This window comes from Melanostigma gelatinosum (genome assembly GCF_949748355.1).
Source record: "Melanostigma gelatinosum genome assembly, chromosome: 13".
Classification (NCBI taxonomy): Eukaryota; Metazoa; Chordata; class Actinopteri; order Perciformes; family Zoarcidae; genus Melanostigma; species Melanostigma gelatinosum.
This window is the reverse complement of record NC_136646.1, coordinates 3,381,114-3,513,748: the sequence shown is the minus strand read 5'-3', so window position 1 is coordinate 3,513,748 and position 132,635 is coordinate 3,381,114. Positions and strand designations below refer to the sequence as shown.

Sequence of the window (132,635 nt, the reverse complement as noted above, 5' to 3'; positions counted from 1 at the left end):
ACAATAATAAACAAAAACATTGAAGCTCATATTTTGTTTAAGAGAGTTTTGGTGAATGCAGGTATTTGTTAAGATTAAAAGGGAATCAAAAATACAGCAAAATAAATCTGTAATAACAGAAGTTGATGTTAAAGGAAATGAAGTTATAACTTGAAAGAAGCGATTCATAATATCGCCCAGAGAATTGTTTTGTTGCTGCTGTTTACAACAGAAACAATTCTCTGGACAGATAAGATGGCCGACATCTTCACATTAAATATCAACATGAGGAAAACATTGTTCATCAACTCTGACTGTTTGAGTGTTAGATTGTATGACTTATGAATGAATTATTGTAGCACGTACGCATTCAGGCCATCAAGAAAATAAATATAAATACATCACACCTGAATGTGAAGAAAAGTGACTGCACTATGTTGAAAGGGTTGTTTTGTATTACTTTGCTTTCTGAAGTGTGTGTGTGTGTGTGTCAGGATGAGGACATGTCAGCAGATCACCCCTCCAGGGCGACTGCGATGGCCCACCCGGTGGCTGACAGGCTGGACACTCTCATGGCTGTTCTGATGGCCTACATCAAGGACGTCTGCCATGTCGATGGTTTGTGAATAACACAGCTTTTACACTGACAACCAGTGTTGAAACCACATGTCCCATGACAGGACTGACCAATAACAGACATGTCTCATGACAGGACTGACCAATAACTGACATGTCCCATGACAGGACTGACCAATAACAGACATGTCCCATGACGGGGCTGACCAATAACAGACGTGTCCCATGACAGGACTGACCAATAACAGACATGTCTCATGACAGGACTGACCAATAACTGACATGTCTCATGACAGGACTGACCAATAACAGACATGTCTCATGACAGAACTGACCAATAACTGACATGTCCCATGACAGGACTGACCAATAACAGACATGTCCCATGACAGGACTGACCAATAACAGACATGTCCCATGACAGGACTGACCAATAACAGACATGTCTCATGACAGGGCTGAATAATAACAGACATGTCTCATGACAGAACTGACCAATAACTGACATGTCCCATGACAGGACTGACCAATAACAGACATGTCTCATGACAGGACTGACCAATAACAGACATGTCTCATGACAGGACTGACCAATAACAGACATGTCCCATGACAGGACTGACCAATAACAGACATGTCCCATGACAGGACTGACCAATAACAGACATGTCCCATGACAGGACTGACCAATAACAGACATGTCCCATGACAGGACTGACCAATAACAGACATGTCCCATGACAGGGCTGACCAATAACAGACATGTCCCATGACAGGACTGACCAATAACAGACATGTTCCATGACAGGGCTGACCAATAACAGACATGTCCCATGACAGGACTGACCAATAACAGACATGTCCCATGACAGGACTGACCAATAACAGACATGTCCCATGACAGGACTGACCAATAACAGACATGTACCATGACAGGGCTGACCAATAACAGACATGTACCATGACAGGGCTGACCAATAACAGACATGTCCCATGACAGGGCTGACCAATAACACGTGTCCCATGACAGGGCTGACCAGTAACAGACATGTCTCATGACAGGGCTGACCAGTAACAGACATGTCTCATGACAGGGCTGACCAGTAACAGACATGTCTCATGACAGGACTGACGAGTAACAGACATGTCTCATGACAGGACTGACGAGTAACAGACATGTCCCATGACAGCACTGACCAATAACAGACATGTCTCATGACAGGGCTGACCAGTAACAGACATGTCCCATGACAGGACTGAATAATAACAGACATGTCTCATGACAGGGCTGACCAGTAACAGACATGTCTCATGACAGGACTGACCAGTAACAGACATGTCTCATGACAGGACTGACCAGTAACAGACATGTCTCAAGATAGGACTGACCAGTAACAGACATGTCTCATGACAGGACTGACCAGTAACAGACATGTCTCATGACAGGACTGACGAGTAACAGACATGTCCCATGACAGGGCTGACCAATAACAGACATGTCCCATGACAGGACTGACCAATAACAGACATGTCCCATGACAGGACTGAATAATAACAGACATGTCCCATGACAGGGCTGACCAATAACAGACATGTCCCATGACAGGACTGACCAATAACAGACATGTCCCATGACAGGACTGAATAATAACAGACATGTCCCATGACAGGGCTGACCAATAACAGACATGTCCCATGACAGGACTGAATAATAACAGACATGTCCCATGACAGGGCTGACCAATAACAGACATGTCCCATGACAGGACTGACGAGTAACAGACATGTCTCATGACAGGGCTGAATAATAACAGACATGTCCCATGACAGGACTGACCAATAACAGACATGTCCCGTGACAGGACTGAATAACAGACATGTCTCATGACAGGACTGAATAACAACAGACATGTCTCATGACAGGACTGAATAATAACAGACATGTCTCATGACAGGACTGAATAACAACAGACATGTCTCATGACAGGACTGAATAACAACAGACATGTCTCATGACAGGACTGACCAATAACAGACATGTCTCATGACAGGACTGACCAGTAACAGACATGTCCCATGACAGGACTGACCAATAACAGACATGTCCCATGACAGGGCTGACCAATAACAGACATGTCCCATGACAGGACTGACGAGTAACATACATGTCTCATGACAGGGCTGAATAATAACAGACATGTCCCATGACAGGACTGACCAATAACAGACATGTCCCATGACAGGACTGAATAACAGACATGTCTCATGACAGGACTGAATAACAACAGACATGTCTCATGACAGGACTGAATAACAACAGACATGTCTCATGACAGGACTGAATAACAACAGACATGTCTCATGACAGGACTGAATAATAACAGACATGTCTCATGACAGGACTGAATAACAACAGACATGTCTCATGACAGGACTGAATAACAACAGACATGTCTCATGACAGGACTGAATAATAACAGACATGTCTCATGACAGGACTGAATAATAACAGCAAGGCTTAGGAAGGCTCTGACTGAGAGACATATATTCGACAGACTCTGACATTTGTTGGTGTACTGGTGAATATCTTCGGCGGTAACGTGTCATCCTCATTCCTCTGTTTTCTCTCTCTCAGGCTCTCTTCATGTGGAAAGGACTAAGGATCTGTACAGAGATTTGTTGAGTGTGTTTGACAAGCTCATTCTGCCGACACATGCTTCCTGTCATGTCCAGTACACACTGTTCTACCTGTGCAGCTTCAGAGTGGTCAGTACTTCCCACACGGTGTATGAGGGTTGGTGTGACAATAGGAAAAAGCAGTATGTGGCATTTAGCCTTCAGCCTGGTCTTCAGCTGTGAGACACTGAAGACCAGTTGGACTGAGGTCAGGTGACTTGACAGACACAGGCAGGTGAACATAGTGGAGCATTCAGCATTTCAAAAGCAGAGCTAAAAGAGTGAGATCATTGGACTTCCATTCATCAGGGAAACACAAACACTCCAAATGAATGGTAGTGATGTTCACCTTGGCAGCTGGAGAAGAGTCGGCCATCTTTGTGAACAAAGCACAGAGAAGCTGTGATAACAACACACACACTCTGCTCAGATAGACATTACTCCTCTCAATGCTAACTTACCCATGCTGCTTTTTCTGGGAACTTGAATGGATTTTTTATTTACAACAAGGTCTAATTATTTCATCTTCTTTGAAGAATGTGCTCCTTGTGAGATGAGGCCTTCCTTGAGTCCTGCATGTGTTGTCCTCTCTGTGTCCCAGGCTTTGGCCGAGGCCTTCTTGGATCACCTGTGGAAGATCCTGCAGAGTCCGTCTCAGCCCGCTGTCCTCCGCCAGGCTGCTGCCGGATACCTGGGGAGCTTCCTGGCCCGAGCCAAGTTCATCCCTGTGCTGTGAGTTCCTGCTGCTGAAGAGACCACAGAGGCGTCTTAAAGCCAAAGTGAGCAGCTGATTCCTCTGTGACCGTGTGTGTCCTGCAGTTGTTCTAATCCAGTGTCCTCGTCCTCTCCTCCTGCAGCACTGTGCGGGCCTGTCTGGACCTGCTTCTCTCCTGGATCCACTGCTATATCGACAGCCAGGACAGCGGCGACAGACAGGCCTACTGTGACATCAGCCTGCACGGACCCTTCTACACCACCTGCCAGGCCGCCTTCTACACACTCATCTTCAGACACAGAGCCATGCTGCAGGGCAACATGAAGAAAGGTACTCTCCTCCGGTCTTCAACAGGTCCACACCTGAACTCCTGAGTTTCACTCTTCACTTCACTGTCGGTTCTTAAAATGTGTCGAACCACACAAAGCCCATCAGTGAATGAAGTTTGCTTTTAAAAGACAAGCTGCTGAAAACACCACACCAGGGTTTAAGGGCTAACACAAGCTTCAGACATATTCGAGCGTTCCATGGTTTATAAGTGAACTGATTATGCATTTGTATTGTCAAATAGAGCAGCACAAGAGAGTAGAACATCATATTTGCTGCTTACAGCTTGAAAACTGAAAGACTTAATGTCACTCATGAACTGATAATCAATATGTTCAAGATCTTCAGTAAACCATTGCATTTCGTGTACTGTTAAAATAACAGAAAGTCACTGAAACAGTCATGTGATGTTGTTAAATAGCATGTCCCCATCAAATGTTGATATTGTGTGACATGAATCCAGAGTGTGTTTGTGTTGTCAGGTCTGGAGTACCTGCAGGGTCTGAACCTGGAGCGGGTGGTGATGTGTCAGCTCAACCCTCTCAAAGTCTGCCTGCCTTCAGTCACCAACATGTTCGCTGCCATCACCAGGTACACACTGCCCTACATCCTACATGCAGCGGTGGAAGAAGATAAGACAAAGTAACGCTCCACTTTATCAGCAAGATGTACTTCAAGTGGTAGAAGTAGCTGTTTAGTATAAAATGTGTGACTGATAGATTATCACATATTTAATAATATGATGTTACCCGAGTAGATGTGATTGGATTGATTCTGATGAATCACTGTTGGAGCAGCATTCTACTGGTGGAGCTGCTCGAGGTAGAGCTAGTTTGAACGACTTTAGAAACAATGGTTCCCATACACAGTTCAGCTTTATCTTTACTTCTATTGTATGTGAAATGTTGCCTTTTAGTTTTGCCTTTTGGGCCTCAAACAGTTATTTAAAAACAAAAACGTCCCAGTTGAGCGTGTGATGCAGAGAAGGTGGTGCAGTGTGAAGTTAATAACAGGACAGCAGAGTGGACTGAGACGTGCTGTTGAAGGGTTCCCTGTCTGCTCTCAGTCACAGCAGCTGCTGTTCTTTGTTGCAGGACGTATCAGGTGGTGTTCTGCTACACCATCATAGAGAGGAACAACCGCCACGTGCTGCCGGTGGTCCGCCGCTCTGCAGGAGGAGACAGTGTGACCACCAACACCAACCCTCTGGACAGCTTCTTCCCCTTCGACCCCTACCTGCTCAAGAGGTACACTGGCTGATTATGCTCTCTAATGACATCCTCTCGCTCAGTTGTTACTTCCCACAGCAATCAGTGGTCTGAAGAACAGGCCGCGCTCTCACCGTACTCTTTAAAGTTACGAATGAATTGGAAACTGCTGAATGTTTTTTTTGTTTCCGCAAACACTTAGAGTTCCGTGATCCCTGGACCATGTGGTGAGGCTGTTTTGTCACTAACTTATGAAATAGAAGACGGTGTGTCCTGTAGGACCCCATGTTTGGTGATTGTGTGCAATTAGCTGAAGAAGCTGCTACGTCTGGACAACTGAACAAGCTCAATAAACCTGATCTCAAAGGTTGTGTGTGTGCGCAGGTCTGTTCAGCTGATTGAGCCACTGTACCAGGTGTGGGAGGAGCTAGCAGACACGGAGCTGCTTCCCTCCAAAACAGGACAACAGGTGAGCAATGTTCAAGAAGTGTTAGCAGTTTACTACTGCACTGCCATAGCATTAGGGGACTACTACTAATACTTATTATTGATTGTTTTCTTCTTTAATCAACGTGTCTATAAAATAATAATAATAATGAGTTATTCAGATGTCTTGATTTGTTCGATTGACGGTTCAAATCCCAAAGACATTACTCAATGAAGCGAGGACATAAAGTGACGGAGCAGAGTGGAGAAGCTGAGGTGAGGGCTGGGAGACGTGGCTTAAAGGTGGGCAGGTCATTGTTGGTCAGATTGCAGCGAGTGTAAGTCAGTTTAGAGTCTTGTTATTCACATCCCCGACAACGGTGAAGCAACGTCCTCGTCTTCAACACAACTCTCGCTCCATAGCTGACGGGGACCAGCAGGGGGAAAAGAACTACAGGAGCTCAGGAGAGTGGTGGCCGTTGCATACTGTCATTAGCCAATTAGTGGGCGACGGTGGCTAAGTGGAGAGCAGGGCCGTCCTTCAATCAGAGGATCGGCGTTTCGACTCCCCGGCTCCGCTAGTCGCATGTCGATGTGTCCTTGAGCAAGACACTTAACCCAAAACCTGCTCCCGTAGCTGAGCCTGCGGTGTAGAATCTGAATTGTAAGTCGCTTTGGATAAAAGCTAAATGACTGTGATGTAATATGATGTGATGTAAAAGTGGAAATGGATTTTCTTTTTTACACACTGTACAGTGTTTTGTACAGAGTTTTTTGGACGTCAGTAAACAAAGAAAATAAACATTCTGGACTGTGTATGATTTTGGGACCCTTGACTTTTGCAACGAGCATAAACTGCAGACTCGGCTGAATCAACAACTCTGACCTGCAATCAGATGACAGGCAGCAAAATGTGGAGCGGTCGGACTTCTACTGTTGAAGGGATGGTAAAGCCCCCTGAGACTGATTTGTGATGCTGATACAAATCCCGGAATGAGACCAGCTGAAGATGAAGCTGAGGTGCAACACACGGCTGGAGGGACCTGTTCATGAAGATCAGGGCGTGGCCTCACACCGGCCGGCTGTGACTGAGGCGCTTCACATAGCTGTGTGTGGTGGGCAAACGTGGATGCAGATTTAGATGTAATGTATGTCAGTCCTCTTCAGCAACAGCACCACCATCTGAGGGAATGGCCAAACCAACCATGGATTTAGTGGGCCAGTATTGGGAAAGATGTTTCTAATTGTCATTGACTCTCTGAGTGGGTTGAGGGGCACCGGTGCAGCCTATGAAGTCGTCCATGACAGTGGAGAACCAGAGAGGCAGCGGTCCTCGTCAGTGATGCTGGTCAGTGCAGAGTTGAACCTGGAAAAGAAAAAGCATAACGCCTTCGACAACAGCACCATACCAGCTGTCCTCAAACAGCTGAGAGTCCCGTGAGTTTCAAGAGGGAATCAAGAAGATGAGGGAAGGCAGCCGAAGGATCTGGTGTGTCCTTCACTAGCTGGCAAGGTTGGGAAGAAGCAAGTCAGACGAAAAGAGCAACACGGGGAGCATGCCAGAGGCCGGCTGTTCACAGAGTCCCACTCCGTCTATGTGGGAGGGGACTCCTGCAACACATCAAGAGGACAGGTCCAGTGTCTCGGAGAGCAACAACGTAGGACGGCGGCAGAATGCGAGTTGTCCACATCATGACCAGTAATGGACTGAATCCAGTCTGAGCTTTCCTCCAGGGGCAGAGTAATCCCCCAAATCTGTGTGCACGGTCATTTTCAGTGAGGCCGTGAGCGGATCTTCTTTGGACATCGATAAATGAACTAACATTATGGACTGTGTATGATCTTAGGAACCTTTGACTTCATTACAGTCCTAACGCATACATTTCAATGAATTGATGAAGTCGATATTGCTCAGCACCAGCGATTAATTCATTCACAAAATAGTTGTTGATTCAATTCTATCAATTAATGGACAAATCGTTTCGTCTCTTAAAATAATCATCAGTATGAAATGGAATTATCTGAGCGTTTACTCTGTAATATAGGTTGGTAATGGAAGAACCCATAATGCAACTGCTATCATGAAACAACACATGGAGGATTGGTGTAAAGCTGTTTGAGTTTCTCTGTGATAACGTGATCATAGAAGGAAAATATATGCATGAGGTCAAAATGTGACGATCGGTCTTCCAGTCTTGCTGTGTCAGCTTGTGCTCCTTGATGGATTCGGACTGTTTTCAGATTGTCAGGCTCACGGTCACGTGAACTGAGGTTGTGTTGGTTCTTTGTGTGTCTCAGGGCTCGAGGGAGGACGAGGACGACTTCCTGTGTGGGGAGACGCCCCAGACCGAGGGCATTGTGGGGATGACACCCAGCTCCTACGACTCGAGCCTCCACAGCCCCAGCTGTGTGGGGTCACCCCCCCTCACCTTCCAGAGACCCGAATAATGCACATGACATTTCTCAAGCCTGAAACACAAACAGAAGAATACATGAGCCGGTCACACTTGAAGAGACGTGACAAGAACACTCATCTGTGGTAATAAAACATAAGTTCAGAGTTCGATTCTTCGGGGAGCTGTGGGTCCACACAGTTCACAGAGCTGCTGTGGCCGCCTGTCGTCGGATGGATTTAAAGGGTCTCCAGTCTGTCTTAAAGGGCCAGTGCGTAGCAGAGGGGATCGATTGGCAGAAATGGAATATAATTGTACGTTCGTGGACAACCAGTCATGGAATTTGAAAATATCTAAATGCAGACTTATACAAGTTTTGGAAAAAAAATAAAGGTTTTTATTTATTGGTAAAAATGTGTGTGAACCCTGTTACATGCACATACATCTACATGCTTCCACTAGCTTAGATTATGGAAAACAACAAAGTGTGTTATCATAATTATGCAGACGACACACAAATCTACATAACTATGTCACCAGGGGACTATAATCCCATACAAGGGCTGGGTAACTGCATTGAACAAATCAACAACTGGATGTGCCAGAATTTTCTTCAATTAAACAAAGATAAAACAGAAGTAATTGTTTTTGGTACCAAGGACGAACAATTGAAAATCACCGCTCAGCTTCAGTCACTGATGTTAAAACCCACAAACCAAGCCAGAAATCTAGGTGTAGTTATGGATTCAGACATCAACCTGAACAGCCATATCAAGACAATTACAAAATCAGCCTACTATCACCTGAAGAATATATCAAGGATTAGAGGACTTATGTCTCAACAGGATGTGTAAAACTTGTCCACGCATTTATCTTCAGCAGACTGGACTACTGTAACGGTGTGTTTACAGGTCTCTGTAACAAGTCCGTCAGAAAGCTGCAGCTGATTCAGAATGCTGCAGCTCGAGTCCTCACAAAGACCAGGAGGGTGGATCACATCACCCCAGTTCTGATGTCTTTGCACTGGCTTCCTGTCCAACAAAGAATTGACTTTAAAATCCTGCTGTTGGTTTACAAAGCACTGAATGGTTTAGGGCCAAAATACATCTCTGATCTGCTACTACCTTATGAACCATCCCGACCCCTCAGGTCGTCTGGCACCGGTCTACTTTCTGTTCCCAGAGTCAGAACTAAACATGGAGAAGCAGCGTTCAGTTTTTCTGCTCCACATATCTGGAACAAAGTCCCAGAAAGCTGCAGGTCTGCTGAGACCCTCAGCTCATTTAAATCAAGATTGAAGACTTTTCTGTTTGCTGCTGCCTTTAATTGAACCACATTCAATTAATATATTAATCAATTTCCTGCATTTCTGCATTTTACTACTGCATTTTATTTCTTACACTGTTCTTAATTGCTGTTAAATCTCCTTTTCTTTTGCCTTATGTTTTGATGCTTTTAATGGTTTTAAAAGGACTGCACAATATATCGCCATTTCCTCCGGGACCGAGTTCGTGCAAGGCGTACACGATAAAACGTAGATCGGCAGAGATCTTTTCCAGACGTGGTTTGTGTGCGAGTAATTGCAGAATTGCGGCAGTGTATGGTTGATTGCGTGCAGCGCAATGTCTCAGGGAGACATCGATTATTGTTTCAATGTATGTTTTAAATCTCCTTTACTTTTGCCTTTATGCTTTTAATGGTTTCATGTGAAGCACTTTGAATTACCTTGTTGTTGAAATGTGCTGTACAAATAAACTTGCCTTGTTATTATTTTGTCATCAGTATATTCCCTGGGGTTCTATGCAGCAGCTTTTTGTCTGCCTGTGCACATCCACCATTGTCTGACTGAGCTGATGCAGCATAATATGCACATAAAGAGTGTTTGTTCGTCGTGAGGGGAAACCTGCACGCAGTATAAAGAGCTACAAGTTTCCACGTCAGCTCATGTCCGTGCGACCGTCCTTGGGGAAAGTATAGCCGAGGCTTTAGAATGAGTCCGTATCTTCAAAGGGTCTGACATGTTTCTCTATGTTTTTAAATATCTGCTGTTAAGCACTTTGTGATGTCATGTCTGTGAAAAGCGCTCTATAAATAAATTTCATTCATTCATTCATTCATGTTGCACCACCATGTTTCTACAGTAGCCCAGAATGGACAAACCAAACACTGGCTTCAGAGAGACCTGCTGTTGCGACACCTGAAGGCCACCGTAGTTTTATCCTACACACTGCTCCTTTAAAAGAATACTCCCATGCTCATACCTGCACTGGAAGAATAGTTGGTACTTTACTGAAAGTGGCAGTAGACTGGTTTTAAACTTCTCATTATGAAGTAAATGTTGATTGCATAATGTAACGTCTATAGAATGACACAATCGGCGTTAAGAGTGGTTCCCGATCAACTGCTTTCACTCTGCACGGCTGTCTGCCATCGATCTCCAGGGGAAAGGAAGTGCGTCAACATTTGTGCAACCACAACAGGAAGAGGAAAGTGCTTTTGGTAGTTGCATTGGAATAGTTTAAGAAGAGTTGTCCATGCAGGTGAAAGTTGTTCCTGAAGACATGGAGTATTATCTCATACAACTGTTTTTAGTCGGGCTATTTTATTAGTTTATTGTGGTTTACTTCTGTTTCTCTACATGGATGTGGTCAGATTGAGATTTCTGTAGATTCCAGTATATTCAGGTTTCCTTTCACCACCATAACCTCATGTGAAGACCTTCTGTACTTTCTAAAGTCCTGCTCTTCTGTGTGACACGAACTCCACCAATCTGGGAGCGAATGCATCACATCTGCACCCGAAACACTCGCGCTGCACAGTCTGTGTGAGGCTTTAGTCTCTTCAGTGGGAAACTCTCAGCTGTTTCAAGTCCCTTCCTCTCATTTGATCAAATTGTCACCTCGGGTTCAACAGTGTTAGTGTCAATGAAATGATAGGAGACTGGAATAAACACAACCAGTCAGCAGTTAGTCCTTTAATATAAAACAGTAACAGAAAGACATGAGGCCACACCAAAGATGCAATGTTGCTGAAGCACAGGACATGTCAGCATCTTTCACAGCTGTCCGTATAGATCAAACGAATGTTCCACATGTAGCCTGTGACTGATGTCTGCCTCGACTCTGTGACTACCAAACACATGAACCATGCAGTGTGAAGTCCAGTCTCTGAACACCTCGTTCTCTGCCTGCTGTTGGGGGATGAGGGCACGGGAAGAGTGATGCAGATGGACAAAGGGACACCGTTGGTTTGTTTCTACTTTTTGCTCAACAGTTCATAACTCCTGTGGCAGATGGCAGCGAGTTATTATGACACAGAGGAAGACTCTTTGAACAGACCCGCCTTGGATTGTCCTTTACAAGCTAACAAGTCCTCCTATACATGCAACCCATGGAGTGTGTGTGTGTGTGTGTGTGTGTGTGTGTGTGTGTGTGTGTGTGTGTGTGGGTGGAAGGGGGGATAGAAAAGTGGTCAGAGAGGAGTATTAACAAGGTTGACAGCAGCATGTGTGTGTGTTGTGGACTTGGTCATGCAGCTCCTCAAACACCACCTGCTGTCAGTTACACAAAAGAGAATTCCAGTGTACGGTACACGTGTTATCGGCAGACGACGAGAGTCCTCGGGTCACTGACCCCTGCTGACCCCTCCGCTTCAAAGGAAGACGCGCAGTTGATGTGTGTGAGCAAGCTTTGGCATTAAAACACGGTCGGGTTGTGTTCAATCAACCGCTCACTGTGAACGGAGGATTTGAATTTGTCAAAGTGATGTCATTATTTTGAGAAGATTATCGGATGGCGTCCAGTCTGTAGACCATGGTGTAGTCCGCTGGGGTTCAGGTCCTCTCACAGTCCTCTGCTCCGCTCACATGTGATGAAGGTGGACGTCTGGGACTGATGCTGCCTCCAACACACTCGCTGACGCTGCAGGTCGATCACAGGTGGACAGAAGACGTCTGTCATTACGGACAGTAACAATCATCATCATGTAACTTTGCATCATAAAAACAAAGAGAACAGCTGGAACAAGCGCTGATGTCCCTGGACAAAGGACAGACTCAGTCATTCGGGTAGGAGAGGAATACTTCACCCTCACAATGACCGTCTGTATATCACTTCATCATGGCACCTTGACTTCTCATGCCTCCACGGGGAACACAGATTAAAAACGGAGTAAATCTTTGAGAAATGAAAGGAAATGAAGGAAAAACGAGATGAAAACATCAGTGTACAATCTCTCCCAAAACCCTCACAGTATAATCCAAGTCTCAGGTCTCTGCGTCGCTCCTCCTCAGTCCGAGTGGGATCACTTCAGAGATCCAGTTGTATGCTCAGTACCTCATGCATTGTTCCCCAAAATCATACTATTTAAAGACTCCACGCAGATGCGTGTGATTGTGAAGTAGTGAACGTATTCCTGGATAAGTGAGACTTGGATGATGCTGTGTGAGTGTTTGTAAACGGATGTGTTCATGTACTTGTTGTTCCGAATGGACTGCTCTTTGATTCTCCGTGCACCGTGGGGGCATGAGAGAAGAACAGGAATGAAAGGTCACACCTTTGTAGTCAAAGTGCAGGTATGGTTATGATTGTGATGAATGCCCCTCTTTCACAACACACGCCTCACTCTGACTTGGTTTTGCCATTTTGTCTGGAGAGTAATATCAACTCGTTCTTCCATCAGTCCAACACGTTGATCCTGATCAGTGTGGGTATTCATGGTCCCAGGTGGATGGATCAATCAGCACCCAGTTTCTCTCAGCAGCCAATCAGGACAAATCTTTCACTTTTACCCACGAAAGTCAACAGACTGCTATGAAATTAGCTGAGGATGAAACATTTTAAGATGATAATTTGAACATTGGTCATAGAAATGTAGAATAAATTCAATAAATAACAGAAAAGGTATCAGCATGTTGCTTGTTCCATCAGTCCCTTTAACAGTGGGGATGTGACGAACATTTCTACTGCGCTCAACCGACAGACAGACACATGTCATCAATCGATAATCTTATTCATGACATCTGTGCTTCTCCTGCTCTGATTCACTAGGAAACAACAAATAAACAAGAGTGCTCTGCTGCTGCAGTGCTAGCATGCTATCAGGTATTTATTCAGTGTGGAGCATGACAGAAAAGGTTTGGACAAACCATGAGTTGATTATCAGATTTGGTTGCAAATGATCTTATTGACAAATCGACACATTTGTTCCTCTCCTGGAACACTGAGAACAATAATATAATGTAGAATATTACTTTTCTATTCATTTGACTGAATGTACTTACTTTGTTGTTATTCTATTCGGCACAGGTGTTACTATTACACACTTTGTATGTATTACTGGTGTGTGTTTTTGATTGATCTCTGGCATAAGAACGTCCTACAGGATTGATGAATGAATGAATCGGCTCGGTGCTCTCCGGTCTGAACTCTGTACCTTTGTCATCAGCAGTGGGGGAGCAGACTTCCGCCACCAGCTCTTTGGCCTCCACAGCCAGTTGGAAGGCGGGGTCGGGGCTGTCGGTGGCTGGAGATGACCTGTTGCTCCTGACACACACGCACACACACACACACGCACACACACACACACACACACACACACACACACACACACACACACACACACACACACACACACACACACACACACACACACACACACACACACACACACACACACACACACACACACACACACACACACACACAGGAGGACTGGTTACAGCACGACTCTAACGGATCAACTGATACTGTGATGTTCGGAGTCTCTTACCCGCCTTCCCCTGCAAACAGGCTGGGTGTCGTCAGCACTTTGTGGACGTTCTGCGGACGGACAAAACGTACGAGTTATGAGGCGTTGGGTGATGATCTTGTTTTCTCAGTAACACTGATCCAGTACAGACATCAGGTCTTCATGTGGCACCAAAACAAGGACCTCAAGGTCACAACGAGAGAGACGGTGATGAGGTGAAGCCCTGAATGAGAGGCAGACCTGGACTCTTGTGAACCTGATCTGGAGACCAGAGCCGGCTTGGTCCTTAAGTGGTACATTAGAGTGATTTAACAGAATTCGTTGCATTCTATACCAATTCTCCTCTACTTACAATTTCCTCTCAGGAAATGCACCCACTGTAATCCCCACACTTTGTTCTTGTGATAATTAAGACATGAAAGCTTCCCCAAATGACAAAAGTGGAGTCTCAGAGAGAAGGGTGAGGGAGGTAAGACAAGCTGTCTGCTTTCTGAACTGCAGTGTGTCTCCCGGCCACCAGGGGGCAGACTGGCTGCATGACAGTTTAGTGGACTGGCAGCACATGTTTGGAAGCGTCACGGTATCTCTGATTGGCTTGGTGTGCTGAATGTTGAATCCAGTGTGTGAGACTGCATGGATTATGAGATGAGACACAACACATGCTGATTGTCATGGAGTCAGTCTATCAGTCCTCAACCTCATGGAACTTAAGACCCACTTCTAATCTTTACATTTCTTTTACAGTTTAATTTGACGGTTTTTATTCTCTCTTGAGAACAATTTGATTTGTGTGAATATAATAATATAATCCATTTAATCTTATTTCCATACATGTATATTATATGAATCCTTGTTAACACCTGATTCTAACATCCAGACGGAGTCACACATGTATCCTTCCACTAACCTCATCAAGTCCATCACCGTCAGCTCGATCTGGGCCGTTCCAACACATTTACAGTCGGATGACTTCACCCAAACATTTTAGGGAATAAGAAGAAACAACCTTTTGATTTCTCGAGAGAACGAAATAAAAAGAATTTGTCTTTGTGTTGTTCTATATTTTTCTTTCTTTCAACACATCCCATAAAAAGACCCAAACCAGATGTGTTCTCACTTCCTACTCTATCTGTGGTTCTTATCGCCAAGCCCAATGAAAGCAGCTGGACACTGAGTCAGCACACATGAGGAGTGAGTGAACAGATGTGAGGGCGTGCAGTTGAAGTTGTACCTGTGCGAAGCCCAGCAGTTTCCTGTTGTTGACCTCCAGGTGTTTCCTGCTCAGCTCGGACTTCTTCAGCTGGCAGTCGATAGTTGTCAGCCTCTTGTTCAGGTCCAGCACGTCCTCCTGATGAACACAATCAATACAAACACAGTAACAGCAGCTCCCACTTCATCTGGAGGGAGCTCATTATTCTCTCACCAGACATCCATAAAAAACATGTATCTCCAAAATGTCTCAGAAAAACTGCCCTGTTCACAGATCTGTGATCAAAAAGCAAACGAGAATGTTTCCTAGTATCAGGTGTCATTATGCAGATACAGATGCAGGTTAATATCAGTTGGAAATTGTGTATACCACATGGTAAAAAGTCCAGTGTCATTTTACTTAAAGGATAACTTTGGTATTTTAACCTGAACGTCATATTAGCACGTTTCTACGTCTGTGACTAAAGCGGACAGCAAATCCTGAAGTTGGTCCGGTGTTGATGGAGAACACTACAGACGGCTGCATTGTAATCGCTGGAGGTAACTCCGAACTGGCAATGTGCCTCCACTATAAGTGCTTGCTTTGCACTTATAACAGATCGTTATTACAAGTGTCTGACATCATGACGGAGGAATCTGACATCTGGCGAGGTGACGTGTTGCCGGATGGTAAATGTTGGCAACATGAGTGCTGGCCGGGAAGAGTTTGTTGTGATGGAGTACAGAACACGTAGCTGAGTGTTATCGAAAGATTTTCAATCTGGTGGCTGAATATTTAGATGAGCTCCGCCCCAATCTACAAAGTAACGAGTGACTGAAGCACAAATAAATGTGGAGTAAAAACAACAATATTTCCTGCTGAAATGTAAAAAGTAATATGAATATGACTGACCTTTGTGGACTCCAGTCCTCTTGCCTGCCTCTTGCTGGCCAGCTGGTTCTTCAGGTCTTTGATCTCTGCCTCCAGCAGCTGGATGACCTCCTCGTAGTCCTGCTCCGCACTGCTGACCTGCCGCTGGCCTGTCTCGGTCTGTGCTGCCTGCAGACGAGTCTTCAGACGGGTGTTCTCCTCCACAGTCAGACAGGCTTTCTGGGAAGGACAACAGAATGTTTTCTGGTAAAAGTATTCATATTACACGTGTTGTATGTAACATAATTCAGACTCGCTATTATTTGTCTTATTTGCTGACTTTTGAATTGTTTCTTTGTGAACAAACATCTAAACTGATGTGGAGCAACCTCTCACCTCGGAGGTCTTCTGCAGCTCCTCCTCCAGGCTCTTCTTGCTGTGCTCCGTGTCCTTCAGCATCAACTGCCAAGAGAGGCAGCAGATGAAGCCCAGGAGGTTTTTAAAGCCGTACTCATCACCTCGGTGGCTCAGTGAGACCTCACCACATAACACAGGAAACTATTCTCTCTGCCCTCATGCACGCCATTGCATTTGGTTGTGAAGGATTTGTTTTTATTTTGCAGGGAGTGATGGACTGAAACAAATGACAGTGTTAATGTTGGAACATGCAGCTGAGTTTAAAGCTGTTTGCTGGTTGTGCAGAGAGACTGAAGTCAGACTCTGCATGCTCCTGGCTAAGTGGTGCAACTGCAGAGATCCTCCAACGTGCAGCGCTCGTTCTTTCTTTTTCTTTGTAAAAGATGCACCAAGAGAATCTTTGACGACTCGTTGAGTAAATTACACCAGTTTGATATGACGGTGGCAGGTCACAGAAGAGTTATCCATCCACCAGCACTTTGTGTGTGTGTGTGTGTTCACCTTGAGCTGCTTCATCTGGGTTTGCAGCTGCTTCACCTCTGTCTGAAACTGCTCCATCTCCTCACTGCTGTAGCTGCATTCTGATTCATATGTCTGCACACACACACACACACACACACACACACACACACACACACACACACACACACACACACACAGTGTTTTACAGGTTGTGCTGCTGGTTATCTTTGCATTACATTCTGTGTAAGAGTGCTGGATGCGAGGACTGCTTACAGGGGAGTGGAAGGCAGACGTGTCCATCAAACTAGCTGCTTCGTGATAGGAAAACATAAAGGGACCCGCCCCTAAACCCAGCTCCTCCAGGTTCTCCTGGAAAACGTTCCGGGTGGCCTCCACGAAGTCTGAGAGTTGACAGACAAGCACAGACAGACAATGCTACTGACTGACAGAAAGAAGGTTGCCTGGGCCGATATGTTTCTGACCTTAAAGGTTCTCTGTACGACGCTCAGAGCATTAATGTGTCACCGCCATGTTGAGAGCCATCGAGAGGCCATATAAATGCTCCCCATCTCATTTTTGTCTCCTTTGAGCTAGATTACCATTACTTCCTGTTTCAGACATTACAGGACTATTACGGGATAAACATGCACATTTCAATATGTTCACCAAAAAAATTCAAAGTGACATTGAAGAATGATATTTGTGGGAAGCACGAATTTGCATACACATCAGACTACCGGTACTGTGTTTTAGTGCAGGAGACAAGATGTTGATTCTGTAGTTAGAATGAAATATGAATATATAGATAGAAAGAAACATGGACGCTCAGTAGGCTGGGACTTGTATTGAAGCAGGTGGCTTCCCTAAAATGCATGCCCTGTTTCCCTGCCGGTAAATGCATCTGTATTAATGCAAACGGATTGATATTGGATGCGGCACCACAGGTGGAAACATGGTGGATCAGTGAGGCTGCTTGCTGACAAATGTTAGCTTGTTAATCAAGTGAGGCAGCAGAGGCACTGTGAACCATCAGTACCTTCTGGAACAGAGCTTATGCTTCGACTATGGGGGCTGCACACAGTACATGACATACCTGCATATACTGAGGTGGTATGGAAGAAACAACAGCTGAGAAGTGATGGCACCCCCAAAGAAATACAATCATAACCCAAGTTTCTTGTGTATATGTGTTTATGATCATGTGCCACTTCAACATATATGATAATACACATTTGAAGATGTATTTCATGACCCTTTAATTGGTAAATAGAATTAGTATTAGTAATAAACAAATATCACTGCATTATATCCATGCTATATAAATGTGTGATGGCTACTAACAGACACCGAGCTGCTTCATGGTTCCACAACGTGACATCACACCCATGTGATCCAACCAGTAAGTGACACGCAGCCTGTGGTTTGACAGGATTTCATCACAGACATTTCACCTTGCTGTTGACTAAACTGTAAGTGTGTGTGTGTGTGTGTGTACTTCACCTCCATAGGCCACAGTGCCTTGTGGGTCCGTGGTCAGACTCTGTCTCAACTTCTTCCTCTTCTCTTCTGTGACATCCAACCCGAGGAAGGACAAAGCCTGAGCGACAGAGATGAACAGAGATAGAAATCATTTTAGCAGGCTGCCATTGCAGCATCACTTAGGAAGACGAACTATGCTGTTATCAAACTCTAACAATTACATATCTATGAAATAGTCTTGGTCGCAGGCTGTTTCACTAAAGAGTTACACATACAGACATGAGTTGGAATAATCCCTCCTCTGTTGCTCTCCCTCAGGTCTCTCCCTCTTTTCTCCCCGTTAAAGGGTTTTGGGGGAGTTCTTCCTGTTCTGATGTGAGGGTCCTGGGACAGAGGATGTCACATGTGTACAGATTCTAAAGCCCTCTGAGAGATTTGTGGTTTGTGATTTTGGGCAATACAAAATAAATTGAATTGAATTAAATTGAATAACTATTAGAAACACTTCTTCGTAGCTTGTAACACAACAGCGATCAGCAGCAGCACAAGCTGCAGCCTCCGAGAAATGTTTCAACACAAAGCGTTGTGAAGGAGGATTCATTGCATGAAGATTGAGTTACAGATTGTATTATACTGAACTAGAAAGGTTTTCATGAGAGAAGGTGGATGTTTGGATTCCTAATATGTGGTCAGTTCATCCTGTTCATGCTCGTTTGGAGATTTGCTGAGGTGGTTTTTGGAAACGTGATGGACGTACTTTGAAACCAGCCGAGCTGAGCCTCCTTCAGCACCCATGGTGAGAACAGTCTGCTCGTGAAATCTATTCCCTGGCAGAGACAATTATAATAATTAAACCACAAGAATAAACTAAAAGTAGAACACCTACAGACACCGTGGTGCATATCTATCTTTGATCCAGTGGTAACAGTTTGTAGAAAGTCTGGCCTTTACACACTTAACTTTGCACAACAATCAATCCCTGTCATCTCCATCTGTCGTAAGGTTGACATACAATAATATGCACAAACCACAACGACAGCTACCTTTTAAAACTGTTCGGCTTTTTGATCTTAATGAAATTTGCTGAGCTTTAACAGTAGATCTCTGAGCTAAATATATCCATCATCCACCTCACTCACTCTCTTTCTTTTGCAAAGGAGCCCACAGACCAAGAGAGAATCGTGCCTGCATTCAACAATTCAACTCTCTAAACTCATTCAGTAATTGGTAAATTAGGACCAATCTATGGCTGAGCCAAGTAAAAATCAAAGCAGAATAAAGGTGAGAAAAGTGTACAGAGGGCTGAGACAGAAAGCCAGAGAAGGAGGCAGAGGAAAAGAGAGCGATAGGGAGCTGAAAGGCAGGGGAGAGAGGGGGAGCAATGAGAGAATGTGCTGAGAGGGCAGAAATGTTGTAGAGATGAAGAGCACAAGTGTGATAAAGCAGGCAGAGAGAGAGACATCTATAATTGGATGAAGAGAACGCTTGGGGGTGAGAAAGTTGCAAATCAGAATGAGAGGAACACTCAGTGTAAATTTGCTTCATGAAGTTTCTTTAAAAAGATAAAGGAGTGAGTGTGGAAACATACTGAATGCAAAGTATTTCATATCGCTCACAAGGGTTCTGAGACTGTTGCATGGATGAGTGAGTATGATGATGACGTGGATCATATCTGTCCTTCAGTCACCAGATGTCCACCCAACTGAAAACCTATAGACAGCGCTGCCCATCACCACCATCATCAAAACACGAAATAAGGGAATATTACACACTGTATGTTGGGATGAACAAGTACTGCCCAGACTGTCATGACATGTTGGATATCCATTGAATCATTTTGGTGACCCTATGACCTTTCCTTTTGTACAGACTTCGGGACAGACGTTCTAATGTGTAATGACATCTTAAGGGCACGTTGCTATTTCAATTTCTGTTCCCCGGAGGATGAAATATGAGACTTTTTAAGGGACCACAGCTGGGGTCAGCAATTAGAGTTTAATGATGTGCCAAGTTTCCCCACACTTTGCTTTAAAAATAGTTTGATATAGCGAGTAGTATGGGAGAGGAATGGGTTAACTAATTGCCTGTGCCCATCTAGCATGTCTCCAAGGTCCTGCTCCTGGCCCACTCCCACCTCAGAACGGAGAAAACCACGGAAAGGCTTGTGGCAAGATTCTACTGGACCTGCATCACAAGAACTGTCCAAGAGTATTGTTGCAAGTGCAAGGACTGTCACTTCACTGCCCCCAAGCCAAGGTACCAGAGTCCACTCATTCCACTGCCCCCAAGCCAAGGTACCAGAGTCCACTCATTCCACTGCCCCCAAGCCAAGGTACCAGAGTCCACTCATTCCACTGCCCCCAAGCCAAGGTACCAGAGTCCACTCATTCCACTGTCCCCAAGCCAAGGTACCAGAGTCCACTCATTCCACTGCCCCCAAGCCAAGGTACCAGAGTCCACTCATTCCACTGTCCCCAAGCCAAGGTACCAGAGTCCACTCATTCCACTGCCCCCAAGCCAAGGTACCAGAGTCCACTCATTCCACTGTCCCCAAGCCAAGGTACCAGAGTCCACTCATTCCACTGCCCCCAAGCCAAGGTACCAGAGTCCACTCATTCCACTGTCCCCAAGCCAATGTACCAGAGTCCACTCATTCCACTGTCCCCAAGCCAAGGTACCAGAGTCCACTCATTCCACTGTCCCCAAGCCAAGGTACCAGAGTCCACTCATTCCACTGCCCCCAAGCCAAGGTACCAGAGTCCACTCATTCCACTGTCCCCAAGCCAAGGTACCAGAGTCCACTCATTCCACTGCCCCCAAGCCAAGGTACCAGAGTCCACTCATTCCACTGCCCCCAAGCCAAGGTACCAGAGTCCACTCATTCCACTGCCCCCAAGCCAAGGTACCAGAGTCCACTCATTCCACTGCCCCCAAGCCAAGGTACCAGAGTCCACTCATTCCACTGTCCCCAAGCCAAGGTACCAGAGTCCACTCATTCCACTGCCCCCAAGCCAAGGTACCAGAGTCCACTCATTCCACTGTCCCCAAGCCAAGGTACCAGAGTCCACTCATTCCACTGCCCCCAAGCCAAGGTACCAGAGTCCACTCATTCCACTGTCCCCAAGCCAAGGTACCAGAGTCCACTCATTCCACTGTCCCCAAGCCAAGGTACCAGAGTCCACTCATTCCACTGTCCCCAAGCCAAGGTACCAGAGTCCACTCATTCCACTGTCCCCAAGCCAAGGTACCAGAGTCCACTCATTCCACTGCCCCCAAGCCAAGGTACCAGAGTCCACTCATTCCACTGTCCCCAAGCCAAGGTACCAGAGTCCACTCATTCCACTGCCCCCAAGCCAAGGTACCAGAGTCCACTCATTCCACTGCCCCCAAGCCAAGGTACCAGAGTCCACTCATTCCACTGCCCCCAAGCCAAGGTACCAGAGTCCACTCATTCCACTGCCCCCAAGCCAAGGTACCAGAGTCCACTCATTCCACTGTCCCCAAGCCAAGGTACCAGAGTCCACTCATTCCACTGCCCATTATCAAACCGTCCTTCCAACGACTCGCCATGGACATTCATTTGTCATGGTCATCAGTGACAAGGCCACGCCTTACTCGGAAGCCCCACCATTACGCAGAGCTAGTGCCCGAGCAATGGCGCCAGAAGCTGTTCTCCAGAGCGGGCCAAATCCTGACTGACCAAGGTACCGGCTTTATGTTGAAAATAATGCAAGCGGTTGAGAGTAAAACAGATACACATCTCTGACTAGAGACTGGAGATATAATTGAGAGATTACAGTATCCAGTAATCAGCCATCATGAACCTCATGATATCACAGTTTAACAGAAGTTTACCACTGAGCTCCATCAGTCTCCAGACATCTGAGGCGTAGAAGAGAATGTGTCAAATACTCAGCATCTCATTTCATTAAGTGGATTAGTCATCCAGGAATGATACAAATGAAAGGAAATGAAAGCAGATACAATATCCTTCCAGTCAGTTATATATTTCTGTTATAAGTATTATATTCCATGCCTTTGCACACATGTCATAGTTCTTTCTGTTTTAGCCATTTAACAGTATATTCGTATTTCCTCATATGATATCAGTGTAATATTACAGTGACTGAGTAATCTGTCTCCAGATTCTATAAGAGTCAGTCTTCTGTCAGTTGTCTGGGTCAGCCTGTGATGCACGATGAAGCTGATCAGAGTAGCTCACACAACAAGACCGCCCAGTGTACTGCTGACCAGTAGAGATAGTGTTAATCCTGCCCTCAACCTATATTCAACACAACCTTTTAAACGGTAATAATATATTATAGTGAACGCTAACAACAATGTTTTCTTATTTGGCAAGTCTCCAAGAGCACTCATCAGTCAAACTAAAATTACCTACTGGTGCATGAACACCTGTGCATCAGTGACGAAGAGACAAGTGAATGAGCAGAGAAGGCAGATAAAGCTAGGACACACAGCCTGAGTAAACCGTGCTTGGCATCACACGTCAGGAGAAATATACGGAGCAGCATGGCTCTAAAATAAGGACAGGACTCACCACGTCCAACTTGTCTGATTTGAGGCGTATGCAGGGGTCCAGTGTTATCTTAGGTTTGGCCCCCGTTGGCGACCTCTGGCTGGTTGAACCTAAAGAAAAGGGAAAAGGAAAAGGAGGTGGGAAAAGGGGGAGGAAGAAGAAGACACATGAAAAATACAGTTGATTTTCTCAAATACAAAGGGGGAAAGCAGTGACCAAGATTTAGAAGTTGTATGAAAAACAGAGTATGTTCGGCCACAGAACACTGAGTAAACAACAGGAGGAGGAATATCATTGCATAATCTGTAATATCAGAGTGGCTGGACAGATATTCTCTGTGGATTTGGTGGAAGTGGGTGGTTGTGGTGATAGGGGAGGTGTGTGTGTGTGTGTGTGTGTGTGTGTGTGTGTGTGTGTGTGTGTGTGTGTGTGTTTGTGATTGCGTTAGGATGGGGGGGTGGTGAAAAGCAGATGATTAAAAAGAGATGAGTGGAGGAAAGGTGGACTGGATGATTATATAGATGGGAGGGCAGACAGCCAATGCCTAATATTAATTTGATGAGTTTGTCTGTCCCAGCTTTGCAATGGGAACCTTTCCTCTGAGTACGAGTTTCTGTGTCTGCACACCCCCTGTTGCGAGGGCTATGAACTCATTTCACTGACTACCCTCGTCCGCGTCCCACCCAAAGGATTTGCACCATCCTTAACCCCAGACTGGTCATGATGATTGACAGATCTGCTGTTGTGGCAACAGCAGATGCTATAAACCCTGGTTAACCTTGGTATAAACCTTTCCACATCACCAATGTGTTGTCATTATAGTACAAACAAAAAACACAACCGAAATTAGCCAGAAGTCAATCTGAAGTAAGGAAACGAAAGAGGAAGTGTCACACCCAACTGCTACAAATATGGTATCTCTGTATGAATTTGCCATCCCTGTGGTGGTGTTCTTTTTTTTTTGTTTCTCTCTTTTCTAGTCTTCCGATCACTCAAAGCTCTTTAACACTACATGACATCATTCACCCATTCTCTAACTAACTAACTAATATTCATACACCGAGGAAACCGCCTACGGGAGCAATTTGTGGTGAATGACTTGGTGGTCCTGTCTCCTTAGAGCGCTGGTTTACAGCAACTGCTCAGAGTCTGCTGACGTTACGGTGTGCATATGTGTACAGAAGATGTTAAAGCAGCTCTCTGTAGAGCTGACTGTACTCCGCTCTGTACAGCCCACTTGTGATGCAGTTATAGTGCAGCAAAAATGAAAAAGATTCAGGTGCCATTTAATGATGCTTTCAGAATCCTGCTCACGCTCCCAAGATGGACAAGTGCAAGTCATATGTTTGTGACTAGTCATGTTCCCACCTTTCATGTTGTAGTATTTTATGTTAAAATTGTATGTGTGGTTTAATTGATTAAAAAGAATGAATCACAAAGATAGTTGAGCCAACACAAAGGGATAAAAGGTATTCGTCTTGTTTTTGCATGTCTAGAACATGTAACTAAAGTGTGTCGGTGCATCTGTGTGCATGTGCAAACACAGCTCTTTGCTTTCATGGCAATTGATATTGCATGTTTTAAAACATCTTTCACATTTTAGTTAGATATAGAAACTTTTTTTTCCTCAACTACAAATCTTTTGCACACATAAAGAAATAAACCATTTCATGGGTTTACAAAAGGTTGTATACAACCAGGCACTGAAATGATTTGTATTATAAATTGACAAGCGTATCGACCCTCAAGGTTAAATGTTTGAACTCACAGAGGCTCCACCTTCTACTGGACTCTTTGTGTGCACTGTCCTCCAATTACAAGCATGTATTCGGCCACTAAAAACCATCTGCACTGGTGTTGCAGATCCAGACGGAAAGAGCGGGATCCATCATTGCCTGTTACAAGGTAAAGTGGTCTTTATGTTTCACTTTCTTTGATCAAACAGGAGCTAGCTACTAGCGTTAGCCAGCACAACAGTTAACTTGATGGACTGTAAGCTAACGGTGTAAATGGATTTGGACTGTTGGACTTGGGGGCGTGGCAGCAGCAAGACGCATCGGTGAAGAGATTGGAGGACTCTGCTCTGGTGACACAGCTTTGGGACTCGCTGCCTCAGACGTACCATAGAGTCCAGTAGAGGGGGCGGAGTCTGTTAGAACGAAGGCTACGATGTTGTAACCCAAGTTCTACAGGCACAGGCAGAGCCCTCTACCATGGGGGTGTAGGATGGAAGATAGCGGTGTGTGCTGCCTTATATACTGTGGGTGCTGCACATTCTTCATTGGGGGAATGTTGCTTGTGATTGGAGGAGAGCATTAGCCATAGAGTCCAGTAGAGGGTGTGAGTCGGCACTTTATACCTTGAGGGTCAATATGAGAAGTATCACGCATAGAAAAATGATAAATGGCCTGTGCTTAGAGAACTAGGGTTACAATATTGTAACTTTTGTTCATTGTCAAACTGTTTGGCTTTACAATATACAGACACGTCGGATTCACACTTGACCTCTGCAATCATTACATATACAGTAGGACCCCAGATTATAATAGTTGCATGCAAAAAGGGTTTTACAGTTATGTTTATCTCCCTAACAGGATTATACGTCTTTGATGACCTGTGGCCTTAACACTGCATGAGAGACAAGAGAGGAGAGGTCAGAGAGGTCAGCTGACTCAGGGAGACGAGTGTGCATATGTTTAAGTATACGTGTGTATGACCCAGTGGTATCAGTGGGGTGAGGAGGCCTAAGTTGAAGCACAGATGACTACCAGCCCACCACCTTCAACCCTGCTTCCCATAATTCAACAGGAATGGTACCATACAGAAATGAATTATTGGCAGGAGTCAATTTCACTCTTTAATAAAAACAATAATATATCCAGCCAGTATTTGTATCTGCTCACCTCCCCACAGACTGCTGACATTTCATGGCTAGCAACTGGCTTAACCAATCGCAGCCTGGAGGGAAGCTCAGTGGTCACAGCACCTTGGAAATAACCTTGACTGGGGTAATCCAGGCCAATAGGATTGGGCCAGGATATCAAGTGGCTCTGAGCTGGGACCTATGGGCGACCCTCAACCCGAGAGCTGCTGGTCTGTTTGAGATCTTTCAATTTGATCATCAAGCACTTTCTCTTCAACTAGAAAGGACTCTTATTTTCAGTATTTAGGTTCTTCAGCAGAAATATGTTCCATGTGTGCTGGTTGGACCCCAGTAAAGCCCTTGTTACACCTGTTATTAAAATTCAATTCATCTAACAAAGCTTAACTGAGGTTATGTTATTATTAGATTAAATGAGGTTCCAGTTGGCAGTTGTCAGCAGAATTGTATGTCTCGAACAATCATTCTATAGGCTGATACTGTATTAGCATGGACTCTTGATCTTATAAACACAATACCAAAACACCTGTCACACATGCATACAACAGAGAACGAGAGCATCTGAAAGAGATTCTGATTAATCATCATCCATGAGCTGCGAGTGTCAGGACTGCGCCGTAGGACCCCAGGACATCCAGCAGATGGTGGCAGAGTGCGCCTTAATTAGGTTTTGTGGACTGATTGGACTTGGCTCACCTTAAGTGGGTTCACCTGTGTAATTGCCTCAAGTGTATTTAAGGCGTGTCTGTACCTGGCCCTTCGTTCGAGCCTCATGTTTTCTTGACACGTCTGTTCCTGTGTTTTCCCTCTGTGGGATATCTTATTAAATTCTACCTCTTTTTGGCTCCTGAACTCGGCGTTTTGTATCTACACTCAGTACCTTCAAGTTGCACGTGACAGTAGGCTCGAACCACCAACATGAGTGTAACAGGCGCCGAAGGAGGAGACGTCAGCCTAGCCCAGGTGCTCGGCGCTGTGGAATCCCAGGGAACCTCGATCCAGCAGATCCAAGCCTGGATAACCCAGCAAATGCACCAGCCGAACGCCCCGGCTGCCAAGACGTTCCTACAGAAACCAGAGCGGTATGACGGCACTCCAGAGACCTGTCAGGGATTTTTGACACAGTGTGACCTGTGTTTTGTCATGCAGCCTGATCAGTTCCCCTCAGAAAAAGCTATGGTCGCTTTTATGATTTCGCTGCTAACCAGTAGAGCTCTAGTATGGGCTACTGCCCTATGGGAGGCATATTCCCCACTTTGTGCTAATGCAGTAGAGTTCTCCAAGACACTACGCCAGGTTTTTAACCACCCAGTGAGTGGCAGAGAAGCAGCACGCCGCATCAGCTCGCTCCGCCAAGGAGCTAGACCTGTGTCTGAATATGCCATAGAATTCCGCACCTTGGCAGCTGAGTGCAAATGGAACAATGAAGCACTTTTGACCACTTTTTACAATGGCCTGTCTGAGGCGGTCAAAGATGATTTGGCTAGTCGGGAGTGGGGGGTCACTGTAGATGAGCTCATAACCACCTCTATCTGCCTCGATCAGCGCATACGCGAAAGGAGGCGTGAGCGCAGGCTTCCCAATTCGGCACCTCCCCAAGCGCATTCACCACTGGGCGCGTCGGGCCCCACTGCTCAGCCCGCTCAAGCGGAGGCAATGGAGGTAGGCAGGTACCGCATTACACCTGCAGAACGAGAGCGACGCCGCAGAGAGAGATGCTGCCTTTACTGTGGAGGAGCTGGACATTACCGGGACCAATGTCCCCAGCGGCAGGGAAACGAGGATGCTCATTAGGAGGAGGGGACAGCGTAGTGAGCAATTTTGTCCAATCTCAGTACCCCAACCCAGTTAAGCGCCTCTGCCTGAGGGCTCGACTCACCTGGACCCCAGAGAACCCGGAGAACATCCCTATCACGGTGCTGATCGATTCAGGCTCAGAGGAAAACCTGATGGACTCTGCTCTGGCCACACGCCTCGGTCTACCTACCAAGGCCCTTCCCAATCCTGTGAAGATCCAGGCGCTCGACGGACGACCCCTAGGCTCCGGTAAAATTGACTTCATGACACACCCCTTACTACTGCAGATTGGGTCACATACAGAGACTGTTTCTTTGGCTTTAGTCCAATCCCAACATGATAGAGTAGTACTAGGGTTTCCCTGGCTTCAGAAACACAATCCCCAGTTCAACTGGTCCACTGGCGAACTTTTATCATGGAGCCCAGAGTGTATCTCAGCCAAACATGTTACACCTGTGATGAAGTGTGCTGTTGCCTGTTCATCCTCTGAGCTCTCTTCAGTCCCTGCAGAGTATCATGACCTAGCTGAAGTATTTAGTAAGACTAGAGCTACAGCACTTCCTCCTCACAGACCTTTTGACTGTGCCATTGACCTGTTGCCTAACACTATTCCCCCCCGGGGACGACTATACCCTCTCTCCAGCCCCGAGACTCAGGCCATGGAGGACTACATTAGCGAGTCTCTTAAGAACGGGCTTATTAAACCTTCAACTTCACCAGTGTCAGCAGGATTCTTTTTTGTACCCAAGAAAGATGGTGGTCTACGACCATGCATAGATTACCGAGCACTGAACAACATCACAGTAAAGAACAAATATCCGTTGCCACTCATGTCTTCCGCTTTTGATCTTCTTGGAGGAGCTACAGTGTTCACTAAACTAGACCTGCGGAATGCTTACCATCTGGTCCGCATCAGAGAGAATGATGAGTGGAAGACTGCTTTTAGCACCCCCAGTGGACATTATGAATACCGGGTAATGCCATTTGGTCTGACCAATGCTCCTGCTGTGTTCCAAGCCTTTGTAAATGAAGTGCTCAGGGAGTTCCTCAACCGCAGTGTGTTTGTTTACCTCGATGATGTGCTAATTTTTTCCAAGTCCCTCACAGAACATCGCCAGCACGTCCGGCAGGTCCTCCAGCGGTTGCTGGACAACCAGCTCTTCGTCAAACTGGAGAAGTGTGAGTTCCACGTTACCCGCACCTCCTTTTTGGGGTATGTCATCTCCCCCGATGGAGTAATCATGGACGACTCCAGGGTGCAGGCTGTACTGGACTGGCCGGTTCCCGCCACTCTCAAGCAGGTACAGCGTTTTGTGGGGTTTGCTAACTTTTATCGCCGTTTCATTCGAGGCTTCAGCTCCATAGTAGCACCTATCACAGCAGTGGGCCGGGGAGCCCCAACCAAACTCAGATGGACCCCGGAGGCGCAAGCGGCGTTCGAGCATCTCAAGGCTCAGTTCACGTCAGCCCCACTGCTGAGGCACCCTGACCCTGCCCTTCCGTTTGTGTTGGAGGTGGATGCGTCCAGGTCTGGTGTTGGAGCTGTGCTGTCCCAGAAATCAGGTATGGACAACAAGACGCACCCATGTGCCTTTTTCTCTCGCAAGCTTAGTGACGCTGAGAGGAACTATGATGCCGGTGACAGGGAGCTGTTGGCCATCCTAAGGGCACTTGAAGAATGGAGACACTGGCTGGAAGGAGCGCGCCACCCATTCACAGTCATCACGGATCATAAGAACCTCCAGTACATCCGTGAGGCCAAGCGCCTGAACCCCCGACAAGCCAGGTGGGCCCTGTTTTTCACCAGATTCAGGTTTATCATCACGTTTCGCCCCGGCACCAAGAATGCCAAGGCTGATGCCTTATCGCGCCAGTATGACGCCAACGTTACTGACCCGGTCCCTGAGTGCATCATTCCCCCCAGCTGCGTGGTGGGACAGGTGACGCTTGCCCTGGAGGACGCCGTCCTGCGTGCGCAAGAGGAGGATCCAGGTCCTAGTGGAGTACCCCCGGGCCGTCTGTATGTCCCGCTCAACGCCCGCTCTGAAGTTCTACAATGGGGGCATGACTCACCAGTGACGGGCCATCCTGGGGCTGCCCGCACGATGGAGCTAGTCAGCCGCCGCTTTTGGTGGCCACGCATGAGAACTGACATTGAGGAGTATGTTCACGCATGTTCTGTTTGTGCTACACAGAAGTCAGGAAACCAAGCCCCGGCGGGCCTGCTCCACCCCCTGCCGGTTCCTTATCGGCCATGGTCCCACATCTCAATGGACTTCATCACTGGCCTACCACCTTCTGACGGTAACACAGTGATTTTTGTAATTGTGGACCGTTTTTCCAAAGCAAGCCACTTTGTCCCACTACCTAAGCTGCCGTCTGCGACGGAAACCGCTGATTTGGTGGTCCGAAAGGTGGTGCGTCACCATGGCATCCCTAGTGACATTGTCTCTGATAGAGGGCCCCAATTCATGTCCAAGTACTGGAGTGCATTTTGGTCCTTGTTTGAAACGTCTGTCAGTCTTTCATCAGGCTACCATCCGGAGAGTAATGGACAGACGGAACGCGTGAACCAGGAGCTGGAGAAATACCTACGCTGCATGGTATCATCCAATCCGGGTGCCTGGAGTCGAAAGCTGGTGTGGGCTGAGATCGCCCACAACCAACTGAGTGGGTCCTCCACTGGTATGTCGCCTTTTGAGGTGCAGTACGGATATGTCCCGCCATTTTTTCCCTCTCAGCAGTCCGAGTCAGCGGTCCCCTCTGCGGATGCTGCTGTGGCCAGATGCCGCCAGGCCTGGAAGAAGGCCCGTGCTGCGCTTACACGCGCCACCGAAACCCATCGGATCCAGGCCAATCGCAGGAGACGGCGCGCCCCGACGTTCCGCCCTGGACAGAGAGTATGGCTCTCCACCAAGAACCTGCCTCTGCGCACGGACTCCAAATTCACTCCCCGGTTCATCGGTCCGTTTCCTGTGGAGAGGAGGATCAACCCGGTGGCTTACAAACTCAGACTTCCTAGGACTCTCCGGGTGAGACCAGTGTTTCATGTCTCTTTGCTGAAACCTATCTTCTCCTCGCCCTTGTCCAGGCCTGCCCCACTGCCGCCGCCCCCGCGGGTCGTCGCTGGTGGCCCTGTCTACACCGTCCGGAGGCTGCTGGATTCCCGGCGGAGGGGGCGAGGCCTTCAGTACCTGATTGACTGGGAGGGCTACGGCCCAGAGGAACGCTCATGGGTGCCCTCACGGCACGTCCTGGATCCTGCCCTCATCCGTGCCTTTCACCGTGCACACCCTCTCCAGCCTGGCCCACCTGGAGGTGGCCGTCGGGTGGGGGGTACTGTCAGGACTGCGCCGTAGGACCCCAGGACATCCAGCAGATGGTGGCAGAGTGCGCCTTAATTAGGTTTTGTGGACTGATTGGACTTGGCTCACCTTAAGTGGGTTCACCTGTGTAATTGCCTCAAGTGTATTTAAGGCGTGTCTGTACCTGGCCCTTCGTTCGAGCCTCATGTTTTCTTGACACGTCTGTTCCTGTGTTTTCCCTCTGTGGGATATCTTATTAAATTCTACCTCTTTTTGGCTCCTGAACTCGGCGTTTTGTATCTACACTCAGTACCTTCAAGTTGCACGTGACAGCGAGGGCTTGAAGTAGATTTTCATTTGTGTTTGAACAGCAGCTGCTATGCAGATTCACTGAGGATAAGAGGGAGGATGGAACAATAAGGACATACACTCACTTTTATCAGGAGGGAACTTTTTCATGATCCCTCACATTCCTGTGTGATTGGAGGTCCCCTGCTGTGCTGTGGTTTCTATTAACTCTCATCCTCTCCTCTCCACTTAATCCATAATCTCTGTGAGGGAGTAACTGTTCGCCGTTCTTCCACTCTCGGATCAGATGGGTTTATCTAACATGTTTCAGATTTAATGGACTTCCAGGACAAACCACTGAAAGTCTCAACTCTGATTTGGCAGGCGTTTAATAGTCCTTTAAAGGTTATTTCATGGCATAGCTGCTTTGTTAAACTATATAACACAAGTAAAGAAGATAGTGAGAGTGGTGGATGATGATGGTGGAGAGAATGTGATGGATGTTATGGTTAAAACCAAGAGCAGTCATCATCAGGACAAAGATGCCAGATAATTGGAGCTCTCTGCCTACCGATCGTCTGGGGACGTCTAAATGCAAAGTTGTTGCCTGAACGACTGCTAATAAACCCACGGCCCTTATATGTCCTGGATTCAGACAGGCCAATCACAAGCGTTTATCTACATATGTGGGGACACGTGGGAATAACGTGTTGTTATTGGTCAACGTCGTCTAGCACAGGCCTGATTGGAAATGTTGCTCTCCCCCTGTTCTCCAAGACAGTGTTTGTTTTTAACCAATGAATATGTTTTACTGCACATGTGACAAACATCAACTAACTTTGAAGAAGTTTTCTTCAGTGACTGCAGCTGAGACATCCCATAATGTACCCAGTTTTAGTAAACAAGTATCACTGTGTATTGTTTAAGAGCAGAATGCTGGCATATTCTATATTTCTCTTATTGTCATGAAAAATGAAAAACCCTATGAAAAAACAAATCACACCCAACAATGTGTTATGCTGCGTTCACACCGGTCGCGTTGATTTTTTGACGCGCGTCGAGATTACATACAAAGTCTCTGCACAGACGCGATGAAATGCGATTATTTCGCAGAAGTTGAAAAATGTCAACTCACGCGTTGGCGTTTTTGCGTTGGACTCCGGAAAATCGCCAACGCGCGAGTTGAAATTTTTCAACTTCTGCGAAATAATCGCGTGACGCTGTGGCGCGATAGCCTATCAGCGTTGAGTTGCTCCCCCTGTCATCACTGGCTTCCTGCCGTTGTTGAATCAGGAAATAAATCCTGTAGCCGTCTGTGTTCACCCAGAGCTCTACGATACCTCATATCAACAGAGACCAGACCAAACTATGTGTATACATGTGTGTGTGTAAACCATACGGTACAAACAATGAATAGACGCTGCCGTATTTACGTCTACGTGACGTTATTGAGTGCTGGTGGAGCTGCTACGATGTTAGCATAGCCTAGCACCGATCCATCAGAGCTCCATTGAGAAGACCAGTAACCTACAAATCGGTATCATTACGTAGTTATTTCGGAGTCCCTTTTTGTCGGAGAAGACATGCTGAAGTAGTCAGCATATGAGAGTTGGATTATACTGCACCAGTTGTGTGAGGGTTTGTAAACTGATGTTTTCATGTAGTTTGGCTGTTGTTGATTTATTGCTCATTTACTTTAATGCACCAATACTTTTTTCAGTGTAAAATATGAAGAAGATATGAGAGAAAAACAACGTTTTCTCCAAGAAGTCAAGGTAACACACGGTTCATAACTGTTTTACTAATGATCCCAAAAGAGTCTCTGCAATGTGAAATGGTTCTTAGAACTTCGCGCTGTGAACTAACAGCCCAATCTGCTCAGCAGCAGAGGCAGAGGAACAGTTGAGATTATATATAAGAAAAAATGAAGGGAAATGAAGAGGGAGTGAGCTTTACCTGAAATATCAATATCTGGTGGGCAGATGTCAGGAGAAGGTGAGGACACTGGGACTGGCTCCTCTGTACAGGTCTACAAAGGACAATTGATGACACAAAAGATGACGTTAGGTCCTCAAAGGTAGGGCTCTGAAAGGTCTAATGCAGGAGGTCTCAAAGAACCTTATTTACCAATCACTGCACAGAATGGAGATCACTTTGTGTCATAGAGTCACTTCAGACTTGAACTGAAATGATCATTTCAACATGCATGTTTTACATTAAGATTGTTAAATCATTTTAATTCAAAATGCATTCGTCATTCTATTTTCTTTTTTTTAAAGCTTATCAATATATTGATAGATCATCATAAACATGAACTCTTTATAAGTATTTTCTTATTACAAAGGCACACTCTGAGTTCCACATAGAACATGGTCTCAAGACCTCGTTCCTCAAAAGCCTCTGATCAATTTATAATCTTCCAGTTCAATGTGAGTCAGCCGATAGAGGAGTGAAGATGTGTTCTATAGACAAAAGCCTTGTCATTTTTGGTTCACTGTGAAATGTTGCTTATGCGGTTTCATAATTGTTTCTGTTGTAATTAGAATAACTGCCTTGCGGTTGTTTACCTCCACAAACCAGTCATGTTGCAGTTCAAATCCATGTCTGTCCAAAATGTCATCACTTTATCATTTTATCTATTTCAACATTTGTGTGAAATTGTCCTAATTAGCATATGAACTGTGGAGTTATTGCCAAAAATGTGTCTTGTGAGGTCACAATGACTTTTGACCTTTGTCTACTAAATTCGAATTAGTTCATCATTGAGTCAAAGTGGCCGTTTGTGCCAAGTTTGAAGAAATTCCCCCCAAGCGTTCCTGAGATACCGCGTTCACAAGAATGGGACGGACAGACAAACATAATGCCTTCGGCCATGGCTGTCGAACTCAGAAATCCAATGATAGAATATCCAAAACCTTGACATGTTCTGGTATGTCTGGTATGTCTGTTTCTGATGCCTGAAACAAAGCATAGCTGACCTCAGGTGATCTGATGTGGACTTTTAGGCGTCCAGAGTTGTAGCTGTTGCCTGTGGCTCGCTGGACCCCATTGTGGAGAGATGTGCTGCTGGGAAAAAGTCCTTTCCCTGGGATAAAGGCTATCTCCACAGCACCGTCTTGGCTGGAGACCCAATCCATAAAAATACAAAGACTTAATCATGTACACAGTGACGTACATAAAAGCAGAGGAAAGAGGGACGACTGTGGCAATGTGTGCAGCTGACTAATCCCTACTGAGATCACAGACGTTACTCACTTTGAGTTCTACAAGAACCACTCACCTTAATTTGACTTTGTTCAGCATGCTTTTGGCCTCTTCGTGGGTCACACCTATCAGGGACTCCTTATTAACGGCAATGAGCTGATCTCCAGGCCTCAGACGTCCGTCCTGCACAACAGAGACAGAGCCTTTAGTCATGCTGAGCTGAAGAACCACACAGGTAACCTATTTTCCTTTGACATCTCATTCTGTTAACAGATTGCTAAATCTTCTTGACTTGAGAGTTTGGGCCAAGTATCACTGCACTGCATAAGCTAACAGCGAGACAGCTATTGACGGCTGTGTAGGTAATGGTTACTAGCTATAGACCTCAAAGACAAGACCAGTGCTGGTCGATAAGGCAAGTTTTTCTTTTTGACAGTAAGTGGGCGGACCCAGTCTCCATTGTATGTCTACATCTAATTGGTTACAATCCTCGTCTTTGCATAGACCGGATATCACTCTGACACACACGCTAGGTCTTGACACCGGTCTCGATACCAAGACCGATCTCGAGGACTACAACACTGATAGTGTGTGATAGTAATAAAATAATATCTAAAGAGACAATTCAACCTGTAACTCTGATTGTGGGACACGGATCAGAAACATAAGTGTTTGAAACATACTGCATTCCAAGTGTTATGTTCTGTGGCATAAAAGAGAAGATTCCTCAAATGATAAACAAACACTCCAAAATGAAACAGTAGTCCATATGTGGGGACCAATGACGTTTGCAAAGTGATTATTAGTGGACCAAATGTCATCAGAGGGATCACCAGGTTCAGCGGACTCTTATCACGGAATACCTTTAGTCTGAAAAGGATCAACTACATTGGTAACTTCGATCTGTTCTGGGTTCATCTACCTCAGGGAAGGTATAGGGTCTGTTAGCGTCCACTTAGAACCAATTCAATTAGCATGACAAGGTTTGATCCCATCAACCATATAACCTTGGAGGAAATTGTGCAACATCTGAAATTTAACTCCAGCTTTAATATACTCCCAACTGGCTTTTTCATAGATGTTTTTAACAAAGACAAAAAAACAAGGATACCTCACTAATGACCAATTACAGGCCTCCCTTCTTTAAATTAAATAATTGAAAAGACTGTTTTCCTGCAACTTAAAAGCTCTAACAAAATGTTTTCATCTTTTCCAGATTTCTGACCCTCTGTGTTATTGTGTGAATGAACACAGACAGTGGAGTCTTGTCATTTGACACGTTCAACCACAACATATTACTTGACAGACTGGAAAACTGAGTGGGACTTTCTGCCACAGTGACTACTTTGTGTTGATCAGTAATTACATACTGTATCTGAGCGTACTGTAGCAGAACAGAAATACACAGAATAGCCCTTTTCCAACCTGACAGGAAAAGAAGGTGGGGAAAGAGAGGCTAAATGAGACACACCTGTGACACACCTGTGGGGAAGGGGAAAACCAATCAACTCACCAAAGCTGCATGGAGGAGAAAAAAGAAAGGAGTGAGAGTGGCTAATGAAGTTATTATTCAGTTTCTGGACCTGTTAAGCTCAAAATAAGAAAATGTTGACGAACACTGAACTAAATCGGAGAAGCAAGGATCCGTGAACCGGCTGGATACACAGAGCTTTCTAGGAGGACAAGGCCTTACTGGAGGTGTGCTGATCCCGGGAGCAGGTGGTGAACAAAGAATCGTGTTCCGCTACAGCTTGGACCAGTTTGAGGCCTCCTTAACTTCGGGGATTCATCAAGCTAAGTCCCTTTACCTGACACTCTCTAGGCTTCTCCTTCTTCTCCAAGAACACTTACACACCCTGAAATAAACTGAACTGAATGGAACTGAAATGAAATCAACTATATTCCCTTAGCTTTGGAACGGAACTACAACCCCCAACCCAACACCCACACACGCATGCCACTCAAGACCTTATCACTTGCACATAAACTATTGTTGGGAACTAAAGGAGCGTGTTTGGGTTATCAGCATTTAAGAAACTGAATTCTTGACATCAATAGAATTATTGATGTATGTAACAATTATTAATGATTATTAATAACAATGGGCACCACCCTGCGAACAGGGACCAATAACCAAACGATAAAACTAAGTCTCATAATTAGTAGTCACTCATAATGTCAATAGTCTGCGTATGACTACACATTCAGTGACAGTGAAGGTTTTTAAGTTCGAGCACAGGCTACTACATACAGTCTTATCAAATACATATGCACAAGTAATCACAGACGACTGCTCCTGAAAGTATAACAGAGTTTATTAAATCAAAATAATAAATGATCAAATCAATTAATATTGCAACCAACAAACGTTATCATACAATTTGATATGCCTAAACTAAAGAATGAATAAAATGGATGAGGGTGTATGTCTGTGTGTGTGTGTATGTGTGTGTGTGTATGTGTGTGTGTCTGTGGGTGAAAAGGAAGGAGAGTCTTACAGCTACGCTAAAGACTACAAAGATGGCGGCGTCGAGTGACGCGGGCCAAAAGGGGAGGGGCCTTAAGATACTACAGCTAAAAACTACAAAGATGGCGGAGTCGAGTGACGCGGGCCAAAATGGCAGTGAGACTGCTGTACGTAATCACGTGTGCCTGGGCAGCACGTGTGTTGTGAGGCGATCGTTTGAACGGGGTTTCCCCAGGGGCAGAGATAGGAGCTGTGTGTGCGTGTTACGTGAGAGGAGGAAGAAAGGAAAAAAAGGGGCGAGAACTCGACGTGCGTCACACTTCGGCGTGCGATGTTGTAGGGAGCCTGAGTTTGCTGGTTCTATCACGCATAAGTATACCGCTGTCGTCTTTGAACTGCCGGTAACATATGCCGTGATAAACCAAGCACCTCAGCTCACTCACAGAGTCGAGTTAATGAAAAGAGAACTCCCACACGGAGTGGAAGACAATGAATGAAAATAATCCCAAATAAACAGTCATAGCAGTTAATACACGAATACAGCGGAGCTTCTCTCGTCCGCGAGGAGTTGCGCAATATCTCGATATCACGCGACAGTAACTTAAACACACAAAAACACGGGAATATCAACATATAAATGAATGACCTGAATTAAACTTACGTTAATTTACGTTAAGCTATGCCCAGATGCCATGAATCTTACTTGTCGATGCTTCGTTGCAACGTGGAAGTGTGTTCGTGGCAAAGCGGTCCTTTTTCCTCGAGAGGAAGGGGGGGGGGGGGGCTGCTTCTCAGCGCGGCGTTTGAGCTGGCGCTGTTTCGGTCCGTCGTGGCGTGAGCTCGTTCTGGAGCGAAACGCAGACGTGATCAATCCTCGCTGCAGGGGGGATGATCTAACTTCGGCTGACGGCGTGATCCGTGCGTCTTACCGGGAATCATCGGTCAGGAGAGGATTAGGCGTCTTCCTGCCGGAGTGTGCACAAAAAAGAAAAAGAGGCGAAAAGCAGAGAACAGATCGCTGAAGCAGATTCGTTATCGCGGGCTGTTTCGTCCAGCGAAAGGCTTGTCAGGGTTTGAGGGTTTGAGGGGCTGTCGCTTCCTCGTGGCCTCCGTCGTGCTGGAGGGGGGAGGAGAGGCCGATGTGTCTTCATGTGTCCAGGACGAAGGTCCAGGCGAAGAGAGCGTTTGCGTGCCTCCTGCTACCCCGGAGGGAATGTTGGAAAAAGCATTGAGGTGGGGGAAGCAGGTAGTTTTGTAGAACATCGGTTGAACCACAGGGGTCCTGGGGCCTCTTGGCCTTCGGCCAATGAGATTGCAGCGGTGTTCTCAGGTTGCCATGGTTTTTTGGGGGGGGGGAATTTACACCAGAGTGTGAAATTCCTCCCAGAGGAGGCTTGCTCTCATCGAACTACAAGTCAGGATGAGACCTTTGCTTGAAAAAGTTAAGGCCTGATTCTCTTTGTCCACAGCACATATTGAAGCCATTTGGTCAGACCCCAACACTATTGACATTCACCTGGACTCCTCATTCATTTTGATTACTTAATGAACATTTGATTTCTATATCTGGACTCAGACATGTGGTTTATTTGATTTAATTAACTTTTTTGTGTTTAATTCTGTATTTGAAAAGACACTATCCGTTTTGATTTGATTTATGATGTGTGCGTAAAATACACTTGAAATGCATTAATTGGTTGAGTTTTGCTTACGTTGCATTTTGTAGCCGGGTTAGCAGGCTAGTCGGGTTAGTTCTCTCTCTAACTGTTCGCAGTGATATATTTTTATTAAATTGACAGGGTAGAATTTCTATTATTCTCCTGTCTGGAGCCCAACGTGTACTTTGAATAGTTGTGAGAAAAACCTACGCTACAGTATAAAAGTGATATGTGGAGTACCCCAAGGATCCAGTCTGGGGCCTCTTCCATTCAACATCTACACGTTCCACTAGTGCAAATGTCTTACAATAATTATGTGGACAACACACAGATTTACAATATCACTTGCTGACTATGGACAAGCACCGAGTATACTGAGAACAATTCATATAAAATGTGGGTGGGTGTACCTGAAGTTTCTTCAGTTAAACAAAGATAAAATTGAAAATAATTTGTCTTTGGACCCAATCAACGACAAGATCAATTACAAAATCAGCCTACTATGGCAGTAATGTATAAAGAATTAAAGGACTAATGTCTCAGTAGGATGTTGTTCTCCAGTAGGTTCGAGTACTGTAACAGTGTTTTTACAGCTCAGCTAAAAAGAGCAGAGTCAGAATGCTACCGAGTCCTCACTAAGACGAGGAGAGTTTATCAAGTGAATCACATGAGTCCTGTTCTCTGATCTCTACAATGGCTTCCTGTTTGACAAAGAAGTGACTTAAAAACTCTTGTTGGTTTAGAAAGTACTGAACGTTACAGGGTCAAAATAAATGTCTGATCTCCTGCTTGTTCTGTGTACTCACTGTCACCAGTAAGCAGGGTTTTGCCACCTTAGGTACGAGTCAAGTCAAGCAAATTTTATTTATATAATGCCTTTAATCTTTAATTTTCCGAGATCCAACATTCCACCATGAGCAAGCATTTGCATTCCCTTTAACCGGAAGAAACCTAGAGCAGAACCGGACTCTAGGTGGGCGGCCATTTGCCTGGACCGGTTGGGTTAGACACGGAGATGCACAGCAACAACTACAGCTCTGATAAATGCATAGCTGCATAAATCCCCAGCTGACTGGGGCACAGTAAATCACTGTGCATGAAATGCTAGCTTGCTTCCGATATGACACAGGGGATTAAGAGTTGGGATTTAGAGGAAATGGACAACCTGCTTCCATAAGGACAAGACTGAGAATCTGAGAGTCAGTAGCTGTTGTAAAAGAGCCAAGCATTAGTGTACTGTCTGGAAAGAGTTAAAGAGACTTAATAACAGTGTTGCTTTACTGTGCCCTCTCTCTAACACAGTTGCATGTAGTTCTACTACTCTGTATCATTCACCATCTGGTAGTGGAGTCAATAGGTCAGTGAAAAAGATAGACTATAGCCTTATCCCTGAGGAAATCTGGATTAATGCACTTAGTGTGGAGAGATGGCTGTAAAGTTTCCAATGATTCGTTTTTTCGTTAGGACCTTATAAATGCACGTGTACATTGTATGCCAGTTAGTTTATTGATTTATAACAGATTTTTGGCGTCTCTGGGGCAGTGGAATAAACTGAGTCACAACATCTGACATCTGACAATGACCTAAAAAGCTCCAAAGAGAAGTGCAGAGACTATGAACCCTAAAAGTGTTGAGTTGTTAAAATAAAGTAAATGAAGACATTGAGCCCACACAATATTCCACAAACAGGAAATAAATAAAACTGTCATCATCCAACATTTTTAGGCAAGTATGCAACATAAGTAATGCCGAGATCAGACTTTATGCAATTTCTGTCTTTTGAGATAGTGACTGTTAGATTAGGAAATAATATAGACAAGTCAGTGGCACACTAGCACATACAACATTCAGGTGGCACATGACTCCATCTTCCTAGTTCCTATAGTCCTATTCATTCTCAAAGGATCTGGAGTATAGACTCTGTTTGTACAGAGGATATACAATTACTTCAGGGTTTATATCGCAGTATGTCCTGAATATTCCTTGTTGTTTTGCCTGCAGCTTTAAATCCTGATATAATCCCCTCCATCACTTGAAACAGGTGCAAGTTCATGAAATGATTCTATAATAACACTAATTGTATGAATAATGCACAGTGTGTACAATTAATGCAGCTCAAAGTGCACGTACATGAAAATCAGAAATAAGACAAATGTCAGTGAAATAATTAGTATGGGAAATAATATTAAATAACCATGAATGAGACATAAATAAATGTGTGCACATTTGTGACTTTATTTTAGTTTTTGGAAAATGCTACTTACTTGCTTTGAAGTATTTTACTCTAAATTGTAATCAGTTAAGCTATAGTTTATTTGATTGTTTAAATCTGGGGAGGCCCACGATAAGCCTTTTAGGCTTCTGGCCTTTATTGTATATTCTGTCAGTATTTATAGTGTTTTGGTAAATGTTCCTGATACTGTGCTATGAAATAAAAAGAAAAGAGACAAAGTAAATTGACATGCACGTCAAGCTCATCTTGTCAGAGATTAGACCGTATAACTGGATGCTGATGCGACTTAAAGAGAGGAAAACAAATACCACAACCGTTTTTGCAGCAAAATGTCACAATACTGATAGAAACCCATTTTGCAAATCTTGTACAAAAAGATACAAACCAGTGCTCAAACAACTTTCCACAGGGATCATGAGGCACTCTCTGTGATCACTGTCACTCACTGGCTTCTAGAATGAAAATTATGTAAACCCTGGCAGGACATATGCAACAAGAAACATCCGCTTAGTAACAGCTCTCTTTAAGCGTATTCCTGTACACTCGGTCTCTCCCATCCATTCTCCTCCTTGTCATTTTGCCCACAGTTGACAGTGAGTGGGCAAACAGAGAGGCAAGGAGGATAGGATTGGGGAGAAAGAAGCAGGGGAAGCTGGAGAAAAGGAAGAAGGCAGCAATATGTGTAAACAGAGGGATGTGTAGGTGTATTTCAGTGCACCTGCCTATAATGGTCAGGGTTGTGATTCTTGCGGCGAATTCAACATCCTCATTCTAATTCAGTGTGGCTTTGTAACACAAAGCCAGTAAAACTGCCTGTGCCAAAGCACACTGTATCAAAACGGGAATAGTGTGCTATATATTTTCGAGAGAGATTCGCCCAGCGGTTTTCCCAAAAACCGCGAAAAACGGAGCAAAATTTCTCCATTCACTTGAATGGGGTTTCGGCATGAAGAGAGCTAAAAAAAACACTTAAGTTTGGGCCCATATTGACTAGCCATACATTAACGTAGAACAATGATTCAAAGTTTAAAACGTAGACAAAACGCTGCACTTTATTGAGCCAAAGGGCCATTTTGATAGCTAGCACAGGTTTCATGAAGTCACAGATTAAGTTTCAGGAAAGAAAATGTTGGGTCCATTTCAGATGTTATAATGGGTGTGTATTGCATGGAATGTTGAGAGCTAGAGTGAGCACATAGCTCTCAGAGTGGAGCAGAGCAGGAACAATTCTGTGATCTTTCCAAACAAATTGCTCCAGGTCCCATCATGTTCACTCTTTATACACCATTTTTGGCCAAAATGACAGGAAATGTTGTGCTGTCGCACAGAGGTCTGTGGAATCCAACAGACTTACAGCCGCAGAGCGATATGACCTCCAACCAACTGCTCCATTAGACTCCATGTTAAATTTGACCACTCATTTCTCAAAGAAAGCAGACGGTACCAGTTTTGTATATTGCTCTGGAACTCACATTTTTAACACAACACATATAAAAACCACATCACTGCATTCGGCAGAGTCTTATCTTTCTCATGATACCCATATTTTGGCACTCAGACTTCTGCTTTTTGTTGAAAGGAGGCAGGAGTTTTGTTCAAAATCACTGTTTACTGTAACGTTTCTTAATCAGTCTACCTCTCCAACCAGTTACACGCACGCTCTGTCTGTCTGTCTGTCTGTCTGTCTGTCTGTCTGTCTGTCTGTCTGTCTCTCTCTCTACACACACACAAATGACTTGGAGATATTCAGTCAAAGGCATTGTTTTTTCATTTTCAAAGGTATGTATCTCAAACAAAGATGTACATGTCCAGTACAGGAATGACGGGAGTTATTTGTCGACTGTCCATCACGAATACAAGATGCAATCCAAGAGTATGAATCTAAAATGCAGAAAAGAGAGAAGCGATATCTCAATTGAACCTCAACGATACTACCGGCAATATTAGCGTCTATATATATTGCGACGTCTTCGGGCAGTAGAAGCCACACTGTCAAAATTTCTCGCGGACTTTTGTAGATCCCCCCCCCCTGAAATTCATCGTAGTGACAGAAAATGTCTTCATGATGATCTAACGATTGCAGTTTATTAAAACATGTCTTATTTTTGGCACTTATCATTGACATCGAATGGGAATTGTAAAGTGCAGAGATGTCCAATATGGACATGAATCCCAAGATACTGGGCTGAGTGAGCACTGAGTGTTATTATAACTAATAGGTCAGTGAGGAAAAAACATGTCAAGGAGTTGACCATTCACAGCTCATCTCATTATATGAGGTTTGGTGGAAAAGGGACTGCTCTTTGAGGGAGCTCTTCAAATTAACAAATTCTCCTTAAAGGAGCTCACCCTAAGGTGGCCTTCAGGTAACGTAAATATGCCAAAGTCTCTCTCTAGAGTCAGTGTTCAGTTTGTCCGTTCTGGGCTACTGTAGAAACATGGTGGTCCAACATGGTGGATTCTGTGAAGAGGACCTGCTCCCTATGTAGATATAACCGGTTTATTAGAAGCAAACAAAAACACAACAATTCTTAGATTCAGGTGATTATACACTGATGAACATAATTATGAATCTTATATTCAATTTCTGACAACAAATCCCTTTAAATCCTACAAACTGTTCCTTTAAACACATTAGGTGTGAGGTTATAAAGGCACCTGTTTACGCCCACATGAATACATCTGGACATTACTAGTCTACTAGTAGGCCAGCAACTAATGGAGACATCCAGCATATGTTGTTGCCTGTTTAGGCTAAGTGGAAAGCAAATATGAATGAGTCATTGATGGTGAAGCATGAATGTTGCTGAACAGCTGATCACGATCAGATAATGCAAAAGTGACTTCATTGCTCTGACAGAATTAGCACAATGCTCCATGATTGATATTCAAAACAACACTTTGCAATAAAATATAATTATCCTTTAACAGCGGGACACTTAACCGAGTCCCACTCTTATCGGATGGTTGATGCATGGCACAGCCAGCATTCCACAGTGTTATGGCAACCTGATGAACTGGAGCAATCTGTACTGTTAACCTTCGTGTTAACCATATAGCCATGTGCTGCTCTGAGCAGACAAAGTGATCGTAGAGGCCTCGTGTGCGGTTGCAGAATCCAGCACTTGTTGCCTTGGTGTTGTCGAGCGCAGATGACTGTGTGAACTGAGTGTTCCCTACATTCCCTTAGAGACTGGCCAGGGTGCAGTGCTCATGCATCATGTTTAACAGCAACTTCCCCTCAGGATAAATGGAACATTTACTTTTTCTCTCACTCACCTCAACTGTTAAGTGCTTCCACCAATGCACTCCTGTGCAAGATCCTTCAGCCGTAGGACAAAAACAAATAGCCAGCTGCTCTCAATAAAAGATGTAATGATCCAGGGATCAAAGTATAAATCTGATGATCTTCTAGACTTTTCCTTTTGTCAACAAATCTAATGGAAAGAACAAAATCAGCAAAACATAATCCTGCTAAAAACTACTGTGTGTACAACTAAAAGTGCCACATCGAACACAGTGTCGTTTATTTTGACTCCCACATACAACCTGCTAGTGGCCACCCACACTATCAATCCAATGCTGAAAAGAGTCTGAGTAAGGTTTGATAAAAGCTACAATGACCAGTTTTAGGAAATTACTGAGCCAAAGTAAACAATATCATTGTGAGCATATGTTTGAAGATCTATGTCTTCAGTGAGACTGAGTGCCACGCACAAGATTGGGACTGCAGGTTCTGCTGCTGCTACTGTAGCATGTGCAGATCTAGCAGTACGCAATAACAAATTCTCTGCATTGTAATTTTGTGTGTGTGTGTGTGAGAGAGAGATCGGGGAGCAGCAGCAGGGTGATGTCCGAAGCAGAGTCCTAGCTTGATGGCTGACCTTCACACTTGGTGTAGTGTGTCTGTTCTGGGACTCCAAACAGAGCAGCACTGACACTGAAACAACACAATCGCCAAGAAATATTCATGTTGTGTATGTTTAACATTCTTTATTCCAGCATGAATTCCTAAATATTCAATTGGATTTAATGAACCGACAGGACTGTTTGTCACCTTTTGGCCATTTCCTTCATGGAGTCATGGTGACACTACAGATAACTGAGAAAAAACAAGGAAGAAGTTTAACTGCTTAACTTTTCTCAGCTTTTCAACGATACCACTTTTTGCTTGTTGTGAGATTTGACAATTTTACAAATTGTTGCCTGTATTCATTTAAAAAATGAAAGTGTGCAGGAAAGACTCTGCTAACTTTTTCACTTTGCTAGAAGAACAAACTGCCCTGACAAGTTCCCACCAACCTGTAATTTAGTACTACTGACCGCTGCATCAAGGAAAATTTAAAGCAACACAATCTCCTCACCCCTGTTATGGCCTCTTTTCACCAGTTACCAGTTAGAATTGGAGTTCGTTTGATTGAATTTGACAAAAGAACATCATGGCCTGGCTACAAGCTACTTTGCTGAATTACAGCAACTCTCCAAACCAGAATACATCCTCATATTCTCTGGCAAGGAACTTGCATTTCAATTATGAGCCGGTAAAAAAAATTAAATATCTTCATTTATATAAAGAAGTTGCTTCACATGAAAAGAAAAAAAAATACACAGAAAAATAATTAAAATAGCAAAAACCATAACACATAATAATGTCTAGAATCAGGTGAAATCAAGGAAGGCAGGAGAAAGACCATTTAGTGCCTTAAGTAATTATAAGAACCTTCTAATTGCATCAGACAAAGGACTTGTTTCTGTCTTGTTAGACCTTCGTGCTCCATTGATCATTACATCCTGTTACAGAGACTAGAACATTTAATTGGCATTAAAGGAACCACACTAAGCTGGTTTAAGTCCTATTCATCAGATCGATCTCAGTTTGTAGACGATGAAACCTCGATGAAGACCAACATTAGTCATGGAGTTCCACAAGGTTCTGTGCTTGGACCAATTTTATTCACCTTATATATGCTTCCTTTCGGTATATATTATATATTATATATTATAATATTATCAGAAAACACTCCATAAACTTTCATTGTTATGCAGATGATACTCAATTATATATATCGATGAAACCAGATGAAACCAACCAGCTCACTAAACTTCAAGCATGTCTTAAGGACATAAAAACCTGGATGACCTGCAACTTCCTGATGTTAAACTCAGACACAACTGAAGTTATTCTACTAGGCCCAGAACACCTCCGAAATCAGTTATCTAATGATATCGTTTCTCTAGATGGCACCGTAAAGAATCTCTGAGTTATCTTTGATCAGGATTTGTCCTTTAACTCCCAGATAAAACACATTTCTAGGACTGCCTTTTTTCACCTACGTAACATTAAAAAAATCAGGCACATCCTGTCTCAGAGCGATGCAGAAAAACTAGTTTATGCATTTGTTACCTCTAGACTAGATTACTGCAATTCCTTATTACCAGGCTGCTCTAATACGTCTCTTAAATCTCTCCAGTTGATCCAGAATGCTGCAGCTCGTGTACAAACAAAAACTAAGAAAAGAGATCATATTACTCCTGGATTAGCTTCTCTGCACTGGCTCCCTGTACATCTAGAATAGAATGTAAAATCCTCCTCACCTACAAAGCCTTAATTGGTCAGACACCATCATGGCTTAAAGAGGTTATAGTACCATATTATCCTACTAGAGAGCTGTGCTCCCTGAATTCAGGGTTACTTGTGGTTCTAGAGTCTTAAAAAGTAGGATGGGAGCCAGAGCCTTCAGTTATCAAGCTCCTCTTCTGTGGAACCAGCTTCCAGTTTCAGTCCGGAGGGCAGACACACTCACCGCATTTAAGAGCAGGCTTAGCTGGCTCAGGTTTATAGTTAGGGCTGGCTCAGGTTTATAGTTAGGGCTGGCTCAGGTTTATAGTTAGGGCTGGCTCAGGTTTGCCTTGGACCAGCCCCTAGATAAGCTGCTTTAGGCCTAGACTGCCGGGGGACTTCTTAGGATACACTGAGCTCCTCTCTCCTCTTCTCTCTTTCTCCTTCTGTATGAATTCATGTTAATTTAGTCCTGTACCGATATGAGGGTCCTGGGACAGAGGATGTCGTATGTGTACAGATTGTAAAGCCCTCTAAGGCAAATTTCTGATTAGTAATTGTGTGCTATATAAATTGAATTTAATTGAAATGTAGCCTAAAACGTACTGAAAGCCAGCTGGTAGTAATGGATAAATGGATTTGCAATTGTAGATCGCCTTTCTTGTGTAAAAAGGCTAAAACGGGGTAATGGTTTTGAAAATGTTATTTTCGTTTAATGTAACTTTCACTTAATGTTACTTTCAGCTGTTGTTACTTTCAGTTAATGTTACTTTCAGTTAATTAGGTTGGTGGATTCATTTCTTACCCGGTGACAGTCTCCTCCAGACAGCACCTCCTGAATGAAGACAGCGGGGCCGTCGGTCCTGTTGGAGCCTCCTCCGATGGTGATGCCCAAACTGCTGGATCGTGCAACTGAAATGAGCTGAATCACTCCTTCACCTGGATGACTGAGAACAGGAAGACACGTGAACACGTCAATCTTTGAACTTTATAAAATGAGCTCTGTTTGCTCTATTTTCGTGAATCAGTCAGGTGTACCATAAGGGGGTGCAAACACACTTTTGGTGTTTTTGCAACCAGGGGTGTGTCTAAGGCCTATGGTAAACTATAACCTTTATTAGGCCTCCATGGCATGTCATAATTCTGCAAAGTCACAGGCAGAGTGAAATAAATCTTATCATTATTATCACTGATATATCTGTATTGGTACATATGTCGGCCACAAAGTAAGAAGAGATTGGGGTATAGACATACCAAAGATATGTTTGAGGTCATCTCTCAACTGTCATTACATAGTGTTTCTACCAGAGAGCACTGGCAAGTACATTAGTACACAGTACATATCTTGGTCACTTAAAAAAAGATAGTGATCCTTATCAGAAGTGTTTGTCAGAAAAACTATCCGTCAAGATATTGGTTCAGTACTTCAGAGTTTTTTTTTAAACTCTCAAATATACATCTGCCAAAGAAATTCAGTCACCAAACTACCAAACTCTGGAAAATGCCACATGACCAGTGCAGCGCTTTGCACTCCACCTCAGAACAAAAGATAGAGATGAACTGATATGAAGATATAAACTTACACAAAACATATGCAGAGCTAAAATATATAAACATTTAATATTGGCATGAATGATACTTTAATTTCAGGCTGCTTGCTTACGACAAAAATCCTAATCACGATTTTTTTTTTTTTTGGTCAATACTGATTAATTAATCATTAACTTCGGAAACATGCATATGAAATATTTTGTAGCCTACATTTAAGTTTAATGCAACCATCGAGTGGATTAGGAGTCCAAATGTAGGTAGAACTTTGTGCTCTAGTAAACAATTAAATCTAGACACTTTGGTTGTATCGATATGAATGGCGATGACACGCAAAAAGTTCACACCCACAAAATATGGTGAACTTTCTTTAAAATAGGTTGGGATTATGTCATTTTTAATGCGAAGTTGACATTGTTATATATGTCTTTGTTGTAACTTCATAAACATGCCAAGCAGGCCGAATCATCAAACTTCCAGAAGCTATTGAGCTTTATGTGGTAACCTTACATTATACTGTCATATGTGGCTGGTTTTGACATTGACTGGCATGAGACCATTATGATTGTGTTTCGTGAATATGTTCCTTCACCGCAACTGTGGTGGAACACTTTGGACTAGTCCTTAAAATGTCAATAAGTGTTACACTGTCAAATGATTTTCTATCAGTGTCATGAACAATTCTCTTGACCTAAAGCTTAGGTCAAGAGAATTGAAAACTGAAAACGGGTCCGCGACCCACCAGTTGAGAATCACTTACCTAAACCACAGCACAGTGGAACCAATTGGTCAGTATATTTGATTAAACTGTCAAATGCTAATATAATGGTGTCATGAATAATTACCGTGACTTCAAATACAGTGGAACCATTTCAAATTAGTATTAAGCTGTCAAATATCAGGCCAGTTTGACAACGGGGAATACAGTACCTAGGTGATTTACTGAGTGATGGACAGATGGCTTCATTTGTTGCTAAAGTAACCGCTAACTGTAGCCGCTAACTGTAGCCGCTAACTGTAGCCGCCTTTAGTCCGTTATCACGGTTAGCTGTTTTATTGGCTGACTGAGCAGGTGCCAGAAAAAACCACCTCGGTACTAAATTCCCTGCCGTCAAACTGGCCTCCATTGGTTCACTGGGAGCTCCATTTCATGGGAACTTCCCATGACACCACGAGCCGAGTACTGGTCTAGAAAACTGTTAATGGGGGAGAAGGTTTGCACATTTACAGTGCCTTGCAAGTATTCACCCCCCTTGGATGTTTCATCCTTTTGTTGCTTTTATACATGAAATCTTGGTCAATATAATTTGGCTTTTTTGACAAGAATTTTCAAAAAAAACCTCTTTAATATCAAAGTGAAAACTGATTTTTACAACATGTCAATTAATTAAAAATATAGAAGGTAAAGTAAAGATTGCATAAGTATTCACCCACTTCAGGTCAGTATTTAATAAATGCACCTTTGGCTGCGTGTGTGTGTGTGTGTGTGCACTGCTCTTCTCAAGTCCAGCCACAGATTCTGGATTGAGGTCTGGGCTTTGACTTCCACTCCAGAACATTCACCTTGTGGTCTTTGAACCAGTCTGTGGAGCCTTTGCTGTATGCTTGGGCTCGTTGTCTTGCTGGAGAATACATCTTCTCCCAAGTCGTAGTTCTCTTGCAGACTGAGCCAGATTATCCTCCAGGATTTGGGGATTTTGTTCTGCATTCATGTTCCCCTCTATCTTTACAAGCCTTCCAGGGCCTGCTGCTGAGGAGCATCCCCAGAGCATGATGCTGCCACCACCATGCTGCACGGTGGACATGGTGTGTTTGTGGTGATGTGCAGTGTTTGGTGTTCACCAAACATAGCATCTAGTCTGATGGCCAAAAAGCTAAATATTTGTCTCATCAGACCAAAGAACCTTCTTCCAGTTGACCGTGGAGTCTCCCACATGCCTTTGGGCGGATTCTTTCTACAGTGTCTTTCTCTTTGCCACTCTCCCACACAGCTTGGACTGGTGAAGAACCCGGGCAACAGTTGCTGTATGTACAGTCTCTCCCATCTGAGCCACTGAAGCGTTTAACTCCTTCAGAGTGGTCCGAGGTGTCTTGGTGTTCTCCCTCATCAGTCCTCTTCTTGCCCGGTCACTCAGTGTGTCCAGCTCTAGGAGATTTAAACAAGTGCCACACTCCTTCCATGTCTTCATGATGGACTGAACTGAACTCTGTGGGAGGTCCAGTGAGTTGGGAATATTTGTGTAGCATCTCCTGACTTGTACTTTTCAATGATCTTTTCTCTGAGTTGCTTGGAGTGTTATTTTGTCTTCATGTTGCAATTGTAGCAGGAATACTGATGAACCAGAGACTGGACCTCCCAGACACACGTGTTTTTATACTACAATCACTTGACACACATCAACTGCACTCAGGTCATCTCCATCTCACTACTTGTGACATTGCTGGCATCAACGAGCTGGACTTCTGTTGAATTAGGTCAGTCACTTTAAAGGGGGTGAATATTTATGCAAACACTAATTTTACACTATGTATTTCTAATTAATTGACATTAGTTTGTAAAAATCTGTTTTCACATTGACATGAAAGAAGCTTTTTTTTTGCAAATTCTTGACAAAAAAGCCAAATTATATTGACCATAATTTCATGTATAAAAGGATGAAACATTAAAGGGCGGTGAATACTTATGCAAGGCACTGTAAATAACATGTAACACGGTATTAGTGACAGTAATAATAAAGTCTGCATTATCAATGCCAAAATTGTTTAAATTACATTTGTAGAAACAGATATCTTATGGTAGATGCAATGCAACGAGCAAAAAAAGTGTATTTGAAGTAAAGGATTGTCAGAATGAGGTTTTCCATCGTATACAGTTCTTAGGATGGAACGACTTCACTGACAACTCTGGAGCCCAGTGAGAAGCTGAAGTAGATTGTTTATTCCTCATTTCTACAGCTAAACTAACAGTCACATTGTTTTCCCAACATGACATATTAACAGTTTTAAACATTCAAATATGGAACACTACTACTTAAAACAGGGGTGTCAAACTCATTTTCACTCTGGGGCCACATCAGCATCACGGTCGCCCTCAAAGGGCCGTTTGTAAATGTAACTACTCCTAACATATTTAGTTTAGTTTCCCGGGATATCTGTGACTTCCACAACACGTACTAAGCAGAAATAGAGGTTATTTTTTCCATGGTTAATGGCGGACAGTTGAACGGCTTTCAGGGCGATAAGCCACGCCCCCTCTCCGGCGCGTCCAGTGCGAATGAACACAAATGGCCCCCGGCGAGACTGGCGGCGCAAATGGCTCAACTCAACTTTGACAAATCTTGACAAACAGACCACAGATTTGGTGCTTAAACAACTAACTTCTCGCCTCAAAACATCCTAAAATTGCTTTCTGTGACTTAACAACAGTAGTATTTCGAAAGTTTCAACTTCCAGTTGTGTGATTTCTCCTCCGCCATTGTTTCCTGTTGCTGGTGCAAAATGCATTCTGGGATATTTGGCTGTCCCAAGTACAGACAAGTCACCTCCGATGCATCCCCGGTAAAATGGGCGGAGCCACATCCGGGCATTAGGACCGTGCTTGGCTCGATGTGAACTTTGAATTGGAACAGTACTTGGGCTGAGACTGATGACGTTTCACAAGTCCACGAGTTTACAAGTACAGAGAAGTACACATGTTGAGAAAGACACGATCACTTGTTGGAAATCCTCTTTATGGGTTGTTGCATTTCCTGTCCACCTGTTGTGACAGTGTCGGCACACAGACAACATGCTATCTCATCACTTCGACTTTCTATCTCATAATTTCGACCATGGGGATATTTTTATTTTCACATTAACTTTTAATTTTGTAAAAAAATAAAATGTTTTTTTTTTTGCTGGCGGATTCGCGGGCCACATAAAATGAAGTGGCGGCCGTATGTTTGACACCCCTGACTTAAAAATATGATAGGTAGCACTCAGATTTTAACACATAGCAGAGGCAAGAAAGTGCAGTTAACCTTAAAGAATAAGTCTCATGCACACCCCTAAAAATAAAGTGTCTGTACCATGTCGTGTCAACTGCCCACCTGCCAAGACTAGTACAATGACACGCATAAATATAAAAAGTTTGTAAATCTGGGTTTAGTATTTGCTAGCCACAACTTCCCAACTCGGTGGCTTTCCAACAGGAGAGCCGTGTCGTCGTTGATGTGAATTCTGTACAAACATCTTACCTGAGGGAGCGCAACATGGGCCCACTGTTGTTGTACATGTTCTGAGAGCCTGCTGGGCTCAACAACAAAGGACTCTGGGAGCGAGACGAGGAACCAGATGATGTACTATCCAGGTAGCGGCCTCCTTTGGAATGTCAAGAAAGAACAAAAACACACAACAGAGTGAGTGCAGGCATTTAACTGTGCTGTGCTAGGAGGGGAAGTCAACAACTGTTAAAATGAAAAAAGAGATGGCTTTAGATACTTATTTCAATAATTACTAACACTGGAGAGTAATTATTTAGATGAGGGGTAGTAAGCAAGCATGATGGTCTAGTCTTCTGACCACTCAAAGCTCTTTTACACTACATTCACCCATTCACACACCGATGACAGGAGCTACCATGCAAGGTGAGACCTGCTCATCAGGACTATACCATTCATACACCGACGGGGTTAAGTGTATTGCCCAAGAACACATGGATATGTACTAGCGGAGCCGGGGATCGAACCCTGATCCTCTGATAGCACGACCCCGCTCTACCACTGAGCAAAGTCGCCCGATTCACTCCTTCCACATTTCAGATGTACTGTACTGAAATAGAATTCTTCAACAATTTGCTGCTGCTACAGATGGCTCAACTGAAAAAGTGTGTATGTTCCTGTTAAAACATGTCTTAAGCCTGAGTGACTCTAAGCACTGAATAATACCCAATATGCTGACCAAACCAACTGCAGAGCAGCCCAAATATGCCCCAGAATTTTTTTTCTTTTATCCGCTGCCTGGGGTGAACATCTGCTTCTTTCCTGTCCTCACATTCAAAGGTAAATCTCACATTGGGAGTTATTCATGCTGAATTCCAGCAGTATACAAGGATGAATAGAGTCTGGTCGTCATATTTGAGTATATGGAGAGACAACCACAGTTGTCTGCATCAAATAAGTATCATATTCCTCCATAAATGGCAAAAGTGTTTTAAACTCCATCATCTGTGCTGCGATTCCTAAAGGCTTCAAATTGTAGTATTTTGTTGCTCTTCTTTTGGTGGAGGAATTTTGTACTTCTCCATGTGTCCTAAAGGTGTGTTCAGAGGTGGTACCAAGTCAAGACCTACCAGTCCTCGGTCAAGACTCGAGTCAAGACCTACCAGTCCTCGGTCCAGACTCGAGTCAAGACCTACCAGTCCTCGGTCCAGTCTCGAGTCAAGACCTACCAGTCCTCGGTCCAGACTCGAGTCAAGACCTACCAGTCCTCGGTCCAGTCTCGAGTCAAGACCTACCAGTCCTCGGTCCAGTCTCGAGTCAAGACCTACCAGTCCTCGGTCCAGTCTCGAGTCAAGACCTACCAGTCCTCGGTCCAGACTCGAGTCAAGACCTACCAGTCCTCTGTCCAGACTCGAGTCAAAACCTACCAGTCCTCGGTCCAGACTCGAGTCAAAACCTACCAGTCCTCGGTCCAGACTCGAGTCAAAACCTACCAGTCCTCGGTCAAGACTCGAGTCAAGACCTACCAGTCCTCGGTCCAGACTCGAGTCAAAACCTACCAGTCCTCTGTCCAGACTTGAGTCAAAACCTACCAGTCCTCGGTCCAGACTCGAGTCAAAACCTACCAGTCCTCGGTCCAGACTCGAGTCAAAACCTACCAGTCCTCGGTCCAGACTCGAGTCAAGACCTACCAGTCCTCTGTCCAGACTCGAGTCAAAACCTACCAGTCCTCGGTCCAGACTCGAGTCAAGACCTACCAGTCCTCGGTCCAGACTCGAGTCAAGACCTACCAGTCCTCTGTCCAGACTCGAGTCAAAACCTACCAGTCCTCTGTCCAGACTCGAGTCAAAACCTACCAGTCCTCGGTCCAGACTCGAGTCAAAACCTACCAGTCCTCGGTCCAGACTCGAGTCAAAACCTACCAGTCCTCGGTCCAGACTCGAGTCAAGACCTACCAGTCCTCTGTCCAGACTCGAGTCAAGACCTACCAGTCCTCGGTCCAGACTCGAGTCAAGACCTACCAGTCCTCTGTCCAGACTCGAGTCAAAACCTACCAGTCCTCGGTCCAGACTCGAGTCAAAACCTACCAGTCCTCGGTCCAGACTCGAGTCAAAACCTACCAGTCCTCGGTCCAGACTCGAGTCAAGACCTACCAGTCCTCGGTCCAGACTCGAGTCAAGACTGTCAAGAAGAGTTGAGCCCACAGAGCTGCCTCGAAAACATGCATACACGATCAGGGGAAGGTCAGGATATAAAAAGCATATAATAAGAAATCAATAGTTAAAGTGTAATCTAAAGATAAAGTGTATGATCGTTACATAGCAAATGTTTAATACATAGAGTGATTTAACAAATGTAAACCTGATAATAATAATATGTGTATCGGAGTATAGTGCAGTCTGAGTGTAGAAAGTACGGAGAAAGAGGAAGTAAGCAGGGTGTTGGCTTCAAGGGATGGGGAAATAATGATGGTTGAGAAGAAAAGACACAAAGCACAATAATGATGAAGGATGAGATCAATAATCATTTTATAAGCAAATGTGTACTAACCAAACCGATTTAACAAATGTAAAAACTGATTAACAAATGTTCTGTGTGACCGGAGCTGCGATGTAAGAAAAGTGTTTTGTCAGGATGACTTGGCAGAAAATAGGAAAAGACTGTCGCAAGAGATGAGTCATAGAGGCATGATACAGGATGAAGCCTGGACATGTCCGGACATGTTCGAACCCAACGCCCTCTCCAGAGGGTGGGGGGATGAGATCATGTATTGAACAGGAGGGGGCTGACAGCCCAAAAGTGTTATAAAAGAAGTGACTTGCAAACAGCAAGACGGGAATTCACGATGGGACGCCGACCGAGCCATCCATGGAGAAACACTGGACCTCGTTCGACAGCCGCGTCCGAGGACTTCGTCTCTGTTCACGGAAAGAAGACCACCGTTCGTGGACAAAAATTGAAAGACGGAGAATCACCTCTCCCCCCTGCTCGCCTTTACCAACTGGACAACGGAGAAGACGCAGCAGCCCGAGAAAGACTTTGTACTGAGTTTTGAGGACTGTTGAACGGACTCCGCTGCAGAGCAGGAGGACCGAGGGTCTGGCCAGACCTTCGCTCCTAACAACTCCAAAAGAATCTTTTCATCGCACCTTTGAAAATCCAGCTCCAACCGAGCCGTCTCGGCAACTAAAACTAATGAGTATAATCAGAGAAGAAAATTAAATTAACGAATCAAGTGTAGTGACATTTTATGTGAGCTGTAGCTTTAACCCTTGCAAACTAACCAAATATAACCTGCAATAAATATCTAATCTGCATTTAAAGTAAATTTCTCAAGTGCATTCATTTGCTCAAGTAGTAAAAAGTTCCTCGTGGCAGTAAAAAGTTAAAGCCATTGTATGTCTAACAACTGAGTTCTGAAAGGTTATCCTAGAGACTGAATCCACTTAACAACCCCTTACGGTTTTAGCAAGAAGTAATCCTAGCCGTTAAAACCTAATCTGGCATTTACCAAGAGCACGGATCCATAAGAGGGAAGCTGCCATAACCGACGCGACTGGTAGGAGCGCCCGGGGTCAGGGTGGCCCCTCGACCGAGTGCACTCAGACCGGAGGAAGCAGGGTAGATGTCGGGAGTAACGGCAGTTAGAAGAGCCAGGCGAGTTCCCTCGCAAGAACACCAGCTCGACAATCTTTTAATAGAGAGCTGAGTCAGTAAGTAGCCCCGTATCGGGCCAGAAGTACCCCAGGATCTAACAAGACCTACCAGTCCTCGGTCCAGACTCGAGTCAAGACCTACCAGTCCTCGGTCCAGACTCGAGTCAAGACCTACCAGTCCTCGGTCCAGACTCATGTCAAGACCACCAATGCCAAGGTCTGGACTCCACAGACTGTAAATCATACTGATGCAAAAATACACTGATTATCCTAACTGCATATTACTCCAGTAATGAAATCAGTGCATGTCATTTTACATTGAGCGAGTCAAGTCAAGTAACAATACTGATTCTCCAGTTGAGGAAAGGTTGCTGTGCCATGCAGTGACTCAGTGGACCTGTGACACAGCAATCCTTTTCTGTATGAGCTCCAGTATTTTTCTGACAAATAGGTGTCTTGTTGCATTTTGTGAGGACTGAATAAGATATTTACATATTATTCAGTAATAAATGTTTATGTATTTATTCGGTACATTTATTTTTATATTAATCAGGAGTTTAAAAAATAATAATCTCTGGAATCTCTCCACAAAAATATTTTTCAATGCACACAGAAATAGTTATGGTCATTGACATATAAATCACACATTGTATGTGTAAATTCTTCTGTGTGTATTTGATAATAGATGCACCCTGATCCCCTGCACAGAGCACACAAACCTGCTCACGTGCTGATGCCGTGTTGTATCTAATCTGTACCAGCCGGCTGCCTCCTTCCCCACTGAAACAGATGTTGGCAATTGTGTAATGGACAAGTGCACTTGTCATAAGCAATTTTTAAAGACAGACTTACTCCATCTACCTTCAGGCTTAGTACTCTTTACATAGAACTGAATGATAATGCCATTGATGCATTTCTGACATCAAACAGGACTTTGTACAGGAGTGTAAACACGGAAATTCAATTTCCCATACATGCTTCAGGAAAAAAACAGAATGTGTAATATCATACAAAGGACGGAGTTGGGATTTGCCTACCTTGCTGTATGGGAGAGTTGCGTGTTGATCCTGTGCTGCTGTTAGATCCATACTTCTCCAGCAACTCAGCAAATTCTCTCCTATTCAGGGAAACCAAAAGAGAAACATTCATGACATAAGAGTTTGTCAGACAGATGCACACGTAGGCAGTTTATTGACTAAGACTGTCTGAACCAGAACGGACCTTGAGTTGATGCCTACGAATAAAATATAACAGTTACGGAGGAACACAACATTTTAAATCATTACAGTGGTTTCATTTAAATAGGGTCAGCTATTTAGCAGCAAGGTCTGCGTGTATAGCGGCCAGGAGACCACCCCGCCGGAGGAGAGCGGCCAGCACTCAGCAGCGCCGTGAGGCTGAAGCCCAGTCAGCAACTACAGCAACTCTCATCCAGACAGCACAGGGCTGGTGGAGTGCTGGGTCTAAACGGTGTAACGGCAGCAACAGAGATTTTGTCGCCTGCGGGATCAGACCCCCGGTGTCGAGGTGAAGTAGCCTCCTGGTGGAGGGAGCATGAGGTCAGGGTGCATTTCATCGTGTAGTCTCTGCCGCTGTGGATTTAATCCAATAATCAAACTCAAATGTACACGGGCCATGGATGTAGCCTCTCATTGACAAGCTCGCGACGTCCTCTCATGTTGGACTGAGGACAGACTGGACGCTACAATGACTTGGAACAACCAGGAGGTTGCACCTTCAAGCATAAATTCAACTGGCCTTGGTATAATCCTAGACTAAGTCTAATTCATAGCCATGTCATCTCAATCTGTCAGAAAAGATCTCTCTGGATAACGAGTATCTCTTTTACACGTTTAACCACGAGCTCCAAAACCAGCCTGAACATCTGAAACCATTGAGTCTGTGGAGCCGAGCTGGATCGGTGTCAGAGCTGGACCATGCTACGCTATGTGAAGGGTCAATTGACACATCTTCTACTACAGACTCGTCATTCGTTTGTGATCTTCTCTTTACGTTCCTACTGGATTTACGTTCCCGAGCCTCATGCTCTGGGTCGACTGCTTCACTCACAGAGCAGCTGTCAGTGAACTTGCATTCTCTCCAGTGGCCATCAGGAGGCGACTCCTCTTGTGTCTAAATACTTAGTGGGACATTCTGAGTCCAGGAAAATATTTTTTGCAAACACATGCATTTTACAGTATTTAGTAGAGAAATTATGATGCAAAGAAAATAAAAGTATATGTGCTCAGCAAAAGTATTTGAATGTTGCCATTATCCACATAAACACACAATTCTAACCTCTCAGTCACTTTGACCAATGTTCTGCTCTTAGAGTCCCTGCTCTGAGGTCACACTGTTTCTGTTGCCCTGTCAACATCAGCCATCTGTCATGATTACATGCTATGATAACAGCAACGTCATTTGATTTTCCTTTCATGTTTAAACGCTAGCGCAGCTGCTAAGCATGCAGCTATCGCTAAGCTAGTTCTGACTTGTTTTTAAAAGAAGAAGAGGAAGTCTATTGAGGGGGAGACAGACAGACAGACGGCATAATCCCCCCCCCCGTCCTCTGGCAGGGTCGTGAAAGCACAGAGCACGGATTAACTCATCTCGTCAGGAGCACAGCCCTAAATTAAGCTCTCTCCCCTCCTCAGTCTGCTGTCATTCCACCACAAAGATGGGGGGGGGGGGTCATCACAACATCAGAGTGCTAATCAGCTCAAAATGACACGACACAAGACATTCACGATTTAACCTTCATGAATCTTAAGATGCCACTTGTCAGCGCTCACATTCATGCAGTTCTACATATTCATATCAGGATCTGCACGATGAACAGTGTGCTGCCGGTGGCTGTGTCACAGTGCTATTACTATTAACGGCTCATTTCCTGCACGTATCCTCTGCTGAGGTCCAAGTCATGTCTGTGTCAGAATGTCTTCAGTATGCATTACACCTACTTCCATATTTTTCAGAATATAAGGGCTGACATGTTCATGTTCACGCTCATGTGCAACTGTCTTGCTCATTTAAATCCCCTCCAACCTCTGTCCATTTACAATTAAGGATCATGTTGTCAGGGGATTTTGAGGGGAAGATGCAGTTGGACACTAATAGTACCAGCCATCAGTGTTGCCATGCTAATCAATACTGCTCTTCTATTGTAAGCTGTACATGTTTTTGAGAGGATAAATGTATCATTCATGGTTGTGTGAATAATTCATAATTCATGAAAAAACTCAATTCAGTATAGCTTTTATGGCAGCAGTTCAGTAAAAGTAAGGCTTTAATAATTACAGTGTGAGAATAAGCACTTTGAATATTCAGAGGAAAGTAAGAATTACAGTACTGTAGGTCAGAAGGTTAAGAATCAAACTCTCAATTGATTCATTGAACAGAAGCCTGCAAACTCAATATTTTAGGTTGGAGGAAAATAATCACATAATGATGGATCCCAGTACAGGCACTGTGAGAACCAGTGTGGCCCCATAAGTACTGGTTCTTATGGACGCTTTGCTTACTTTGCTTCCTCATCTCTGGCTATGAGAAGGCGCATGAGATTAGTTGCAGAGGCTCCTCTCAAGATGTCCACAGCTCTGAAAAACAAACACACAGTCACACCATTGTTACAGCATCACCTCAGTCAATTATGCGGTGAAATAAATGACAGGAGCAGCAATTCTTTACTGGACTACCTTTCACTTGTGACTCCTACTAGACTGTCCCCGTTCACCTCCAAGATCTGGTCCCCTGGCATCAGGTTTCCTGTGAGAGGTCAGAGTGAGGTCTTCAGTCCTTTGGTACACATTGAAGGCATCAGCTACATGAAGAACTGTCGTTAGGCTATAAAGTACACCATGGTCATGAGCGTGAGTACACACAACGAGGCTGTGAAGCTGAACTAGTCGGCGTGATGACGTTTAGCCACTTGTTAGCAACCGCCTTTTTTAACTCCTAAAAGTGGAATATATTTTATACCGAAGAACAAAACGTTAAAATATCCAAAGACATTATTTGAGGCATCTAACCAGAAACCCATTTAAAAAAAGAGTGTAGGGAATTACATAAATTACATAAAATGTCTTTTATTTGTAGGAAATTAACTGAAAATCTGTTATTGAACAGTGGTGATGTGAGCTACTTTGTGAAAAGATGGTGCTCTGCTGTTATAACTGCTTCATAATAATAATGTTTTAAATGTCAAGCTGTAATGATTTGAGTACAAAGAGTTAATATGTGCCCTATATCCATCATTCATGGCAGAGAGAAAGTAGGCCATGCCAGTGTTGTGGTGTAATGTATTCATGTTTTCAGAGAAGCTTGTTCTGTTGCTCCAGGTCCACTGTGTCGTTCCTGGTGATTTCATCCACACTGTTCTACACTAGACACACTTAGGGGATATGTGCTGCCCTCGTTTAGGCGCTAAACAGTCCAATTGCATTTGTCCTAGTGTAAAGGAATGATCCAAGGTTTTGTGCTGAGCACATCAGGGTGAATACAAGTGTATTCAGACACACAGTATGAGAAAAATCAAATCGTTTTTTGAACATTGAAGCATTAAACACGTTTCTCAAACACAAGTATGGACCTGAAAATTAGCATGATATTTCCCCTTTAAATATACATGTGATTGATGATGAAGACAGCAGAGCCGGTCTGTGGGGTAGGAGGTAGAGGCGAATGTTAGGGGAGCCATCCGTCTATAGGTCTGCCTCAGAGGAGGGAAGAAAAAAAATCTAAATGTAGAACTTTTGTGATTTTTTGCTTTTACTATTTAAACACCATTATTTCGAAATATTGTTTGGAAAAAAATCCCACAACAACATAACTTTGTAGACAATTAAAAAGTCCTGTTTTCTGTGTTGCCCTAAAAGCTAATAAATAGCTAGAGTGAACCTCCGATAATCCCACCTCAAATTCATAAGGGAAAGCTGGAAAGACTATTCCGTTGTTTGAGGAATAACCTAAATCAAAATTTTTAAAACTACAGCTTTTCTTTTAATAGTGATCTGCATAGCTTAACCTCAAAGACATGAAGCTAAGCAGGTCCTGTGTGAGTGAACACATGCTTGGTGGTGGAGTGGGCTGCGATGAATGGGGCACAGCTATAATCTGGCCGACGGCACCAAACTGTTCAGAGACGGCTCCGAGTGTCATGTTTGATTTGAATTAGGGCAGTTAGGGAGGGAGCTCATGTAGGACACAGCACGCTGAGCTGATCACCAGCATGTTACTGCCTCTGTGTATTTTCTGTACTTGTGTCTTCTTTGTATAATAGTTATCTTTGAATTGAAGTGATAAAAGTAATCCGGGCAAGTCATGACAACGTACCTCGGATCACACGGCACTCACCGTCACTTGATGCAAGGCCACCTGGTAAAATCCGTTTGACGTAGACTCCAAACTCCTCTCCAGTTAGCTCCTTCACTCCACCGATCACTTTAATCCCTGTTGAGAGGAGGAGAAAAATCACTTTGTCACTTTCATTTTCTTCTGTGCTTTTGCTGACGATCCAAGTTATTAATGACGGCGATAGAGAGACTAATGATTTTCTTCTTGCTTAATTTCATTTAAGCAAGCATACAAAGCATACAAACAAAATGAACTGTGACGTAAACCCTTAAACTAACCTCCACAATGCCAAGGAGGGATTTTAATTATCTGTAAAGTCATATCTCCTATTCATGGATTACTGTATGTCCTTTAATCCCTTTAAAGAAACAAGTCAAGTGTTAAAGGCATTGTGAAGAAACAAGGTAAACGATTTGATTTGGCTGCAAAATATAAATTCAAACGTAGATTTTTAAGACTTCCTGTTTTTAAAGCTTCTAACAACAACATGTAAATGGTGCTTTTATCAGTGAAGTACTTGTGACAGTCACACAGTGACAGACAGTGGGATCGTGTGCACCACACGCAGGGATAACGTCCTTTTCTGGCAGTCCGGCTTCACTAAGGCGAGGCTATACTACGCTTAAGTCACCACTACATTACTAAATATCACTACGAAAGGCTGATGAACTCCAGATGGAACAAATGCTAATTACAGTACATAAATGAATAATAATAACTTGGTACAGATGGGAATTTGAATATTGGGAACTCAGGGGAGGGAGGGGAAGGTCATCTGTCGGCAGCTGCCATTGTATTGTCATATTCCTTCAGAAGAGGAATGGGAGGTTCATAGAAGTAAACTTAAGCCTACCTAACCTAACTTTCTGTGAGTCATTGGTCAGCCAAGTTATCGTTCACCAGGCTCTCTTCTGAAACCTAACCAAGTGGTTTTGTTGCCCAAACCTGACTCTCTGTGAAGACGACAGTTGATTTTGAAAAGAGGCTGGGCATGAAGAGCGTATATTGACCCACCGTCACTGAGACGTCCAACCTGATGCTAGAGTGGTACGAGCAGCATCATAGTCTGAAAGTTACATGCCACTGACCAAGCTGCTTCATTTGATGCATTGATGTATGCACGGGTTGTCTGAACGTGTTGCAGATCTCCTCCAGGTGAGTCTGCAAGGACCACAGCTGTAATGTTTGATTGAATGAATACAAGCAGAGCCTCGTCAAGCACACTTCTTTCAAACGAAGAAACAAACGTCATACGAGCATCGGGCACAAAGTGGTCGTACACGACACTTCATACACAAAGGTAAACTCACCACGCTGTTGTGCAGCAGTGTGTGTACAAGTAGTTCTGTTAGCGGTTAGCTAAACACAACAACCAAAATAGTGCAAAGTGTTTCTCTGGTCTCAGCTGTGTAACACTAGCTGAGACACAGCTGAGACCACGAGGGGGCCTGTTAGGAGTCACGAGCTGAGGAGTGAGGGACGAGTCAGCGGCAGAATAAAACAGAAAGGCACTAACTATGAGCGCTCCTTGAGCATGCAGCTCTAAAGGGACATCGGATATATTCTGCAGTTTGCTGCAGCAGAATGAGAGATTGGAGGTCGACAAACACACACGACCAAACACGCAACCTCTCTCCAGGCCGACAACTGGCGGAGACAACTTAACACCCAATACGTTAAATCCTAGAACTGTGGAGTCCATTCTCTTTCTACACACTAGGCTAAAGAAGACAGTATAGACCTGTAAACATCAGGCTGTCACTTTGTTAAGATTCACTGTTTATCTTGCCACTACTGAGGGAGGAGCACTCAGACAGCTTCTCTGCTCCCAGCAGCACGATCAGCGTCTTGGCCTCCCGACTTCCAGCGCCCATGGCAACCATATCACTCGTCTTTTTTGTGCCATTCCACCAATCCCCCAGTCCCCGTTATCCAAAAATGAATATTGATTTCGACAAATATTGACATCGTCATTCAACTTCACCCAACTTCTGCTTTGTGTAATGTCATCAAAACGTTCTGCTTAGTTATTCCACTATATCTTCAGAGATAATAGTTGTTTTTGAATATAGAACCTTTAACAAACAACAAAATGTGATGACAAAAAATATTTGAACTGGACGAAGCTTTGTGAGTATGTGTGAAGATGTTGCTGAGTAAAGGAAAGAATATAAACAGTTACATGGGAAATATAATCAAAGCATCATATGACCTACACGTGTACAATACATCCATCTAATGTTACTATAGTGCTATTAAGAGTGACATCTGACACTGAACTGCTGAATCCACAGAATGGTGGGACTTCTGTTAACCCTTAAACGACGCATGTACCGGAATCCGAATATGTGAATGTGTGGAGATCCATATTGTGGATCGCCACGAGATGAAAACGCCAATTCTGTTTCACGAAATAGTTGTTTCATTTACTACACATTTTTTAAAAGTGATCACTATATCTGCTGAGTCAGCGTGTAGCAGGCAGGGGGCTGACAGCGGACCACCTGGTTATCAATCAGGGAAACTCTTGCAGCGAGGAGGCTTGATTTCAACCATTTAAAAAACCCAATCGAGATATTGAAATTGTCTTTATTTTTTACCTTGTATTTCAGTCAATATCATCCATTTAAGATGTAACATGTAACATCATAGGTTTCATGGGAAATGAAACCATTTCCGACTCAATGTCACCCAAATAAAGGGGCAGAGGTATTAAAAGTACAGTATGAGCAAATATATTTCATAATTAATTATATGCCAATATTTAATGAATTTGATGCTTTGAAGGCACAAAGATTGCGTTGCCATGTTCGGCCGATTGAATGTGACTTCCAGTATAAACCACGCCCATGTCCGGTCCTCTGTCTGAATACAGAGACAGGGACAGATAATGAGGAGTCTGCACAGCTTTAGCTTACGGTATGTCTACCTTACGGTTGGTGAAGCATTCTGAATGAGAAGAAAATTGACTCAGGTGCCCGTTTATAATCCACCAATGCAGCTGCAGTCAGCTGGTCAGTTAGTTGAAGAAGCAGCACCACCAACTAAAACACGCTAATGAAGCTCGAGCATCAGTTCAGTCAGGAAGACTCTCCTCTTGTATGCTTGGGCTGTACTTTATTTCTCCTACATCTGCCTCCTCTCACGCATGCTCACTCATCATTTCCTTGCTGTTATTGTTTGGGGCTGTCAATCATGATATCAGCTGTTTAGATCAGCTGGTCTCCTTTATCCAATAAGCAGAATGAAACAATGACATGGTTAGCCTGCTGTCTCTTTAAATATGACTGTCTCTCTACCTTCAGTAGGTTCATGCTGCTGTTACACACCCCTCCACCTCCTCATCTCCACCCAGTCTTCATCAGATCTATCATTTTCATCAACTCATGAATACATTGAAGTGACTGAAGGCTAGCTGGTAAAGTCTTTTATTGAACCATTTGATCAGGCCTCCTTCATTGTGAGGCTGCTGTTGGGCTGTTACCACAAAGACAAAATGCTAACACGAATTGGGTCTGGAGCCAAGTGGCGCGTTAATTATCGCCTGTTGGATGAATGGGGCTATAAAGTTCCTTGTCTCAGTCCTCCCTCCCTTTCTTACTCTTCTGAGGAAGAGAGTCTCTTGTTCTTTTGCTCTGCCTCAGAGCAGTGTCCTCCCCGAGCCTTCAGATCGTCAGAGAAGAAAAACATCATATGAATGCATAATATATAATCCATGCCTCTCTCCCTCCTCAGCTGCACATTTTGTTTTCCAAATCATTATATCCTGCTCAAGATGTATCAAGGTTGTTTGCCTCGGAAGGATTAAAAGTTACAACACTCGAAGACCTTGTAAAGATCACAAAACTAAATTTGATGAAAAAGGCAAAGTTGCTTCTAAAAATGGTTTATAATAACCCAGATGATACATGGAAAATGGATTGTATTTATATTCTTCTAGTCTTAGCAACCACTCAAAGCACTCTACAACACAAGGCAGCATTCACCTGTTCACACACACATTCATGCTGACAGGAGCATACACTTTCACACACACACACAATTTGGGATTCAGTAAGGGCACTTGGTCATGTAGACCAGGTATCGAACCACCGACCTTCTGATAGTGGAGCACTCTACCTCCTGAGCCACAGTAACCATGAACAACATGTTCACAGATTCAAGTTACAATGTGTCCTGTCATTTATATGCAGATGATATCCAACTCCATCTGTCATTCAAACCCAGCGAGGCATTCACATTAACTCGGCTCCTGGACTGTGTCAATGCCGACTGGACGGCAGAAAACTGCTTGCAACTCAACGACTCTAAGACGGAGGTCCTAGTTATTGCTCCAGAGGAGTTTGTCCCCATGATCAGGCAGATTATTAGTCCACTCTCCTCTGCTTCCCATTGCAACCTGCGCAATCTTGGGATTTTCTTTGATCGCTCCATGTCATTTGACCCTCATGTTAAGCAGCTGTCCAGGTCATGTTTCTTCCATCTAAGAAATATCAGTAAACTGAGATCTGTATTATCAACACCTGAATTAGAAATGATCATACACACATTTATCTCTTCACGCATTGACTACTGCAACTCACTTTTCACATCACTCAGTGTATCTGCTCTTAACCGTCTGCAGGTCATCCAAAATGCTGCCGCCAGATTACTCACCAGGACAAATCGACGGTCTCACATCACCCCCGTACTCCGATCTCTCCACTGGCTTCCTGTAGCATCTCGGATACACTTTAAAATTCTCACCATCACTTACAGAGCACTTCACGGTCAGGCTCCGACTTATGTAGCTGATCTACTTCGCCTCTATTCACCCGCCCGCACTCTCAGGTCAAATGCTCTAGGTCTTCTGTCAGTCCCACGCACACGATTTAAGAGCCGTGGTGACCGAGCCTTTGAGGCAGTGGCCCCGAGGCTCTGGAATGCTCTGCCTGCAACTCTGCGCCTCGCAAATACTGTGGATACTTTTAAAAGCCAGCTAAAAACCCACCTGTTTAGGCTGGCGTTTGTGTAAAAGTAAACCCATGTCCTAGACCTGCTCTTAAAATATGTTTTACATTTTTATTTTATTTTATTTTTTTAAATTTTCTCTGTGTATATAATTTATTGACCCTAGGGTCACATTGTGTTTTTTATGCTTTTAAATGTCTGCTCTGTTAAGCACTTTGTGATATTATGTCTGTGAAAAGCACTATATAAATAAAATTCATTCATTCATTCAAGCGTTTCAGGGATTCAAGGATCATTTATTGTCATTATGCAACACAGGGATGTACAACGAAATTCAGTTGTTGCCCATTTGTAACACAACAAACACATGACAAACTAAACTAAAACTGTTTTACATTCCTGTGCTGCATTTCTGAATTTGTATCATAAGGAATGTAAACAGCAGCAACAAAAACAATTCTCTGGATCAGACATCTTCCCATTAAATATCAACATTGTCCATCAACTCTGACTTCAGCAGTGTCCTTTGTGGACATCAGCAGACTGAAAAGTGCTTCTTTGAGCCCAATCTCACGGAGATGATGTTCACTATGAACCATGCTGAGGTGATGCAGCTTCCAGCTGCATTAATAACTCAGGGATTAGCATGTGCAGTCCTCAGCGTAGGACAGCAGAACTGTAGGCTACAGTGTGGACAACACACACTCTCCTGCTGTGGAGGCTTCAGGAGTTCAGGGCGGGGGTCTTTAGTATTGGAACAGCATGTACATTTGCACATGCTCATGTTGGACAAATATAAGCTGCTTTACTTCTCACCTGTGTGCTGATTAAACACTGCGGGTACACACACACACACACACACACACCTTCAGCATTTGTTACACTTCTCTCCTCACATGTTATGCCTTTCACTTCTACCTTTAGCTCAATAAATGACATCTTTACCTCCAGACATCAGGTTTATGTGGCTGAAACAAAAGCATACACGTGTAATGAGCATTCCTCCTTCAATGCGTGTTTTAATGCTCTGAGTCTAAACTGTGACGGTGTAATTGTTATTGATGGTGAGTTCATTTGACTGTCTGATGCATTAAAGTACAGTATAGATAGAGAGACACAATGAGTCCCACCGTCCCAACTCAGCATGTCATTTAAATTTGCTTAATATTGTGGATCAACTGCACATAGGCTCATTATGATGATATACACTGTATATGAATTACATAATGCATTAATTACTGAGGGCTGTAGTTTTGACTGGTTATTTTAAGTCTGTGGAGGCCCATCAGATCCCATTATATTCATAACTCAGTACTGGTACAGAATTCATTCTTCAAAGGCTTATAGTCTTACTCAGCTGATACATTACAGGCAGTGGTGGGCCGTCATGGCCACCACTGCCTTCTCTGCTGGCCTAAACAGAATCACAAAATTATCGCTATTTTATAATTTTTCATAAATACACTTCATGTATTCAATTTCTTTTCCCATTATCTTATTTTCCCATTGCACAGCTACTGTCTTCCTCAGTTGCTCTGCTTCCAGTGCAGCTTGTTTTAAGTAGAGCTTTTATCCAATCAGATCTCACCTCTGTGTCTCTAGGTAAGAACAGAGGCCTGCTCGGTAGCCTTTGCAGTTTAAGTGAATGGGGACGATATTGTTGATTGTCATAGTCTTCAACCAATCAGCTCTTTAGTTTGACATGTTGGGCGTATTCTTTGACGTGCTCAGAGCTGTCTAGGTGGCCTACAAGTACGTCAGCATTAACGTGCGCCGTGATTGGTCAGTGGGCTGGCGTGACTGTTGTGAAGCTGAAGCTAGCTAGCAGAACTTAGTAGTTACTAGTAAGAGTTCAAGTGGAAATGTAAGAAGTTATGACATTGACATGACATTGTTAGCGTTTTACTTGGTGTAGCTTTGTTTTTTTAACACTCAATGGCTGAAGGCGGAGAAATGGATTTCTCAAGAAGGACATTTCAGGAAAAAATAGACATCGTAAGAAAGGGTCGGCCAACCCCACAGCTAGCAGCCCTGACCCAGCCAGGAAAAGGATTTGTATGAAGGGTATTTCTGGCTAACAGCGTCGGAGAAGCGTTGCACATTTCATGGCTGAGAATGCGTTTTATTTGCAACTGAGCGTCTTGGTGTTTGGAGCTACGCTACGCTAACCTGAGTTGGCTAACAAAGGCAGCAACACGACACCATACACGACAGGACACTTACAAGCTACGGTGCTTTTGAAAGCTTTTGCTGAGACCCGAGTGGATCTACAACTCAACGAACATGTTCACAGGAGGACCTCTGACTGGGACTGAACCGCACCAATGTTCTGGACAACCGCATCATTAAACTCTTTGTGATCAAAGAAAGGAGGATGGACTTTGTCTTCAAGTGAACATCAGCTTTGCTCAGTGAACTGCGTTTGTTTTATATCTGCAGTAGCGTTACTACTGTGTTCATTTGTCTATGGCAGGGATTCCCAAAGTGGGGTGAGCTGCCTCTAGGGGGTGCGCGAGAGGAAAAGTGTAATGGCGGTCTGATGGTGTAATAATATTAAATATAAAAATAAAATGCAATTTTAATTAAAAAACTGTCAGGTGGGACATCTGAAGCTATCAGTCGTAAAAGAGGAGAGGGACAGAGAGAGAGAGAGGAATCGGAGGCGAGGGGAACGGAGAGGTGCGTTGGGAGAGACCGGGAGAAGAAATCGAGCCAGAGTCAGAGGAAGATGAGACGGCACAGACTGGGAAAAAAAGAGGAAATATGATGAAAAGTATGTGTGTCTGGGCTTCACTTGGATTGGCAACGCAGATTGCCCAAAGCCACAGTGCGTGGTGTGCAGTGAGGTTCTGGCTAACAGTCTGAAGCTCTTATTTACGTCGCCACCTGAACACCAAGCATGCCAGTGCAAGTCAAAAGCCCCTTACATTGTTTATATCGAAATTGGAGGAGTTACAAAACAGCCAAAAACAACTGGAGTCTCATTCATGTGTTGGTCTATAAATGACGCACTACGGGCTTCATATCTGGTTACAGAATAGCGAGAAAGGGGCTACCGCACACAATCGCCGAAGACGTGAGCTTGCCAGCTGCCAGAGAGATGGTGGAATGTATGATTGGGGAGAAAGAAGCAAAAAAGTTGGACATGATCCCGGTGTCCAACAACACTGTGTCGCGCCGCATCGATGCTTTGTCCGAAGACATCCTGGCTTCATTAGTCGCTCATTAATTGTAAATGAAATGTGATAATCTGCCTCTGAGCCTGTGCGTGTGTCCTCACATCCGTATTGCTCTTTAAAAGTGACGCCTTGTGTCACTGAAAGTTATTGAAACTTTGTTCAGTTTTCACACCTTCAGTTCGTTTGCTTTGTTGCAGTTGCTCCTTTGTTCGGTTTGTGTTCACACTGCAACATTTAACAGCGGACTAAATCTTGTAAACAAATGCCACGCGCGAGCAAACTGTTCTCTCATTGGTCCGATTCTTATGCGGCTATGAAGGCTTAAAAGGCTCTGTTGCTTTTTTTTTTTTTTTTTATTAAGGGGGGGGGGGGGTGCGCGAACCCGGTCGGGATGTAGAAGGGGGTGCGCGGCCTAAAAAGTTTGGGAACCGCTGGTCTATGGTATCGTTTTCATAATATGGTTAATGTTGTTCCCTCTGATATGAATAATATTTGAATGGCTCGTGCTCTTCAGTGTGCGGTGGAATTCGTGTTTTAGTGCCGCAGTGTTGCTGGATTGATTTGTCATGCTTTGTTGTCAAATGTGATTTTGCTCTGGTTTATGCTCTTAGATGCTGTTTAAAAAAGGAGATGCACTTATGACTTCTGGTGACTACTAGTTCTCTTGAATACCTACGTTGAATACACTTATTGTAAGTCGCTTTGGATAAAAGCGTCTGCTAAATGAATGTAATGTGACTGTTACTTGTGAATTAGTTCTCTTCATTGTGTTAATTACATTGATTTTGACTATATGCATTGTCTATTAATGACGAAGCATCCCGTCATGCAAGTGTTCATAGATCTGTTTTCTTTTACAAAGCAATAATGATGGTCTGGAGAAATGGGGATTGTGTGGTGATTGCTTCAGCCCTGTTTGAATCAGTAGGAACAGCTAAACGCTGCGGGGAGAGTTTGTAGCGTGTGTTGACGTGCTGTTGTTTTCCTGCTAAGCTAGTTTAGCATAGCGCGCCTCCCAGAACACACGTGCATCACCAGAGTACAATGTTGTTCTTCCGTGGTGGGCGTGTCAGACAGCACGTTGTCTGTGACGTTGGGTGGGTTGCCAGGTTGAGCGCAGTGGCTCCACCGAAAGAATATTATATTTCCCACAATTTAAGCTTCTGCATTTTCCAAATGCACTAGTATTTTTCAAACGTATTGTTCGGTTCGTAAGCCTCGTACCGAACGTTTTAATACGAATATGTGTATTGTTACACCCCTAGAAACTGTAGCTAGTACCCCAGTAGCTGTGGTGTCATAATGAGGTTATTAGGAGGTGGTTCAACTGTAGAAGAACAGCACTGAAGGCCCAGGTATACAATGCACGGCCCGTCACTGCTTAAAGGTGCTTTATTCAGAATCCAGAGCATAGCTACTGCGTCCACACGGCACTGTTGTAGTACTCAAGAGCGCTTCCTGTTACAGTGGAATGTGGATACATCAGAAAGCTATGCATGCAGTATTAGGTTTGCAAGTGCCTTAGCTAACTACAGTAACTTGCTAAATCATTAGCTTACTAACAGCAAACTTGTATCATCATTTTAGCATCAACTGCACCCCTGGTAGACATAGCAATAAGCAATCCCCTGACATGCAACGTTTTGAACTGCTACAGGAATTTTGTTTAGTTTCAGAAGGTGGTGTAATATTGTGTTGCCGATGTGGTGATTGGTTTTCACTTGCGCAGGCACAAGCTCCACCAGTGTGATGGTGTACGGATAAAAACAACAGCAGCTCTCTGCATGCTTAACCCAGCTGAGTTAAGTGGGTTAGGGCTTTGCCACATGACCTACTTCTTCTGCTAGACTACTGTTCTGTTCCTTAACAAGGATACCTACACTGCAGAGAAAATCCCTTTAAAAGTAGGACTTCAATTATTTCAGCTATTCAAAATCAGACTCCATTGCCAGATAGCGGAGGATGATTGAGCAGGGCTACATATATGATGTTGTCAGTTTAAGCTCAGCATGTGATTTGGACTTAGTATGTAACATAGTAGACGTTTACCTGGAGGATCACATTTTAATGCCACACCCTTTATACCAAACAAGTGACAAACAGAAAAAAAGAAGAAAAAAAGTGAATATGGCCACCAGAATCATAACTAATGGATCATGTGACTATTTGTAAGGTGTGCCACTCAGAGAACTGATCCCAGCCTTTCAGCTCATTGTTTTTGTTTTATCACGCACAGCTTTAGTGTTTTGGTTCAGTCTCATTACCTTGTTTCCAGCAGCAGGCAGCTGTTTACAGTGAAACCGCTGTAATAAACCCACTGCACTCTACCTGCTCAGCAGCAAACAGCAGAGAGACACAGTTAGAGACGAGCTGGTGGACATAGTGGAGCATTTAGCAGCTAAAGAAAGATATTTCTCACAGGAGTTGGTGGAGACCAAAAACAAAATATAAGGTCAACAGAGACCCTGCCCCCTGCCTGTATTGTCTTCTTATTTTGCTGTGTTTGGGACTCTTCTGGGACTCTGCTGGACCTCAGTACACCGAGGGCTGTGTCACAGCAAAGAGCATTTGGACATTACGTGGCTGTATAACCCCAAGCCAATGAACAGGGTGGACAGCCCGTTCTCATTCCCAGGTCAAAAAACGCCACTCAAGGGTCTAATCTGCGCCCTTCAGTGTCCTGTGGCACAGGCCACTGCAGGAACAAGCTGCCTTGGGCTGCATTCATTCAAAATCCGGCACCTTCCGTCAGGTTTTTGAGGAGATGTGGTTGGGAGTATTTGTGCTTCAGAACGTATCCGCCATGAAACAATGAATGACAGCTTTAATCTCATCTTCAGTGCGGGGCAAGTGTTTTATTCTGTGTGAGGTTACATGTTGTCTCTGCATCAGTGTGGGTTTCCTCTAATTTGTTTCCCAGAGTTCAAACACAATTGGAGTAAGTTTCATCTACTGTAAGTGTTAGCCGTGTGATAGACTGGCAACCTGTTTGTAACCCAGTGAATGCTTCATATAGAGTGAGTTACAGAGATGAAGAGGACATTAGTACCTGCACGAAACACATTAGTACCCACAGATTTACTTCTATCCATGTTTGCTGAAGAGAAAAAAAGACTTACCCAGGCCGTTCTCACAATCAGTAAACTCCATGGAATGAACAGCTCTGTCTACTCCGTATGGACCCATGAGTGTCCTGTTAGAGATGGAGGGATGAGGAGGATGGAGAAAACAGGAAGAAAGAAACAGAAGAGAGGAGAAAATAAGTAGATCACAAACTACTTCTGTACTTGCTTTCCCTTCACAGATTAGACCTTTGAGTTGCAGAGCGTCACAGTCAGACTGTGACTACTCACTGTTAAGGAACTTGACTATGTGATGAATACAGAGCCTTATGTCTGTCTCAGGTAGTTTGTCCTCAAGCCTTACCGCTTGTGTCCACCAAAGCCTGTTAACCAGCTGGAAACAACCAGCTGGAGCACTTAAGAGAGTTTTGGAGACACAGTGTTGATCATGTGAGAAGCTTTGGTTGCCTATGGTTGCTATGATGTGGAATATCTGCAGAAGTGAAAATGTTGGCGGAGGGTAGACTACTTGATCTGGCCCTTGTTCTGGATGAGAAGAAGGCTGAAGCACGTAGGAAGTGATACATTGGTAATGCAGTCATTCTGGATACACACAGTAAGTCTTTTGCGGTGACACTACAGTTTTGTTGACACTGTCTATCATCACTTGCTGAGAGTTGCAGAGATACACCTCTGGATGGATGGACTCAGAGGTATATATCATGTGACTCCATGTACATTCTCAACATAAGAGCAACTCAGAATTTCTAGTTTTATTCTTGGAACAATATGAATGATATAGAGTTAGTCTGAACTATCTAGAATTGACCTCCTAGTAATATAGAATATATCATATTATAGAATATGTGTGAAATATTTTCAATGTGTCATGTTACAGGCTTTGTTCAAACTGTTGGCTTTGCTGTTGTGTTCCTATTCATTGACGTCTAGTATGCAGACAGATCAATAGTACAACAGTAGTACAAGGTGTCCAAAGGACTCGTTCTTTTTTTAAATGAGGTTTCTTATCCTAAGCGATCTTGTCTTAGCCTTTGACAAGTAGTTAAAGTTGCTACAGGGCGAGTATCGGAGAGCGATACCTTTGAGGTAGGGCTGGGCGATATGGCCTAAAAAAAAAATCTCCGATTTTTTTACAAAAAATCCGATTCACGATTTAAATCGATTTTTTTCCCCCAAAATTTTTTGCAGATGACAGAAGCTGTTGAAAACAATTTTTTCTTTTATTTTGTGATGATTTTCCCAAGTAGGTTGATAAAAATAAAGTGCAAACAAAACCTGAACATTGTAGAAAGGTGCCTGTAGTATACAAAAAGTATTTGGTCACTCTTTTGTTTGCCTGAATCATTTAAATATAAAATTAAATTAAACATAACATTAAATGGCATTAAATAGTAGCCTTCCATTGTAAACAACTGTGCAAATGTAACTTTTTACAGTAAGCTTTTCTAACTGAATACACTGATACAAACACAGCATGAAATAAAATGTATATGACCCTTTAACATTCACATTTTCAAAAGTGCAACATCTGATCTAACATCAACATAACATATTTTGCACAGTAAATAAGTGCATGTAAACAAAATCAAGTGCATTCACAACATAACCAACAGTATTAAACAGTAGTGCATGTTTTTTCTAAATATTTTTTGCCAGGAAGACAAGCCTGTCTACTACCTCTGGCTTCAGGCATGCACGGTGGCATGTAACAATGCCCCCCCCCCCCCCACACACTGAAAAGCCTCTCAGAGGGGGCACTTGTAGCTGGCACAGAGAGGTATTTCTTTGCTAAAGTACTTAGCCTTGGAAAGTTAAGTTGGTGACGCTTCCACCAGTCAAGTGGATCGGTGTCTGGGTCAACCTGCTGGACCACAGGTCAGTTGTTGCGGAGTAGAATGACATCCCCTCCAGCTCCGCAGAGATCCTTTGGCGTGTACTATTGTACAGCCGAGGCAAGGCAACGTCAGAAAAATGTTTACGGCTTGGTAGCACGTACCTGGGGTCCAAAGCTTTGAGACGGTGAATAAACCCCGGCTTTTCCACGGTGTATATGGGCACCATATCTTTTGCGATATACATCGCGACTGCATCCGTGATGGCTTTCCACCGGGCACTCTTCTTCTCATGCGGAGTACAGTTGGTGAATGTCTCCAAAATGCTGGGTTGTTTTTGTGAGGTGGCGGCGGCAGCAGTGAAGCTGCTGGCCGCCATTGTTTTAGTTTGTAAACAATGCGCGCGCACTCTACTACGGGAAAAAGGGGTGGGGGCGATTTTCTCGATTTTCAATAAAACACATCGCCTTAAAGCACACATTCGAATTAATCGATTAAATCGATTTATCGCCCAGCCCTACTTTGAGGTATCGACTAAAATAAGCCAGTACCAAGTAGTATCCAAACTTCTCCAGTCAAACAATGTCTGCAATCAATCCTTATTGTGTTCAGACCTATTTGTACACTGATAAAAACACAATGCTTGATCTACTCATGAATATTAAGGCAACTTTTTGCATGATCATGTTTCTTTAGTTTGGTAACCTCCGTCACAGCGTTTTGCTCACAGCTTTCTGCTCTAACAGTGTGTTTTGTTTGGTGCTGAGCAGATAGAGCACAATCAGAGCTGATGCTGATGCTATGCAGTGTTTTCATCGTGCTGGTCATTCTTTATGTCTTGAAGGTTTTAGGTTGTCCCTATTTACTTAGTGTTACATCATTAAGAAGCATTGCAATAGTTGTGGCCCTGCATTCCTAGCTAATTTTAAAGATAGTTTACAGATTTGCACATTTTAAGATATTTCGATTTGAACGAAACATTGATTTATAGTTTGATATGAGGACTTTGAATTGTAGAAGTTAATTATGAGAGGAGTGACCTTTCCTTTGAATTCTGCTTTTCTTGTTTGGACACACTCTGGTTTAGCCAAATTTGCCTAATTCCTAATCCATCTAACATTGACTTAATTAAAGAACATCAGTTTGCTCGGGCTGAACAGTAAAAAGATGGTGCATAAGACAGCATTGAACAGCAGCGATAAACCAGTGCACACTTATATCCATGTCTACCTGTAAAGACTACTAGCAACACTTTGTTAGTCCATTCTAGAGATTATCCTCTTCATAGTTTTGGAAATCTGGAACAAGGTATTCTCAGCAATGGAATTCACACTTCTCCGTCTGGTTGCTACCCGAACGACATGGAGGATTATCAATATCTCAGATGCAGAGGGTTCCTCAGTAGTGAAACTCTGGGGCTAATCGAGGACATGCTGAACTTCAAATGACAACACTGCTTCTGAAGGAGAGCAGCAGCAGAATGTAGCATTCATACAGTCTGAAGACAGGAAGCCGTGTGCAAACATCGTCTCACACTACCATTCCTTTCATGTGTAAAGAGCACGCATTCAAATTTCTATTTTAAACAATAATGTTTTCTTCACAAACAAAAAATTCTTAGCTTAAGTTTCATTGGTCACGTGATCACAACTGAGTCATCTCCATGACAACAGAGCAACTCCATCAGCATTTCAACAGACATGTTGACCTGTCATAGATGAAAAGCACAGGTGTATCTGATAACATTAATCATGGCTGCATTCCATTTCAGGGAGGCTCCGGTACTGTGCATGCTGGCTCACTGGAACAGTTTCCTGGGACACTTCTTGGAACCTTTTCCTGCTACGACAAGTCAAAGTGTCTGCTGTGGAAAAGGTCTCAGATGAATTTAAGCCTTTTCCCACTGGGAACGAAAACCTAGAAAACCAAATGGGTCAGTGGATCTTTATCCATTTGCTGTGCGACGTATGAACAGAAGTATCACACTGAACTCATGATCTATTAATCACATGAGCAAAAGTCATTATTTCATTGGGTGGCTTATTTCTATCGGCATCTGAAATTCGCAGAAATTGAAAGAGCTGAGGAAAGAAAAGCCGTGCACGGCGAAAAGCGGATGTTTGGTATGCAGTGTGGACAGGCTGACAGAGATAGATGGGTTCAAATGCTTTAATTAACGTGCAATCTATTCACACAAATATGTTTGGGTTTGGTCTGAATAAAGGCATATAAAAGCTGGAATGGTTATGTTTTTTTAATACAGTTTTGTATGGCCAAGAATGAACTTTTATGCTTAAAAGTATGTTTTTGTTTACATTCAACAAGATATGTTAAATCCATTTGGAACCAGAGAAATGCTTTTGGAGAAGGTTTTTTCAAAACGACATTGTTTCCATCATGTTATAGATATCTTGTTCTTTTCTTATATTGTCACATTGTCTCTTTTTACTGATAGAAGATACAGTACATGTGTGTGGCAAAGCACAAGATAAAAGAACGTCATCGTCAGATCCTCTCCACAGCACCGCGGTAGTTTGAATTTCACTTTCTTCTTCTTTTAACCAAATGAGATGCCTTATAGTCCAGCGGCATAGTAAAAAATACGAAACCAATTGTTCAAATTGTTCTAAAAGCACCAAAATTGGCACACATGTAGATTAATACATTCTGAACAATTTTGGATATTGAGGCATTCAAGATTCTCCCCGTAGCACATTTGGCGGCCATTTTTCAAAATGGCCGCTATTTACCATTAGCGTCATTGAATATGTACCATAATTTGTCTTTTTGTGGATGCTAGAGGTGATAAGTGTGCTAGAGGTGATAAGTATTGTACAATTACACATACTTGTGTGCTTACCAAATAGAATGGCTACCATTTTACAAGAAAAATGAGTTTTACTTTGCAGCGGCAGCGGTGGTGGCAGTGACGGCGGCTGCAGTAATAGTATAGTGTTGAGTGTTGATAGTCATGGTACTTGTAGTAGTAGCTTGTGTTAACATGGTGTTGTTTTGTGTCTTTGCAGGTGAGGCGTTGATACAGCAGCAGCAGCAGCACCACCTTACAGCAGCAGCAGCACCACCACCTGACATCAGAGACGCGTTGTTCCAGACTGCAGCCATGGCAAAGAAGTTCCAACTGGTCGATACTTTTGAGCGACGTACTCCCACAACACCTACTGAGACAAACTGGAAGCTGTGTCTTGTATGTCAAGAGGAGACATCAGAGTCACTTGTCTGCCCAGTACTGTCTAAACGCCAAGACCCTGGGAGTGGATACACGACAATGGCTGCAAACTTGGTCAAGTTTGATGAACTAGGAAAACTGCCAAGAACTGTTCAGTTACAGAGACTAGATGAAGGACAAGGTGTTGAGGCGACAATGGTTGCCCACCAGGCCAAGTGGCATAAAACATGTATGCTCAAATACAATAACACAATGCTACGAAGAGCAGAGAAGAGACTCATCGCAAGCAGCTCAGCATTTGGTAGTACTGACAATGTCCCAGGCAAGCGCGCCAGAACACACTCTTCAGAAGCTACTACCAGCGACACCTCCTGCTTTTTCTGTGGAAAGTCTGGCACAGAGACCCTACATGAAGTAGCAACCTTCCAGGTGGACACACGCGTACGGAAGTGTGCAGCGCAAGTTGGGGACAATGAACTCATGGCCAGGCTCAGCATGGGTGATATGGTGGCTCTGGAGGCCAAGTACCATTCCAAGTGTTTGTTGGCTCTTTACTATCGTGCAAAGACCACTGTAGAAGCCGAGCAGAAAACTGACCATGAAGGTGTGATGTCAAGGGGTTGCTTTGTGCAAGAAAGTTAATAGCACAAGGCTGAAAGAGCGCCTGTTAGCCCAGTTACCAGGCCTGAGATCCCAGAGCAAAGGCCGGGATGTTCTACTAGCGTTTGATGAAGACATTGCTGAAGCGCTAGGCAAAGCCTGTGAGCAAGACTGTGACACTGAGGCAGTTCACCTTGCGCGTGCTGCACAGATAGTTCGTCGATATATGTTTGAAGACACTGGCCGATTCCGTGGATCATTCCCGGGCGGTTGTCAGGAGGACTCTGTGCCAAACGTACTAGTTGCAATGGTAAATATGGTGCTGGATGGCCCCAACATCAAGAACCAAAGCCATTCCTCTTCGACACAAGCAGCTCTTTCCATTGCGCAGCTTCTCAAGTTCAACAGTGTCAAACAAAGTCGGAAGCAGGGAGCAACCAAGACACAGGAGCCTCCATCTGTCAGACACAGTTCGTCTCAAGAAACTCCCCTTCCAACCTACACACCACTCTGGACCACACTCCCTGAGGCATCCAAGACCTGCTATGAGCTGGTGTCTTGCGGATGCAAGAAAGGCTGCAGAAAACGCTGCAAGTGCAAGAACGCTTCACTGCAATGCACTGGTCTGTGTTTCTGTGAAGGCGAATGCCAGTAGATTAGGACAGAAAACTTGTTAGCCAACATTATGATCTGTAGACATTCATAATCCTGGTGACCAGATTTGAAAAGTTCAGAATCATAGTGTGGCAAAATCTACGTTATTGTATTACATGTATGTACTGCAGGATTACACAATACTGAAAGTTATTGTATTGGCAACTGTTTATTGTGTCCACTTAGATTTGTTCATTTATATTAGATCTATCCATAAATGTATAACTGTAAGTACTGTGCCTAGAGACGGCTTCTGGTCGACTATATAACTACAATTTGACCATACTGTAAACTCCCCGTACTCTGTGTATTATTTTGACTACCATTCCATTGCAATTTTGCCAGCAATTTGAAAAAGAAATTGAATTTTGAAATAAAGTATTGAAATCTTCATCAAATGTCTACTTTTTCCACAAAATGGCGGCAAGTTTGGGAGCCATTTTTGAGAAGATTCATCTAAATATCTGTTAAACACTTATTGATGTTAATTCTGATGTAAAAAAAGGAATTATGTAAAAAAACAAAAAGGTAAATGGCGGCCATTTTGAACAATGGCCGCCATATCTTCCACATGGCTAATCTTGAATGCCTCCATATCCAAAAATGTTTAGAATATATTAATCTACATGTGTGCCAATTTTGGTGCTTTTAGAACAATTTGAACAATTGGTCTGCTATGCCGCAGGACTATTAGTGGTTCCGGCTTCTCTGAGATCTTCCATTAATTCCATTTCATCAGGATGATTGGCGCCAGAGTAAACACAAAGAAGAGCCAAGATTTCCGTACCATGTGAGCTGCTGCTTGTTGTGTTGGCCCTGGAGGAGCATTAGTTGCATCCCCGATAATATGAAGCCTGAACATAATATAAAACAAGTATATTGTGCTGATGTTTACAGAGTTTCAACTCATTTTCTAGTGCTTGAAAGGACTCAAATAACACATTTAAAGGCACAATCAACGACCTGAAATAAACTTTATAGGTTCACCATCAAAATATCTAAATGAAAACTGCTAAAAGATGATTGACATAACAGGAGGAGAGGAGTCAGCTGCACTTGGTCAACAGGAGATCACTAATAATCAATAGGAAGTTATCCAGACTGATCAGTTTTCCACATTACAACCCTTCATCTGTAAAAGTGCATCACTCCACTAACTGTTTTAAAGAACATAATAAATGTAATGTAGCGTGCATCTGAAGCCACAGAACGGACATCACCGTGAAGGCGAACCAAATACAGCTGCCTCTCGTGCGCCACTGCCTCTCGTTGCCCGAGGCGCACGAGCGGCACAGACGACGGATGGAGAGAAGTGTCCAGAAAAACAACCCGCTCGCGAGCTTTAAGCAGGTCAAAGTGTTGCTGTACAATGTGTTGCTCTCTATAGAACACCCAGAGGAAAACATTCGACACCAAGCACCTCCATTTTCACACTCAAACAACATACGTTTACTGTTTCAGTGAGCAACAGAGTGAGCGCGCGGGCGCCGCACGAGCCTATTCAATGGAATGCGTCTAGTCTCACGCGTTCTCCCACAGACATCTCTCCATTTGTCCGCGAACACGCACTCCACAGAGGGACACAGCAGCGCGTTACCTGCTGATGATGACGGCTCCTTTGTACATGACTGAGAAGGTTGGCATCGTGACACCGGAGCCAGCTTCTCCGGTAGGACGGACGGTCGGTCGGAGCTTCCCAGCCTTCAACCTTGCGCGAGCAGCCACATGATGGTGTGTCTGTGCACGGGCAGCCTCTAACATCAGCTAACCAGCCTGTGCGCTCCAAACATCTCCACCTTCACTCACACATTTAATCTCTTACATAACCAAAGTCAACTGTCGTTTTTTGCTGTCCTCTTTTATTTGTTATATATATATATATATATATATATATATATATATATATATATATATATATATATATATATATATATATATATATATATATATATATATATATATATATATATATACAAATGATATACCAATGACAAAGATACATTACATTATGATTTCACGATGAAGATATTGAGTAAAGTGTTTCCTCTACCAGTCTACACTAACACCTGCTCAGCCAAGCAGAATTCAAGCAGAGTCAAAGAGTCAATGGTTCTCCATTTACAGACAGTATTTTAATCCTCCATTGACATTCTTGACTTTGCATTGTCATTTGTCATTCATGCCTCTGAGTTGTGTCTTTAGTTTTTTTCGCTCTCGGACCAGGCTGCAAATAACAATCCTATTTCATCAATCAATCAATTCATTATTTGATCAATACAAATGGATTATAATTCTACAAATAAATAAAACATGAACATGATGATGATTATGTTTACTGTGCTAGATTTGGCTCAATCATGCAATTGTGTTCCTCTACTGAGTTATACTGTTTTTTTCTAAATTGCTGGAGTTGGGGTTATGAGATTATTAAAAGGGCCATGTCCATATTTAAAATTCATACATGTTATTTATGGTCTATATTAGCAGGGGCGGACTGGGGGAAAAAAGTGTCCCGGGAGTTACTGTCAGACCGGCCCACTCAATACACGGCGCGTTGCCCACTCAATGCATCGCACGTATCGACCAGTCAGTGGCCTACTTGGAAGAATACCCATACACTTAACATTATTTTGGATGATTACAAAGAAATTGCATCATATATGTTTTTTTTTATAACATTTGGATCCACCAATTTGCCCAGACACATTGAATAAAATGATACTGGCTGTTGTAACACTCCAAGGTAGGTATCGTTTGCTAGCTGAATATGGTTATACGCAGTGGCGCTGGTGCACATGTTCTAGGTAGGGCTGTTTTCTATTTCCCTTCAATAACTTGAGGGTTACCGTAATAATTCCCTTTAACAGGAAACGATACAATCTAACTACATTCAGGTTACCTTTAATTCGAGTTGACAACAAACGCAACACAAGTTGGAAAAATGAAATGAAAGAAAACCCCTCATTGCTGGCAGGATGTCGCCTGAAGCGTGGAAGTCCAAACTCTTAGTAAATTTAACGTGTTCTGTGAAGCATAGAATACAGTCGGGGTTGGCGATCTCAGAGTGAGGGCCGGTTGATGATGGAGGTGGTCCGGTATTGGACCGGCCCAAACCCCGTCGGCCTACCGGGGATTCCCCCGGTATCCCCGATGGCCAGCCCGCCCCTGTATATTAGTGAACATGAACCACTCTCTTCCAAATCCAAAAACTACAGCACTAAACTCAAAATGCAGGGCTGATTGTTTGCCCCGGTCCACTGCTGTGGGTCACTTGATGATATCAGTTTGAGACTTACTTCTGTGCTTCATATGAGAGAGAGGAGCTCACGGTCACAGATATTGATTGAACTTTGTTTGGCAAAGGAAATAACATATTGAATTTCTTACAGGTGCGAAATTCTGGCGATTTCTATTGCCTCCACATGGCTCTCCGAATGGCGACGGCTGAGCTCGCGGCTAACAGTGCTAACAGTGCTAACAGTGCTAACATTGCTAACCTGAGGGGGAACCAGAGGGTGGGTGCAACGTTTCCAGGACGACCAGCTGTAATAGAACCGTTCAGAGCAGCTGTCGTGAGATAACCAGTGGGTCACACTCACATGCACGAGCATGCACTAAAGCATGGAGAAGCTAAGAACACACACTGAGGGAGAGACACTTCATTCTCTGCTCAGACATTACTCTTCTTTACATCTTTCTACCAAGCTCAGTACATGTGAAACTATCCTAGGATACCACATCAGCGCAGCGTAGCCTCATAATCCTTTTCTGCTATCTGTAAATATGGCGGAACAGACTGAAACAGAAGAAGACATACCTGGCAAAACCTAGAGGCACTTTCAACCTGTGGAACATGTCTCTGTTTCGTGGGAAAGCCTGGAGTGTGACTCTTGCTGTTAACATTGGCTCTGTATATTCCCTCTAGTGATGCACCACAGCTGCCAAGCAGATATGAAGAGTATCATTTGATGAAGAGATGATAAGCTTATTGCAAAAGGATAATACACACAAATCCATATGGCACAACACTGTGCTAAATATAGCCCTTTATAATGACGCTGGCTCAATTACTCAGTTACAGTAAGTACCACATGTATCTGAACTACACACATCACACTCGATCTAACAGCTGGTAAAGCTCCCCCTGTTTTTGAAACTCTTCATTTTTTATTTATGCATTTGAAGCTGCATTAATTGATTGATTTCATCTTTTAGTGTTTTGCTTTCTTTGGCCACTTGGGGGCAGCAGAACAACCTCTAAAATTATAATTGAATTCCCATTATAAAGTTGTTAAACACTTGTCAGATCCAGTAGACATGAAGCAACATCAGCATTAGAACAATAGAACAAAACATGTTGGCTGAAACAAACGATAGTAAAAAGCTATCCACCGCAGGGATTAACAGAGTATCTGTCAGCTATTCATCCAGAGAGCTGAGAGGAACTGAGCTGGGGATAACTCTCTGTGAGTGACAGCTTCCACACTCATTTGATCCATTTCTAATATTAAATATGAATGAGTGCAGCTTTGAAGACAGAATGAAAAAATACAATTGAATATAGCTGTTAAGATGTGTAGCATTGAGCAGACTCTTCTGTCAGGAGTCGGTGGAGACCAAACCTGAGCTAAAAGAGAGTGAACACGACCCTAATGTTTGTGTGTGTCTGCTGGATGTGAGAATATGAAACACGTTCACCATAAGGTCAATAATATATGGATGTAATGGTTTCAGCTTGTCCCCAAGTGGACAAATATTCAATTAATGCAGCTATATATATTTTTTAGTTCCAATATAGTGGTAAACTGTTTACTTATTGTAATTGATTCATTTAGGGTTTACAAATTGCAAACCAAACATGGCCCAATAACAATTGTCAGTTTCCACCTACACACCAATGACTCCTCTGAAGCCCCTACACACCAATGACTCATCTGAAGCCCCTACACACCAATGACTCATCTGAAGCCCCTACACACTAATGACTCATCTGAAGCCCCTACACACCAATGACTCATCTGAAGCCCCTACACACCAATGACTCATCTGAAGCCCCTACACACCAATGACTCATCTGAAGCCCCTACACACCAATGACTCCTCTGAAGCCCCTACACACCAATGACTCCTCTGAAGCCCCTACACATCAATTACTCATCTGAAGCCCCTACACACCAATGACTCATCTGAAGCCCCTACACACCAATGACTCATCTGAAGCCCCTACACACTAATGACTCATCTGAAGCCCCTACACACCAATGACTCCTCTGAAGCCCCTACACACCAATGACTCCTCTGAAGCCCCTACACACCAATGACTCCTCTGAAGCCCCTACACACCAATGACTCATCTGAAGCCCCTACACACCAATGACTCATCTGAAGCCCCTACACACTAATGACTCATCTGAAGCCCCTACACACCAATGACTCCTCTGAAGCCCCTACACACCAATGACTCCTCTGAAGCCCCTACACATCAATTACTCATCTGAAGCCCCTACACACCAATGACTCATCTGAAGCCCCTACACACCAATGACTCATCTGAAGCCCCTACACACCAATGACTCATCTGAAGCACCTACACACCAATGACTCCTCTGAAGCACCTACACACCAATGACTCCTCTGAAGCACCTACACACCAATGACTCCTCTGAAGCACCTACACACCAATGACTCCTCTGAAGCACCTACACACCAATGACTCATCTGAAGCCCCTACACACCAATGACTCATCTGAAGCCCCTACACACCAATGACTCCTCTGAAGCCCCTACACACCAATGACTCATCTGAAGCCCCTACACACCAATGACTCCTCTGAAGCCGGGCCAAGGTCCTGATGGTTGCCCAGCTGTTGAGATTAGAAGAAGCTGGAGGCGGTCCAGCCTCTTACCGAACCCAGCCGTCATGTACGAACTCCAGAAAGCCTTTGGAGCCTTTGGAGCATGGGCGTAAGCTTGGCTGAATGTAACACTTGACTGCTGTGGTAGACAACTTGTTGTCACTGCTGTCATGTCATTTGGTAATACTGGCCCGTTGAGCCACGTCCCTGCATGAACCCCAAAAGGAACATATATAATGAAAGTTTGAGAAGAGTGAATGAAAATGATATCCATTCAGTTGAATTCCACATCCTCAGGCCTTGAACAGCAACATAGTGATTCGTGCCCACACTCACTGAAGGTGCAAAGTACTTTAAAAGGCAGAGTCAGCGATTCTGGAGAAAGATTGTTATTTAAAATAACACCCAAACAACCCCCCCACCCTCCAGATTTACCAACCCGCTCACTCCTGCTGCCTTTATCTTTATATCTTTCTATGTTGTGTGGCTGTAATGATTTTACAACCACATTTCATCATCTTGGTGATGGAACACCAACCCTTCTCTGTAATAACAGCACCAGGATCGACCTCCCTGATGTCTCACTGTACAGCTGGAGGAAGTCACACTCTGGGGTTTGACCGATGCTGCTGCTGCTGCTCGCTACGTTTCATCATTTAGGCTGGAAATGAGAAATTATTAAATTATGTAACTCATTGTTTTTCCTGCAGCTGTGATCAGAGGAACACTTGTGTCGTAGAAAAATGTATCACTTATGGTCTAAAGCTGAACTAACTGGTCTCTCAATAGCAAAAAAACAACAAATTCATGTTCAATATTTGGGAGTTGCGTTTGCAGTGGTATACCTGACAGCCTCTCAGAGGGTGACCTTAAGCCTTAGTCATCAGCAGCTTCTCTGCTATTGCAATGGTTCGCTTTGGTTTGTTTGCATGCTTTTCAAAGGGCAAGCCAATGTTTGGGGTAAGCCACCTAAGTTCTTTCAATGAGCATTTGGTTTGGTTGACTTGTGTTTACTTTGATCAGCCGCTGGATTACTTAACCTATGAAATCCCACATTTTTAAATCTAATACGGAGAGCAGCTTAGCACTTCTTCAAAGCATCTTTGTGGGGCTTTAAAGAACTGAAGGGTGCTATAAACCTGAAGCAAACAGCTGAAGGCTGCAGGGAGTTGCCATGTATGCACCGACTTCACTGCTGAGGTTGTGAGTTCTGTTTTTTGTAAATGAGCTTTGGGCTTCTAGGGTCTTAAGAAATTCCTTTTTATTTTGATGCAGGTGTACACAATAAGTGATTATTCTTTCATATTGTTGTCGATAAAGCGTCACCTTAGCTTTGCGTCACAATCCAATAATAGTAATTATTCAAAGCGGCATTAACTGGTTTTATTTTCCCACTTGAAGGAAGTACAGCAAGACAAACACAACATTCATATTCATCACCCTGTTGTGGTGTTATGGCGAATGGTTGCCTCATTAAACTTCCAGTAGCATTACCATTCAGTAGAAGCCATGTTTGTGAGTCCAACATTCACTCTCCTTTTAGCTCTGGTTTGGTCTCCACCAACTCCTGAGGAAAAGTATCTTACTGTTTAGCAAGTAAATGCTACATTACTGTACGTTCACCAGCTCGTCTCCAGCTGTGATTGACTGCTGAGCATTTAGTGTACACTCACTGATAGTTACAGCTGTTTCCCTCAAACCAAACCAACGAGCACTGAGAAGCCGAGAGGAAGCACAGCGATGAGGATGGTTCTCTTTGGGTTTGTCACTACACTGTCAGGCTGCACTAGATGAGTTGTGTTTAGTAGAAAGCATTTGAACATTTTGTGGAAAACAATGACAAAGAGTTTTTCTTGCTGCTGTGATTTATTGAGACTTTTAGCACAGATGCAAGGCAAACTTTATGACTTTCTTTAACCTTGACAAAGGCCGCTCAGACCAGATCCACTACTTCTGTTCTTACCTTTCACAATAAAAGCCCTACACATATAATATTTGCAGGCACACATTTTGCATTTCCGTGTTGTTTATTTGTCTCCTCCCTGGAAAACAACGATGACTTGAGACGTTCCATGTTCAGAGAGAAGCGTCTGAACAGGCCGCATCACTTCTTTTATTTTGCCTTAATTAATGACCGTTGTAGTGGGATGGACACGCTTCATTTCTTTTCTCTAGTGATTCACCGAATACATTTGAACAGGTTCATAATTGATGTGCTCTCTGCTGCCCACTTTATAAAGCTCCGGTTGTTGGGATTCTCATATAATTATATTGCTCACATGCTGTAAAGCGTTACATATATGTATGTTGGGCCCTCACGGCCTGGACTCGGCCTTCACTGTGTGGTCTTAAACAAAGGGATCTGACTGAGGCCTGCTTGCTAAAGAAAAGGCCTGATGTGAGTTTGAGATAAGAGCAAGCTCCGAGGAATATTTCACATGGCCTTAGATGCGAAAGCAATAAAACATTAACACTGCGATCTAATTGGACGGGGGCCACAGACACCACAGGACTCCCTGTGGTGCAGCTCTGGCCTCTCCCTGAAACTATAAAGCTCTATAAAGCTCTTGGCCATGTTGGGGTCTGATCATATGGCTTAAATATGTGCTGTGGACAAAGAGAATCAGGCCTTCAAGCAAAGGTCTCATCCTGACTTGTAGTTTGATGAGAACAAGCCTCCTCTGGGTGGAATTTCACACTCAGGTGTGAATTCCCCCTCCCCCCAAAAAACTATGGTCCAATCTCATTGGCCGAAGGCCAAGAGACCCCAGGACCCCTGTGGTTCGACCACTGTTCTATAAAACTGTCTCCTTCCCCCATTTCCACGCTTTTTCCCTTCGACCTCGGTTGAGTTAGGGAGCACGCAACCGCTCTTCACCCGGACCTTCGTCCTGGACGCATGAAGATACATCGGCCTCTCCTCCCCCCTCCAGCACGAAGGAGGCCACGAGGACGCAACGGCCCTTCTCCCCTACTCAAACCCTGACAGGTCACGAGCCATTTCGCTGGACGAAACAGCCCGCGATAACAAATCTGCATCAGCGATCCGTTCTCCGCTTTTCTTTTTATTTTGTGCACAAACCGGCACAGAGGAGCCCGACGAAGCCTCGCTCCTCTCGTGACCGAGGATTCCAGGCAAGACGCGCAGACACGTCGTCTCATCCGAAGTTAACTGTCCTCCCTGCAGCGAGTACAGATCACGTCTGCGTTTCGCTCCAGAACGAGCTCACGCCACGACGGACCGAAACAGCGCCAGCTCAAACGCCGCGCTGAGAAGCAGCCCCCCCCTTCCTCTCGAAGAAAAAGGACAGCTTTGCCACGAACACTTCCACGTTGCAACGAAGCATCGACAAGTAAGATTCTTGGCATTTGGGCATAGCTTAGCTTAAATTAACGTAAATTTAATTCAGGCCATTCATTTATATGTTGATATTCCCGTGTTTTTGTGTGTTTAAGTTACTGTCGCGTGATATTGAGATATGGCGCAACTCCTCGCGGACGAGAGAAGCTCCGCTGTATTCGTGTATTAACTGTGACTGTTTGCTTGGGATTTATTTGATTTCTTTTCATTTGTTTTATTACACTCCGTGTAGTATTCTCTCCTCATTAAATCAGCTCTGTGAGTGAAGTGTGGAATCTCGGCTATCGTACATAACTGCTGGCAGTTCTACCGACAACGGCACGTTGTGTACGATACGGCCAACTTCCCCATTCTCACTACAACGCGGACCGCACGCAGAAGCTTGATTCATGAGCCCCCACCTTTTTTCTCTTTCCTCCTCTCACGTAACACGCACACACACAGCTCCTATCTCTGCCCCTGGGGAACCCCGTTGAAACGATCGCCTCACAACACACGTGCTGCATCGGCACACGTGATTACATACAGCAGCCTAACTGCCATTTTGTCCGAGTCACTCGACTCCGCCATCTTTGTAGTTTTTAGCTGTAGTTCTTACGGCCCCTCCCCTTTTGGCTCGCGTCACTCGACGCCGCCATCTTTGTAGTCTCTAGCTGAAGCTGTAAGACTCCCCCTCCTTTTCACCCACAGACCCACACACACACACACACATACACACACACACACACAGACATACACTCTCATCCATTTTATTCATTCTTTAGTTTAGGCATATAAAATTGTATGATAACGTTTGTTGGTTGCAATAGTAATTGATCTGATCATTTATTATTTTGATTTAATAAACTCTGTTATACTTTAAGGAGCAGTCGTCTGTGATTACTTGTGCATATGTATTTGATAAAACTGTATGTAGTAGCCTGTGCTCGAACTTAAAACCTTCACTGTCACTGAATGTATAGTCATACGCAGACTATTGACATTATGAGTGACTACTAATTATGTGACTTAGTTTTATCGTTTGGTTATTGGTCCCTGTTCGCAGGGTGGTGCCCCGTTTATATTAATAATCATTAATAATTGTTACATACATCAATAATTCTATTGATGTCAAGAATTCAGTTTCTTAAATGCTGATAACCCAAACACGCTCCTTTAGATCCCAACAGCCACTCCGCGTGATTCAATGCGCTTGCAAGGAGGCACAGAAACATAGCTTTGCTGCTTTTAAGAGAACCTAGGCCAGTCTTCAATTCGCTAGACCAAGACCATTATTCTGGTTTTATTTTCGCATCCTGAAAGAGAAGAAGCGGACAACTTGCCTGCAGAAGTGAAAAAAACGCAGTCTTGAGAGAAAGAGAAAGACAAATTCTCTTTCCAATCAAGTCGACTTTATGCCGGTTATATGGAAGAAAAATTCCCTTACTGAGCCGAAGAAACTATCTCTGACACAAAGAGAGTTTATTGCCACGCAGCACGGAGCTCGCGATCCTGAGCGGACCGAGGAACTCACAGTTCTGTAACTACAAGGTCTATTTTAATAATTGTTGAGGCTATAATCAGATCACAACACTGGGGAGATTGTTCAGTGGGTAATATTGTGTATATGTTGCTGCTTAATATAGTAAATGAAGACATTACACAGCTTAAATTGAAAATATTCAGGTTCGCCTGAAAAAAAAGCACTTTTATTGATATTGTGTTGTTGAAATAATGCAGCAGCTCCCTGAAAACTCTCCCAAATCATTGCACAACTGATCAGTAGTTGCTGAATAAAGGTTAAAGTGGGATAAAGTGAAGAATAAGAGGCTTTAGTGCAGAGAGGTCACACGAGGTCATCATTTTCGAACCAGCTGTTGCAGCTCTTGCATTGTACTTTTATATACTATATAACTATATATTTCACTTTTTTATCACTCATATTATTCAATACATCCAAATACAGCTGCTATGAATCATTTTGAGATTCCTAACATCATCAGAGTATGTTTCTGGCTGTCATTTATAGGATTTTCTCAGTTCATGTGTGTCTATGGGGCTCCAAGTCAGCCTATGATTGGTCGATCTCAGTCATTGAACCCGCCTTCGAAGCGTCAGAGTCTCAGCAAGAAGTGCCGTGTCTCCCTGAGTGTAAAATTCCGCTCGCAGGAAGTCTGACCGCTCGCCCATGCTGGATTGACCACTCTTATTCTGGAAACAGCTCGGAAGTAAACAGGATGCAGTTGGCATCAATGATTCTAGCTTTGAAACGGATAATCTGCGACGATATTTTACAAATTTTTCACAAAACTGGACCAAAAACCCACGATTTTTTTCGGCAAAGGGCAGTGCCATGGTACCGTTCTCCACTCACAGCTTCCTAGTGGTTCCACGGAGAGCAAAACCGGAGGTATTTATGCGTTCGGCCACAGGTGCTACTGCTATTAAATGCATTGGTTAGCTCGGTAGCTGCTAGCATCAGGGTGTAAATCATGATTTGCCGTACACATAACGGCGATTTCTGCCCAGAATTCCATGCTGTTATGACACATTTTCTAGATGCTTATATTAGTAGTTTATAGTTATGTTTGGAGTGTGTAAGAAGTGACTTAGATCAGTGATTCTTAACCATAGGGCCGCGGCCCATGATTCGGCCGCGAGCGCCACCTAGAGGGCCGCGAAAAACTTTCAGTTTTGTACCTGTGGGCCGCGAGGGCCGCGGGACCGCATAGGTTATCAATTGAAGACACCAGAGATATTACTGTTATCCATGAGACGCTCAGTTACAATACAGCTTCCCACCACCTGGTGGTGGTAATGCGTCAGTCAGTTGTTTAACAAGCTGCAATAAGCAGAAGAAGACACTCAGCTAGCCGCTAGCCTGTAGCGAAAGTTATGGATAAGTTATTAAAAAGAAAAAATGAAGACGACAGTGGTGCCATACCCCCCAAAAGTCTAAATGTGTGCGCAAGTACAACCCTGACTTTCTGAAGTACGGCTTTGTGAACGGAGGCAACGAGGCAGAGCCGAGTGCTCAGTGTGTGGAATGTGGGCTAATGCTATCAAACGAAGCTCTGAAGCCTTCGAAAATAAAGCGACACCAAGCGACGAAACATCCAACGCTCGTGGGAAAGTCTGTTGGGCTTCTTGTTGTGTATGCAGGTTTACATACACATGATAATAAATGTCTTTGTGATCATCACATTGTATCATCTTATTTATTTAACAAGGGTTTTGCCTGTTCAACACCGGCATCCTCGATCCCCTCCCCTTCCGTTCCTACGGCTTGTTTGCGCAAATACGTCACAAAACATGTCCGTGTTTGGTGTCCCAGCATGCCCAAAATCCTCATCTTTGCAAAGAAATCATCAATTTTCTTTCATTTCTTATGGTTTCTCCACAAAAGGAGCCCACACACACACTGTCCAAAGTCGCCATAACCGCTGCAAGTCGTATCTTGCAGCATTTCGACAGAAAAAGACACATTACAGACCCGATAACGTGCTAGCGGATGTTACCATGGAGCTACTGCCTTCAGAAAATGCTAGTACTTATAGTACAAACCTTATCCTCCTCTTCCATAAGCCGTCAACCAACGTTTGCGTAACTGAGCTATTCTCATTCTCGTTCGTGCGCTCGGTCGCAGCCATTAAGTCCGCTACTCACACACCATGTCTTCGGCCATATATACATAGTTTTTGCAATTTGCAAAGGCTAATAATAAAAGGAAAATAATATAATATCAAAATATAAAGGGAGAAACACCTTTAGTGTGTCAGAATATCATTTGGTTACCATGTGTCCATTTGGGTCTCCAAATGTTCTTTTAGAGCTCCGCCTGGATCTCTTCATGAAGAAACACTGTAGAATGGTCATACTTTGTCCAATCTTCTTCAAATTTGAGGCAGTTGTTCACTGATATTGTAGTTACAGCCCTATACTGTCCTTTACCTGTACATATACAGCCACAGGCAGTTATTTATCCTGAAAGATACTTTTTTATTTTATGCGGACAACAATCTTAAATTTTTACTGACTCCAAAGGCCCACTGCTCTGTTTCTGTATGACCTACAGGTTGTCTGACACTTTTGATGCATATAGTCAGAGTGGGCCCCGGGACACTTTGTACTTGAAAAGTTGGGCCCCGAGGTCAAAAAGGTTAAGAACCCCTGACTTAGATGATAGTGTTGCCCATACGTTGCTGTTTAATCCGGAAAAACAACTGGACAAATCCACAATACTGGCGAACAATAAGGGCATTTTTCGAACAATATTTTCAGGGGTGCTGAGCCCGAGAGCCCCCAAACTCGGGGGCGTCGTGCTAAAGAGGTTGAGGCCATCTCACAGTAAGGGCTTATTTGGTGTCTGGGCTTTGTTAGCTCATTGTGTGTTATTATCTTGTTTGTGTTTTGCTTAAATTACCTTTTCTTTTTTCATCCTCTTTGACCAGCACACACAAATGTCTGATTACTTTGTGCATGTATTGTGATAATAGCTGACATGTGGTCTGTTGCTCGAACTTAAACCTTCACTTTCACTCTGAATCAGTAATAGTACTCAGACTACTGACATTGTGAGTGAACACTAATTATGATACTTTTATCGTTTATCGTTTGGTTATTGGTCCCTGTTCTCAGAGTGGTGCCCCGTTATTATTAATTGTTAATAATCTTACTGCCATTAATAATTATATTGATGTCAATAATTTAGTTTTTATATATGCTGATAACTCAAACACGCTCCTTTTCGTTCCCAACTTTTGCTTGTCCATGCAGTTGGCATGAATGAAAGTTGGACGACAGGTGATCTAATTATTACTGCGGCTGTGGTTAAATGTTAAGGAGAAAGGGATTCAGTATTTTTTAGAGACTGGTGTGCCATGAGAAAAAGCTCCTTGGCAATGTCAAATCAGCATTCCTGCAAACGAGAGCTTCGCTCTCAACGAATCTTCCCTGAATAAATTAAGGATAAAAACACTGCCACGCCCTCTTCACATCGTGTCATTTTCCACTATCGGTCCCATATCATCAAGCTCCTTAGGTTATGTTTCTCTGTTTTTTTGCATTTAGTCATCTTAGTTTCCTGTTTTATTTTGTACTCACCCCTCCTCTCATTTCAGAGTCTCCACTTCCTGCCGCTGTGTATTGAGGAAACTACAAATTTTCCCAGAAGAGAGCTGCCAGACGAGTCATTTACTGTGCCATCAATCATTGAAATAGCTGCCCCCTTCACACATGTCAATGCTATAGCCAATCGTCATTCCTTCATTGAAGCATTGAAGCAGCTGACCAATAGACCAGTATCGGTCATGTAATAACTTGTTCCTGTTCCCTGGTGATGGCCCTTAAGGCTAATTCATAGACGAATTAATTAAAGATGATGTAGATGAATGCATATGGTTTGAATGTTGAGAAAATTTGAACGACCGCTGATTAATACAACACAATTAGAGGGAACATGAGTTGAACATTGCAACACACAGGTAATGATGTATAAAGTATGTTTATGATCAGGGTTCATACACATTTTGACCAATGGATTTCCATGACTTTTCCATGACTTTAAACCAAATTTCCATGACCAAACATTTTGTGAAATCTCAGTGTATACATGAAAAAGTGAGAAAATGTAGTATTGAAACTAACAATGAGAATTCCAAAGCATACCGTATACCTTAAATGACACAAACGAATGAGAGACAATAGTTTGATTAAAAGAATAAACATTTATAAATATACTCTGGTTGACAGGCATTCATAACACTGACACATCAATAAGAGCTTTAGTAGGTAGTAGCATCCAGCTCGTGCACATATTGCTTTCCCTTTTGTAGTGCAAATGTTTCATTGAACTCTGTTACTGTACGGCTTCATATTAACTTCCACTGTTACTGCAAAGCTGTTAGAATTGTGGCCTATCTTCTATTTGCAATTAATATGCATTCAATCCAGTTTAATTATTTAAATGAAAATGATAATCTACTCTGGCTAAGGTAGCTTACCAAGAGTAAAATAACAGCTGTGATCTATACACTCCTCTGCATTAGCAACCTGCTGAAATGAAGGTACAGGCACCGTAACCCTCTCATTACTTCAGGGTTCTTGAGAGCAACGTGGGACTGTTGGTCCACTGGCTGTGGTCATCACAGTGTGTACAGTGTGATGAGAGGACATGTGAGCCCTTGTTGCTGTAGTTCATCTCCTTGGAGCAGAAGCTGCATTTAGCATACGCTGCCTTATCAATGTATTTAAAACACTGACAGCGGGAAGCTGTACTCACGTCTGTTTAGACCTCCACCTTTATCCAGGCACAGCTCCACCTTTATCCAGGCCCAGCTCCACTCACAGCTCAGCCCTGCGTCAAGCTGCGCTACAGACAGCCTCTCCTCCCTGAAGCTCTTTGACCTCATCATCTCTTCAGTATCTGGGCCTCATGTTTCATGGTCATGAAAGTTATTCTGACCACGAAATCATCGTCATTCTACTTTGAGTTAAAACAAACAACCTGCAACCAGATGTTCGGTGTTCGGGTTTAACGTTAACGAGTGACCGCATGAACTGAACCGGAACACGGGGGGGCTGCACGTTTCATCACGTTACGTTTTTTCCTCCTAAATCGCGATCATGACGAACGTTAACAGTCGACAAAGTTCCGCATGTAGCGGACGTTAACTTAACCCAGCAAGTATGAACGGTAACGGAACATAACGTAACTTCAACTTTAACGGAGGGAAATGAAGACGCTGTACACATCTGAACGCTGATTGGCCAAGACTCGACACATCAAAGATGTTCTATTGTGAAGATCACGACACCACATTTCTCCTCGTCTCACTCCAATCTGAGAAACGCTGGCTGGCAAATCAGCGCAAATGAACGACATGAAAATATGAATATTAAATATTAAATATGACGTGTTAAACCAAAAACCAAATATCAAACTGTGTTTGATATTTGATCTCTGTGTTCATGAAAACTTAAATATGTACGACTAATTCAATTCATAACGTGGTATTATGTGACAAGAATGTGTCACGCCTCTATTATTCATCAAAAGACTTCCGCAAAGGATACACTTGTGCATCCTCACTCATAGCTCATTGTCACCATCAAATAAAATAACTTTGACAATCCAAAACATAGGTCAGTCAACTATACGGGGAACTTTCAAATCTCTGCTGTATGATATTCATCATCTGCTGACATTAAAAATAACTACCGAAAAGAAGACAATTACTGTTACTGACAGTACAATTACTGACGTTTGCCACAGATGTGTGTGTACTGTGTGTGTGTGTTAACAAAGGAATCCTCAGCCATGAACACGGTGCCTACTATGACACCGTCCGTGCCCCACGCTGCACTGGGACACTGTGAGCATGTCATGCTCCACCTGATTTCCTGTTGTGAGGATATCTAAGTAATGTAACGATGAAGCTGTTGAGGACCTTCATGCTCGGACTCTACTGACTGCTTCCAATAGTTTGTCTGGATGAGTACACACACAGAGGCTGTGGCGTCCTACATCAGCTGTGAGGACTGCTGTGTACCAACACGCACCAGGGAGACTGGCTGAGTCCATCCTCTCCTCCTCCATCACCATGTGGTACGCTGCTGCCACTGCCAAGGACAAGGGCAGACCTTCTGAGCATATCATTTGGTCTGCAGCGAAGGTGATTGGCTGCAATCTGCCATCCCTTAGGACCTGTACGCCTCCAGGATGTTGAGGCGAGCAGAAAAGATGATAACAAATCAACAAGGGGCTGCAGTCATCAACCTCACACCACAAGAAAAGGTTCATGACTCTCATCCCAGCCCATGGACACAACGTAAAGTCTCCAAATCGAACTGCATTACATTAATGCTCATATATTATACTGTTGCACATTATTAATAAATATTTCTTATTTTGTATTCTTTTTATTTTAAAATAGATATATCGGAACTGTACATTTCTATTTCATATTCAAGATTCTTGACCTAAGCAGTGTTTGTATTGATGTTTATTGTGACCATTTCCCACTAAAACACTAAATTCCTAAATGTGAAAACCTACAATAAAGCTGTTCCTGATTCAGATTGTGATTGCACATGCACATTTCAGCACGACTTCAGCATGCGTCTTCACACACACACACACACACACACACACACACATTATCATCCCACACAGATTTATTCTCTTCTTCTATTTGGCAGCCATGGCAACAACCATTTGCCTCAGAACTTTAATCACTAAATCTGCACAGTGGGTCGTTATCAGATTATAGGATTATCCAATCTTCCCTGAGAAATCAAACAAGCCCATACCCAATCACAGAGGAACACATGCTGGCACACGCACACATTTATAGCTCTTGTGTGAGCATGATTGTGTGTGTATGTGTGTGTAATAGAGAGCAATACAAAAAAGGACAAAAACTAAAGACATGGGTGATCACTGAGGAGTGTTTCCAGTTACAAGGCTGCCCTCTATAGATGAGAACGAGAGGCTGCAGGTTCAGTGGAGAGAAGACATTCTCACAGGTCCAGGTAAACCAGCAGTATAAGAATATGAAGGTCTGCTAAACAAACACAGTTATGTTAACATTCAGTGGTTCGCACTAAACTGCATTGTATGTATGTTTTGTAGCAGAGATGGGGATACTGGTGCTGAGCTAAGCGGTAAGCAAAACCGTTACTCACAGGTCAGCAGAATGGTTGCCATGTTGGCAGAGTGCAAGTGTTTTCCACGGCACAGCAAAGGAAAGGCGTTGGAAGGACGAAGGAGGAAGTGTTGGAGGTGTGCTGGCTTGCATTTCATCAACAGCGTACTGTGGCTGTCTCTGCTGGTGCTGTTTGTCCTTGTCTCGAGCAGAATATATCCACATCTGGTTTCACTGAAGAATAGTACCGCTGACAGAGATCCACTGCATTTTTCAAGTCCTTCAGATTACAAGTATCAGCGGGAACACAGCTTTCATACGGCTGATGCAATCAGTAACTTTTAACACAAGGCTGATATGTGCATAGAAGCTACAAAAGCACTGAGAGCTGAACACACAGGCGAAAAAAAGTGCTGATCCAGTCAATTTAGAGCAAGACACAGATTCAGTTTGACTGTCCCAGTTTGGCCCTGCTACTAAACAGGACCACAATTTGGGATTCAGTATATTGTCAAAGGACACTTCCACAGGCGGACCGGAGAAGACGGGCATCGAACCGCCGATCCTGGGATTAGTGGACGACATGCTCTCTGCTCTCCTCATGCTGGCTCTGTGGCGCCAGGCTGCACGACCGTGCACAAGAGAAGCAGGTAAAGAAAAGGGATGTAGGCAACGAGTCTGAATATCCACAGAAAGCCCAGGAATATCTTCTTAATCTGATTCATGATGCTACTAGCCATGACAAGATGTTATAAGGTCACACGAGGTAGAATGCAGATTGCATGAGAGGAGAAAGAGATGATTCTCTGGAAGATCTTAATGAGGAATAATACTACACACAAACTTTGGCCCAGAGTTAAATAGCGATACAAGTTGGATGGATGTGATGTTCCAGGCTGGAATTCCAGTAACTAGTGCAGTGTCCGTGCAGAACGGGCCTGTGAGGCTGCTGCTTGCAGATTTCTGGAGAACCGCTCGTAAAAACCACTTCACACTCAACTCTGTTCGTCATTGGGTCTTCATTAGTACAGCTGCCATGACATCACACACCAAGTCACAGCTACTCACCAGAGAAATACACTGAGGAAAAACACCAGGGACAGACGTTATGGTTAGGCAAGGCTACTGGCCAAACAAAGGGCCGACAACAGCTATGGATTTATTATGATGTTTACATATTCTAACTCATTGTACCTTGAAATGACTCACAAAGGCCCCACAGCTTTTAGAAACATGCAACTCATCTGTATACTACTAACTGTGTACTTCTACTTCAGAGGAGAACATTGTAGTACTACATGTACCTGACAGGGAAATGTTGCAGAATCAGATATGACTCACAAAATATAACAATTCAAATATGATACATTATTATTCATTTAACTATCCAGCATCATATTAGAATTGAAAGTACATTTTGGTACATTGTGCTGATAATTCCTCTCTGTCACTCTTCACGTGAAGTAAACATTTGAATGCAGGATTTCTATTAGTGTGTTGTTAATAGTTTTACTTTTAGGAGTTAATCATTTTAATTCACTACTTCTTCTACCACTGCCGATGTCAGCATTTCCAGTTAGAGAAAGGGTGAAAAGTAGAGCAGGACAGCATTTGCCTGGAGCCCTCAAATCACTAAATCTGGCCCTGAAAAACACACCAAAGCGTTACTCGCAGTACAAAACATCAGTGAAACACAATCAGGAGGTGGATATTGGCTCATGTCGACTCCAGGGGAGTCAGAGTGTCTGTAACGTGATCTGTAGTCAACGAGCTGCTGTGCACCCGCTGCAGACAACATGCTGCACGACTTGCAGCCCTTATAGCTAATTGTAATACTACAGTATCGTATTTGGTAAACTAGCTGTTAACAGTTACACACATACTATGGGTTCCTATAGGAATGTTATAGGATATTAAGAGAGTTTCTCTGTTGGCTGCAGCTGCAGTTGTATAGTAATGATGTTGACGTCATAAAATAATAATTCTGTGATCTTGGGAAACAAAAATAATTAAACCTGTGGCCTCTTCGGCCTTCTGTAGGAGAGTGTGGAAAAACAAGACTGAAAAATATCAACGGCTTATCCCTCCTCTGAAATATTAATAACAAAATATAAATAAGTCTCATTTTGCATTTGCATATTTCAAAGATTAAAATGTACCACTGCTGTGTGACTACACAGCTGAGTATGAGAGGTTCACCTTGGATTAGTTTACCGATGTTCTCTTCTGCCTCTCTTTGATCTCCAAGTACATTTATTGTGTTTTAAGTTGTGGACATTTTGAAGGCTTTTGAAGTAGAAAAGTGAAGTCGGGATGGATTAGAACGGCGGTTCCCAAACTTTTTAGGCCACGCACCCCCTTCTACATCCCGACCGGGTTCACGCACCCCCAATCCCCCACATCTTAATAAAGTAGAAGCAACAGAGCCGATTTATAGCGCATAGAAATTGGACCAATGAGAGAACAGTTTGCTCGCGCGTGGCGTTTGTTTACAACATTTAGTCCGCTGTTAAATGTTGCAGTGTGAACACAAACCGAACAAAGGAGCAACTGCAACAAAGCAAACGAACTGAAGGTGTGAAAACGCCCTGAAACACTGCAACAAAGTTTCAATAACTTTCAGTTCCACAAGGCGTCACTTTTAAAGAGCAATCAGGATGCGAGCACACACGCACAGACTCAGAGGCAGATTATCACATTTCATTTACAATCAACCACACATAGAATGAGACTACAGTTGTTTTTGGCTGTTTTGTAACTCCTCCAATTTCGATATAAAGAATGTAAGGGGCTTTTGACTTGCACTGGCATGCTTGGTGTTCAGGTGGCGACGTAAATAAGAGCTTCAGACTGTTAGCCAGAACCTCACTGCACACCACGCACTGTGGCTTTGGGCAATCTGCGTTGCCAATCCAAGTGAAGCCCAGACACAGATACTTTTCATCATATTTCCTCTTTTTTTCCCAGTCTGATGCTCACTCTCGTTTCCTCTTTTTTTTTGACTCCGCGATGGGCCGATGTGCTCCCCATTTGTCTGTGCTATCCCTTCCTCCTTCCTCCGTCTCATCTTCCTCTGACTCCCGTTAGATTTCTTCTCCCGGTCTCTCCCCAACGCACCTCTCCGTTCCCCTCGCCTCCGATTCCTCTCTCTCTCTCTCTCTCTCTCTCTCTCTCTAGCTTCAGATGTCCCACCTGACAGTCTGAGTGTATCTACTGTATGTGTCTGTGTGTCCGTCCAAGGCCAAACAACTGATCCCATTAGCCTAATACGTTTGGTGCTCATTTATTATGCATGCTCAAAGAGCTCTTGTGGTTGCAGTGTTTCACACTTTTTGAAGATATATTTTATTGACAAATATAACATGAACTGTTTTATTTATTTATTCTTTGACAGCTGACCCCTCACTCCTCTTAACCCGCAGGCACTGGAATGTCCAGTTTGTCCAGAATGTTCTGGTGCAGCAAGGCCAAGCCAGTCTCACTCCCAACTCATCCGATACCAAAGCTCGGTCAGCGCTCCTTGGCGTCTGACACCGTCACACTTTTAAGTATCTCAAATGTAAACCCACCTGTGTCTATTATTAGATACTGTTGTGAGTCAATCAGGTCATCCCTAACCAAGCTCTTTTCCTAAACCTAACAGAGTTTATTGTGAGAAGACACCGTGCATGTAACAAGTAGAAACTGACCTGCCGTGACTGACCCTCGAGAGGCCCCATAGAGCCTCATGGTTTGAAGAGCCACTGACCTAGCGCATATGTTTGACAAGTTGATAATGTGTTGGCAAGGCCAGGTGTGTGAGTCTCTTCTGTGTGACTGTGTTGGGCAGCCTGGTGTTCAGGCACCAGAGTGCAGAGAACACTCTCTCTGACAAGGCCAAGGAGATGTGCAGCCGAAGACACAGCTCGAGGAGATATTCCATGTCCTTGAAAAGTCCTCTTGGACAAGTTGGACATGTATACCCGAGTCTGTGAACAGTGCAAAAGTCCTCCTGCTGCGTTAGGTCTCCCTGCACCCTGAACTGCAGGTGAAGACTAGAGACATAAGTGGGGTTGGGTACCGAAAAACGGTGCCGGTATGTAACCGGTTCCTATACGTCCGGTTTCTACCGGACCGAAACGCAACGCAGATTTCGGTGCCTCCGTTCGGTGCCTGCGCCGATTGAAATCCTTTTTTTACACTACTCTGATGACTCCGTCCTGGCAGCAGGACTCGGTCCTCCGCTCCTCACTCATAGTATTATTACAACGAGGTACGTAGCGCTGTCGCTCATAATCACAACAACACAGGCACGCGGAAGCTTCTTCTTCTCCTCCTTTGAGACCAACTGGCGGTTGGCAAACGATGAATTGGCGCATTACCGCCACCAACTGGTAAAATAAAATAAGTCATGAGACGTGTCGTATTTTGCCAGAGAAGGAAAATATGCTCATATTGCTGCAAAATAATTGCTGAAGTTTGAAGCTGTAGTGTGTGTACTGAGTGTGTGTGTGTTTTGTATTTATTTATATTTATTTAAGTAAACTGTAAACTGAAAATTACTCAATTATTTTTCTAATAATTGGAATTGTGTGCAAATAACCACTATAGATGACTAAGACAAAGTAAAAGGACAACATACAACAAACGGCCGATATGGCTCATCTCATCAGCATTGGAAGACAGTGCTTCCTATACTACTTAATTAGCCTTCAGTTACATGAAAGGCAAAGAGCTCGTCTCAGCTAATTACAACTGTTAGGTCACACACCAGCAGCACACTTACATCCCCTCACTGGAGATGAAGAACAGGACAAGTGTCTGACACGTTTGACATTCCTGAATAGACCCAACGGACCACTCAGCTAAGTAAGGAAACATCAATAGGTGGAGAGGAAAAAAACAGCAACAAGCAAACTACCCTGAAGGCAAACCGTCAGCATCTTGCATCAGGATCCATATCTTCTGTGGAGAGAAAATCAAACCCAAAGAAGTCATTCCCAGCCAATCGATCGTCACCAGAGGGAACGAGGATGAGAGCAGTCGATGAGAGGTGAATTGGAATCCCATTACTGTGAATTGATTTTACCTGACAAGGAAGAATGGAGCTGATTCTCAAAGTGTCTCTTAAGAGTCTGCAAAATGTAAAAGACCACTACAGGAGATGATAATGCAGCAGTTTAGAGGGGTACAGGGCAGTCCTGAAGAGCCCCATAGAACCTGTTAGTCCTGGGTGTAAATGAGAACCTTGTTCCAAAAGGTATTTGAAATCTCCCACAAATGCACGGTTTTCCTAAATGTTCCCTTTTCAGCATTAAATCACCAACATTAAGGCACAGACAAACTTAAAAACAGACTTAGATGTATGCATTGGTTCCACTTCATTGGATGACAGCAACATGTGATGTATTTCAGCCCCAACAGTGTTTCACATTTTACAAAGAACAATAAATTACGACAGTAAATATGTACAAATAAAATAAAATGTACAAATAAATGCTCTCTTGCACTCTTTTTCTGCATTGTTTATTAAAAAACATTATTTGTTGGCCATGAATCGTACATCTAAAAACGTTCATTGTTTTGAATATTAGTATAGCCTTCTTTTAAGAGAGTCACTTCACTAAATTCACAAAAAGACATTGCCTCATAGTAGTATTTAGCCATGCAGGTAGGATCAGTTTGATCTGCTGTGGGATTGAGATGCATTAGAGCTCAATGTCATTTTAGTGGTCACAGCCTTGAACAAATGAAAAAGGAGGATCACAGGGTTAGTTTGTTAAAAAAGAAATAAAGAAAATGTCCCATTGTCCACAATTCTTCTTGTGAGGAGTTTTTGTTGGAAATAGCACCAACTGCAAAATTAGCACCAAAACGCTGTTAACATGAAGGTCTTTGGATTATCCAGAGAAAAGGCGTTTGCACACCACCACATGACAGAAGTAAGATTCTCAGTTGGTGTGTTGTCGTAGTTTTAATTTCCAACATCTGACATTTTCATACCAGCAGACATGGTTTGCGAAGGCTTAAACAATAAAAACATCTTTCTGAAGACACATTGCTGTTGTATTTCAAATGTCATTTCAATGCTCTAATAGGGGTGGGGGAAAAAATCGATACAGCATAGTATCGCGATATTTTGCGTGGCGATATTGTGTCGATACACGGACGCCAAGTATCGATCTTTTATTACGGGGTTAAATCTGCCAACAGTAGCCGGCTCATGGGGAGAGTGCAGCGCATAACTGGCTCTCTGCCCTTGACGTCCACGCATCGCAAGTTATACAGAGTTATATAACTCTAATATCCTACTTATATAAGTTATAGTTCATATACTGAGTCCACACGTTTGCATTTAGTTAAGTTGGACTATGTAGTAATACAAACTGTTCAGTTTGTCAGGTTCATGCTACATTTATGACATTGTTGGTCAGTCTGTCTGCTTGACAATCATATTCTGCTGCAATAAAAATGATTGAAGTGAGATGAACAGACTGACAACTTTATCTTATTAGATAAAACATGTTTACACAGTTTTCCTTTGGGGACATCATTTGAAGTTGAAAAAAGTAAGAAATCGCAATATATGCTTATGTTATCGCAATACTCATTTGAATATCGCAGTATCGTGATAATATCGTATCGCGGGACCTCTGGTGATTCCCACCCCAATGCTTTAGGTTGCACTTTAATTTTAAGAAAACTTGTAATACAAACCATAATTGTCTTGAGTAATAAGTCATTAATGTTATCAAAGTAAGTAATCAACTGGTGAAGTTTTATGGTGGGATCCATTCCTCACATGTTTTATCCTATTCACCTTTCGGAACTCCCCTTAAAAAGTTGGATGCAGCTAAACAGACTGTTTCATGTAAGTCCGCTTACATTAACACCAACTCCTAAAACGTGTATTCTGTGAAGACTGTAAATCACATTAGCATTCATTACTCAGTACTGTTAACAGCAGAACAACCAACAAAAGGTATAAACATGCATACGTATACATACACACACATATATACATACAGTATATACATGTATATTAGGGGTGTAACAATGCACATATTCGTATCAATCCGTTCGGTACGAGGCTCACGGTTCAGTACGCATTACAAACCGAACAATAGGTTTAAATAATAGTGCATTTGGAAAATGCAGAAGCCTAAATTGTGGGAAATATGATGTTCTTTCGGTGGAGCCACTGCGCTCAACCTGGCAACCCACCCAACGTGCTGTCTGACACGCCCACCACGGAAGAAAAACATTGCACTCTGGTGATGCTTGTGTGTTCTGGGAGAGGCACGCTATGCTAAACTAGCTTAGCATGAAAACCAACAGCAGCACACACGCTACAAACTCTCCCCGCAGCGTTAGGGAGGCCAGACGTCACGGACTACACAAAGCTAGCTGACTGTAACGACATATTACCTCACTACTGGACGGAGATGAACCGGTATACCGAGCACACCCTACAGTAAGCAACGCCTTTATACATTATGGCATTAAAATGCTTCTATATTCTATGTACTTCTGACAGTAGAGTAAGCCATTATAAACCTATATAAAAACACAGTCAAGGAAAAAAGGAAATACCGTGATATACCGTGAAACCGCCAGAATCTTAAAAAATACCGTGAAACAAATTTTTGGTCATACCACCCAGCACTAATATACACACACACTCATTTCTTTTCACATTGTTATCAAAGATTAGTCATAGGATGTGTTCAGACATTATTCACTCTTTGCCACTAAAGGATCTGGTCAAATTATTTAAAAAGGTCCAGTTTGGGCTTTTTGTCACTCTAGCTAAATGGTTGTGCATTCATTGTCCCCAGAGGATGAATTGCCGTAACCTTGGTGATCCCGTAACTTTTCATCCAATACTTCAATTAAATCAAATACAATTTATCTCTATAGCACATTTAAAACAACATGAGCTGACTAAAGTGTGTTACAGACATGGTAAGAATAAAGAAGGTCAACAGCGCAAACAACACACACATGCATACACACAGGCAGAAATTAGAGGGGGCAGTTCCTGGAAGAACTCTTTAGCTAAGAGAAGGGGTTGGGGTGACCCAGATGCTATGGATGACATCATGTTTCATGAGTGAACTATGACACAATATCCACAGTGAATGGTGTCTGACAGGTGAGCAGTTTGTGTCAGTGAACGGAAAATGAAAAATTTCAGGTGTAAGAAGACCAAATTAAAAACAATTCAGATAAATAGTTGGTATGTAATTCTTTTATTGCACCAGTTCTACAGGATAATCCGCTTTATTTATGCATTTATGGCAGTTCATGGTGATTAAATTATCTTAAGGAACTGTCAAACAAATTCCGGTCTGAAGACATTTTTCCGTTGTGTCCAAGCAGTTTGAGCGAATTGTTATCTCCAGTGCTATTGTTTTAATTTCTTGGCAGTCTGATTGAACCCTTATGTAATGGCTGAATAAATGATCAATGTTATTCTATTTTTACAAAACACTGACACGTTAAAACACATCAGCTGGAGCACATTCCTGACTGTGAGTTGGACTTAGAAGTCCTCTGGACCTCTAACTTCTCTTGGACTGAGGAGCTACTCTTAGTGCTGAAACGCCTTGTGAACTGCTCTTAGCAAACACTTAGAAGCCATTGAGTTAGCACTGACTTTTAGGAGTTTCTCCTATCGCTGCAACTTAGGAGCTACTTTTAACGTGATGATGCTTTGTGAATACAACCCCTGGTCGCTCTGCTTTTCTAAATAAATCTATTGATGACTGGCGGGTTAGGGTTAGTTTTTTTCAGCAGGTCTTTTTGCATCAAGTCCGAAATTCTGAACCAAAGAAGACCTATGCTCTAAAATACTGTTCCCCTGAGTTTGCCTTGTCTACTTCTTCAATGAATGTCTTTCAACAGCCTGTTCACAGGTGGAGACAGAAACGAAAAACAGCAGTGGGTGTTTCTAAATAAATAGTATGTAATACTGATCTTGAGTTTACAGGAAAGAAACAAAGGACATATGTACAACATAACAATGTGTCCCAGAGACGGTGGTGAGAGATGCTGAGGCCAGGTGACTTAATGAGAGCATGTTGTTTTCCTCTGTCACAGCACAACCAAAGTGATGCTTGTTGCCACCAGAGGCCTGAATACTACAGACAGCAGTCGAGTAAATAGCCTGTCCAAGGGCGTCCAGTCACACCTGCCACCACTGTCACAGCCTGTGGTCACTTTCACCATGAAAATGAATTCAAGGACACCAAGTCAAACAAACAAAATTGTCTATATCTTAAATAAACTGGACTATCTGTGAGGTTAGTTTCAAAGAAAGGTTCTCACTGTCGTAGATCTACAGTGTAAAGGCGTTCACACCAAACGCGGCACAAATTATCCGCGTGAGCAGATTACAAACAAAGTCTATGCACAGACACGATGAGACTGGAGTGGCGCGAATTCGCGATGGCGTCAATCGCCAAATGCCCAAGTTGAAATTTTCCAACTCCGGCGAAAAAAATCGCATGCCACTGTGGCACGATAGCCTATCAGCATTGAGATGCTCCCCCTGTCATCACTGACGTCCTGCCTTTGTTGAATCAGGAAACAAATACTACTAGCCGTCTGTGTTCACCCAGAGCTCTACGCTACCTCATATCAGTAGAGACCAAACTATGTGTATAAATATGTGTGTAAACCATATGGTACTAACAATGAAAAAGACTGCGATGTTTTTACGCCGACATGACGTTATTTTGAGTGTTGTTGGAGCTGCTACAATGTTAGCATAGCCTAGCACCGATCGATCCGAGCTCCATTGAGAAAACAAGTATTTTAAAAGTGATTTGTTTGTCGTCTTGCGGAGATAACTAACAAAACATGAATTCAGACTTTTTACAAATCGCCATCAGTATGTAGTTACTTTGGCATCCCTTTTTGTCCGTTTATTGCAGTTAATTCACAGCTAAATCTGTTGATTTTGTGTTCATACAGCTGTAGTAAACAGCGACGTGTGGCTTGCTAGACACAGTGAATACACCTCGATGAAATACACGGAGCTCCTCTGGACAATGTTATGAACCAGACATGACGGCGTTTAGTTTCCCGGGATATCTGGGACTTCCACAAAAAGTACTAAGCAGAAATAGAGGTTATTTTTTCCATGGTTGATGGCGGACAGTTGAACAGCTTCCAGGGCGATGAGCCACACCCCCTCTCCTGCGCGTCTGCCGCGAATGACCACAAATGGTCCCCGGCGAGTTTTGGTGTGTGAACGCACCTTTAGGTGGAATATCTGGATTTAAAAAAATGGATTTTGGCATCAGAAGCATTCTGGTTTCCGTTTGTAATCACGTTGGCGCAGGCTTTGGTTGACTGCAGGTAAAAAGTCCGATGAAGAGCAAAAGAGGAAGAACACATTAGCTGAAATACAATCTGGGAAACCACAGGCTATCATCACCGATAATTTAGCTTCTTATTGGTTTAACATTAACTTGTAAACTGTGAAACATTCCGATCGTTCATGTCTTTTCTCAACTCCAACTCGTCATGCAATTGTCTTACTGAGGCGTGTAAATCACGAGAGGAACAATTTGTAATCTGTCAGAAAGCGGCAGCCAGACTGAAGCAGGTGTTAGTCACAGTGAGGAGTCGGCTGTCAGTAAAAATAAAATGTGTACGCGCAAACACACGGCTAAAAACATAATCGCCTGGCAAAGATAATAACACATTCATTATCTTACAAATACAAAGGTTGAATTCATAAGCAATGAAACACTTGCAGAATTCAATACACCGCAACACCGTATGACCCATTTCTACTTGTGCTATTGTTGCTCTTTAACATTTTAGCAATTATCATTATCACAGTCGTTCCATACACTAAAGTTACAGAGAGCCACTTCAAAACGTCCTAGATTCCTGTAATCCATCATAGAGAACACCGTGCCTGCTTTGATTGTTGTCAGATGTATGGTGTAGTGTGATAATACTGACACATTCTCACACCAATGCGTCAAATAATTGCAGCTTGGTCAGTGGCTATAAGCTTCAAAGTGTGACGCTCTTTAAACTCCTCTAGCGCCAGTTTTGAACAACTGTCAATACACGAGACGTTGCAAAATAAACGTTAGGTTTAGGCAACAAAAACACTTCAGGAAAAGATCGTGGTTGACGTAGACTTGGCTACTTAACGCGAGTCACGTGACTTACGACACCAACGACTCACGTGACTAAATGTCAGCATTTACTTTTACTCTCACGCTGGAAATGATCAGCGGCTCCTGAAGGAAAGTCCTGTTTGTTTGATTTGGTCAGATTTTCTTGGACTGTCTTAAGCAGGGTTGCAGAGGGTCGGAATATTTTTCAGATATTCTTCAACTTTCAATTACAAAATCGTTATTTTCCAATTATGAACTGAGACCATAGCCAGTATTCAGTCAAATTACACACAGCCCACCCTGTTGGCTTGACCATTCTTTCATTTCATTTGGCAAATGAATGGATTTTGTCTGCTTGATATGGGAAAAGGTTTGTTTATATCGGCATTTAACATAGTACACATCCTGAACATATAGCTCATGTGTTTACATTTTATTCATGTTAATTACCATAGAAAGTTTCCACCTTGATAACAACTGTAACCCAAGCGGCCCCTGTTGATCTCGGGGAGTGAGTTTCCCAGCAGGCTTCCAATAAGCAGCCAGTGACCTGCTTCTAACCCTCGTCTCTGGATTTCTGCCACACTTCTACCTTGTTATCCACCACCACGCCTCGCTTCAGCCAGAGGTCACTCGTCAACAGGTCATCTAATCTAGAGTCTCCTTTAACAGCAGCTATACTACAGCTCTCCATCCTGTCTATCCACCCGTCAGTTACCAATAAAGTTATCTTAAAAACTGTTCCAGACAACCTTTTTCAATCGGAGACAGGTAAGGTAAATTTCAGGTTTTAGTGACAGCTGAGAAAATCCTCCCACAACACAATAATACAAATGTGTCACAGCAGGAACCTCCGTCCATCGTTTCAGAGGGCAGTGAAACTGACAGGCTGGAATTTGAAATTGAACAAAAGGCCAATATTGGCCGGATGCTTCTGCCAGGCATCTAGTGCCCAAAGCAAGATATGAAATTGAAGTGGAAGAGACAGAGAAAAAGAAAAGAACAGCGTTTGCACTCAGCAGTGCACCATCTGTCTCAACATCCGGTTTGATCTGAGTTGGCAGCTGCAATGTGTGATTCATGCTCCATGCTGGTCAAATGTTTCAGAACACAATGAGTTCAATTAAATCATCTACATCAACAGGAATGACATGTATACTCTGCTATAATATCCATAAGCACCTTTTCCTTTGACCTGCAGCCCTTATGTCATTGTGCTATGGACAAACACAGCACCAGCACATTGTCCAATGACACAGTGGCAGTAACTCCACATATCTGCACACTCCCATATCTGTTTCATGCAATACTTCAGAAAACCACCAAAGTAAATCATTGTGCTCTTAAAACCATACAGTTCAGTGGCACTTGGTGAGTTCTGTTCCAACTCAGCTTGTATTGTCAAATCAAAGGAGACCAACCAGAGGACAGTGTAACCGGAGGTATGTGATTTAAAAAAGGTACATTTTATGCATATGTTGTAGCGTGAGACTTTGCCTGTGAACACAGCTGATGGTGATCAGACTTTTAACAGTTGCTCATGAAAAACCAGTTGAAATGTCGCGGCTACACAGTAACTATCCTCCCTGGTTATTACCGGACCAATGCCTCTGGTCACCCAGGTTGTTGTTTTTTCAACACTAAATGACAAAACATTAAAATAGATAAAATAACGTAAGGTAAATGAGTAAATAAAGAATTATGTAAAAGGTTACTTTTCCTCCCTGCTCATAGAAACAGCCATTCATCACTCAGATATTGTCCCTTCTCCTCAGCCTCTTGTAATGCTTCATACATATCTTACATAAGTGAATGAAAGCTTCCCAGATTGAATCAAAGGTCTCACTTTACCTTGAACAATTACAAAGGATTTTCTCCATTGAGAGGCAGGAGGCCGCCTCCCTGAGCCACTGGTCAAAACGCTGCCACCTTATATTTCCCAAGATAACGCTATGAGACGCTTAGCCTGGAGCAACACTGTTATCTTTTTAGATGATAGAATGAATTGGATCAATTTCTAGGATACACAACGGAAGGTGTAGAGGTAATTACATGCCAATCGTCCTGCCTACTGCATGTGATACCTCGCACCCAAACTCTCATCTGCCCACCATCCCAAAGGCAGTGATGCAGCGTCTTTCCTTTCTCTTGTCCACACTAAATACATGTGTCTTGAATGCTACTGTTAAAAAGTGCTCAATACCAAACTCAGAACATTTCTGTTGCCTCCACAACTCTCAACATGGCGGCAGCTGAGCAGGCAGCTATAGAAGCTATCGGTGCTAACAGTGCAAGCAACGGCAACAGTGCTGACAGAGATAAATGTCCGTGCATTCTAGCACCAAAACTACCTATTTAGTTTGCCAAAAATATATGATTTGGAGGTCCCAGTATGACATCGTATGTCAAATGCAGTATGTCAAAAATACCAGGATGTCCTACATATGTACATGTATGCAAGCAAACGTGCTTTTCTGGCTACTCTGACCCACAATGCTCTGTGCAAGAGATGTATGAGCAAGAGGGTCAAAGTTCACTCCACTGAAGAGATATCTTCCTGTACATCCTCCTCCCAGGCATTCAGCCAGTCCACAGCAGAATCACATCCTCCTGGTTTCTACCTATTCATTATTATGACAAACGAGGTCCAGCACTGATGATGCAGGATGACATCACCACTGTCCAATGAATGAGTAACCGGTCAGTCGGTAAGACTCTATGTGAGCTCCTCTTGGGTCATAATAAGTTAGTGTGAAGGCAACAATAGACCACACGTGACAGCTTTTGCCATTGATTGATGCCGTCCCAAAATAAGAGCACAGAAGGTTACTGTTCCACACTATCCATGGCCTCAGGAGAGACGATTCTTCCCTTTGCAGGGGACCACCTGGTGGCTCACGGACCACACAGGGAACCAGATGCTCCAAATCTTCAATACGGAACAGTCCAGGCACAATGATCTCTTCATTTCACATCTTTTCCTTTCTCTTGTAGGCCACACATCGTGATGAGTCATTATGCTTTCATATACTGTACAACCTCTACTGCAGCCAAACCGCCTTACAACATCTAATCAACCATGGCTTTCACTTTGAGTGACGGATGATGCAGCTACAGGGCAGACATTGGATTGTTTACTCATTGCATCAATACAAATTCATTAATCAGTCAGGATGACCGACAATCATTTCCTTCCTGCCCGAGTACTGTCACACCTCTATCAAGATTATGTTTCAGGAAAATCGTAAAACAAGCCATTTGATTAAAATAATTGCTTTTTGTTACGATTATCAATAAATCTATCAATAAATCAATAAATCTCTTATCTATAATGAGTCTTTTTGTACTACGATATTACTAAACACAATCTACAGACTTATATCTTGTCTAAACAAACCAGTTTCTGTTATTCCTGCAAAACAGCACATCTTTCAAGAGATTTAACCAATGAGCATTCCACACATGACTCGTTCTCCGTGTTTCTCAACATCGCTGAACTTTTGCCGTGAAGCACATCAATGTCACGTATAAGAGCAGATTATCAAGCATCCCTCCTCCCGGCTGCTCCTGACTCTGCCTGTGTGCCACACATACCTGGTCTTAATGGTGGGGTTCATCCTGAGAGGAAACAGTCCCAGGTCTATGTCTCTGCTGTCAGGATTAAACTCTAGGGCTCCTGAGATGTAAATCAGAAAGTAGTCCCAGAGCTCGGGCAACTTCTGGGAGGAGAGAATCATGAGGGAAACTTTAGGGGTGGTTCTGTCTGTGGGAGAGACGGCTACTCAACACTGTCACTTCACCTCTCCTCAGCCTGCCTTTAAGCGCTACCGGCTGACCCAGCCTCAACAGTCCACTCAGCACCTACATTCAGCTGACTCCTCCCCTCAGGACACATCACAAGACCAGAATGAACCCCCCTCTCCAAATGCCCTACTTTCCCATGGTTGACATGTCATCACGATTCATCTCGTTTTATATGAAGACTGACATTCTTTACCCGGGAGAGGCTCAGTTTCTCTGTTGCTTTACACATGCGAAATACTTTACGATTTGGCTCTAAATATTGCGTCATGTAATTCCATATTTCACAAAAATAATAATCAATCAATCACTGGCATTGCAATATGTTCTTCAAAATGCAAGAGACTTTAACTACTTGAATCACTGCATATGATGCAGTGTTACTGTGAATGATGTGCAGGGTTTGATCATCACTGCTACTGAAACAAATACCATTCCCTTCCATTCTGACATGGTGTATCTTGTGTTATATTATTTAGATATGTATGTTCAGAATTAAAATGAATCAAGAAATAAAAAGAGCCATCTGAACCGTGATCCTCACCAACAGTCCCACACACATACATCGCACATCCTTTATCAGGTGAATACTAAAATGTTAGACTTCACACATTGTTGGTCAACACTGAGCATGCATATTAATTATGATTGGTCATCTGTGAGTTGAGATCGGATCAACTTAGTGCTGACTCCACGTTCCATAGTGTGAAGAAGCAGTGAGACACATATACCATAAGAGAGCCCAACCTCTCAAACTGTCTGAAAGAAATGTTTCAGGGAAAGACCCATTTGCAGATTCATAATGAAGTTTTCTAGACTTATTATTGCGCTCTCTGTCCGCGCAGGTGTTGAAGCCAAACCCGTTTCACGTACCAGTAGATGAGCGACAGTCCGTCGAACCGCTCGAGCTCTCTCCCCCGCTGTTTGAGCAGAGACATGTTGTCCAAACGTGTGCAGGTGTTCCGCTGTAGTGGACTTCCACAGTAGCAGCTAAGTGGCCCCGTCCCTTAAACGCATCACTCTGCCCGCTCTCCAGCTCGTGCAGCGCGTGCCCTCTCTGACCGACCGCGTGGATGTGTCAGCATTCATTCCCCTTCAAATCAATGGGACGGACGCTGCTCGCCGGTAACGGGACGCTCTGATCGGACCGACACGTGGGCTTCCTCCGGCTGACTGACCTTTACCCATCTGTTAGACACAAACTCTCCGTCTCTCCAGCCAGTGACCGTTCTCACCGGCCGTACCGCGGAGCAGCGCTGAGGACTCCTGTGGTTCAGTGCTGCTGCATTCAAAGTCCAGTTAATAAAAACAGGCCGTACGCTATCCATGGGCGAAGTAGTCTACCTGCTTGCAGGTGTCTTCAACGTTTTTCAGGCCAAGGACCCCCAAACAGATAGAGAGATGGAGCAGGGACCCCCGACTATATATATTGTGTAAAATTGTGTCTTATATTAAACTGGGCCTAGTGCCATGTATAAACATACCCAGTGGTGGCTGGTGGAAAATTCTCTAGGTAGGGCCATCCTATCAATTTCAACAAACATCCCAGTATGATTTAATGCAAACAAATTAAAGTATCTAACACGCATTACTACTTTGCAGTTAAATATTTAACATTTATTCCAACACGAAAAACAGCAGTAAATAACACTTATATAATATTATATAACATGTTTATTTATTGAGATGCCCCTATGGACCTTGTTATAGGAGGTAAAGATCAGGAGAAGTAAACATGAAGTGTAATTATGAATACTGATGTTAAATTAAGCTATGATGAGTTTTCACTGTTAATTTAACATCTCTATTACATGTTGATGCCTCCATGACCAAGTTAAGCAGATGAGACTGAGGACAACTATGTAGAAGAAAAGATGTTCACTTTGTCTAACATGTAGCTTGACAGAGTTTTCATGTGTGTCCTGGTGTTCTCATGTTTCCTTACCTCCTCATCCCTCACTCCCTACCCTGGTGTTCTCATGTTTCCTTACCTCCTCATCCCTCACTCCCGTAACTGTCCGTGCTGGATCTGTCCCAATTGTTTTAAAAAGCTAAAAAGCTAAATAAGTTATTAGCATGACGTCATCCAGCTAGCCAAACCTGTCTGGTGTACAGCTAGTACAGAAGCTTCGCATGTACTGCTTCCCTTTCCCGCTAGTCTGCTGTCTGATTGTGAGGTCAGGCTGATCTGATATCAGCTCTTTGGCTGCAGAATCTCCGCCAAAGTTCTCCTCTCAGACGGGTCTTGGAGGAGTACTGCTCGTGGCGCGGGCGCTCGCCTGTAGAGACTTCTCCTGACGAGAACGCGCAGCTAGGGGGGCCTGATCGTTCTGGCCCCACTCTGAATCTATTTGAGGGAACTGATTGGCTAAATTGTATGTCACTCATTTCTATCTTGAATCAGCAATTGGCTAAACTGCTTCATAGACCCGTCTCTTTTGGGCCAAAACGATCAGGCCCCCCAAGCTGCGCGTTCTCAGAGTGTCGTGCACACAGACAGAGAGCACGAGCAGAGAGCACACAGGCGGAGAGGATGAGCAGGAAAAGCATATATTTTGCGCAGATATCATATTTTACACACATTACTGGGTACATTCCATAGTTCAAAAACACAAATATTGACAATTTGTATAATTTATTATTATTATTATTATTTTTTTTTTTTTGTGGCACATGGTGGGGCCAGGCCCTATGGCCCTCTATTGACCAGCCGCCACTGAACATACCTCTTTATTGTGCATTCAATCCTACGCTTTTCAAATAATACACGTTCATATATTCATGTTTTTACTTTATTTATTTTTTACATGTGCAAGGTACAGTGAGTAGGGAGGCCGTGCCACTGCCATTTATAAACATACCGTGTCAATTGATACCAATGCCAATATCAACATTGTCTGCCAATTGCATGATAATCCTGCATACAAGCTATTCAAATTGACGTTTTCATTTTAAACATAAATGTGGAAACGAAAATGAGTGATGGCCTATTAGTGCCACTGCCATGCATACACATACCTGTTATCTTGCATACAATACTGAACTATTAAAATAATGGACAGATTCATGTTTGGAAAAAAAATTTAAATCTAAAAAATGACCAACCAAAAATAGCGCGGCCCCCCTGCAGTACCCCCTAGGGGTCGCGGACCCCCGTTTGAAGACCTCTGGCTTGGAGGATTCATGACAGTCGGTTATTTAACCGTATGACGCCTCTGACTGACGTTTGACGTTGTCGTACCTGTCTGGTTCAGAGTGACAGTTGTGATCCAGTAGTTAATTATAGAGATTAAATGCTCATTTGAAAGAAAATCACCACTAAGGTACAATAAACAAACACAAAGCTAGTGTTGCATTATCTCTTAAAGTTTTTTTTCCTCAAAAAAGTGAAATGACCTTGTTAAAATGACATATAGTGCACCTTCATTAAAAAAAACAATCTATGAATATATATTATTGCTCATTTGAAAAGTTGAACTGAGTTCCACTGTGTCCTGTCTCCCATACCAAACAGAACTGTTACACCATGGGCCACCAACAGTCTCACAAAGTAAGCAGCAGAGGCCCTTGTGAGGTGGGACCTATTTCTTCATAAAACAGGAATCTCTGCTGTATTCCAAACCATACTATATACTACTGACGGAGGCAGTAGTATACTGAATTGGTCAGTAGTATGCATTATGAAACTGTTGAATCAATGTATTTTACTGTATACTAGGCCAGGCTTTAGCCTGAGAACGACAGCACTGGACCAAAAATACAACTTATTGAACCAATGTTTGATGCTGCATGGTTTGGGGCCATTTTAGTTGAGGCCCCCAGGCAGTTGCCTTGCATAATGATGAAGTCCTGGTGTTCTTTCCTGAACCAGAGTGTATTTTACTGTGTTTCTGACCGTGAGTAGCTGTGACTTGGCTGTTGCCTAGTCCACACCACTCCAGTTTTACTCCATCTTTGCTACGTTTACACTGAGCAGCCACACTACGCCGGAGTTTTGGAGCACCCTAAACGGAGGAGCCTGAAAACTCCGCCGAGGACTCCTGTTACACATTTGCTCAATAATCAAGAGCATGCAGTGTTGGTGCCACACCGGTTGTGTTGTCACGAGCAGTGAGGCTGTGAGCGTTCTCAGGTCACGTTACCTCTGTGTTTGATTCAGTTCTCCACATGAACTTGACGAGTGATTATAGTATATAGTAGTATAGTATATATATATATATCGTGTTATTGTATTTCTATCGATACTGACTACATTATGACATTTCATATCCTACATGTTGAGGTTTATAGTGCTACCTGATCCTCTATGAGTTCATCAAGTCGATGTGTTCTCCTGAAGGTGAGGCCTTACATTCTCTAAGTAGGTTTGCAAGTGAACTGGTCTTACCAGCTGGACATGTAGCACCCTCTTCTGGACACTATCCTAACTCTGTAGAAAGTCTCCACACGTTCACATTCTCAGCATCGTCGAAGGAGACAAAACCACTGTCCCAACACTTTTCTAAAATGTACAAAGATACAAGTCAACTGGAGAGTGATCTGATGAGAACCTTGACAATCAGGTGAGTCAGACAATCACATCCTAAAACAATCATGTGTTCCCAGACGCTTCTGTCATCGACCTTTGTCATCACACTCATGAAGATCTACAGCTGAAAAGTTGCCTTTTAAATAAGTGAAAGAGAAAAAACCCGGTCCAGTAGGTTAACAAAGGAATCTAAACTCAAAGGTTCACTTACTGGCTTTTAGAGCTTTCAACCACAAACTAAACCTGTGAGATGTAGTTGAAAGCTAAAGATGAATTTGAAAAGCTGTAAGCTTGAGTTTAGATTATTTTGTTACGAGGGTCAGTGTACTGGATTAGATTGAGCAGTTTCCTTTCGTTTCCTCTCGGGTTGTATCCATCCATCCAGTGCTGTGCTCAGCGGTGGGGATCCTGCACCCCTTTGAGGGTTAGGACCATGTCCTGGATGGGTTTTGTAGTGCGTCGTCACAGGATATAAGATGAATAGGTGTTTGTGTGTTATTTCTATAACTGAAGGTAATAATCACATTCTGTGCATAATGAATTACTAAACATTTTAACATCCCTTTAAACTAAAAAACAACAACAAGATGCCTGAGAGTTTATATTTGAAAAGAAGCTGATAATTGCTAATGCAATAAACATAATACTAAGAATGAAAAAAGAATGAAATTGTGATGTTTCTTGCGTGCTCGTGGACATTTTGGCCTGATGGTAGTGCTACGGGAGACATTAGGACACAAGGAAGGAGTTATGGGTGAAGCAGACGAGCAGAGCTAATAGACCAGGAGAGCAGTTTGAGGCATGAATGAATGCAGCTGCTTTACTATTCCCATATTCTATAACTCATTTCACATGTTATTGTGATCACTTCTTTCTCCTCAGCTTCTTCTGCTCTACTCCTCACTTTCAACATGTCTTTTTAACCCCAGGCGCAGTGCATTCTGTATACTGTAGGGCCATTGCAGTGCAGCCATGTTCAGAGAGGAGCAGCTCTTGGTTCAGCGTTGATCAGGCTGCAGTGTTTCTCTCCTGGGGGGTGGGGCTGGGAGGGAGGGAGGAGACTGAGAAAGTGTCCTCCTCCTCTGTGTGAGTGCAGGTTCACACACATACACACACACCCACACACTGCTCACCTAACATACCAGTTTGAGGTGTGCTCAGGTTTCAGGAGCACTTCTCTCACTTTATACAGCACTCAGTGTTCTGACCTCTCAGCCAAAGGTTGCTGGTTTGATCCCCAGGAGCCAGAGAGGAAACATGGGGAAGTGCCTATGGCCCTTTTCACAGCACGGTGAACACAGATGTAATTAATAACATTGGTTATGGTCCTGTTCCATATCAGGGCATGCTGGCTCACTGTCACACACTAAATGGAATGGGCCCATGATTGATCCGTTTTTGTTTGTGACGTCACAATGGCTGTTGTGAAAAGGGCCTGTTGCCATTGAGCAAGGCACTAAACTCTGAACTGCTCCAGATGAGTCCATAGCAACCAAGAGTTTGTTGTATCAACTGGCTCTGACAGGAACATGAACATGTTCAAAGTTATCACAACTAGGGTCACTAGGCTGAACAGCTGGTCCTCTGGTGTGGTCAGAACAACCTGGAGCTGAACAGGCTCAACACTGTGGAGATGACAGTGGACTTCAGGAGGAGCCCCCCAACACTGCCCCCCCCCCCCCCCCCCTCACCATACTCAACAACACTGTGTCTGCTGTGGAGACCTTCAGGTTTTTGGGATCCACAATCTCCCAGGACCTGAAGTGGGCCCCCAACATCGACACCATCAGGAAAAAGGCCCAGCAGAGGTTGAACTTCCTGCGCCAGCTCAGGAAGTTCAACCTGCCTCAGGAGCTGCTGATCCTGTTCTACTCCACCATCATCCAGTCTGTTCTCTGCTCCTCTATCACTGTGTGGTTTGGATCGGCTACTAAACAGGACAGAAACAGACTGCAACGGATTGTCAGGTCTGCAGAGAGGATCATTGGTTCCAGCCTGCCCCCCATCCTGGACTTGTTCAGCTCCAGAGTCAGAAAACGGGCTGAAAGATCTCCAGACTATCACACCCTGGACACAAGCGGTTCCACCTCCTCCCCTCTGGTGGGCGCTACAGAGCTCTGTACGCCAAGACCACCAGACACAGGAACAGCTTCTTTCCACTGGCCGTCACTCTCACGAACAATTAATCAGACCCACTGCACGACTCTGTTTGCACTATTACCACCACTTGCACTATCACCTCAATTCCATTGCCATTGTATCGGTTTATGTTCACATGTGTGTGTGTGTGTATATATATATATGTACACGTTTTTCTTTTGGATATATATTTATACTTATATAGCTGTTAAATGTTAATACCTACATCTGTTCTACTTTTTTTGCTGCCCTTTCTTATTCTTTATATATATATTTTTTGTTGTTTATTGTAAAATTGTGTTTGTACATTGAGAGCGGAGTGGAAACCGGAGACACATTCCATGTATGCGTAAGCACACATGACCAATAAAGCTGATTCTGATATTTTTGTCATAATTTCTATTGATTAAAATAACATTGTACTTGCTACAATAAAGTCTGACTGGACAGGAGACAGAGTCGGGCGGTTTACTGCAGACACTTTGGAGAATCATTTTAATGTTTAGCCAATCTGGTGATCAGATTAAAGTTGAATGAATAGAGTTGCCAAGTTGGGAACAGCGGAACAAGCTGGAGAGACATGAATGGTAAATGGACTGTAATGTTTCTCTCTTTTCTCTTTCCGACCACTCAAAGCGCTTTCACACTATCATCATTCACTGTCATCATTCACCCATTCACACACTGAAGGCAGCCCATCAGACTAACTCATTCACAGGAGCAATTTTGGGGTTAAGTATCTTGCTCAAGGACACATCGACATGGAGCCGGGGATCGCTTACCGCCACTGATTGAAGGACGACCCTGCTCTCGTACTATCGTACTATCCCCCTATTAATAGCTATAAACATGTTCTGTATTCATATGCAATGGGGCAAGATTTTGGAATCAGAAGCGTTCTGCTTTCCATTTGTAGTCTGAGTGGAAGTGACCAATCACGTTGGAGAAGGCTTTGATTGAATGCAGTTAAACAGCCTGTGTGGAGAGCAAAAGAAGAAGAACACATTGGCTGTAATGCATTCTGGGAAACCACCGGCTATCATCTGACGATGATTTAGCTTCTTATTGGTTTGAACTTAATTAGCTTGTCAACTGACTACGTGTGAAACAATCCCGTCGTCTCTCAACTCAAGTCTCCAGATATCACACATATTGATCCATTGTTAACATACAATGTTGTTTGGTGCAGCTTTCACATCTGTTAAATTGTGTGATTGCTGTTGTTTCTGGACCAGATCTCCAGTGAGGTCCATGTCATTGTTGCTGATAGAAAAGATGGCCAAAACCAAGATAACGGAAATTATATTACATCCAGAATGAAGCTTTAACACTATATTAGCAGTGTGTTGCAACATATTCTATCAGCAGATTTATGATTAGAGACGATACAATGTCTTCACAAGTGTAGTAATAGCACGTGTGGCGTTAGAGTGGCTGCAGACTGTAACCAGAGGGGGCTTCGTGAGGCTTACAGTCCGGACAGACAGAGCAGCAGTTTCCTGTCTGAGGGGCTTTGCCATGGTTAAGGGGGCTTTAGCTCGTGCTGGTCCTCACACGCACACACACACACACACACAGCGACATTGCATTGCGTCAAGGCAAAACATTTTAATTAAAAGACAACGTGCTTCTTTCACCACAGCCCTCAGCATAGAGACATCTTCTCATGCAGTGCTCATGTCTGGCTGAACACTCCATCGGCTCGATCATTGTCAACTTCCCCACCTTGTTGAGTTCCATTAAACCACTGCAGAAAAGAAGGCTGCAGTAAGATGATGTCACTAAAGAGCTCCCATCAAAAGTGAAATGTTTGAAATCAGTGTGTTTCACGTATTATTGTGAGGAAGGTCACAGTCTCTTTATCACAAATCTCATTTCTTCATCTGCGCCGTTTTTCATGGCTTTCGGTGTTTTTCAGTGGAGCAGAAAGAGTGAAATAAGTGACATGCTTCATTGTTCGTCAAGGCCACTGTAGTTTTAACATTTCTCAAACAGGAGGAGTGCATCTCTTTGGGTTCAGAGGCGATTAATCCGCATTTGGTGCTCTAGTGAGTGTTGTTATCGCAGCAGGATTGAGACCAAATAAACTCACTGCTCCTAATGTTTAGGATGGGGTCAATGCAGAGGTCAACTATGTTTGTATGTATGTGACAAATGTAATAAAGTTTAAGTTGATATAGAGCATTCATCAGACGTATCTAGTTAGCTACTTATGGGACGCTTCTCAGCACTGCTGAAGAATAATAGTCTCTTGTGTTGCTATGGTGTGTCCTCGCCTGAGGTAATAAGGGTAATCAAGCAGATGCTTTAAAGACTGCAGGAGTGTTTATTGAGTGGATCACATATTTGAGGGCAGGGTGCAGTCGGCTGGCCAGCTGCCAACAGACTATGTTTTTAACACTAAGAAGGGTTTGGCATAGTTTGTGGAATGAGTGAATGGTTGTTTGTCTGAATGCCTGCATAGATCTGTGTCTGAATGCGGATGCATTTTGTTTCAAACCTGAAGAGTGGGACACACCTGTTGCTGGACACACCCTTCACCTGCTACAATAGTGGAGAATAGCTCGGACAAACTGCTGCTTTATTGTAGCAAAGCAAACACTTTGAACATTTTGAGACTCTGTTCTTTCAAATGTTTGCCTCATTATGGTGAAAAAAGAAAACAATTCTGTGTGGCATTACATTTATTTACTGTTGTTACGGTGGAACATGAATGAATGAACCGCACATGCCATCTCTTAATTAATTGATGAATGAATAAAACATGTATTAGTTACCAAGTAGAAATATATAATTGATGTTAACACTGGCAACAATGGGAGTTTTGATTCAATTTGGGGGGGAGCAAGAACGCACTTTACTACTATCTGCTCTGAAGGATCAACTGACCAAAGCTCCAGTCACGGCACCAACATGTTTTTGTTCTGCTGCTTTCTCCGTTCAGTCTGTGATACTCAGTACAGAACAAACTCAGTATTGTTTGCCACACCTGTTGATGTTTGGAGTTTGGAATGACTTCCACACCCTGTCCAATGCACCGTTTGTGTGCTTCCTCGGGGCTGACCCGGCAAACAGACTGGTTTGATCATAGAATGGTTTACTTTGCTCACTTGGTCTCAGTGGGACTAATCTCTTCTACCCTGCCAGATCACCACTGGGTCCATCATATATTCGTAACTCTGGTCAATATCCCCCAGTGTCCAGTGACACCAGTCATGTCAACCTGAAGCCGAGTAAAATATATTTTTATGAGACTCTGTGTGGTTGTCAAATACGTTTCTCGAACTTAAAAGCTACTCAAGGCGGTAGGTTAAAGGGGAAGTCAGAGTTCAAAAATGTAAAGTATGGTCGAGCAATATAACTAGAACACACACACAGTGCGCAACTAGACAGCAATCATATGGCACCACCTTTGGCAACAATGTATCTGAAGCTGCATGTGTCATACTTGTCATACCAGCAGTGAACCCCCTTCCTCCAGGTAATACAACTCTGCTGACAGCCAGACACACCTTTAATTAAGTCACCAAGATCCCACCCCTCTGGGGAATGTGGAGTACAAAGGTATGAATGCACTTCAGCTTTCTCCCTGTCATACCTGCACACATAGTATCACTGCATCTGAGACACCTGTTCACTTCTTCAGCCTGTCACTCACCTGGCTGCATTGCTAAGGACAGAAATGCACTCATGTCTTCATGTTGGTTCACAGAAAGGTATGTGTGTGACATGCCAATAGTCTCCGTGACAAGAATATTAATGAATGTCACAAAAACGAATTCCGAGTGTCAGCTGGGTGAGAGCGAGGCAATGGGGAATGGACCCAAATACAATCCAGGCAGACAGGGACAGATCAGTAATACAAAGTGAAGAAACATAAGTTCACTGGCATGGGTAGAAAATCCCAAAAGAAGTAATTGAGAGTCCACTAGTAAACAGGAAGGGCAGGTAGGGAGGTACCAAAAAGGGTTCAGGTGCAGGCTCCAGTTTTTAGGGTAAAGGGTTCAGGGTTCACGGCTCAGGTCACAGAAACTGGAAAGCAAAGGTATAAAGAAACATTAATAATCTGGCAGGTGTAGGTGGGAGTCTGGTGATTGGGACTGGGGGGAGAAGCTGAGGGCATCTGGTGCATGAAGGGAGAGATGGAGACTTCATAGGAAATCAACCTTCACATCTGAGCACATGTCCTCAAGAAAGTTGCCTTTCCAGTCAGAATGAGATGTGGGGAATATATCTTTACTTCTCAAGTGCTTCTATTTCTACTGTTACCTCTACTTCTCCAGTACTTCTACTGCTACCTCTACTTCTCCAGTACTTCTACTGTTACCTCTAATTCTCTAGTACTTCTACTACTGCTACCTCTACTTCTCCAGTAGTTCTACTGTTACCTCTACTTCTCAAGTACTTCTACTGTTACCTCTACTTCTCAAGTACTTCTACTGTTACCTCTACTTCTCAAGTACTTCTACTGTTACCTCTACTTCTCCAGTACTTCTACTGTTACCTCTACTTCTCAAGTACTTCTACTGCTACCTCTACTTCTCAAGTACTTCTACTGTTACCTCTACTTCTCCAGTACTTCTACTGCTACCTCTACTTCTCCAGTAGTTCTACTGTTACCTCTACTTCTCAAGTACTTCTACTACTACCTCTACTTCTCAAGTACTTCTACTGTTACCTCTACTTCTCAAGTACTTCTACTGTTACCTCTACTTCTCAAGTACTTCTACTGTTACCTCTACTTCTCAAGTACTTCTACTGTTACCTCTACTTCTCAAGTACTTCTACTACTACCTCTACTTCTCAAGTACTTCTACTGTTACCTCTACTTCTCAAGTACTTCTACTGTTACCTCTACTTCTCAAGTACTTCTACTGCCACCTCTACTTCTCAAGTACTTCTACTGCTACCTCTACTTCTCAAGTACTTCTACTGTTACCTCTACTTCTCAAGTACTTCTACTGCCACCTCTACTTCTCCAGTAGTTCTACTGTTACCTCTACTTCTCAAGTACTTCTACTGCCACCTCTACTTCTCCAGTAGTTCTACTGTTACCTCTACTTCTCCAGTACTTCTACTGCTACCTCTACTTCTCAAGTACTTCTACTGCCACCTCTACTTCTCCAGTACTTCTACTGCTACCTCTACTTCTGAAGTACTTCTACTGCCACCTCTACTTCTCAAGTACTTCTACTGCCACCTCTACTTCTCCAGTACTTCTACTGTTACCTCTACTTCTCAAGTACTTCTACTGCCACCTCTACTTCTCCAGTACTTCTACTGCTACCTCTACATCTCAAGTACTTCTACTGTTACCTCTACTTCTCAAGTACTTCTACTGCTACCTCTACTTCTCAAGTACTTCTACTGTTACCTCTACTTCTCAAGTACTTCTACTGCCACCTCTACTTCTCCAGTAGTTCTACTGTTACCTCTACTTCTCCAGTACTTCTACTGTTACCTCTACTTCTCAAGTACTTCTACTGCTACCTCTACTTCTCAAGTACTTCTACTGTTACCTCTACTGCTCCAGTACTTCTACTGTTACCTCTACTTCTCAAGTACTTCTACTGCCACCTCTACTTCTCAAGTACTTCTACTGCTACCTCTACTTCTCAAGTACTTCTACTGTTACCTCTACTTCTCAAGTACTTCTACTGCCACCTCTACTTCTCCAGTAGTTCTACTGTTACCTCTACTTCTCCAGTACTTCTACTGTTACCTCTACTTCTCAAGTACTTCTACTGCCACCTCTACTTCTCCAGTACTTCTACTGCTACCTCTACTTCTCAAGTACTTCTACTGTTACCTCTACTTCTCAAGTACTTCTACTGCTACCTCTACTTCTCAAGTACTTCTACTGTTACCTCTACTTCTCAAGTACTTCTACTGCCACCTCTACTTCTCCAGTAGTTCTACTGTTACCTCTACTTCTCCAGTACTTCTACTGTTACCTCTACTTCTCAAGTACTTCTACTGCTACCTCTACTTCTCAAGTACTTCTACTGTTACCTCTACTTCTCCAGTACTTCTACTGTTACCTCTACTTCTCCAGTACTTCTACTGTTACCTCTACTTCTCAAGTACTTCTACTGTTACCTCTACTTCTCAAGTACTTCTACTGCTACCTCTACTTCTCAAGTACTTCTACTGTTACCTCTACTTCTCCAGTACTTCTACTGTTACCTCTACTTCTCCAGTACTTCTACTGTTACCTCTACTTCTCAAGTACTTCTACTGCCACCTCTACTTCTCAAGTACTTCTACTGCTACCTCTACTTCTCAAGTACTTCTACTGTTACCTCTACTTCTCAAGTACTTCTACTGCCACCTCTACTTCTCCAGTAGTTCTACTGTTACCTCTACTTCTCAAGTACTTCTAGTGCCACCTCTACTTCTCCAGTAGTTCTACTGTTACCTCTACTTCTCCAGTACTTCTACTGCTACCTCTACTTCTCAAGTACTTCTACTGCCACCTCTACTTCTCCAGTATTTCTACTGCTACCTCTACTTCTGAAGTACTTCTACTGTTACCTCTACTTCTCAAGTACTTCTACTGCCACCTCTACTTCTCAAGTACTTCTACTGCCACCTCTACTTCTCCAGTACTTCTACTGTTACCTCTACTTCTCAAGTACTTCTACTGCCACCTCTACTTCTCCAGTACTTCTACTGCTACCTCTACATCTCAAGTACTTCTACTGTTACCTCTACTTCTCAAGTACTTCTACTGTTACCTCTACTTCTCAAGTACTTCTACTGCCACCTCTACTTCTCCAGTAGTTCTACTGTTACCTCTACTTCTCCAGTACTTCTACTGTTACCTCTACTTCTCAAGTACTTCTACTGCTACCTCTACTTCTCAAGTACTTCTACTGTTACCTCTACTTCTCCAGTACTTCTACTGTTACCTCTACTTCTCAAGTACTTCTACTGCCACCTCTACTTCTCAAGTACTTCTACTGCTACCTCTACTTCTCAAGTACTTCTACTGTTACCTCTACTTCTCAAGTACTTCTACTGCCACCTCTACTTCTCCAGTAGTTCTACTGTTACCTCTACTTCTCCAGTACTTCTACTGTTACCTCTACTTCTCAAGTACTTCTACTGCCACCTCTACTTCTCCAGTACTTCTACTGCTACCTCTACTTCTCAAGTACTTCTACTGTTACCTCTACTTCTCAAGTACTTCTACTGCTACCTCTACTTCTCAAGTACTTCTACTGTTACCTCTACTTCTCAAGTACTTCTACTGCCACCTCTACTTCTCCAGTAGTTCTACTGTTACCTCTACTTCTCCAGTACTTCTACTGTTACCTCTACTTCTCAAGTACTTCTACTGCTACCTCTACTTCTCAAGTACTTCTACTGTTACCTCTACTTCTCCAGTACTTCTACTGTTACCTCTACTTCTCCAGTACTTCTACTGTTACCTCTACTTCTCAAGTACTTCTACTGTTACCTCTACTTCTCAAGTACTTCTACTGCTACCTCTACTTCTCAAGTACTTCTACTGTTACCTCTACTTCTCCAGTACTTCTACTGTTACCTCTACTTCTCTAGTACTTCTACTGTTACCTCTACTTCTCAAGTACTTCTACTGCTACCTCTACTTCTCAAGTACTTCTACTGTTACCTCTACTTCTCAAGTACTTCTACTGCCACCTCTACTTCTCCAGTAGTTCTACTGTTACCTCTACTTCTCAAGTACTTCTACTGCCACCTCTACTTCTCCAGTAGTTCTACTGTTACCTCTACTTCTCCAGTACTTCTACTGCTACCTCTACTTCTCAAGTACTTCTACTGCCACCTCTACTTCTCCAGTACGTCTACTGCTACCTCTACTTCTGAAGTACTTCTACTGTTACCTCTACTTCTCAAGTACTTCTACTGCCACCTCTACTTCTCAAGTACTTCTACTGCCACCTCTACTTCTCCAGTACTTCTACTGTTACCTCTACTTCTCAAGTACTTCTACTGCCACCTCTACTTCTCCAGTACTTCTACTGCTACCTCTACATCTCAAGTACTTCTACTGTTACCTCTACTTCTCAAGTACTTCTACTGCTACCTCTACTTCTCAAGTACTTCTACTGTTACCTCTACTTCTCAAGTACTTCTACTGCCACCTCTACTTCTCCAGTAGTTCTACTGTTACCTCTACTTCTCCAGTACTTCTACTGTTACCTCTACTTCTCAAGTACTTCTACTGCTACCTCTACTTCTCAAGTACTTCTACTGTTACCTCTACTTCTCCAGTACTTCTACTGTTACCTCTACTTCTCAAGTACTTCTACTGCCACCTCTACTTCTCAAGTACTTCTACTGCTACCTCTACTTCTCAAGTACTTCTACTGTTACCTCTACTTCTCAAGTACTTCTACTGCCACCTCTACTTCTCCAGTAGTTCTACTGTTACCTCTACTTCTCCAGTACTTCTACTGTTACCTCTACTTCTCAAGTACTTCTACTGCCACCTCTACTTCTCCAGTACTTCTACTGCTACCTCTACTTCTCAAGTACTTCTACTGTTACCTCTACTTCTCAAGTACTTCTACTGCCACCTCTACTTCTCCAGTAGTTCTACTGTTACCTCTACTTCTCCAGTACTTCTACTGTTACCTCTACTTCTCAAGTACTTCTACTGCTACCTCTACTTCTCAAGTACTTCTACTGTTACCTCTACTTCTCCAGTACTTCTAGTGTTACCTCTACTTCTCCAGTACTTCTACTGTTACCTCTACTTCTCAAGTACTTCTACTGTTACCTCTACTTCTCAAGTACTTCTACTGCGACCTCTACTTCTCAAGTACTTCTACTGTTACCTCTACTTCTCCAGTACTTCTACTGTTACCTCTACTTCTCTAGTACTTCTACTGTTACCTCTACTTCTCCAGTACTTCTACTGTTACCTCTACTTCTCCAGTACTTCTACTGTTACCTCTACTTCTCCAGTACTTCTACTGTTACCTCTACTTCTCAAGTACTTCTACTGCCACCTCTACTTCTCCAGTACTTCTACTGTTACCTCTACTTCTCAAGTACTTCTACTGCCACCTCTACTTCTCCAGTACTTCTACTGCTACCTCTACTTCTCAAGTACTTCTACTGCCACCTCTACTTCTCCAGTACTTCTACTGCTACCTCTACTTTTCAAGTACTTCTACTGTTACCTCTACTTCTCAAGTACTTCTACTGTTACCTCTACTTCTCAAGTACTTCTACTGTTACCTCTACTTCTCAAGTACTTCTACTGCCACCTCTACTTCTCAAGTACTTCTACTGTTACCTCTACTTCTCAAGTACTTCTACTGTTACCTCTACTTCTCAAGTACTTCTACTGCCACCTCTACTTCTCCAGTAGTTCTACTGTTACCTCTACTTCTCCAGTACTTCTACTGTTACCTCTACTTCTCAAGTACTTCTACTGCCACCTCTACTTCTCCAGTACTTCTACTGCTACCTCTACTTCTCAAGTACTTCTACTGCTACCTCTACTTCTCAAGTACTTCTACTGTTACCTCTGCTTCTCAAGTACCTCTACTGCTACCTCTACTTCTCAAGTACTTCTACTGTTACCTCTACTTCTCAAGTACTTCTACTGCCACCTCTACTTCTCCAGTAGTTCTACTGTTACCTCTACTTCTCCAGTACTTCTACTGTTACCTCTACTTCTCAAGTACTTCTACTGCCACCTCTACTTCTCCAGTAGTTCTACTGTTACCTCTACTTCTCCAGTACTTCTACTGTTACCTCTACTTCTCAAGAACTTCTACTGCCACCTCTACTTCTCCAGTACTTCTACTGCTACCTCTACTTCTCAAGTACTTCTACTGTTACCTCTGCTTCTCAAGTACTTCTACTGCTACCTCTACTTCTCAAGTACTTCTACTGTTACCTCTACTTCTCAAGTACTTCTACTGCCACCTCTACTTCTCCAGTAGTTCTACTGTTACCTCTACTTCTCCAGTACTTCTACTGTTACCTCTACTTCTCAAGTACTTCTACTGTTACCTCTACTTCTCCAGTACTTCTACTGTTACCTCTACTTCTCCAGTACTTCTACTGTTACCTCTACTTCTCAAGTACTTCTACTGTTACCTCTACTTCTCAAGTACTTCGACTGCTACCTCTACTTCTCAAGTACTTCTAATGCTACCTCTACTTCTCAAGTACTTCTACTGTTACCGCTACTTCTCAAGTACTTCTACTGTTACCTCTACTTCTCAAGTACTTCTACTGCCACCTCTACTTCTCCAGTAGTTCTACTGTTACCTCTACTTCTCCAGTACTTCTACTGTTACCTCTACTTCTCAAGAACTTCTACTGCCACCTCTACTTCTCCAGTACTTCTACTGCTACCTCTACTTCTCAAGTACTTCTACTGTTACCTCTGCTTCTCCAGTACTTCTACTGCTACCTCTACTTCTCAAGTACTTCTACTGTTACCTCTGCTTCTCAAGTACTTCTACTGCTACCTCTACTTCTCAAGTACTTCTACTGCCACCTCTACTTCTCCAGTAGTTCTACTGTTACCTCTACTTCTCAAGTACTTCTACTGTTACCTCTACTTCTCCAGTACTTCTACTGTTACCTCTACTTCTCAAGTACTTCTACTGCCACCTCTACTTCTCCAGTACTTCTACTGTTACCTCTACTTCTCAAGTACTTCTACTGTTACCTCTACTTCTCCAGTACTTCTACTGTTACCTCTACTTCTCCAGTACTTCTACTGTTACCTCTACTTCTCAAGTAGTTCTACTGTTACCTCTACTTCTCAAGTACTTCGACTGCTACCGCTACTTCTCAAGTACTTCTAATGCTACCTCTACTTCTCCAGTACTTCTACTTCTACTGTTACCTCTACTTCTCAAGTACTTCGACTGCTACCTCTACTTCTCAAGTACTTATAATGCTACCTCTACTTCTCAAGTACTTATAATGCTACCTATACTTCTCCAGTACTTCTACTGCTACCTCTACTTCTCAAGTACTTCTACTGCCACCTCTACTTCTCCAGTAGTTCTACTGTTGCCTCTACTTCTCCAGTACTTCTACTGTTACCTCTACTTCTCAAGTACTTCTACTGCCACCTCTACTTCTCCAGTAGTTCTACTGTTACCTCTACTTCTCAAGTACTTCTACTGTTACCTCTACTTCTCAAGTACTTCTACTGCCACCTCTACTTCTCCAGTAGTTCTACTGTTACCTCTACTTCTCAAGTACTTCTACTGTTACCTCTACTTCTCAAGTACTTCTACTGCCACCTCTACTTCTCCAGTAGTTCTACTGTTACCTCTACTTCTCAAGTACTTCTAATGCTACCTCTACTTCTCCAGTACTTCTACTGCTACCTCTACTTCTCAAGTACTTCTACTGCCACCTCTACTTCTCCAGTAGTTCTACTGTTGCCTCTACTTCTCCAGTACTTCTACTGTTACCTCTACTTCTCAAGTACTTCTACTGCCACCTCTACTTCTCCAGTACTTCTACTGTTACCTCTACTTCTCAAGTACTTCTACTGTTACCTCTACTTCTCCAGTACTTCTACTGTTACCTCTACTTCTCCAGTACTTCTACTGTTACCTCTACTTCTCAAGTACTTCTACTGTTACCTCTACTTCTCAAGTACTTCGACTGCTACCTCTACTTCTCAAGTACTTCTAATGCTACCTCTACTTCTCAAGTAGTTCTACTGTTACCTCTACTTCTCAAGTACTTCGACTGCTACCGCTACTTCTCAAGTACTTCTAATGCTACCTCTACTTCTCCAGTACTTCTACTTCTACTGCTACCTCTACTTCTCCAGTACTTCTACTGCTACAGGACCTCTGCTTCCACTTCTATTTCGAGGTGTCTGGTCAGGATTAAGAGTCGAGCAACATCTCAGAGCTGTTCGTGATCTAGTAAACTTGTCTCAAGTACAGCGATCAGGCCTCTCTACTCTCTCCTGCCATGAAGAAGCATATTAAACGTACTCTTGTTGAAGTCATCCTTTGTACTTCAATAAGTCTTCATGAGCCCAGGCAGTGAATCAGCCTGAATCACGCCTGTGCTCTCGATCAGAATGCTGCCGTACTCGTTCAACAGTCCTGCCAAACATTCCAGTCATGGTACAGTACCTGGATCAGCCCAGACTACACCCTGTTGGAATGCTTTCCCTTTTGTCACAGAGACCTGCCTCTGCTACATTAGCATGACCTGAATAACGAGAGCAACTTCATAGATACACCCCATGATCAAAATCAAGTTAACGCACTCACAACTTTATCAATGAGGATCACTTTACTAGTTATGTGGCGTAAACCTTTGCCCATTTATGACAAAAAGATGTGTGTTTGTCATATTTTAGCCTCTTAACCCAATCGTCATCAATACCAACCATTTTCTAATCATCCTGTTCTCACTGGTTAATGTCTTTGTCCTGATCCAGAAGACGGCTGAGCGCTGTAAAACGTCAAAGAAGAAACATGACAATGAAGACCCTGAGATGTGGTCGAAAGGTCAGAATAAAAACTAGAATGTGAAAATATGATTTTGTTAAACCTGGATTAAATTAAATCTGTTATGGTAACATGAGGTTACTTCAGAGTTAGTAAAGTATTCCGGTTCATTACGGAACGTAATTAGAAAAATATTGCAAACACAAAATAGACTTTAAACCCAACTCTTAGTTGTGATTTAATTTATGACTTTTATCTTTATTTTGGGTCACCTGTCTTACATTTCCTAAATCTATACCCTGTTTTATTGCTTCCTATCTTGGCAAAGAGATGAATGTATTAATTTAAAACACTTTGATTTGATGGTACTTTACTGTATAAAGTAAGGTTATTGAACACTAATGTTCCCATGGTCCACTCAGCACTTCTGACCTGCAGCATCACTGATACAGTAGGTTACTAATATACACTAATAATGATAATAATATAATGATATGATATAATCATAATGAGGTTTCAAGGGTTGAAGCCCTTTATCATTCATGTAAGGGCAGACTGAGGACAGTGAGCACCATTTACACAGTTCACCTTTGGTGATTTATGGATACAATTCAGAGCTGCCTCTACTATGTTCGTTTCACCTCAGTCTTAACATCATGAAAGTTAAAGGAGGTTTTAGGGTCATTTTTATAACATGTTAATTAATTACAAGCATGAATGTTTTCTGCATAAAATATAATTCATTGGTTTAATACTGGTTTAAAACATTTTCAGAAGTCCAAATGAAGGGAAAATATTCATAAATCAACTCACCAGTCTAAACGTTGTATCCTTTTTCATCCAGCGACAAATGTAGTTTCAGGTTGTAATTTGAGCAGCATGTGTGTTTGGCATGATGTTGATGTTTAAGCAGAAAACAGGCTGGTCCATTGATCGACTCTCACCCTTGTATCAGTAGAGGAATGCAGTGGTGATGGGGTCAGCGGGGGGAAGTCACCACTGCAAGATATCACTGTGAGCTTCTGATGACATGACGTGAGATAAGTGCAGCTTGGTCAGATAGATGCCTCGATGCAACACAACTCCTGTTAACTCATTAGAACTCTCCGTTTATCCACACTGTTGCTTGTGTCATATTCACCTTTTGAACTACCTTAGAATGCCTTTGGGAAGTTTCATCTGTTTCCAAATCACTGCTCTACACCCTAATTACCAAATTACAACCATATCCATAGATGAGACAATGCATTTTGGCCTGTAATTCACTCAGCGGATGTTATTGTCCTTCAGCTGAATAAGAGCAAAACCACGTGGACCATAAGAAAATGTATTCTACAAAGTTGTCTCTCCTCTCTCTGCGTCTCCCAGCTCATTCTGCTCTGTTACATATTCATATTCATAACTCATAATTGGGTCATTTTGTTGCTACAGTAGCCTAGAACGGACAAACCAAACATGGACTCTCGAGAGACTTTTACGTTACCTGAAGGCCACCGTAGTTCTCTATGCACTTGTGAAACCTAATCAAGCCGCAGAATGTAAACCTGTGGTACCGCCAGCCGCCGTCTGACTTCTGTTGCTCCTAAAGTGGTGTTATTAAGGTATGGTTGGCCTCTGAGCAAGGTGAGCGGCGTTACCCCGGTTTTGCACTTGGCGGCTCACGTTACCACAGTCCTGGAAAGGAAAGAGAGAGTGGAGGGGTATTCAGTTGGTTGCAATCTGCAACCTCACGGCCAGATGCCACCAAATCCTACACACTGTCCCTTTAAGGCCCAGGTCTCAGTTGTAGACCCAAAACTCTAGTGTTGATGTCACATCATCTGCATGTGCCATCCCGGACTAAATGTACATGTTTCTGAAATAGAGACAGTATTTCCACCTGGTATTAACATCTGTATATGGCCTCTGTTATCTTAATGTTATCAGACATTGTAATCAGATCTAATGACATCTGTTTGATCACTATCTTTAAAAATCCATCCAGCAAGTGTAAAGGTCACCTTACTCCACCTCTTCTTTGTATCTCAAGATGAGCTCCCCTCTACAGCGGAGACACAATAGAGCAGTCAACGGTCCTGCTTTGGGGCTCTCAAAGGACCTCTACTACATGCAAGACAGTGTGTGTG

At 43.3% G+C, this 132,635-nt stretch overlaps 2 protein-coding genes across 2 annotated transcripts in view; one reads left to right on the top strand and one right to left on the bottom strand.

The window, feature by feature from the left end:
- rrn3 (RRN3 homolog, RNA polymerase I transcription factor) overlaps window positions 1–9,326 on the top strand; it is a 19,617-nt gene extending 10,291 nt beyond the window's left edge. The window contains exons 10-17 of the mRNA XM_079281073.1: window positions 474–597; window positions 3,191–3,321; window positions 3,833–3,963; window positions 4,089–4,276; window positions 4,756–4,864; window positions 5,368–5,520; window positions 5,866–5,950; window positions 8,206–9,326. Of these exons, the coding sequence (XP_079137199.1) occupies window positions 474–597; window positions 3,191–3,321; window positions 3,833–3,963; window positions 4,089–4,276; window positions 4,756–4,864; window positions 5,368–5,520; window positions 5,866–5,950; window positions 8,206–8,355 (1,071 nt within the window). The 3' untranslated portion in view covers window positions 8,356–9,326. The remainder of the gene's footprint in view (window positions 1–473; window positions 598–3,190; window positions 3,322–3,832; window positions 3,964–4,088; window positions 4,277–4,755; window positions 4,865–5,367; window positions 5,521–5,865; window positions 5,951–8,205) is intronic.
- A 2,785-nt stretch (window positions 9,327–12,111) lies between these two features.
- On the bottom strand, window positions 12,112–112,337 carry LOC306787528 (syntaxin-binding protein 4; the record flags this gene model as incomplete). The annotated part of the gene is made up of 21 exons (XM_079282691.1): window positions 12,112–12,220; window positions 13,734–13,843; window positions 14,070–14,119; window positions 15,280–15,396; window positions 16,150–16,347; window positions 16,504–16,569; window positions 17,026–17,118; window positions 17,260–17,387; window positions 18,487–18,583; window positions 23,024–23,112; window positions 33,230–33,302; window positions 34,252–34,393; window positions 34,554–34,660; window positions 47,201–47,342; window positions 52,179–52,302; window positions 56,836–56,915; window positions 59,320–59,394; window positions 59,494–59,563; window positions 61,151–61,246; window positions 72,399–72,472; window positions 112,273–112,337. The coding sequence occupies 21 exons, from the start codon at window positions 112,335–112,337 to the stop codon at window positions 12,162–12,164; spliced, it is 2,055 nt and encodes a 684-aa protein (XP_079138817.1). The 3' UTR covers window positions 12,112–12,161.
- Window positions 112,338–132,635: the final 20,298 nt, after the last annotated feature.